Consider the following 143,668-nt stretch of genomic DNA (forward strand, 5'->3'; position numbering starts at 1 on the left):
ATTCCTATAGGGGAATGCGTGCCCTTCAATTCTATAGGGGAATTGTGTCACTCCATTCTGTAGCGGAATGCCTATTCTGCCATCCCTAACCCTACAGGGGAATTCCTGTCCTTCCATTCCTACAGGGGAATGCCTGTTCCTACATTCCTGTAGGCGAATGTCAGTCCTTCCATTTCCACGGGGGAATGCTTGTCCTTCCATTCTATAGGGGAATGTCTCTCCCTTTATTCCTGTAGGGGAATGCCTGTCTCTCCATTTGTTTTATTCATTCATGGGATGTGGGCGTTGCTGACCAGGCCAGCATTTATTGCCCATCCCTAATTGCGCTTGAGAAGGTGGTGGTGAGCTGCCTTCTTGAACCACTGAGGTCCATTTGGGGTAGGTATACCCACAGTGCTGTTAGGAAGGGAGTTCCAGGATTTTGACCCAGCGACAGTGAAGGAATGGCGATATAGTTCCAAGTCAGGATGGTGTGTGACTTGGAGGGGAACTTGCAGGTGGTGGTGTTCTCATGCATTTGCTGCCCTTGTCCTTCTAGTTGGTAGAGGTCGTGGGTTTAGAAGGTGCTGTTGAAGGAGCCTTGGTGCATTGCTGCAGTGCATCTTGTAGATGGTACACACTGCTGCCACGTGCGTCGGTGGTGGAGGGAGTGAATGTTTGTAGATGGGGTGCCAATCAAGCGGGCTGCTTTGTCCTGGATGGTGTCGAGCTTCTTGAGTGTTGTTGGAGCTGCACCCATCCAGGCAAGTGGAGAGTATTCCATCTCACTCCTGACTTGTGCCTTGTAGATGGTGGACAGGCTTTGGGGAGTCAGGAGGTGAGTTACTCGCCTCAGGATTCCTAGCCTCTGACCTGCTCTTGTAGCCACGGTATTTATATGACTACTCCAGTTCAGTTTCTGGTCAATGGTAGCCCCTAGGATGTTGATAGTGGGGGATTCAGCGATGGTAATGCCGTTGAATGCCAAGGGGAGATGCTTAGATTCTCTCTTGTTGGAGATGGTCATTGCCCGGCACTTGTGTGGCGCGAATGTTACTTGCCACTTATCAGCCCAAGCCTGGATATTGTCCAAGTCTTGCTGCATTTCTACACGGACTGCTTCAGTATCTGAGGAGTCACGAATGGTGCTGAACATTGTGCAATCATCAGCGAACATCCCCACTTCTGACCTTATGATTGAAGAAAGGTCATTGATGAAGCAGCTGAAGATGGTTGGGCCTAGGACACTATCCTGAGGAACTCCTGCAGTGATGTCCTGGAGCTCAGATGATTGACCTCCAACAACCACAGCCATCTTCTTTTGTGCTAGGTATGACTCCAGCCAGCGGAGGGTTTTCCCCCTGATTCCCATTGACTTCAGTTTTTCTTGGGCTCCTTGATGCCATACTTGGTCAAATGCTGTCTTGATGTCAAGGGCAGTCACTCTCACCTCACCTCTTGAGTTCAGTTCTTTTGTCCATGTTTGAACCAAGGCTGTAATGAGGTCAGGAGCTGTGTGGCCCTGGCGGAACCCAAACTGAGCGTCACTGAGCAGGTTATTGCTAAGCAAGTGCTGCTTGATGGCACTGTTGATGACACCTTCCATCACTTTACTGATGATTGAGAGTAGGCTGATGGGGCGATAATTGGCCGGGTTGGACTTGTCTTTGCTTTTTGTGTACAGGACATACCTAGGCAATTTTCCACATTGCAGGGTAGATGCCAGTGTTGTAGCTGTACTGGAACAGCTTGGCTAGGGGCACGGCAAGTTCTGGAGCACAGGTCTTCAGTACTATTGCCGGAATATTGTCAGGGCCCATAGCTTTTGCAGTATCCAATGCCTTCAGTCGTTTCTTGATATCACGCGGAGTGAATCGAATTGGCTGAAGCCTGGCATCTGTGATGCTGGGGACTTCAGGAGGAGGCCGAGATAGATCATCAACTCAGCACTTCTGGCTGAAGATTGTTGCCTTATCTTTTGCACTGATGTGCTGGGCTCCCCCATCATTGAGGATGAGGATATTAGTGGATCTCTCCCAACTTTGGCACAAGCCCCCAGATGTTAGTAAGGAGGACTTTGCAGGGTCGACAGGGCTGGGTTTGCCGTTGTCGTTTCCGATGCCTAGGTCGATGCCGGGTAGTCCGTCCGGTTTCATTCCTTTTTATTGACTTCGTAGCGTTTAGATACAACTGAGTGGCTTGCTGGGCCATTTCAGAGGGCATGTAAGAGTCAACCACATTGCTGTGCGTCTGGAGCAACATGTAGGCCAGACCAGGTAAGGACAGCAGATTTCCTTCCCTAAAGGGCATTAGTGAACCAGATGGGTTTTTACAACAATCGACAATGGTTTCATGGCCATCATTAGACTAGCTTTTAATTCCAGATTTATTAATTGAATTCAAATTCCACCTTCTGCTGTGGTGGGATTTGAACCCATGTCCCCAGAGCAATACCCTGGGTCTCTGGGTTACTAGTCCAGTGACAATACCACTACACCACCACCTCCCCTGCATTCCAGTAAAGGAATGTTTTTCCTTCTGTCTTTCTAGGGGATGCCTTTCCTTCCATTCCTTTCGGGGAATGCTTATCCTTCCATTCCTGTAGGGGAATGCTGGTCCTTCAATTCCAGTAAGGAAATGTCTTTCCTTCCATCCCAATAGGAGAATCCCTGACCCTCCTTTCCTGTAGGGAAATGCCGGTTCTTCAATTCTGTAGATGAATGCCTGTCCCTCCACTCATGTAGGGGAATGTCAGTCTTTGCATTCCTGTAGGGGAATACTTGTCATTCCATTCCCACAGAGGAATGCCTGTCCCTCCATTCCTGTAGGAGAATGCGATTCCTTCGATCCCTATAGGGGACGCCTGTCCCTACATTCCGGTAGAGGAATGCCTGTCCTTCCATTACTATAGGGGAATTCCTGTCCTTCCATTCTTGTAGGGGAATGCCTCTCCTTCTGTTTCTGTAGAGGAACACCTGTCCTTTCATTCCTCTTGGAGGATGCCTGTCCTTCCATTCCAATAGGGAAAGCCTGAGCCTATCTTCCTGTAGGGGAATGCCTGAGCTTCCATTCCCCCAGGGGAATGCCTGTCCTTCCATTACTGTCGGGAATGCGTGCCCTTCAATTCTGCAGGGAAATGCCTGTCCTTCCATTCCTGTGGGGGAATGCATGTCCCTACATTCCTGTAAGGGAATGCCTGTACTTCCATCCCTGTCGCGAATGCTTGTCCTTCCATTCTGTGGGGGAATGTCTCTCACTCCATTCCTGTAGGGGAATGCATGTCCCAACATTCCTGGAGGGGAACGCCAGTACCTCTATTCCTGTAGGGGATTACCTGTCCTTCCATTGCTGGAGGGGAATTCCTGTTGTTCCATTCTGTTGGGGAATGTCTCACTCTCTATTCCTGTAGGGGAATGCCTTTCCTTCTGTTTCTGTCGGGGAATGCCTGTCCTTGCATTCCTCTTGGAGGATGCCTGTCCCTACATTCCTGTAGGGCAATGCCTGCTCCTCCATTCCTCTCGGGGAATGCCGGTTCTTCCACTTTGTACGGGAATGCCGATCATTCCATTCCTGTACAGGAATGCCTGTTCCTCCATTCCTGTAGGGGAATGCCTGTCTTGCAATGCTGTAGGGGATCCCCTTCATCCCATTCCTGTAGGGGAATGCCTGTCCTTCTATGTCTGTAGGGGAGTGCCTGTATCTACATTCCTGTAGGGCAATGCCTGTCCTTCCATTCCTGTAGGGGAATGCCTGTCCTTCCAAACCTTTAGGGGAATGCCTATCCTTCCATTCCTGTCGGGGAATGCCAGTCCTTAAATTCCTGTATGGAAATGCCTAACCCTCCATTACTGTAGGGGAATGCCAGACCTTATATTCCTGAAGGGGAATGCCTGTCCTTCTGCTCCTGTAATGGAATGTCTATCCCTACATTCCTGTAGGGGTCTGTCTGCCCCTCCACTCCTGTGGAGGAATGCCTCTCCTTCCATTTCTGTAGGGGACCGCCAGGCCTTAAAGTCCTGAAAGGGGGATGCCTGTCCTTCTGTTCCTGTAGGAGAATGCATGTCCTTCTATTCCTGTCGGGGAATGCCTGTCCCTCCTTTCCCATAGGGTTCTGTCTGTCCCTCCATTCCTGTATGAGAATGCCTGTCCCTACATTCCAGTAGGTGAATGCCTGTCATTACATTCCTGTAGGGGAAAGGCTGTCCTTCCATTCCTGTAGGGAAATGCCTAACGATCCATTACTATAGGGGAATGCCAAGCTTTAAAATCCTTTAAGAGAATTCCAGTCCTTCTATTCCTTTAGGAGAATGCCTGTCCTTCTATCCCTGTAATGGATTGTCTGTCCCTACATTCCTGTAGGGGAATGCCTTTTCTTCCATTCTGTACAGGAATGTCTGTCCCTCCATTCCTGTAGGGAATGTCTGTCCCTCCATTCCTGTAGGGGACTGCCTTTCCTTCCATTCTGAATGAGAATGTTTGTCGCTCCATTCCTTTAGAGGAATGCCTGTCCTTTCATTCCAATAAGGGAATGCCTAAACCATCCATTACTCTAGGGGAAGGCCTCACCTTCTATTCCTGTAGGGAAATGCCTGTCATTCCATTCCTGTACTGGAATGCCTGACCCTCCATTCCGGTAGGGGAATGCCGAACACTCCAATACTTTAAGGGAATGCCGGACCTTTCATTATTGTAGGGGAATGCCTGTCGTTACATTCCTGTAGTGGAATGCCTGTCCTTCAATGGGGTAGGTGAATGCCTGTACATCCATTCCAGGAGGAAACTCAAGTCCCTGCATTCCGTAGGTGAGTTCTGCTCCTTCCATTGTGTAGGGGAATGCGTCTCATTCCATTTCAGTATGGGAATGTGAAACTTGGAGGAGATTTAATGAGTGAGAATGTGGAAGTTGGTGTGAGTGAAAATGTGGGACTTGACATGAGTGAGAATGTGGGACTTGGGGTAAGTGAGAATGTGGGACTTGGTGTGAGTGAGAATGTGGAAGTTGGTGTGAGTGAGAATGTGGGACTTGGCGTGAGTGAGAATGAGGGACTTGGGGTAGGTGAGAATGTGGGACACGGCGTGAGTGAGAATGTGGAAGTTGGTGTGAGTGAGAATGTGGGACTTGGTGTAAGTGAAAATGTGGGACTTGGCGTGAGTGAGAATGTGGAAGTTGGTGTGAGTGAAAATGTGGGACTTGGTGTAAATGAGAATGTGGGACTTGGTATGAGTGAGAATGTGGGACTTGGTGTGAGTGAGAATGTGGGACTTGGTGCGAGTGAGAATATGGGACTTGGTGTGAGTGAAAATGTGGGCCTTGGTGTAAATGAGAATGTGAAACTTGGCGTGAGTGAGAATGTGCAAGTTGGTGTGAATGAGAAAGTGGGACTTGGGGTAAGTGAGAATGTGGGACACGGCGTGAGTGAGAATGTGGACGTTGGTGTGAGTGAGAATGTGGGACTTGGGGTAAGTGAGAATGTGGGACTTGGTGTGAGTGAGAATGTGGGACTTGGCGTGAGTGAGAATGTGGGACTTGGTGTGAGTGAGAATGTGAAACTTGGTGTGAGTGAGAATGTGCGACTTGGTGTGAGTGAAAATGTGGGCCTTGGTGTGCGTGAAAATGTGGGCCTTGGTGTAAATGAGAATGTGAAACTTGGTGTGAGTGAGAATGTGGGCCTTGGTGTGAGTGAGAATGTGGGACTTGGTGTGAGTGACAATGTGGGCCTTGGTGTAAATGAGAATGTGAAACTTGGTGTGAGTGAGAATGTGGGACTTGGTGTGAGTGAGAATGTGGGACTTGGTGTGAGTGACAATGTGGGACTTGGTGTGAGTGACAATGTGGGACTTGGTGTGAGTGAGAATGTGGGATTTGGTGTGAGTGAGAAAGTGGGACTTGTTGTGAGTGAGAATGTGGAAGTTGGTGTGAGTGAGAATGTGGGACTTGGTGTGAGTGAGAATGTGAAACTTGGTGTGAGTGAGAATGTGGGAATTGGTGTGAGTGAGAATGTGGGATTTGGTGTGAGTGACAATGTGGGACTTGGTGTGAGTGAGAATGTGGGATTTGGTGTGAGTGAGAATGTGGGACTTGGTGTGAGTGACAATGTGGGACTTGGTGTGAGTGACAATGTGGGACTTGGTGTGAGTGAGAATGTGGGACTTGGTGTGAGTGACAATGTGGGACTTGGTGTGAGTGACAATGTGGGAATTGGTGTGAGTGAGAATGTGGGATTTGGTGTGAGTGACAATGTGGGACTTGGTGTGAGTGAGAATGTGGGATTTGGTGTGAGTGAGAATGTGGGACTTGGTGTGAGTGAGAATGTGGGACTTGGTGTGAGTGACAATGTGGGACTTGGTGTGAGTGACAATGTGGGACTTGGTGTGAGTGAGAATGTGGGACTTGGTGTGAGTGAGAATGTGGGACTTGGTGTGAGTGAGAATGTGGGACTTGGTGTGAGTGACAATGTGGGACTTGGTGTGAGTGACAATGTGGGACTTGGTGTGAGTGAGAATGTGGGACTTGGTGTGAGTGACAATGTGGGACTTGGTGTGAGTGACAATGTGGGACTTGGTGTGAGTGAGAATGTGGGATTTGGTGTGAGTGAGAATGTGGGACTTGGTGTGAGTGAGAATGTGGGACTTGGTGTGAGTGACAATGTGGGACTTGGTGTGAGTGACAATGTGGGACTTGGTGTGAGTGAGAATGTGGGACTTGGTGTGAGTGACAATGTGGGACTTGGTGTGAGTGAGAATGTGGGATTTGGTGTGAGTGAGAAAGTGGGACTTGGTGTGAGTGAGAATGTGAGATTTGGTGTGAGTGAGAAAGTGGGACTTGTTGTGAGTGAGAATGTGGAAGTTGGTGTGAGTGAGAATGTGAAACTTGGTGTGAGTGAGAATGTGGGACTTGGTGTGAGTGAAAATGTGGGCCTTGGTGTAAATGAGAATGCGAAACTTGATGTGAGTGAGAATGTGGGACTTGGTGTGAGTGAAAATGTGGGACTTGGTGTAAATGAGAATGTGGGACTTGGTATGAGTGAGAATGTGGGACTTGGTGTGAGTGAGAATGTGGGACTTGGTGTGAGTGAGAATGTGAGACTTGGTGTGAGTGAGAATGTGGGGCTTGGCCTGAGTGAGAATGTGAAACTTGGTGTGAGTGAGAATGTGAGACTTGGTGTGAGTGAGAATGTGAAACTTGGTGTGAGTGAGAATGTGGGACTTGGTGTGAGGGAGAATGTGAGCCTTGGCGTGAGTGAGAATGTGGGACTTGGTGTGAGTGAGAATGTGGGACTTGGTGTGAGTGAGAATGTGGGGCTTGGCCTGAGTGAGAATGTGGGACTTGGTGTGAGTGAGAATGTGGGGCTTGGCCTGAGTGAGAATGTGAGACTTGGTGTGAGTGAGAATGTGGGGCTTGGCCTGAGTGAGAATGTGAAACTTGGTGTGAGTGAGAATGTGGGACTTGGTGTGAGTGAGAATGTGAAACTTGGTGTGAGTGAGAATGTGGGACTTGGTGTGAGTGAGAATGTGGGACTTGGTGTGAGTGAGAATGTGAGACTTGGTTTGAGTGAGAATGTGGGACTTGGCGTGAGTGAGAATGTGGGGCTTGGCCTGAGTGAGAATGTGGGACTTGGTGTGAGTGAGTATGTGGGGCTTGGCCTGAGTGAGAATGTGAGACTTGGTGTGAGTGAGATTGTGGGGCTTGGCCTGAGTGAGAATGTGAAACTTGGTGTGAGTGAGAATGTGGGACTTGGTGTGAGTGAGAATGTGAAACTTGGTGTGAGTGAGAATGTGGGACTTGGTGTGAGTGAGAATGTGGGACTTGGTGTGAGTGAGAATGTGAGACTTGGTTTGAGTGAGAATGTGGGACTTGGCGTGAGTGAGAATGTGGGGCTTGGCCTGAGTGAGAATGTGGGACTTGGTGTGAGTGAGTATGTGGGGCTTGGCCTGAGTGAGAATGTGAGACTTGGTGTGAGTGAGAATGTGGGGCTTGGCCTGAGTGAGAATGTGAAACTTGGTGTGAGTGAGAATGTGGGACTTGGTGTGAGTGAGAATGTGAAACTTGGTGTGAGTGAGAATGTGGGACTTGGTGTGAGTGAGAATGTGAAACTCGGTGTGAGTGAGAATGTGGGACTTGGTGTGAGTGAGAATGTGAGACTTGGTTTGAGTGAGAATGTGGGACTTGCTGTGAGTGAGAATGTGAAACTTGGTGTGAGTGAGAATGTGGGACTTGGTGTGAGTGAGAATGTGAGACTTGGTTTGAGTGAGAATGTGGGACTTGGTGTGAGTGAAAATTTGCGACTTAGTGTGAGTGAGAATGTGAAACTTGGTGTGAGTGAGAATGTGGGACTTGGTGTGAGTGAGAATGTGGGGCTTGGCCTGAGTGAGAATGTGAGACTTGGTGTGAGTGAGAATGTGGGGCTTGGCCTGAGTGAGAATGTGGGACTTAGTGTGAGTGAGAATGTGGCACTTGGCGTGAGTGAGAATGTGAAACATGGTGTGAGTGAGAATGTGGGACTTAGTGAGGGTGAAAATGTGGGACTTGGTGTGAGTGAGAATGTGAAACTTGATGTGAGTGAAAATGTGGGACTTGGTGTGAGTGAGAATGTGGGACTTGGCGTGAGTGAGAATGTGAAACTTGGTGTGAGTGAGAATGTGGGACTTGGTGTGAGTGAGAATGTGGGACTTGGCGTGAGTGAGAATGTGGGACTTGGTGTGAGTGAAAATGTGGGACTTGGTGTGAGTGAGAATGTGAAACTTGATGTGAGTGAGAATGTGGGACTTGGTGTGAGTGAGAATGTGGGACTTGGCGTGAGTGAGAATGTGAAACTTGGTGTGAGTGAGAATGTGGGACTTGGTGTGAGTGAGAATGTGGGACTTGGCGTGAGTGAGAATGTGGGACTTGGTGTGAGTGAGAATGTGAGACTTGGTGTGAGTGAGAATGTGGGACTTGGCGTGAGTGAGAATGTGGGACTTGGTGTGAGTGAGAATGGGAGACTTGGCGTGAGTGAGAATGTGGTACTTGGCGTGAGTGAGAATGTGGGCCTTGGTGTGAGTGAGAATGTGAGACATGTTGTGAGTGAGAATGTGAAACTTGTTGTGAGTGAGAATGTGGGACTTGGTGTGAGTGAGAATGTGAGACTTGGCGTGAGTGAGAATGTGGTACTTGGCGTGAGTGAGAATGTGGGCCTTGGTGTGAGTGAGAATGTGAGACTTGGTGTGAGTGAGAATGTGAGACTTGGTGTGAGTGAGAATGTGAGACTTGGTGTGAGTGAGAATGTGGGCCTTGGTGTGAGTGAGAATGTGAGACTTGGTGTGAGTGAGAATGTGAGACTTGGTGTGAGTGAGAATGTGAAACTTGGTGTGAGTGAGAATGTGAGACTTGGCGTGAGTGAGAATGTGGGACTTGGTGTGAGTGAGAATGTGGGACTTGGTGTGAGTGAGAATGTGAAACTTGGTGTGAGTGAGAATGTGAGACTTGGCGTGAGTGAGAATGTGGTACTTGGCGTGACTGAGAATGTGGGCCATTGTGTGAGTGAGAATGTGAGACTTGGTGTGAGTGATAATGTGAGACTTGGCATGAGTGAGAATGTGGTACTTGGCATGAGTGAGAATGTGGGACTTGGTGTGAGTGAGAATGTGGGCCTTGGTGTGAGTGAGAATGTGAGACTTGGTGTGAGTGAGAATGTGAGACTTGGTGTGAGTGAGAATGTGAGACTTGGCGTGAGTGAGAATGTGGGACTTGGTGTGAGTGAGAATGTGGGACTTGGTGTGAGTGAGAATGTGGGGCTTGGCCTGAGAGAGAATGTGGGACTTGGTGTGAGTGAGAATGTGGGCCTTGGCCTGAGTGAGAATGTGAGACTTGGTGTGAGTGACAATGTGGGGCTTGGCCTGAGTGAGAATGTGAAACTTGTTGTGAGTGAGAATGTGGGACTTGGTGCGAGTGAGAATGTGAAACTTGGTGTGAGTGAGAATGTGGGACTTGGTGTGAGTGAGAATGTGAGACCTGGTTTTAGTGAGAATGTGGGACTTGGTGTGAGTGAAAATGTGGGACTTGGTGTGAGTGAGAATGTGAGACTTGGTGTGAGTGAGAATGTGGGGCTTGGCCTGAGTGAGAATGTGGGACTTGGTGTGAGTGAGAATGTGGGACTTGGTGTGAGTGAGAATGTGAGACTTGGTGTGAGTGAGAATGTGGGGCTTGGCCTGAGTGAGAATGTGAAACTTGGTGTGAGTGAGAATGTGAGACTTGGTGTGAGTGAGAATGTGAAACTTGGTGTGAGTGAGAATGTGGGACTTGGTGTGAGGGAGAATGTGAGCCTTGGCGTGAGTGAGAATGTGGTACTTGGTGTGAGTGAGAATGTGAGACTTGGCGTGAGTGAGAATGTGGGACTTGGTGTGAGTGAGAATGTGGGACTTGGTGTGAGTGAGAATGTGGGGCTTGGCCTGAGTGAGAATGTGGGACTTGGTGTGAGTGAGAATGTGGGGCTTGGCCTGAGTGAGAATGTGAGACATGGTGTGAGTGAGAATGTGGGGCTTGGCCTGAGTGAGAATGTGAAACTTGGTGTGAGTGAGAATGTGGGACTTGGTGTGAGTGAGAATGTGAAACTTGATGTGAGTGAGAATGTGGGACTTGGTGTGAGTGAGAATGTGGGACTTGGTGTGAGTGAGAATGTGAGACTTGGTTTGAGTGAGAATGTGGGACTTGGCGTGAGTGAGAATGTGGGGCTTGGCCTGAGTGAGAATGTGGGACTTGGTGTGAGTGAGTATGTGGGGCTTGGCCTGAGTGAGAATGTGAGACTTGGTGTGAGTGAGAATGTGGGGCTTGGCCTGAGTGAGAATGTGAAACTTGGTGTGAGTGAGAATGTGAAACTTGGTGTGAGTGAGAATGTGGGACTTGGTGTGAGTGAGAATGTGGGACTTGGCGTGAGTGAGAATGTGGGACTTGGTGTGAGTGAGAATGTGAGACTTGGTGTGAGTGAGAATGTGGGACTTGGCGTGAGTGAGAATGTGGGACTTGGTGTGAGTGAGAATGGGAGACTTGGCGTGAGTGAGAATGTGGTACTTGGCGTGAGTGAGAATGTGGGACTTGGTGTGAGTGAGAATGTGGGACTTGGTGTGAGTGAGAATGTGGGGCTTGGCCTGAGTGAGAATGTGAGACTTGGTGTGAGTGAGAATGTGGGGCTTGGCATGAGTGAGAATGTGGGACTTGGTGTGAGTGAGAATGTGGGGCTTGGCCTGAGTGAGAATGTGAGACTTGGTGTGAGTGAGAATGTGGGGCTTGGCCTGAGTGAGAATGTGAAACTTGGTGTGAGTGAGAATGTGGGACTTGGTGTGAGTGAGAATGTGAAACTTAGTGTGAGTGAGAATGTGGGACTTGGTGTGAGTGAGAATGTGGGACTTGGTGTGAGTGAGAATGTGAGACTTGGTTTGAGTGAGAATGTGGGATTTGGCGTGAGTGAGAATGTGGGGCTTGGCCTGAGTGATAATGTGGGACTTGTTGTGAGTGAGAATGTGGGTCTTGGCCTGAGTGAGAATGTGAAACTTGGTGTGAGTGAGAATGTGGGACTTGGTGTGAGTGAGAATGTGAAACTTGGTGTGAGTGAGAATGTGGGACTTGGTGTGAGTGAGAATGTGAAACTTGGTGTGAGTGAGAATGTGGGACTTGGTGTGAGTGAGAATGTGAGACTTGGTTTGAGTGAGAATGTGGGACTTGCTGTGAGTGAGAATGTGAAACTTGGTGTGAGTGAGAATGTGGGACTTGGTGTGAGTGAGAATGTGAAACTTGGTGTGAGTGAGAATGTGGGACTTGGTGTGAGTGAGAATGTGAGACTTGGTTTGAGTGAGAATGTGGGACTTGCTGTGAGTGAGAATGTGAAACTTGGTGTGAGTGAGAATGTGGGACTTGGTGTGAGTGAGAATGTGAGACTTGGTTTGAGTGAGAATGTGGGACTTGGTGTGAGTGAAAATTTGCGACTTAGTGTGAGTGAGAATGTGAAACTTGGTGTGAGTGAGAATGTGGGACTTGGTGTGAGTGAGAATGTGGGGCTTGGCCTGAGTGAGAATGTGGGACTTAGTGTGAGTGAGAATGTGGGACTTGGCGTGAGTGAGAATGTGAAACATGGTGTGAGTGAGAATGTGGGACTTAGTGAGGGTGAAAATGTGGGACTTGGTGTGAGTGAGAATGTGAAACTTGATGTGAGTGAAAATGTGGGACTTGGTGTGAGTGAGAATGTGGGACTTGGCGTGAGTGAGAATGTGAAACTTGGTGTGAGTGAGAATGTGGGACTTGGTGTGAGTGAGAATGTGGGACTTGGCGTGAGTGAGAATGTGGGACTTGGTGTGAGTGAGAATGTGAGACTTGGTGTGAGTGAGAATGTGGGGCTTGGCGTGAGTGAGAATGTGGGACTTGGTGTGAATGAGAATGGGAGACTTGGCGTGAGTGAGAATGTGGTACTTGGCGTGAGTGAGAATGTGGGCCTTGGTGTGAGTGAGAATGTGGTACTTGGCGTGAGTGAGAATGTGGGCCTTGGTGTGAGTGAGAATGTGAGACTTGGCGTGAGTGAGAATGTGGTACTTGGCGTGAGTGAGAATGTGGGCCTTGGTGTGAGTGAGAATGTGAGACTTGGTGTGAGTGAGAAAGTGAAACTTGGTGTGAGTGAGAATGTGAGACTTGGCGTGAGTGAGAATGTGGGACTTGGTGTGAGTGAGAATGTGGGACTTGGTGTGAGTGAGAATGTGAAACTTGGTGTGAGTGAGAATGTGAGACTTGGCGGGAGTGAGAATGTGGTACTTGGCGTGACTGAGAATGTGGGCCTTGGTGTGAGTGAGAATGTGAAACTTGGTGTGAGTGAGAATGTGGGACTTGGTGTGAGTGATAATGTGAGACTTGGCATGAGTGAGAATGTGGTACTTGGCATGAGTGAGAATGTGGGCCTTGGTGTGAGTGAGAATGTGAGACTTGGTGTGAGTGAGAATGTGAAACTTGGTGTGAGTGAGAATGTGAGACTTGGCGTGAATGAGAATGTGGGACTTGGTGTGAGTGAGAATGTGAGACTTGGTGTGAGTGAGAATGTGAAACTTGGTGTGAGTGAGAATGTGAGACTTGGCGTGAGTGAGAATGTGGGAATTGGTGTTAGTGAGAATGTGGGGCTTGGCCTGAGTGAGAATGTGAGACTTGGTGTGACTGACAATGTGGGGCTTGGCCTGAGTGAGAATGTGAAACTTGTTGTGAGTGAGAATGTGGGACTTGGTGTGAGTGAGAATGTGAAACTTGGTGTGAGTGAGAATGTGGGACTTGGTGTGAGTGAGAATGTGGGACTTGGTGTGAGTGAGAATGTGAGACTTGGTTTGAGTGAGAATGTGGGACTTGGCGTGAGTGAGAATGTGAAACTTGGTGTGAGTGAGAATGTGGGACTTGGTGTGAGTGAGAATGTGAGACTTGGTTTGAGTGAGAAAGTGGGACTTGGTGTGAGTGAGAATGTGAAACTTGGTGTGAGTGAGAATGTGGGACTTGGTGTGAGTGAGAATGTGAGACTTGGTTTGAGTGAGAATGTGGGACTTGGTGTGAGTGAAAATTTGCGACTGAGTGTGAGTGAGAATGTGAAACTTGGTGTGAGTGAGAATGTGGGACTTGGTGTGAGTGAGAATGTGGGGCTTGGCCTGAGTGAGAATGTGAGACTTGGTGTGAGTGAGAATGTGGGGCTTGGCCTGAGTGAGAATGTGGGACTTAGTGTGAGTGAGAATGTGGGACTTGGCGTGAGTGAGAATGTGAAACTTGGTGTGAGTGAGAATGTGGGACTTAGTGAGGGTGAAAATGTGGGACTTGGTGTGAGTGAGAATGTGAAACTTGATGTGAGTGAAAATGTGGGACTTGGTGTGAGTGAGAATGTGGGACTTGGCATGAGTGAGAATGTGAAACTTGGTGTGAGTGAGAATGTGGGACTTGGTGTGAGTGAGAATGTGGGACTTGGCGTGAGTGAGAATGTGGGAATTGGTGTGAGTGAGAATGTGAGACTTGGTGTGAGTGAGAATGTGGGACTTGGCGTGAGTGAGAATGTGAAACTTGGTGTGAGTGAGAATGTGGGACTTGGTGTGAGTGAGAATGTGGGACTTGGCGTGAGTGAGAATGTGGGACTTGGCGTGAGTGAGAATGTGAAACTTGGTGTGAGTGAGAATGTGGGACTTGGTGTGAGTGAGAATGTGGGACTTGGCGTGAGTGAGAATGTGGGACTTGATGTGAGTGAGAATGGGAGACTTGGCGTGAGTGAGAATGTGAAACTTGGTGTGAGTGAGAATGTGGGACTTGGTGTGAGTGAGAATGTGGGACTTGGCGTGAGTGAGAATGTGGGACTTGATGTGAGTGAGAATGGGAGACTTGGCGTGAGTGAGAATGTGGGCCTTGGTGTGAGTGAGAATGTGAGACTTGTTGTGAGTGAGAATGTGAAACTTGTTGTGAGTGAGAATGTGGGACTTGGTGTGAGTGAGAATGTGAGACTTGGCGTGAGTGAGAATGTGGTACTTGGCGTGAGTGAGAATGTGGGCCTTGGTGTGAGTGAGAATGTGAGACTTGGTGTGAGTGAGAATGTGAAACTTGGTGTGAGTGAGAATGTGAGACTTGGCGTGAGTGAGAATGTGGGACTTGGTGTGAGTGAGAATGTGGGACTTGGTGTGAGTGAGAATGTGAAACTTGGTGTGAGTGAGAATGTGAGACTTGGCGTGAGTGAGAATGTGGTACTTGGCGTGACTGAGAATGTGGGCCGTGGTGTGAGTGAGAATGTGAGACTTGGTGTGAGTGATAATGTGAAACTTGGTGTGAGTGAGAATGTGGGACTTGGTGTGAGTGATAATGTGAGACTTGGCATGAGTGAGAATGTGGGCCTTGGTGTGAGTGAGAATGTGAGACTTGGTGTGAGTGAGAATGTGGGACTTGGTGTGAGTGAGAATGTGGAGCTTGGCCTGAGAGAGAATGTGGGACTTGGTGTGAGTGAGAATGTGGGACTTGGCCTAAGTGAGAATGTGAGACTTGGTGTGAGTGAGAATGTGGGGCTTGGCCTGAGTGAGAATGTGAAACTTGTTGTGAGTGAGAATGTGGGACTTGGTGTGAGTGAGAATGTGAAACTTGGTGTGAGTGAGAATGTGGGACTTGGTGTGAGTGAGAATGTGAGACCTGGTTTTAGTGAGAATGTGGGACTTGGTGTGAGTGAGAATGTGGGGCTTGGCCTGAGTGAGAATGTGGGACTTGGTGTGAGTGAGAATGTGGGACTTGGTGTGAGTGAGAATGTGAGACTTGGTGTGAGTGAGAACGTGGGGCTTGGCCTGAGTGAATGTGAAACTTGGTGTGAGTGAGAATATGAAACTTGGTGTGAGTGAGAATGTGGGACTTGGCGTGAGTGAGAATGTGGGGCAAGGCCTGTGTGAGAATGTGAGACTTGGTTTGAGTGAGAAAGTGGGACTTGGTGTGAGTGAGAATGTGAAACTTGGTGTGAGTGAGAATGTGGGACTTGGTGTGAGTGAGAATGTGAGACTTGGTTTGAGTGAGAATGTGGGACTTGGTGTGAGTGAAAATTTGCGACTGAGTGTGAGTGAGAATGTGAAACTTGGTGTGAGTGAGAATGTGGGACTTGGTGTGAGTGAGAATGTGGGGCTTGGCCTGAGTGAGAATGTGAGACTTGGTGTGAGTGAGAATGTGGGGCTTGGCCTGAGTGAGAATGTGGGACTTAGTGTGAGTGAGAATGTGGGACTTGGCGTGAGTGAGAATGTGAAACTTGGTGTGAGTGAGAATGTGGGACTTAGTGAGGGTGAAAATGTGGGACTTGGTGTGAGTGAGAATGTGAAACTTGATGTGAGTGAAAATGTGGGACTTGGTGTGAGTGAGAATGTGGGACTTGGCGTGAGTGAGAATGTGAAACTTGGTGTGAGTGAGAATGTGGGACTTGGTGTGAGTGAGAATGTGGGACTTGGCGTGAGTGAGAATGTGGGAATTGGTGTGAGTGAGAATGTGAGACTTGGTGTGAGTGAGAATGTGGGACTTGGCGTGAGTGAGAATGTGGGACTTGATGTGAGTGAGAATGGGAGACTTGGCGTGAGTGAGAATGTGGTACTTGGCGTGAGTGAGAATGTGGGCCTTGGTGTGAGTGAGAATGTGAGACTTGTTGTGAGTGAGAATGTGAAACTTGTTGTGAGTGAGAATGTGGGACTTGGTGTGAGTGAGAATGTGAGACTTGGCGTGAGTGAGAATGTGGTACTTGGCGTGAGTGAGAATGTGGGCCTTGGTGTGAGTGAGAATGTGAGACTTGGTGTGAGTGAGAATGTGAAACTTGGTGTGAGTGAGAATGTGAGACTTGGCGTGAGTGAGAATGTGGGACTTGGTGTGAGTGAGAATGTGGGACTTGGTGTGAGTGAGAATGTGAAACTTGGTGTGAGTGAGAATGTGAGACTTGGCGTGAGTGAGAATGTGGTACTTGGCGTGACTGAGAATGTGGGCCGTGGTGTGAGTGAGAATGTGAGACTTGGTGTGAGTGAGAATGTGAAACTTGGTGTGAGTGAGAATGTGGTACTTGGTGTGAGTGATAATGTGAGACTTGGCATGAGTGAGAATGTGGGCCTTGGTGTGAGTGAGAATGTGAGACTTGGTGTGAGTGAGAATGTGAAACTTGGTGTGAGTGAGAATGTGAGACTTGGCGTGAGTGAGAATGTGGGAAAAGGTGTGAGTGAGAATGTGGGACTTGGTGTGAGTGAGAATGTGGAGCTTGGCCTGAGAGAGAATGTGGGACTTGGTGTGAGTGAGAATGTGGGACTTGGCCTAAGTGAGAATGTGAGACTTGGTGTGAGTGAGAATGTGGGGCTTGGCCTGAGTGAGAATGTGAAACTTGTTGTGAGTGAGAATGTGGGACTTGGTGTGAGTGAGAATGTGAAACTTGGTGTGAGTGAGAATGTGGGACTTGGTGTGAGTGAGAATGTGAGACCTGGTTTTAGTGAGAATGTGGGACTTGGTGTGAGTGAGAATGTGGGGCTTGGCCTGAGTGAGAATGTGGGACTTGGTGTGAGTGAGAATGTGGGACTTGGTGTGAGTGAGAATGTGAGACTTGGTGTGAGTGAGAACGTGGGGCTTGGCCTGAGTGAGAATGTGAAACTTGGTGTGAGTGAGAATATGAAACTTGGTGTGAGTGAGAATGTGGGACTTGGCGTGAGTGAGAATGTGGGGCAAGGCCTGTGTGAGAATGTGAGACTTGGTGTGAGTGAGAATGTGGGGCTTGGCCTGAGTGAGAATGGCAAATTGGTGTGAGTGAGAATGTGGGACTTGGTGTAAGTGAGAATGTGAGACTTGGTTTGAGTGAGAATGTGGGACTTGGTGTGAGTGAGAATGTGAGACTTGGTTTGAGTGAGAATGTGAGACTTGGCGTGAGTGAGAATGTGAGACTTGGCGTGAGTGAGAATGTGGGACTTGGTGTGAGTGAGTATGTGGGGCTTGGCCTGAGTGAGAATGTGAGACTTGGTGTGAGTGAGAATGTGGGACTTGGTGTGAGTGAGAATGTGGGACTTGGTGTGAGTGAGAATGTGGGACTCGGCCTGAGTGAGAATGTGGGACTTGGTGTCAGTGAGAATGTGGGACTTGGTGTGAGTGAGAATGTGGGACTCGGCCTGAGTGAGAATGTGGGACTTGGGGTGAGTGAGAATGTGAGACTTTGCCTGAGTGAGAATGTGGGACTTGGTGTGAGTGAGAATGTGGCGCTTCGCCTGAGTGAGAATGTGAAACTTGGTGTGAGTGAGAATGTGGGACTTGGTGTGAGTGAGAATGTGAAACTTGGTGTGAGTGAGAATGTGGGACTTGGTGTGAGTGAGAATGTGAAACCTGGTGTGAGTGAGAATGTGGGACTTGGTGTGAGTGAGAATGTGAGACTTGGTGTGAGTGAGAATGTGGGAATTGGCGTGAGTGAGAATGTGGGACTTGGTGTGAGTGAGAATGGGAGACTTGGCGTGAGTGAGTATGTGGTACTTGGCGTGAGTGAGAATGTGGGCCTTGGTGTGAGTGAGAATGTGAGACTTGTTGTGAGTGAGAATGTGAAATTTGTTGTGAGTGAGAATGTGGGACTTGGCGTGAGTGAGAAAGTGGGCCTTGGGGTGAGTGAGAATGTGAAACTTGGTGTGAGTGAGAACGTGGGACTTGGTCTGAGTGAGAATGTGGGACTTGGTGTGAGTGAGAATGTGAAACTTGGTGTGAGTGAGAACGTGGGACTTGGTCTGAGTGAGAATGTGGGACTTGGTGTGAGTGAGAATGTGAGACTTGGCGTGAGTGAGAATGTGAGACTTGGTGTGAGTGAGAATGTGGGACTTGGTGTGAGTGAGAATGTGATACCTGGTGTGAGTGAGAATGTGGGACTTGGTGTGAGTGAGAATGTGAGACTTGGTGTGAGTGAGAATGTGGGACTTGGCGTGTGTGAGAATGTGGGTCTTGGTGTGAGTGAGAATGTGAGACTTGGTGTGAGTGAGAATGTGAAACTTGGTGTGAGTGAGAATGTGAGACTTGGCGTGAGTGAGAATGTGGGACTTGGTGTGAGTGAGAATGTGGGACTTGGTGTGAGTGAGAATGTGAGACTTGGCGTGAGTGAGAATGTGGTACTTGGCGTGACTGAGAATGTGGGCCTTGGTGTGAGTGAGAATGTGAGACTTGGTGTGAGAGAGAATGTGGGACTTGGTGTGAGTGAGAATGTGAAACTTGGTGTGAGTGAGAATGTGAGACTTGGCGTGAGTGAGAATGTGGTACTTGGCGTGACTGATAATGTGGGCCTCGGTGTGAGTGAGGATGTGGGACTTGGCCTGAGTGAGAATGTGAGACTTGGTGTGAGTGAGAATGTGGGGCTTGGTGTGAGTGAGAATGTGGGACTTGGTGTGAGTGAGAATGTGGAGCTTGGCCTGAGAGAGAATGTGGGACTTGGTGTGAGTGAGAATGTGAAACTTGATGTGAGTGAGAATGGGAGACTTGGCGTGAGTGAGAATGTGGTACTTGGCGTGAGTGAGAATGTGTGCCTTGTTGTGAGTGAGAATGTGAGACTTGTTGTGAGTGAGAATGTGAAACTTGTTGTGAGTGAGAATGTGGGACTTGGTGTGGGTGAGAATGTGAGACTTGGCGTGAGTGAGAATGTGGTACTTGGCGTGAGTGAGAATGTGGGCCTTGGTGTGAGTGAGAATGTGAGACTTGGTGTGAGTGAGAATGTGAGACTTGGTGTGAGTGAGAATGTGGGAATTGGCGTGAGTGAGAATGTGGGACTTGGTGTGAGTGAGAATGGGAGACTTGGCGTGAGTGAGTATGTGGGCCTTGGTGTGAGTGAGAATGTGAGACTTGTTGTGAGTGAGAATGTGAAATTTGTTGTGACTGAGAATGTGGGACTTGGCGTGAGTGAGAAAGTGGGCCTTGGTGTGAGTGAGAATGTGAGACTTGTTGTGAGTGAGAATGTGAGACTTGGCGTGAGTGAGAATGTGGTACTTGGGGTGAGTGAGAATGTGGGCCTTGGTGTGAGTGAGAATGTGAGACTTGGTGTGAGTGAGAATGTGAAACTTGGTGTGAGTGAGAACGTGGGACTTGGTCTGAGTGAGAATGTGGGACTTGGTGTGAGTGAGAATGTGAAACTTGGTGTGAGTGAGAACGTGGGACTTGGTCTGAGTGAGAATGTGGGACTTGGTGTGAGTGAGAATGTGAGACTTGGCGTGAGTGAGAATGTGAGACTTGGTGTGAGTGAGAATGTGGGACTTGGTGTGAGTGAGAATGTGATACCTGGTGTGAGTGAGAATGTGGGACTTGGTGTGAGTGAGAATGTGAGACTTGGTGTGAGTGAGAATGTGGGACTTGGCGTGAGTGAGAATGTGGGACTTGGTGTGAGTGAGAATGGGAGACTTGGCGTGAGTGAGAATGTGGTACTTGGCGTGAGTGAGAACGTGGGCCTTGGTGTGAGTGAGAATGTGAGACTTGTTGTGAGTGAGAATGTGAAACTTGTTGTGAGTGAGAATGTGGGACTTGGTGTGAGTGAGAATGTGAGACTTGGCGTGAGTGATAATGTGGTACTTGGCGTGTGTGAGAATGTGGGTCTTGGTGTGAGTGAGAATGTGAGACTTGGTGTGAGTGAGAATGTGAAACTTGGTGTGAGTGAGAATGTGAGACTTGGCGTGAGTGAGAATGTGGGACTTGGTGTGAGTGAGAATGTGGGACTTGGTGTGAGTGAGAATGTGAGACTTGGCGTGAGTGAGAATGTGGTACTTGGCGTGACTGAGAATGTGGGCCTTGGTGTGAGAGAGAATGTGAGACTTGGTGTGAGAGAGAATGTGGGACTTGGTGTGAGTGAGAATGTGAAACTTGGTGTGAGTGAGAATGTGAGACTTGGCGTGAGTGAGAATGTGGTACTTGGCGTGACTGATAATGTGGGCCTCGGTGTGAGTGAGGATGTGGGACTTGGCCTGAGTGAGAATGTGAGACTTGGTGTGAGTGAGAATGTGGTGCTTGGTGTGAGTGAGAATGTGGGACTTGGTGTGAGTGAGAATGTGGAGCTTGGCCTGAGAGAGAATGTGGGACTTGGTGTGAGTGAGAATGTGGGACTTGGCCTGAGTGAGAATGTGAGACTTGGTGTGAGTGAGAATGTGGGGCTTGGCCTGAGTGAGAATGTGAAACTTGTTGTGAGTGAGAATGTGGGACTTGATGTGAGTGAGAATGGGAGACTTGGCGTGAGTGAGAATGTGGTACTTGGCGTGAGTGAGAATGTGGGCCTTGTTGTGAGTGAGAATGTGAGACTTGTTGTGAGTGAGAATGTGAAACTTGTTGTGAGTGAGAATGTGGGACTTGGTGTGGGTGAGAATGTGAGACTTGGCGTGAGTGAGAATGTGGTACTTGGCGTGAGTGAGAATGTGGGCCTTGGTGTGAGTGAGAATGTGAGACTTGGTGTGAGTGAGAATGTGAAACTTGGTGTGAGTGAGAATGTGAGACTTGGTGTGAGTGAGAATGTGGGACTTGGTGTGAGTGAGAATGTGGGACTTGGTGTGAGTGAGAATGTGAGACTTGTTGTGAGTGAGAATGTGAAACTTGTTGTGAGTGAGAATGTGGGACTTGGTGTGAGTGAGAATGTGGAGCTTGGCCTGAGAGAGAATGTGGGACTTGGTGTGAGTGAGAATGTGGGACTTGGCCTGAGTGAGAATGTGAGACTTGGTGTGAGTGAGAATGTGGGGCTTGGCCTGAGTGAGAATGTGAAACTTGTTGTGAGTGAGAATGTGGGACTTGATGTGAGTGAGAATGGGAGACTTGGCGTGAGTGAGAATGTGGTACTTGGCGTGAGTGAGAATGTGGGCCTTGTTGTGAGTGAGAATGTGAGACTTGTTGTGAGTGAGAATGTGGGCCTTGGTGTGAGTGAGAATGTGAGACTTGGTGTGAGTGAGAATGTGAAACTTGGTGTGAGTGAGAATGTGAGACTTGGTGTGAGTGAGAATGTGGGACTTGGTGTGAGTGAGAACGTGGGCCTTGGTGTGAGTGAGAATGTGAGACTTGTTGTGAGTGAGAATGTGAAACTTGTTGTGAGTGAGAATGTGGGACTTGGTGTGAGTGAGAATGTGAGACTTGGCGTGAGTGATAATGTGGTACTTGGCGTGTGTGAGAATGTGGGTCTTGGTGTGAGTGAGAATGTGAGACTTGGTGTGAGTGAGAATGTGAAACTTGGTGTGAGTGAGAATGTGAGACTTGGCGTGAGTGAGAATGTGGGACTTGGTGTGAGTGAGAATGTGGGACTTGGTGTGAGTGAGAATGTGAGACTTGGCGTGAGTGAGAATGTGGTACTTGGCGTGACTGAGAATGTGGGCCTTGGTGTGAGAGAGAATGTGAGACTTGGTGTGAGAGAGAATGTGGGACTTGGTGTGAGTGAGAATGTGAAACTTGGTGTGAGTGAGAATGTGAGACTTGGCGTGAGTGAGAATGTGGTACTTGGCGTGACTGATAATGTGGGCCTCGGTGTGAGTGAGGATGTGGGACTTGGCCTGAGTGAGAATGTGAGACTTGGTGAGAGTGAGAATGTGGGGCTTGGTGTGAGTGAGAATGTGGGACTTGGTGTGAGTGAGAATGTGGAGCTTGGCCTGAGAGAGAATGTGGGACTTGGTGTGAGTGAGAATGTGGGACTTGGCCTGAGTGAGAATGTGAGACTTGGTGTGAGTGAGAATGTGGGGCTTGGCCTGAGTGAGAATGTGAAACTTGTTGTGAGTGAGAATGTGGGACTTGATGTGAGTGAGAATGGGAGACTTGGCGTGAGTGAGAATGTGGTACTTGGCGTGAGTGAGAATGTGGGCCTTGTTGTGAGTGAGAATGTGAGACTTGTTGTGAGTGAGAATGTGAAACTTGTTGTGAGTGAGAATGTGGGACTTGGTGTGGGTGAGAATGTGAGACTTGGCGTGAGTGAGAATGTGGTACTTGGCGTGAGTGAGAATGTGGGCCTTGGTGTGAGTGAGAATGTGAGACTTGGTGTGAGTGAGGATGTGAAACTTGGTGTGAGTGAGAATGTGAGACTTGGTGTGAGTGAGAATGTGGGACGTGGTGTGAGTGAGAATGTGGGACTTGGTGTGAGTGAGAATGTGAAACTTGGTGTGAGTGAGAATGTGAGACTTGGCGTGAGTGAGAATGTGGTACTTGGCGTGAGTGAGAATGTGAGACTTGGTGTGAGTGAGAATGTGAAACTTGGTGTGAGTGAGAATGTGGGACTTGGTGTGAGTGATAATGTGAGACTTGGCATGAGTGAGAATGTGGTACTTGGCGTGAGTGAGAATGTGGGCCTTGGTGTGAGTGAGAATGTGAGACTTGGTGTGAGTGAGAATGTGAAACTTGGTGTGAGTGTGAATGTGAGACTTGGCGTGAGTGAGAATGTGGGACTTGGTGTGAGTGAGAATGTGGGACTTGGTGTGAGTGAGAATGTGGAGCTTGGCCTGAGAGAGAATGTGGGACTTGGTTTGAGTTAGAATGTGGGACTTGGCCTGAGTGAGAATGTGAGACTTGGTGTGAGTGAGAATGTGGGGCTTGGCCTGAGTGAGAATGTGAAACTTGTTGTGAGTGAGAATGTGGGACTTGGTGTGAGTGAGAATGTGAAACTTGGTGTGAGTGAGAATGTGGGACTTGGTGTGAGTGAGAATGTGAGACCTGGTTTTAGTGAGAATGTGGGACTTGGTGTGAGTGAAAATGTGGGACTTGGTGTGAGTGAGAATGTGAGACTTGGTGTGAGTGAGAATGTGGGGCTTGGCCTGAGTGAGAATGTGGGACTTGGTGTGAGTGAGAATGTGGGACTTGGTGTGAGTGAGAATGTGGGACTTGGTGTGAGTGAGAATGTGAGACTTGGTGTGAGTGAGAATGTGGGGCTTGGCCTGAGTGAGAATGTGAAACTTGGTGTGAGTGAGAATATGAAACTTGGTGTGAGTGAGAATGTGGGACTTGGCGTGAGTGAGAATGTGGGGCAAGGCCTGAGTGAGAATGTGAGACTTGGTGTGAGTGAGAATGTGGGGCTTGGCCTGAGTGAGAATGGCAAATTGGTGTGAGTGAGAATGTGGGACTTGGTGTAAGTGAGAATGTGAGACTTGGTTTGAGTGAGAATGTGGGACTTGGTGTGAGTGAGAATGTGAGACTTGGTTTGAGTGAGAATGTGAGACTTGGCGTGAGTGAGAATGTGGGACTTGGTGTGAGTGAGTATGTGGGGCTTGGCCTGAGTGAGAATGTGAGATTTGGTGTGAGTGAGAATGTGGGACTCGGCCTGAGTGAGAATGTGGGACTTGGTGTGAGAGAGAATGTGGGACTTGGTGTGAGTGAGAATGTGGGACTTGGTGTGAGTGAGAATGTGAGACTTTGCCTGAGTGAGAATGTGGGACTTGGTGTGAGTGAGAATGTGGGGCTTGGCCTGAGTGAGAATGTGAAACTTGGTGTGAGTGAGAATGTGGGACTTGGTGTGAGTGAGAATGTGAAACTTGGTGTGAGTGAGAATGTGAAACTTGGTGTGAGTGAGAATGTGAAACCTGGTGTGAGTGAGAATGTGGGACTTGGTGTGAGTGAGAATGTGAGACTTGGTGTGAGTGAGAATGTGAGACTTGGTGTGAGTGAGAATGTGGGGCTTGGTGTGAGTGAGAATGTGGGACTTGGTGTGAGTGAGAATGTGGAGCTTGGCCTGAGAGAGAATGTGGGACTTGGTGTGAGTGAGAATGTGGGACTTGGCCTGAGTGAGAATGTGAGACTTGGTGCGAGTGAGAATGTGGGGCTTGGCCTGAGTGAGAATGTGAAACTTGTTGTGAGTGAGAATGTGGGACTTGGTGTGAGTGAGAATGTGAAACTTGGTGTGAGTGAGAATGTGGGGCTTGGCCTGAGTGAGAATGTGAAACTTGTTGTGAGTGAGAATGTGGGACTTGATGTGAGTGAGAATGGGAGACTTGGCGTGAGTGAGAATGTGGTACTTGGCGTGAGTGAGAATGTGGGCCTTGTTGTGAGTGAGAATGTGAGACTTGTTGTGAGTGAGAATGTGGGCCTTGGTGTGAGTGAGAATGTGAGACTTGGTGTGAGTGAGAATGTGAAACTTGGTGTGAGTGAGAATGTGAGACTTGGTGTGAGTGAGAATGTGGGACTTGGTGTGAGTGAGAACGTGGGCCTTGGTGTGAGTGAGAATGTGAGACTTGTTGTGAGTGAGAATGTGAAACTTGTTGTGAGTGAGAATGTGGGACTTGGTGTGAGTGAGAATGTGAGACTTGGCGTGAGTGATAATGTGGTACTTGGCGTGTGTGAGAATGTGGGTCTTGGTGTGAGTGAGAATGTGAGACTTGGTGTGAGTGAGAATGTGAAACTTGGTGTGAGTGAGAATGTGAGACTTGGCGTGAGTGAGAATGTGGGACTTGGTGTGAGTGAGAATGTGGGACTTGGTGTGAGTGAGAATGTGAGACTTGGCGTGAGTGAGAATGTGGTACTTGGCGTGACTGAGAATGTGGGCCTTGGTGTGAGAGAGAATGTGAGACTTGGTGTGAGAGAGAATGTGGGACTTGGTGTGAGTGAGAATGTGAAACTTGGTGTGAGTGAGAATGTGAGACTTGGCGTGAGTGAGAATGTGGTACTTGGAGTGACTGATAATGTGGGCCTCGGTGTGAGTGAGGATGTGGGACTTGGCCTGAGTGAGAATGTGAGACTTGGTGTGAGTGAGAATGTGGGGCTTGGTGTGAGTGAGAATGTGGGACTTGGTGTGAGTGAGAATGTGGAGCTTGGCCTGAGAGAGAATGTGGGACTTGGTGTGAGTGAGAATGTGGGACTTGGCCTGAGTGAGAATGTGAGACTTGGTGTGAGTGAGAATGTGGGGCTTGGCCTGAGTGAGAATGTGAAACTTGTTGTGAGTGAGAATGTGGGACTTGATGTGAGTGAGAATGGGAGACTTGGCATGAGTGAGAATGTGGTACTTGGCGTGAGTGAGAATGTGGGCCTTGTTGTGAGTGAGAATGTGAGACTTGTTGTGAGTGAGAATGTGAAACTTGTTGTGAGTGAGAATGTGGGACTTGGTGTGGGTGAGAATGTGAGACTTGGCGTGAGTGAGAATGTGGTACTTGGCGTGAGTGAGAATGTGGGCCTTGGTGTGAGTGAGAATGTGAGACTTGGTGTGAGTGAGAATGTGAAACTTGGTGTGAGTGAGAATGTGAGACTTGGTGTGAGTGAGAAAGTGGGACTTGGTGTGAGTGAGAATGTGGGACTTGGTGTGAGTGAGAATGTGAAACTTGGTGTGAGTGAGAATGTGAGACTTGGCGTGAGTGAGAATGTGGTACTTGGCGTGAGTGAGAATGTGAGACTTGGTGTGAGTGAGAATGTGAAACTTGGTGTGAGTGAGAATGTGGGACTTGGTGTGAGTGATAATGTGAGACTTGGCATGAGTGAGAATGTGGTACTTGGCGTGAGTGAGAATGTGGGCCTTGGTGTGAGTGAGAATGTGAGACTTGGTGTGAGTGAGAATGTGAAACTTGGTGTGAGTGTGAATGTGAGACTTGGCGTGAGTGAGAATGTGGGACTTGGTGTGAGTGAGAATGTGGGACTTGGTGTGAGTGAGAATGTGGAGCTTGGCCTGAGAGAGAATGTGGGACTTGGTTTGAGTTAGAATGTGGGACTTGGCCTGAGTGAGAATGTGAGACTTGGTGTGAGTGAGAATGTGGGGCTTGGCCTGAGTGAGAATGTGAAACTTGTTGTGAGTGAGAATGTGGGACTTGGTGTGAGTGAGAATGTGAAACTTGGTGTGAGTGAGAATGTGGGACTTGGTGTGAGTGAGAATGTGAGACCTGGTTTTAGTGAGAATGTGGGACTTGGTGTGAGTGAAATGTGGGACTTGGTGTGAGTGAGAATGTGAGACTTGGTGTGAGTGAGAATGTGGGGCTTGGCCTGAGTGAGAATGTGGGACTTGGTGTGAGTGAGAATGTGGGACTTGGTGTGAGTGAGAATGTGGGACTTGGTGTGAGTGAGAATGTGAGACTTGGTGTGAGTGAGAATGTGGGGCTTGGCCTGAGTGAGAATGTGAAACTTGGTGTGAGTGAGAATATGAAACTTGGTGTGAGTGAGAATGTGGGACTTGGCGTGAGTGAGAATGTGGGGCAAGGCCTGAGTGAGAATGTGAGACTTGGTGTGAGTGAGAATGTGGGGCTTGGCCTGAGTGAGAATGGCAAATTGGTGTGAGTGAGAATGTGGGACTTGGTGTAAGTGAGAATGTGAGACTTGGTTTGAGTGAGAATGTGGGACTTGGTGTGAGTGAGAATGTGAGACTTGGTTTGAGTGAGAATGTGAGACTTGGCGTGAGTGAGAATGTGGGACTTGGTGTGAGTGAGTATGTGGGGCTTGGCCTGAGTGAGAATGTGAGATTTGGTGTGAGTGAGAATGTGGGACTCGGCCTGAGTGAGAATGTGGGACTTGGTGTGAGTGAGAATGTGGGACTTGGTGTGAGTGAGAATGTGGGACTCGGCCTGAGTGAGAATGTGGGACTTGGTGTGAGTGAGAATGTGAGACTTTGCCTGAGTGAGAATGTGGGACTTGGTGTGAGTGAGAATGTGGGGCTTGGCCTGAGTGAGAATGTGAAACTTGGTGTGAGTGAGAATGTGGGACTTGGTGTGAGTGAGAATGTGAAACTTGGTGTGAGTGAGAATGTGAAACTTGGTGTGAGTGAGAATGTGAAACCTGGTGTGAGTGAGAATGTGGGACTTGGTGTGAGTGAGAATGTGAGACTTGGTGTGAGTGAGAATGTGAGACTTGGTGTGAGTGAGAATGTGGGGCTTGGTGTGAGTGAGAATGTGGGACTTGGTGTGAGTGAGAATGTGGAGCTTGGCCTGAGAGAGAATGTGGGACTTGGTGTGAGTGAGAATGTGGGACTTGGCCTGAGTGAGAATGTGAGACTTGGTGCGAGTGAGAATGTGGGGCTTGGCCTGAGTGAGAATGTGAAACTTGTTGTGAGTGAGAATGTGGGACTTGGTGTGAGTGAGAATGTGAAACTTGGTGTGAGTGAGAATGTGGGACTTGGTGTGAGTGAGAATGTGAGACCTGGTTTTAGTGAGAATGTGGGACTTGGTGTGAGTGAAAATGTGGGACTTGGTGTGAGTGAGAATGTGAGACTTGGTGTGAGTGAGAATGTGGGGCTTGGCCTGAGTGAGAATGTGGGACTTGGTGTGAGTGAGAATGTGGGACTTGGTGTGAGTGAGAATGTGAGACTTGGTGTGAGTGCGAATGTGGGGCTTGGCCTGAGTGAGAATGTGAAACTTGGTGTGAGTGAGAATGTGGGACTTGGTGTGAGTGAGAATGTGAAACTTGGTGTGAGTGAGAATGTGAAAATTGGTGTGAGTGAGAATGTGAAACCTGGTGTGAGTGAGAATGTGGGACTTGGTGTGAGTGAGAATGTGAGACTTGGTGTGAGTGAGAATGTGGGACTTGGCGTGAGTGAGAATGTGGGACTTGGTGTGAGTGAGAATGGGAGACTTGGCGTGAGTGAGAATGTGGTACTTGGCGTGAGTGAGAATGTGGGCCTTGGTGTGAGTGAGAATGTGAGACTTGTTGTGAGTGAGAATGTGAAACTTGTTGTGAGTGAGAATGTGGGACTTGGCGTGTGTGAGAAAGTGGGCCGTGGTGTGAGTGAGAATGTGAGACTTGTTGTGAGTGAGAATGTGAGACTTGGCGTGAGTGAGAATGTGGTACTTGGGGTGAGTGAGAATGTGGGCCTTGGTGTGAGTGAGAATGTGAGACTTGGTGTGAGTGAGAATGTGAAACTTGGTGTGAGTGAGAACGTGGGACTTGGTCTGAGTGAGAATGTGGGACTTGGTGTGAGTTAGAATGTGAAACTTGGTGTGAGTGAGAACGTGGGACTTGGTCTGAGTGAGAATGTGGGATTGGTGTGAGTGAGAATGTGAGAATTGGCGTGAGTGAGAATGTGAGACTTGGTGTGAGTGAGAATGTGGGACTTGGTGTGAGTGAGAATGTGATACCTGGTGTGAGTGAGAATGTGGGACTTGGTGTGAGTGAGAATGTGAGACTTGGTGTGAGTGAGAATGTGGGACTTGGCGTGAGTGAGAATGTGGGACTTGGTGTGAGTGAGAATGGGAGACTTGGCGTGAGTGAGAATGTGGTACTTGGCGTGAGTGAGAATGTGGGCCTTGGTGTGAGTGAGAATGTGAGACTTGTTGTGAGTGAGAATGTGAAACTTGTTGTGATTGAGAATGTGGGACTTGGTGTGAGTGAGAATGTGAGACTTGGCGTGAGTGATAATGTGGTACTTGGCGTGAGTGAGAATGTGGGTCTTGGTGTGAGTGAGAATGTGAGACTTGGTGTGAGTGAGAATGTGAAACTTGGTGTGAGTGAGAATGTGAGACTTGGCGTGAGTGAGAATGTGGGACTTGGTGTGAGTGAGAATGTGGGACTTGGTGTGAGTGAGAATGTGAGACTTGGCGTGAGTGAGAATGTGGTACTTGGCGTGACTGTGAATGTGGGCCTTGGTGTGAGTGAGAATGTGAGACTTGGTGTGAGAGAGAATGTGGGACTTGGTGTGAGTGAGAATGTGAAACTTGGCGTGAGTGAGAATGTGAGACTTGGCGTGAGTGAGAATGTGGTACTTGGCGTGACTGATAATGTGGGCCTTGGTGTGAGTGAGGATGTGGGACTTGGCCTGAGTGAGAATGTGAGACTTGGTGTGAGTGAGAATGTGGGGCTTGGTGTGAGTGAGAATGTGGGACTTGGTGTGAGTGAGAATGTGGAGCTTGGCCTGAGTGAGAATGTGAAACTTGTTGTGAGTGAGAATGTGGGACTTGGTGTGAGTGAGAATGTGAAACTTGGTGTGAGTGAGAATGTGGGACTTGGTGTGAGTGAGAATGTGAGACCTGGTTTTAGTGAGAATGTGGGACTTGGTGTGAGTGAAAATGTGGGACTTGGCCTGAGTGAGAATGTGAGACTTGGTGTGAGTGAGAATGTGGGGCTTGGCCTGAGTGAGAATGTGAAACTTGTTGTGAGTGAGAATGTGGGACTTGGTGTGAGTGAGAATGTGAAACTTGGTGTGAGTGAGAATGTGGGACTTGGTGTGAGTGAGAATGTGAGACCTGGTTTTAGTGAGAATGTGGGACTTGGTGTGAGTGAAAATGTGGGACTTGGTGTGAGTGAGAATGTGAGACTTGGTGTGAGTGAGAATGTGGGGCTTGGCCTGAGTGAGAATGTGGGAATTGGTGTGAGTGAGAATGTGGGACTTGGTGTGAGTGAGAACGTGAGACTTGGTGTGAGTGCGAATGTGGGGCTTGGCCTGAGTGAGAATGTGAAACTTGGTGTGAGTGAGAATATGAAACTTGGTGTGAGTGAGAATGTGGGACTTGGCGTGAGTGAGAATGTGGGGCTTGGCCTGAGTGAGAATGTGAGACTTGGTGTGAGTGAGAATGTGGGGCTTGGCCTGAGTGAGAATAGCAAATTGGTGTGAGTGAGAATGTGGGACTTGGTGTAAGTGAGAATGTGAGACTTGGTTTGAGTGAGAATGTGGGACTTGGTGTGAGTGAGAATGTGAGACTTGGTTTGAGTGAGAATGTGAGACTTGGCGTGAGTGAGAATGTGAGACTTGGCGTGAGTGAGAATGTGGGACTTGGTGTGAGTGAGTATGTGGGGCTTGGCCTGAGTGAGAATGTGAGACTTGGTGTGAGTGAGAATGTGGGACTTGGTGTGAGTGAGAATGTGGGACTTGGTGTGAGTGAGAATGTGGGACTCGGCCTGAGTGAGAATGTGGGACTTGGTGTGAGTGAGAATGTGGGACTTGGTGTGAGTGAGAATGTGGGACTTGGTGTGAGTGAGAATGTGAGACTTTGCCTGAGTGAGAATGTGGGACTTGGTGTGAGTGAGAATGTGGGGCTTGGCCTGAGTGAGAATGTGAAACTTGGTGTGAGTGAGAATGTGGGACTTGGTGTGAGTGAGAATGTGAAACTTGGTGTGAGTGAGAATGTGGGACTTGGTGTGAGTGAGAATGTGAAACCTGGTGTGAGTGAGAATGTGGGACTTGGTGTGAGTGAGAATGTGAGACTTGGTGTGAGTGAGAATGTGGGACTTGGCGTGAGTGAGAATGTGGGACTTGGTGTGAGTGAGAATGGGAGACTTGGCGTGAGTGAGAATGTGGTACTTGGCGTGAGTGAGAATGTGGGCCTTGGTGTGAGTGAGAATGTGAGACTTGTTGTGAGTGAGAATGTGAAACTTGTTGTGAGTGAGAATGTGGGACTTGGCGTGAGTGAGAAAGTGGGCCTTGGTGTGAGTGAGAATGTGAGACTTGGTGTGAGTGAGAATGTGAGACTTGGCGTGAGTGAGAATGTGGTACTTGGCGTGACTGATAATGTGGGCCTTGGTGTGAGTGAGGATGTGGGACTTGGCCTGAGTGAGAATGTGAGACTTGGTGTGAGTGAGAATGTGGGGCTTGGTGTGAGTGAGAATGTGAGACTTGGTGTGAGTGAGAATGTGAGACTTGGCGTGAGTGAGAATGTGGTACTTGGCGTGACTGATAATGTGGGCCTTGGTGTGAGTGAGGATGTGGGACTTGGCCTGAGTGAGAATGTGAGACTTGGTGTGAGTGAGAATGTGGGACTTGGCGTGAGTGAGAATGTGGGGCAAGGCCTGAGTGACAATGTGAGACTTGGTGTGAGTGAGAATGTGGGGCTTGGCCTGAGTGAGAATAGCAAATTGGTGTGAGTGAGAATGTGGGACTTGGTGTAAGTGAGAATGTGAGACTTGGTTTGAGTGAGAATGTGGGACTTGGTGTGAGTGAGAATGTGAGACTTGGTTTGAGTGAGAATGTGAGACTTGGCGTGAGTGAGAATGTGAGACTTGGCGTGAGTGAGAATGTGGGACTTGGTGTGAGTGAGTATGTGGGGCTTGGCCTGAGTGAGAATGTGAGACTTGGTGTGAGTGAGAATGTGGGACTTGGCGTGAGTGAGAATGTGGGACTTGGTGTGAGTGAGAATGTGGGACTCGGCCTGAGTGAGAATGTGGGACTTGGTGTGAGTGAGAATGTGGGACTTGGTGTGAGTGAGAATGTGGGACTCGGCCTGAGTCAGAATGTGGGACTTGGTGTGAGTGAGAATGTGAGACTTTGCCTGAGTGAGAATGTGGGACTTGGTGTGAGTGAGAATGTGGGGCTTGGCCTGAGTGAGAATGTGAAACTTGGTGTGAGTGAGAATGTGGGACTTGGTGTGAGTGAGAATGTGAAACTTGGTGTGAGTGAGAATGTGGGACTTGGTGTGAGTGAGAATGTGAAACCTGGTGTGAGTGAGAATGTGGGACTTGGTGTGATTGAGAATGTGGGACTTGGCGTGAGTGAGAATGTGGGACTTGGTGTGAGTGAGAATGGGAGACTTGGCGTGAGTGAGAATGTGGTACTTGGCGTGAGTGAGAATGTGGGCCTTGGTGTGAGTGAGAATGTGAGACTTGTTGTGAGTGGAATGTGAAACTTGTTGTGAGTGAGAATGTGGGACTTGGCGTGAGTGAGAAAGTGGGCCTTGGTGTGAGTGAGAATGTGAGACTTGGTGTGAGTGAGAATGTGAGACTTGGCGTGAGTGAGAATGTGGTACTTGGCGTGACTGATAATGTGGGCCTTGGTGTGAGTGAGGATGTGGGACTTGGCCTGAGTGAGAATGTGAGACTTGGTGTGAGTGAGAATGTGGGGCTTGGTGTGAGTGAGAATGTGGGACTTGGTGTGAGTGAGAATGTGGAGCTTGGCCTGAGAGAGAATGTGGGACTTGGTGTGAGTGAGAATGTGGGACTTGGCCTGATTGAGAATGTGAGACTTGGTGTGAGTGAGAATGTGGGGCTTGGCCTGAGTGAGAATGTGAAACTTGTTGTGAGTGAGAATGTGGGACTTGGTGTGAGTGAGAATGTGAAACTTGGTGTGAGTGAGAATGTGGGACTTGGTGTGAGTGAGAATGTGAGACCTGGTTTTAGTGAGAATGTGGGACTTGGTGTGAGTGAAAATGTGGGACTTGGTGTGAGTGAGAATGTGAGACTTGGTGTGAGTGAGAATGTGGGGCATGGCCTGAGTGAGAATGTGGGACTTGGTGTGAGTGAGAATGTGGGACTTGGTGTGAGTGAGAATGTGAGACTTGGTGTGAGTGCGAATGTGGGGCTTGGCCTGAGTGAGAATGTGAAACTTGGTGTGAGTGAGAATATGAAACTTGGTGTGAGTGAGAATGTGGGACTTGGCGTGAGTGAGAATGTGGGGAAGGCCTGAGTGAGAATGTGAGACTTGGTGTGAGTGAGAATGTGGGGCTTGGCCTGAGTGAGAATAGCAAATTGGTGTGAGTGAGAATGTGGGACTTGGTGTAAGTGAGAATGTGAGACTTGGTTTGAGTGAGAATGTGGGACTTGGTGTGAGTGAGAATGTGAGACTTGGTTTGAGTGAGAATGTGAGACTTGGCGTGAGTGAGAATGTGAGACTTGGCGTGAGTGAGAATGTGGGACCTGGTGTGAGTGAGTATGTGAGGCTTGGCCTGAGTGAGAATGTGAGACTTGGTGTGAGTGAGAATGTGGGACTTGGTGTGAGTGAGAATGTGGGACTTGGTGTGAGTGAGAATGTGGGACTCGGCCTGAGTGAGAATGTGGGACTTGGTGTGAGTGAGAATGTGGGACTCGGCCTGAGTGAGAATGTGGGACTTGGTGTGAGTGAGAATGTGAGACTTTGCCTGAGTGAGAATGTGGGACTTGGTGTGAGTGAGAATGTGGGGCTTGGCCTGAGTGAGAATGTGAAACTTGGTGTGAGTGAGAATGTGGGACTTGGTGTGAGTGAGAATGTGAAACTTGGTGTGAGTGAGAATGTGGGACTTGGTGTGAGTGAGAATGTGAAACCTGGTGTGAGTGAGAATGTGGGACTTGGTGTGAGTGAGAATGTGAGACTTGGTGTGAGTGAGAATGTGGGACTTGGTGTGAGTGAGAATGGGAGACTTGGCGTGAGTGAGAATGTGGTACTTGGCGTGAGTGAGAATGTGGGCCTTGGTGTGAGTGAGAATGTGAGACTTGTTGTGAGTGAGAATGTGAAACTTGTTGTGAGTGAGAATGTGGGACTTGGCGTGAGTGAGAAAGTGGGCCTTGGTGTGAGTGAGAATGTGAGACTTGTTGTGAGTGAGACTGTGAGACTTGGTGTGAGTGAGAATGTGGTACTTGGGGTAAGTGAGAATGTGGGCCTTGGTGTGAGTGAGAATGTGAGACTTGGTGTGAGTGAGAATGTGAAACTTGGTGTGAGTGAGAACGTGGGAATTGGTCTGAGTGAGAATGTGGGACTTGGTGTGAGTGAGAATGTGAAACTTGGTGTGAGTGATAATGTGGTACTTGGCGTGAGTGAGAATGTGGGTCTTGGTGTGAGTGAGAATGTGAGACTTGGTGTGAGTGAGAATGTGAAACTTGGTGTGAGTGAGAATGTGGGACTTGGTGTGAGTGAGAATGTGAAACTTGGTGTGAGTGAGAATGTGAGACTTGGCGTGAGTGAGAATGTGGTACTTGGCGTGACTGAGAATGTGGGCCTTGGTGTGAGTGAGAATGTGGGACTTGGTGTGAGTGAGAATGTGGGACTTGGTGAGAGTGAGAATGTGAAACTTGGTGTGAGTGAGAATGTGAGACTTGGCGTGAGTGAGAATGTGGTACTTGGCGTGACTGAGAATGTGGGACTTGGTGTGAGTGAGAATGTGAGACTTGGCGTGAGTGTGAATGTGGTACTTGGCGTGACTGAGAATGTGGGCCTTGGTGTGAGTGAGAATGTGAGACTTGGTGTGAATGAGAATGTGAAACTTGGTGTGAGTGAGAATGTGGGACTTGGTGTGAGTGATAATGTGAGACTTGGTGTGAGTGAGAATGTGAGACTTGGTGTGAGTGAGAATGTGAAACTTGGTGTGAGTGAGAATGTGATACTTGGCGTGAGTGGGAATGTGGGGCTTGGTGTGAGTGAGAATGTGATACTTGGCGTGAGTGAGAATGTGGGGCTTGGTGTGAGTGAGAATGTGAAACCTGGTGTGAGTGAGAATGTGGGACTTGGTGTGAGTGAGAATGTGAGACTTGGTGTGAGTGAGAATGTGGGACTTGGCGTGAGTGAGAATGTGGGACTTGGTGTGAGTGAGAATGGGAGACTTGGCGTGAGTGAGAATGTGGTACTTGGCGTGAGTGAGAATGTGGGCCTTGGTGTGAGTGAGAATGTGAGACTTGTTGTGAGTGAGAATGTGAAACTTGTTGTGAGTGAGAATGTGGGACTTGGCGTGAGTGAGAAAGTGGGCCTTGGTGTGAGTGAGAATGTGAGACTTGGTGTGAGTGAGAATGTGAGACTTGGCGTGAGTGAGAATGTGGTACTTGGCGTGACTGATAATGTGGGCCTTGGTGTGAGTGAGGATGTGGGACTTGGCCTGAGTGAGAATGTGAGACTTGGTGTGAGTGAGAATGTGGGGCTTGGTGTGAGTGAGAATGTGAGACTTGGTGTGAGTGAGAATGTGAGACTTGGCGTGAGTGAGAATGTGGTACTTGGCGTGACTGATAATGTGGGCCTTGGTGTGAGTGAGGATGTGGGACTTGGCCTGAGTGAGAATGTGAGACTTGGTGTGAGTGAGAATGTGGGACTTGGCGTGAGTGAGAATGTGGGGCAAGGCCTGAGTGACAATGTGAGACTTGGTGTGAGTGAGAATGTGGGGCTTGGCCTGAGTGAGAATAGCAAATTGGTGTGAGTGAGAATGTGGGACTTGGTGTAAGTGAGAATGTGAGACTTGGTTTGAGTGAGAATGTGGGACTTGGTGTGAGTGAGAATGTGAGACTTGGTTTGAGTGAGAATGTGAGACTTGGCGTGAGTGAGAATGTGAGACTTGGCGTGAGTGAGAATGTGGGACTTGGTGTGAGTGAGTATGTGGGGCTTGGCCTGAGTGAGAATGTGAGACTTGGTGTGAGTGAGAATGTGGGACTTGGCGTGAGTGAGAATGTGGGACTTGGTGTGAGTGAGAATGTGGGACTCGGCCTGAGTGAGAATGTGGGACTTGGTGTGAGTGAGAATGTGGGACTTGGTGTGAGTGAGAATGTGGGACTCGGCCTGAGTCAGAATGTGGGACTTGGTGTGAGTGAGAATGTGAGACTTTGCCTGAGTGAGAATGTGGGACTTGGTGTGAGTGAGAATGTGGGGCTTGGCCTGAGTGAGAATGTGAAACTTGGTGTGAGTGAGAATGTGGGACTTGGTGTGAGTGAGAATGTGAAACTTGGTGTGAGTGAGAATGTGGGACTTGGTGTGAGTGAGAATGTGAAACCTGGTGTGAGTGAGAATGTGGGACTTGGTGTGATTGAGAATGTGGGACTTGGCGTGAGTGAGAATGTGGGACTTGGTGTGAGTGAGAATGGGAGACTTGGCGTGAGTGAGAATGTGGTACTTGGCGTGAGTGAGAATGTGGGCCTTGGTGTGAGTGAGAATGTGAGACTTGTTGTGAGTGGAATGTGAAACTTGTTGTGAGTGAGAATGTGGGACTTGGCGTGAGTGAGAAAGTGGGCCTTGGTGTGAGTGAGAATGTGAGACTTGGTGTGAGTGAGAATGTGAGACTTGGCGTGAGTGAGAATGTGGTACTTGGCGTGACTGATAATGTGGGCCTTGGTGTGAGTGAGGATGTGGGACTTGGCCTGAGTGAGAATGTGAGACTTGGTGTGAGTGAGAATGTGGGGCTTGGTGTGAGTGAGAATGTGGGACTTGGTGTGAGTGAGAATGTGGAGCTTGGCCTGAGAGAGAATGTGGGACTTGGTGTGAGTGAGAATGTGGGACTTGGCCTGAGTGAGAATGTGAGACTTGGTGTGAGTGAGAATGTGGGGCTTGGCCTGAGTGAGAATGTGAAACTTGTTGTGAGTGAGAATGTGGGACTTGGTGTGAGTGAGAATGTGAAACTTGGTGTGAGTGAGAATGTGGGACTTGGTGTGAGTGAGAATGTGAGACCTGGTTTTAGTGAGAATGTGGGACTTGGTGTGAGTGAAAATGTGGGACTTGGTGTGAGTGAGAATGTGAGACTTGGTGTGAGTGAGAATGTGGGGCATGGCCTGAGTGAGAATGTGGGACTTGGTGTGAGTGAGAATGTGGGACTTGGTGTGAGTGAGAATGTGAGACTTGGTGTGAGTGCGAATGTGGGGCTTGGCCTGAGTGAGAATGTGAAACTTGGTGTGAGTGAGAATATGAAACTTGGTGTGAGTGAGAATGTGGGACTTGGCGTGAGTGAGAATGTGGGGAAGGCCTGAGTGAGAATGTGAGACTTGGTGTGAGTGAGAATGTGGGGCTTGGCCTGAGTGAGAATAGCAAATTGGTGTGAGTGAGAATGTGGGACTTGGTGTAAGTGAGAATGTGAGACTTGGTTTGAGTGAGAATGTGGGACTTGGTGTGAGTGAGAATGTGAGACTTGGTTTGAGTGAGAATGTGAGACTTGGCGTGAGTGAGAATGTGAGACTTGGCGTGAGTGAGAATGTGGGACCTGGTGTGAGTGAGTATGTGAGGCTTGGCCTGAGTGAGAATGTGAGACTTGGTGTGAGTGAGAATGTGGGACTTGGTGTGAGTGAGAATGTGGGACTTGGTGTGAGTGAGAATGTGGGACTCGGCCTGAGTGAGAATGTGGGACTTGGTGTGAGTGAGAATGTGGGACTCGGCCTGAGTGAGAATGTGGGACTTGGTGTGAGTGAGAATGTGAGACTTTGCCTGAGTGAGAATGTGGGACTTGGTGTGAGTGAGAATGTGGGGCTTGGCCTGAGTGAGAATGTGAAACTTGGTGTGAGTGAGAATGTGGGACTTGGTGTGAGTGAGAATGTGAAACTTGGTGTGAGTGAGAATGTGGGACTTGGTGTGAGTGAGAATGTGAAACCTGGTGTGAGTGAGAATGTGGGACTTGGTGTGAGTGAGAATGTGAGACTTGGTGTGAGTGAGAATGTGGGACTTGGTGTGAGTGAGAATGGGAGACTTGGCGTGAGTGAGAATGTGGTACTTGGCGTGAGTGAGAATGTGGGCCTTGGTGTGAGTGAGAATGTGAGACTTGTTGTGAGTGAGAATGTGAAACTTGTTGTGAGTGAGAATGTGGGACTTGGCGTGAGTGAGAAAGTGGGCCTTGGTGTGAGTGAGAATGTGAGACTTGTTGTGAGTGAGACTGTGAGACTTGGTGTGAGTGAGAATGTGGTACTTGGGGTGAGTGAGAATGTGGGCCTTGGTGTGAGTGAGAATGTGAGACTTGGTGTGAGTGAGAATGTGAAACTTGGTGTGAGTGAGAACGTGGGAATTGGTCTGAGTGAGAATGTGGGACTTGGTGTGAGTGAGAATGTGAAACTTGGTGTGAGTGATAATGTGGTACTTGGCGTGAGTGAGAATGTGGGTCTTGGTGTGAGTGAGAATGTGAGACTTGGTGTGAGTGAGAATGTGAAACTTGGTGTGAGTGAGAATGTGGGACTTGGTGTGAGTGAGAATGTGAAACTTGGTGTGAGTGAGAATGTGAGACTTGGCGTGAGTGAGAATGTGGTACTTGGCGTGACTGAGAATGTGGGCCTTGGTGTGAGTGAGAATGTGGGACTTGGTGTGAGTGAGAATGTGGGACTTGGTGTGAGTGAGAATGTGAAACTTGGTGTGAGTGAGAATGTGAGACTTGGCGTGAGTGAGAATGTGGTACTTGGCGTGACTGAGAATGTGGCACTTGGTGTGATTGAGAATGTGAGACTTGGCGTGAGTGTGAATGTGGTACTTGGCGTGACTGAGAATGTGGGCCTTGGTGTGAGTGAGAATGTGAGACTTGGTGTGAGTGAGAATGTGAAACTTGGTGTGAGTGAGAATGTGGGACTTGGTGTGAGTGATAATGTGAGACTTGGTGTGAGTGAGAATGTGAGACTTGGTGTGAGTGAGAATGTGAAACTTGGTGTGAGTGAGAATGTGATACTTGGCGTGAGTGGGAATGTGGGGCTTGGTGTGAGTGAGAATGTGATACTTGGCGTGAGTGAGAATGTGGGGCTTGGTGTGAGTGAGAATGTGGGACTTGGTGTGAGTGAGAATGTGGGAATTGGCCTGAGTGAGAATGTGAAACTTGTTGTGAGTGAGAATGTGGGACTTGGTGTGAGTGAGAATGTGAAACTTGGTGTGAGTGAGAATGTGGGACTTGGTGTGAGTGAGAATGTGAGACCTGGTTTGAGTGAGAATGTGGGACTTGGCGTGAGTGAAAATGTGGGACTTGGTGTGTGAGAATGTGAGACTTGGTGTGAGTGAGAATGTGGGGCTTGGCCTGAGTGAGAATGTGGGACTTGGTGTGAGTGAGAATGTGGGACTTGGTGTGAGTGAGAATGTGAGACTTGGTGTGAGTGACAATGTGGGGCTTGGCCAGAGTGAGAATGTGAAACTTGGTGTGAGTGAGAATGTGGGACTTGGTGTGAGTGAGAATGTGAAACTTGGTGTGAGTGAGAATGTGGGACTTGGTGTGAGTGAGAATGTGGGACTTGGTGTGAGTGAGAATGTGGGACTCGGCCTGAGTGAGAATGTGGGACTTGGTGTGAGTGAGAATGTGAGACTTTGCCTGAGTGAGAATGTGGAACTTGGTGTGAGTGAGAATGTGGGGCTTGGCCTGAGTGAGAATGTGAAACTTGGTGTGAGTGAGAATGTGGGGCTTGGTGTGAGTGAGAATGTGGGACTTGGTGTGAGTGAGAATGTGGAGCTTGGCCTGAGAGAGAATGTGGGACTTGGTGTGAGTGAGAATGTGGGACTTGGCCTGAGTGAGAATGTGAGACTTGGTGTGAGTGAGAATGTGGCACTTGGCGTGAGTGAGAATGTGGGGAAGGCCTGAGTGAGAATGTGAGACTTGGTGTGAGTGAGAATGTGGGGCTTGGCCTGAGTGAGAATAGCAAATTGGTGTGAGTGAGAATGTGGGACTTGGTGTAAGTGAGAATGTGAGACTTGGTTTGAGTGAGAATGTGGGACTTGGTGTGAGTGAGAATGTGAGACTTGGTTTGAGTGAGAATGTGAGACTTGGCGTGAGTGAGAATGTGAGACTTGGCGTGAGTGAGAATGTGGGACCTGGTGTGAGTGAGTATGTGAGGCTTGGCCTGAGTGAGAATGTGAGACTTGGTGTGAGTGAGAATGTGGGACTTGGTGTGAGTGAGAATGTGGGACTTGGTGTGAGTGAGAATGTGGGACTCGGCCTGAGTGAGAATGTGGGACTTGGTGTGAGTGAGAATGTGGGACTTGGTGTGAGTGAGAATGTGGGACTCGGCCTGAGTGAGAATGTGGGACTTGGTGTGAGTGAGAATGTGAGACTTTGCCTGAGTGAGAATGTGGGACTTGGTGTGAGTGAGAATGTGGGGCTTGGCCTGAGTGAGAATGTGAAACTTGGTGTGAGTGAGAATGTGGGACTTGGTGTGAGTGAGAATGTGAAACTTGGTGTGAGTGAGAATGTGGGACTTGGTGTGAGTGAGAATGTGAAACCTGGTGTGAGTGAGAATGTGGGACTTGGTGTGAGTGAGAATGTGAGACTTGGTGTGAGTGAGAATGTGGGACTTGGCGTGAGTGAGAATGTGGGACTTGGTGTGAGTGAGAATGGGAGACTTGGCGTGAGTGAGAATGTGGTACTTGGCGTGAGTGAGAATGTGGGCCTTGGTGTGAGTGAGAATGTGAGACTTGTTGTGAGTGAGAATGTGAAACTTGTTGTGAGTGAGAATGTGGGACTTGGCGTGAGTGAGAAAGTGGGCCTTGGTGTGAGTGAGAATGTGAGACTTGTTGTGAGTGAGACTGTGAGACTTGGTGTGAGTGAGAATGTGGGGCTTGGCCTGAGTGAGAATGTGAAACTTGTTGTGAGTGAGAATGTGGGACTTGGTGTGAGTGAGAATGTGAAACTTGGTGTGAGTGAGAATGTGGGACTTGGTGTGAGTGAGAATGTGAAACTTGGTGTGAGTGAGAATGTGGGACTTGGTGTGAGTGAGAATGTGAGACCTGGTTTTAGTGAGAATGTGGGACTTGGTGTGAGTGAAAATGTGGGACTTGGTGTGAGTGAGAATGTGAGACTTGGTGTGAGTGAGAATGTGAGAGTTGGTGTGAGTGCGAATGTGGGACTTGGTGTGAGTGAGAATGTGAGACTTGGTGTGAGTGCGAATGTGGGGCTTGACCTGAGTGAGAATGTGAAACTTGGTGTGAGTGAGAATATGAAACTTGGTGTGAGTGAGAATGTGGGACTTGGCGTGAGTGAGAATGTGGGGAAGGCCTGAGTGAGAATGTGAGACTTGGTGTGAGTGAGAATGTGGGGCTTGGCCTGAGTGAGAATAGCAAATTGGTGTGAGTGAGAATGTGGGACTTGGTGTAAGTGAGAATGTGAGACTTGGTTTGAGTGAGAATGTGGGACTTGGTGTGAGTGAGAATGTGAGACTTGGTTTGAGTGAGAATGTGAGACTTGGCGTGAGTGAGAATGTGAGACTTGGCGTGAGTGAGAATGTGGGACCTGATGTGAGTGAGTATGTGAGGCTTGGCCTGAGTGAGAATGTGAGACTTGGTGTGAGTGAGAATGTGGGACTTGGTGTGAGTGAGAATGTGGGACTTGGTGTGAGTGAGAATGTGGGACTCGGCCTGAGTGAGAATGTGGGACTTGGTGTGAGTGAGAATGTGGGACTTGGTGTGAGTGAGAATGTGGGACTCGGCCTGAGTGAGAATGTGGGACTTGGTGTGAGTGAGAATGTGAGACTTTGCCTGAGTGAGAATGTGGGACTTGGTGTGAGTGAGAATGTGGGGCTTGGCCTGAGTGAGAATGTGAAACTTGGTGTGAGTGAGAATGTGGGACTTGGTGTGAGTGAGAATGTGAAACTTGGTGTGAGTGAGAATGTGGGACTTGGTGTGAGTGAGAATGTGAAACCTGGTGTGAGTGAGAATGTGGGACTTGGTGTGAGTGAGAATGTGAGACTTGGTGTGAGTGAGAATGTGGGACTTGGCGTGAGTGAGAATGTGGGACTTGGTGTGAGTGAGAATGGGAGACTTGGCGTGAGTGAGAATGTGGTACTTGGCGTGAGTGAGAATGTGGGCCTTGGTGTGAGTGAGAATGTGAGACTTGTTGTGAGTGAGAATGTGAAACTTGTTGTGAGTGAGAATGTGGGACTTGGCGTGAGTGAGAAAGTGGGCCTTGGTGTGAGTGAGAATGTGAGACTTGTTGTGAGTGAGACTGTGAGACTTGGTGTGAGTGAGAATGTGGTACTTGGGGTGAGTGAGAATGTGGGCCTTGGTGTGAGTGAGAATGTGAGACTTGGTGTGAGTGAGAATGTGAAACTTGGTGTGAGTGAGAACGTGGGAATTGGTCTGAGTGAGAATGTGGGACTTGGTGTGAGTGAGAATGTGAAACTTGGTGTGAGTGATAATGTGGTACTTGGCGTGAGTGAGAATGTGGGTCTTGGTGTGAGTGAGAATGTGAGACTTGGTGTGAGTGAGAATGTGAAACTTGGTGTGAGTGAGAATGTGGGACTTGGTGTGAGTGAGAATGTGAAACTTGGTGTGAGTGAGAATGTGAGACTTGGTGTGAGTGAGAATGTGGTACTTGGCGTGACTGAGAATGTGGGCCTTGGTGTGAGTGAGAATGTGGGACTTGGTGTGAGTGAGAATGTGGGACTTGGTGTGAGTGAGAATGTGAAACTTGGTGTGAGTGAGAATGTGAGACTTGGCGTGAGTGAGAATGTGGTACTTGGCGTGACTGAGAATGTGGGACTTGGTGTGAGTGAGAATGTGAGACTTGGCGTGAGTGTGAATGTGGTACTTGGCGTGACTGAGAATGTGGGCCTTGGTGTGAGTGAGAATGTGAGACTTGGTGTGAGTGAGAATGTGAAACTTGGTGTGAGTGAGAATGTGGGACTTGGTGTGAGTGATAATGTGAGACTTGGTGTGAGTGAGAATGTGAGACTTGGTGTGAGTGAGAATGTGAAACTTGGTGTGAGTGAGAATGTGATACTTGGCGTGAGTGGGAATGTGGGGCTTGGTGTGAGTGAGAATGTGATACTTGGCGTGAGTGAGAATGTGGGGCTTGGTGTGAGTGAGAATGTGGGACTTGGTGTGAGTGAGAATGTGGGAATTGGCCTGAGTGAGAATGTGAAACTTGTTGTGAGTGAGAATGTGGGACTTGGTGTGAGTGAGAATGTGAAACTTGGTGTGAGTGAGAATGTGGGACTTGGTGTGAGTGAGAATGTGAGACCTGGTTTGAGTGAGAATGTGGGACTTGGCGTGAGTGAAAATGTGGGACTTTGTGTGTGAGAATGTGAGACTTGGTGTGAGTGAGAATGTGGGGCTTGGCCTGAGTGAGAATGTGGGACTTGGTGTGAGTGAGAATGTGGGACTTGGTGTGAGTGAGAATGTGAGACTTGGTGTGAGTGACAATGTGGGGCTTGGCCAGAGTGAGAATGTGAAACTTGGTGTGAGTTAGAATGTGGGACTTGGTGTGAGTGAGAATGTGAAACTTGGTGTGAGTGAGAATGTGGGACTTGGTGTGAGTGAGAATGTGAGACTTGGTTTGAGTGAGAATGTGGGACTTGGTGTGAGTGAGAATGTGGGACTTGGTGTGAGTGAGAATGTGGGACTCGGCCTGAGTGAGAATGTGGGACTTGGTGTGAGTGAGAATGTGAGACTTTGCCTGAGTGAGAATGTGGGACTTGGTGTGAGTGAGAATGTGGGGCTTGGCCTGAGTGAGAATGTGAAACTTGGTGTGAGTGAGAATGTGGGAATTGGTGTGAGTGAGAATGTGAAACTTGGTGTGAGTGAGAATGTGGGACTTGGTGTGAGTGAGAATGTGAAACCTGGTGTGAGTGAGAATGTGGGACTTGGTGTGAGTGAGAATGTGAGACTTGGTGTGAGTGAGAATGTGGGACTTGGCGTGAGTGAGAATGTGGGACTTGGTGTGAGTGAGAATGGGAGACTTGGCGTGAGTGAGAATGTGGTACTTGGCGTGAGTGAGAATGTGGGCCTTGGTGTGAGTGAGAATGTGAGACTTGTTGTGAGTGAGAATGTGAAACTTGTTGTGAGTGAGAATGTGGGACTTGGCGTGAGTGAGAAAGTGGGCCTTGGTGTGAGTGAGAATGTGAGACTTGTTGTGAGTGAGACTGTGAGACTTGGTGTGAGTGAGAATGTGGTACTTGGGGTGAGTGAGAATGTGGGCCTTGGTGTGAGTGAGAATGTGAGACTTGGTGTGAGTGAGAATGTGAAACTTGGTGTGAGTGAGAACGTGGGAATTGGTCTGAGTGAGAATGTGGGACTTGGTGTGAGTGAGAATGTGAAACTTGGTGTGAGTGATAATGTGGTACTTGGCGTGAGTGAGAATGTGGGTCTTGGTGTGAGTGAGAATGTGAGACTTGGTGTGAGTGAGAATGTGAAACTTGGTGTGAGTGAGAATGTGAGACTTGGCGTGAGTGAGAATGTGGGACTTGGTGTGAGTGAGAATATGGGACTTGGTGTGAGTGAGAATGTGAGACTTGGCGTGAGTGAGAATGTGGTACTTGGCGTAACTGAGAATGTGGGCCTTGGTGTGAGTGAGAATGTGAGACTTGGTGTGAGAGAGAATGTGGGACTTGGTGTGAGTGAGAATGTGAAACTTGGTGTGAGTGAGAATGTGAGACTTGGCGTGAGTGAGAATGTGGTACTTGGCGTGACTGAGAATGTGGGCCTTGGTGTCAGTGAGAATGTGGGACTTGGTGTGAGTGAGAATGTGGGACTTGGTGTGAGTGAGAATGTGAAACTTGGTGTGAGTGAGAATGTGAGACTTGGCGTGAGTGAGAATGTGGTACTTGGCGTGACTGAGAATGTGGGACTTGGTGTGAGTGAGAATGTGAGACTTGGCGTGAGTGTGAATGTGGTACTTGGCGTGACTGAGAATGTGGGCCTTGGTGTGAGTGAGAATGTGAGACTTGGTGTGAGTGAGAATGTGAAACTTGGTGTGAGTGAGAATGTGGGACTTGGTGTGAGTGATAATGTGAGACTTGGTGTGAGTGAGAATGTGAGACTTGGTGTGAGTGAGAATGTGAAACTTGGTGTGAGTGAGAATGTGATACTTGGCGTGAGTGAGAATGTGGGGCTTGGTGTGAGTGAGAATGTGATACTTGGCGTGAGTGAGAATGTGGGGCTTGGTGTGAGTGAGAATGTGGGACTTGGTGTGAGTGAGAATGTGGGAATTGGCCTGAGTGAGAATGTGAAACTTGTTGTGAGTGAGAATGTGGGACTTGGTGTGAGTGAGAATGTGAAACTTGGTGTGAGTGAGAATGTGGGACTTGGTGTGAGTGAGAATGTGAGACCTGGTTTGAGTGAGAATGTGGGACTTGGCGTGAGTGAAAATGTGGGACTTGGTGTGAGTGAGAATGTGAGACTTGGTGTGAGTGAGAATGTGGGGCTTGGCCTGAGTGAGAATGTGGGACTTGGTGTGAGTGAGTATGTGGGACTTGGTGTGAGTGAGAATGTGAGACTTGGTGTGAGTGACAATGTGGGGCTTGGCCAGAGTGAGAATGTGAAACTTGGTGTGAGTGAGAATGTGGGACTTGGTGTGAGTGAGAATGTGAAACTTGGTGTGAGTGAGAATGTGGGACTTGGTGTGAGTGAGAATGTGAGACTTGGTTTGAGTGAGAAAGTTGGGACTTGGCGTGAGTGAGAATGTGAGACTTGGTGTGAGTGAGAATGTGGGGCTTGGCCTGAGTGAGAATGGAAAATTGGTGTGAGTGAGAATGTGGGACTTGATGTAAGTGAGAATGTGAGACTTGGTTTGAGTGAGAATGTGGGACTTGGTGTGAGTGAGAATGTGAGACTTGGTTTGAGTGAGAATGTGAGACTTGGCGTGAGTGAGAATGTGAGACTTGGCCTGACTGAGAATGTGGGACTTGGTGTGAGTGAGTATGTGGGGCTTGGCCTGAGTGAGAATGTGAGACTTGGTGTGAGTGAGAATGTGGGACTTGGTGTGAGTGAGAATGTGGGACTTGGTGTGAGTGAGAATGTGGGACTCGGCCTGAGTGAGAATGTGGGACTTGGTGTGAGTGAGAATGTGGGACTTGGTGTGAGTGAGAATGAGGGACTCGGCCTGAGTGAGAATGTGGGATTGGTGTGAGTGAGAATGTGAGACATTGCCTGAGTGAGAATGTGGGACTTGGTGTGAGTGAGAATGTGGGGCTTGGCCTGAGTGAGAATGTGAAACTTGGTGTGAGTGAGAATGTGGAACTTGGTGTGAGTGAGAATGTGGGACTTGGTGTGATTGAGAATGAGAAACCTGGTGTGAGTGAGAATGTGGGACTTGGTGTGAGTGAGAATGTGAGACTTGGTTTGAGTGAGAATGTGGGACTTGGTGTGAGTGAGAATGTGAAACTTGGTGTGAGTGAGAATGTGGGACTTGGTGTGAGTGAGAATGTGAGATTTGGTTTGAGTGAGAATGTGGGACTTGGCGTGAGTGAAAATGTGGGACTTGGTGTGAGTGAGAATGTGAGACTTGGTTTGAGTGAGAATGTGGGACTTGGCGTGAGTGAAAATGTGGGACTTGGTGTGAGTGAGAATGTGAGACTTGGTGTGAGTGAGAATGTGGGGCTTGGCCTGAGTGAGAATGTGGGACTTGGTGTGAGTGAGAATGTGGGACTTGGTGTGAGTGAGAATGTGAGACTTGGTGTGAGTGAGAATGTGGGGCTTGGCCTGAGTGAGAATGTGAAACTTGGTGTGAGTGAGAATGTGGGACTTGGTGTGAGTGAGAATGTGAAACTTGGTGTGAGTGAGAATGCGGGACTTGGTGTGAGTGAGAATGTGAGAATTGGTTTGAGTGAGAATGTGGGACTTGGCGTGAGTGAGAATGTGGGGCTTGGCCTGAGTGAGAATGTGAGACTTGGTGTGAGTGAGAATGTGGGGCTTGGCCTGAGTGAGAATGGAAAATTGGTGTGAGTGAGAATGTGGGACTTGGTGGAAGTGAGAATGTGAGACTTGGTTTGAGTGAGAATGTGGGACTTGGTGTGAGTGAGAATGTGAGACTTGGTTTGAGTGAGAATGTGAGACTTGGCGTGAGTGAGAATGTGAGACTTGGCCTGACTGAGAATGTGGGACTTGGTGTGAGTGAGTATGTGGGGCTTGGCCTGAGTGAGAATGTGAGACTTGGTGTGAGTGAGAATGTGGGACTTGGTGTGAGTGAGAATGTGGGACTTGGTGTGAGTGAGAATGTGGGACTCGGCCTGAGTGAGAATGTGGGACTTGGTGTGAGTGCGAATGTGGTGCTTGGTGTGAGTGAGAATGTGGGACTCGGCCTGAGTGAGAATGTGGGACTTGGTGTGTGTGAGAATGTGAGACTTGGCCTGAGTGAGAATGTGGGACTTGGTGTGAGTGAGAATGTGGGCCTTGGCCTGAGTGAGAATGTGGGACTTGGTGTGAGTGAGAATGTGGGACTTGGTGTGAGTGAGAATGTGGGACTTGGTGTGAGTGAGAATGTGAAACTTGGTGTGAGTGAGAATGTGGGACTTGGTGTGAGTGAGAATGTGGGACTTGGTGTGAGTGAGAATGTGGGACTTGGTGTGAGTGAGAATGTGGGCTTGGTGTGAGTGAGAATGTGGGACTTGGTGTGAGTGAGAATGTGGGACTTGGTGTGAGTGAGAATGTGGGACTTGGTGTGAGTGAGAATGGGGGACTTGGTGTGAGTGAGAATGTGGGACAAGGTGTGAGTGAGAATGTGGGACTCGGCCTGAGTGAGAATGTGGGACTTGGTGTGAGTGAGAATGTGAGACTTGGCCTGAGTGAGAATGTGGGACTTGGTGTGAGTGAGAATGTTGGACTTGGTGTGAGTGAGAATGTGGGACTTGGTGTGAGTGAGAACGTGAAACTTGGTGTGAGTGAGAATGTGGGACTTGGTGTGAGTGAGAATGTGGGACTTGGTGTGAGTGAGAATGTGGGACTTGGTGTGATTGAGAATGTGGGACTTGGTGTGAGTGAGAATGTGAAACTTGGTGTGAGTGAGAATGTGGGACTTGGTGTGAGTGAGAATGTGGGACTTGGCGTGAGTGAGAATGTGGGACTTGGGGTGAGTGAGAATGTGGGCCTTGGTGTGAGTGAGAATGTGAGACTTGGTGTGAGTGAGAATGTGAAACTTGGGGTGAGTGAGAATGTGGGCCTTGGTGTGAGTGAGAATGTGAGACTTGGTGTGAGTGAGAATGTGAAACTTGGTGTGAGTGAGAACGTGGGAATTGGTCTGAGTGAGAATGTGGGACTTGGTGTGAGTGAGAATGTGAAACTTGGTGTGAGTGATAATGTGGTACTTGGCGTGAGTGAGAATGTGGGTCTTGGTGTGAGTGAGAATGTGAGACTTGGTGTGAGTGAGAATGTGAAACTTGGTGTGAGTGAGAATGTGGGACTTGGTGTGAGTGAGAATGTGAAACTTGGTGTGAGTGAGAATGTGAGACTTGGCGTGAGTGAGAATGTGGTACTTGGCGTGACTGAGAATGTGGGCCTTGGTGTGAGTGAGAATGTGGGGCTTGGTGTGAGTGAGAATGTGGGACTTGGTGTGAGTGAGAATGTGAAACTTGGTGTGAGTGAGAATGTGAGACTTGGCGTGAGTGAGAATGTGGTACTTGGCGTGACTGAGAATGTGGGACTTGGTGTGAGTGAGAATGTGAGACTTGGCGTGAGTGTGAATGTGGTACTTGGCGTGACTGAGAATGTGGGCCTTGGTGTGAGTGAGAATGTGAGACTTGGTGTGAGTGAGAATGTGAAACTTGGTGTGAGTGAGAATGTGGGACTTGGTGTGAGTGATAATGTGAGACTTGGTGTGAGTGAGAATGTGAGACTTGGTGTGAGTGTGAATGTGAAGCTTGGTGTGAGTGAGAATGTGATACTTGGCGTGAGTGGGAATGTGGGGCTTTGTGTGAGTGAGAATGTGATACTTGGCGTGAGTGAGAATGTGGGGCTTGGTGTGAGTGAGAATGTGGGACTTGGTGTGAGTGAGAATGTGGGAATTGGCCTGAGTGAGAATGTGAAACTTGTTGTGAGTGAGAATGTGGGACTTGGTGTGAGTGAGAATGTGAAACTTGGTGTGAGTGAGAATGTGGGACTTGGTGTGAGTGAGAATGTGAGACCTGGTTTGAGTGAGAATGTGGGACTTGGCGTGAGTGAAAATGTGGGACTTGGTGTGTGAGAATGTGAGACTTGGTGCGAGTGAGAATGTGGGGCTTGGCCTGAGTGAGAATGTGGGACTTGGTGTGAGTGAGAATGTGGGACTTGGTGTGAGTGAGAATGTGAGACTTGGTGTGAGTGACAATGTGGGGCTTGGCCAGAGTGAGAATGTGAAACTTGGTGTGAGTGAGAATGTGGGACTTGGTGTGAGTGAGAATGTGAAACTTGGTGTGAGTGAGAATGTGGGACTTGGTGTGAGTGAGAATGTGGGACTTGGTGTGAGTGAGAATGTGGGACTCGGCCTGAGTGAGAATGTGGGACTTGGTGTGAGTGAGAATGTGAGACTTTGCCTGAGTGAGAATGTGGGACTTGGTGTGAGTGAGAATGTGGGGCTTGGCCTGAGTGAGAATGTGAAACTTGGTGTGAGTGAGAATGTGGGACTTGGTGTGAGTGAGAATGTGAAACTTGGTGTGAGTGAGAATGTGAGACTTGGTGTGAGTGAGAATGTGGGACTTGGTGTGAGTGAGAATGTGGGACTCGGCCTGAGTGAGAATGTGGGACTTGGTGTGAGTGAGAATGTGGGACTTGGTGTGAGTGAGAATGTGAAACCTGGTGTGAGTGAGAATGTGGGACTTGGTGTGAGTGAGAATGTGAGACTTGGTGTGAGTGAGAATGTGGGACTTGGCGTGAGTGAGAATGTGGGACTTGGTGTGAGTGAGAATGGGAGACTTGGCGTGAGTGAGAATGTGGTACTTGGCGTGAGTGAGAATGTGGGCCTTCGTGTGAGTGAGAATGTGAGACTTGTTGTGAGTGAGAATGTGAAACTTGTTGTGAGTGAGAATGTGGGACTTGGCGTGAGTGAGAAAGTGGGCCTTGGTGTGAGTGAGAATGTGAGACTTGTTGTGAGTGAGAATGTGAGACTTGTTGTGAGTGAGACTGTGAGACTTGGTGTGAGTGAGAATGTGGTACTTGGGGTGAGTGAGAATGTGGGCCTTGGTGTGAGTGAGAATGTGAGACTTGGTGTGAGTGAGAATGTGAAACTTGGTGTGAGTGAGAACGTGGGAATTGGTCTGAGTGAGAATGTGGGACTTGGTGTGAGTGAGAATGTGAAACTTGGTGTGAGTGATAATGTGGTACTTGGCGTGAGTGAGAATGTGGGTCTTGGTGTGAGTGAGAATGTGAGACTTGGTGTGAGTGAGAATGTGAAACTTGGTGTGAGTGAGAATGTGAGACTTGGCGTGAGTGAGAATGTGGGACTTGGTGTGAGTGAGAATATGGGACTTGTTGTGAGTGAGAATGTGAGACTTGGCGTGAGTGAGAATGTGGTACTTGGCGTAACTGAGAATGTGGGCCTTGGTGTGAGTGAGAATGTGACACTTGGTGTGAGAGAGAATGTGGGACTTGGTGTGAGTGAGAATGTGAAACTTGGTGTGAGTGAGAATGTGAGACTTGGCGTGAGTGAGAATGTGGTACTTGGCGTGACTGAGAATGTGGGCCTTGGTGTCAGTGAGAATGTGGGACTTGGTGTGAGTGAGAATGTGGGACTTGGTGTGAGTGAGAATGTGAAACTTGGTGTGAGTGAGAATGTGAGACTTGGCGTGAGTGAGAATGTGGTACTTGGCGTGACTGAGAATGTGGGACTTGGTGTGAGTGAGAATGTGAGACTTGGCGTGAGTGTGAATGTGGTACTTGGCGTGACTGAGAATGTGGGCCTTGGTGTGAGTGAGAATGTGAGACTTGGTGTGAGTGAGAATGTGAAACTTGGTGTGAGTGAGAATGTGGGACTTGGTGTGAGTGATAATGTGAGACTTGGTGTGAGTGAGAATGTGAGACTTGGTGTGAGTGAGAATGTGAAACTTGGTGTGAGTGAGAATGTGATACTTGGCGTGAGTGAGAATGTGGGGCTTGGTGTGAGTGAGAATGTGATACTTGGCGTGAGTGAGAATGTGGGGCTTGGTGTGAGTGAGAATGTGGGACTTGGTGAGAGTGAGAATGTGGGAATTGGCCTGAGTGAGAATGTGAAACTTGTTGTGAGTGAGAATGTGGGACTTGGTGTGAGTGAGAATGTGAAACTTGGTGTGAGTGAGAATGTGGGACTTGGTGTGAGTGAGAATGTGAGACCTGGTTTGAGTGAGAATGTGGGACTTGGCGTGAGTGAAAATGTGGGACTTGGTGTGAGTGAGAATGTGAGACTTGGTGTGAGTGAGAATGTGGGGCTTGGCCTGAGTGAGAATGTGGGACTTGGTGTGAGTGAGAATGTGGGACTTGGTGTGAGTGAGAATGTGAGACTTGGTGTGAGTGACAATGTGGGGCTTGGCCAGAGTGAGAATGTGAAACTTGGTGTGAGTGAGAATGTGGGACTTGGTGTGAGTGAGAATGTGAAACTTGGTGTGAGTGAGAATGTGGGACTTGGTGTGAGTGAGAATGTGAGACTTGGTTTGAGTGAGAATGTGGGACTTGGCGTGAGTGAGAATGTGGGGCTTGGCCTGAGTGAAAATGTGAGACTTGGTGTGAGTGAGAATGTGGGGCTTGGCCTTAGTGAGAATGGAAAATTGGTGTGAGTGAGAATGTGGGACTTGATGTAAGTGAGAATGTGAGACTTGGTTTGAGTGAGAATGTGGGACTTGGTGTGAGTGAGAATGTGAGACTTGGTTTGAGTGAGAATGTGAGACTTGGCGTGAGTGAGAATGTGAGACTTGGCCTGACTGAGAATGTGGGACTTGGTGTGAGTGAGTATGTGGGGCTTGGCCTGAGTGAGAATGTGAGACTTGGTGTGAGTGAGAATGTGGGACTTGGTGTGAGTGAGAATGTGGGACTTGGTGTGAGTGAGAATGTGGGACTCGGCCTGAGTGAGAATGTGGGACTTGGTGTGAGTGAGAATGTGGGACTTGGTGTGAGTGAGAATGAGGGACTCGGCCTGAGTGAGAATGTGGGATTGGTGTGAGTGAGAATGTGAGACATTGCCTGAGTGAGAATGTGGGACTTGGTGTGAGTGAGAATGTGGGGCTTGGCCTGAGTGAGAATGTGAAACTTGGTGTGAGTGAGAATGTGGAACTTGGTGTGAGTGAGAATGTGGGACTTGGTGTGATTGAGAATGAGAAACCTGGTGTGAGTGAGAATGTGGGACTTGGTGTGAGTGAGAATGTGAGACTTGGTTTGAGTGAGAATGTGGGACTTGGTGTGAGTGAGAATGTGAAACTTGGTGTGAGTGAGAATGTGGGACTTGGTGTGAGTGAGAATGTGAGACTTGGTTTGAGTGAGAATGTGGGACTTGGCGTGAGTGAAAATGTGGGACTTGGTGTGAGTGAGAATGTGAGACTTGGTGTGAGTGAGAATGTGGGGCTTGGCCTGAGTGAGAATGTGGGACTTGGTGTGAGTGAGAATGTGGGACTTGGTGTGAGTGAGAATGTGAGACTTGGTGTGAGTGAGAATGTGGGGCTTGGCCTGAGTGAGAATGTGAAACTTGGTGTGAGTGAGAATGTGGGACTTGGTGTGAGTGCGAATGTGGTGCTTGGTGTGAGTGAGAATGTGGGACTCGGCCTGAGTGAGAATGTGGGACTTGGTGTGTGTGAGAATGTGAGACTTGGCCTGAGTGAGAATGTGGGACTTGGTGTGAGTGAGAATGTGGGCCTTGGCCTGAGTGAGAATGTGGGACTTGGTGTGAGTGAGAATGTGGGACTTGGTGTGAGTGAGAATGTGGGACTTGGTGTGAGTGAGAATGTGAAACTTGGTGTGAGTGAGAATGTGGGACTTGGTGTGAGTGAGAATGTGGGACTTGGTGTGAGTGAGAATGTGGGACTTGGTGTGAGTGAGAATGTGGGCTTGGTGTGAGTGAGAATGTGGGACTTGGTGTGAGTGAGAATGTGGGACTTGGTGTGAGTGAGAATGGGGGACTTGGTGTGAGTGAGAATGTGGGACAAGGTGTGAGTGAGAATGTGGGACTCGGCCTGAGTGAGAATGTGGGACTTGGTGTGAGTGAGAATGTGAGACTTGGCCTGAGTGAGAATGTGGGACTTGGTGTGAGTGAGAATGTTGGACTTGGTGTGAGTGAGAATGTGGGACTTGGTGTGAGTGAGAATGTGAAACTTGGTGTGAGTGAGAATGTGGGACTTGGTGTGAGTGAGAATGTGGGACTTGGTGTGAGTGAGAATGTGGGACTTGGTGTGATTGAGAATGTGGGACTTGGTGTGAGTGAGAATGTGAAACTTGGTGTGAGTGAGAATGTGGGACTTGGTGTGAGTGAGAATGTGGGACTTGGCGTGAGTGAGAATGTGGGACTTGGTGTGAGTGAGAATGGGAGACTTGGCGCGAGTGAGAATGTGAGACTTGGTTTGAGTGAGAATGTGGGACTTGGTGTGAGTGAGAATGTGAGACTTGGTTTGAGTGAGAATGTGAGACTTGGCGTGAGTGAGAATGTGAGACTTGGCCTGACTGAGAATTTGGGACTTGGTGTGAGTGAGTATGTGGGGCTTGGCCTGAGTGAGAATGTGAAACTTGGTGTGAGTGAGAATGTGGGACTTGGTGTGAGTGAGAATGTGGGACTTGGTGTGAGTGAGAATGTGGGACTCGGCCTGAGTGAGAATGTGGGACTTGGTGTGAGTGAGAATGTGCGACTTGGTGTGAGTGAGAATGTGGGACTCAGCCTGAGTGAGAATGTGGGACTTGGTGTGAGTGAGAATGTGAGACATTGCCTGAGTGAGAATGTGGGACTTGGTGTGAGTGAGAATGTGGGGCTTGGCCTGAGTGAGAATGTGAAACTTGGTGTGAGTGAGAATGTGGAACTTGGTGTGAGTGAGAATGTGGGACTTGGTGTGAGTGAGAATGAGAAACCTGGTGTGAGTGAGAATGTGGGACTTGGTGTGAGTGAGAATGTGGGACTTGGTGTGAGTGAGAATGTGAGACATTGCCTGAGTGAGAATGTGGGACTTGGTGTGAGTGAGAATGTGGGGCTTGGCCTGAGTGAGAATGTGAAACTTGGTGTGAGTGAGAATGTGGAACTTGGTGTGAGTGAGAATGTGGGACTTGGTGTGAGTGAGAATGAGAAACCTGGTGTGAGTGAGAATGTGGGACTTGGTGTGAGTGAGAATGTGGGACTTGGTGTGAGTGAGAATGTGAAACTTGGTGTGAGTGAGAATGTGGGACTTGGTGTGAGTGAGAATGTGAGACTTGGTTTGAGTGAGAATGTGGGACTTGGCGTGAGTGAAAATGTGGGACTTGGTGTGAGTGAGAATGTGAGACTTGGTGTGAGTGAGAATGTGGGGCTTGGCCTGAGTGAGAATGTGGGACTTGGTGTGAGTGAGAATGTGGGACTTGGTGTGAGTGAGAATGTGAGACTTGGTGTGAGTGAGAATGTGGGGCTTGGCCTGAGTGAGAATGTGAAACTTGGTGTGAGTGAGAATGTGGGACTTGGTGTGAGTGAGAATGTGAAACTTGGTGTGAGTGAGAATGCGGGACTTGGTGTGAGTGAGAATGTGAGACTTGGTGTGAGTGAGAATGTGAAACTTGGTGTGAGTGAGAATGTGGGACTTGGTGTGAGTGAGAATGTGAAACTTGGTGTGAGTGAGAATGTGGGACTTGGCGTGAGTGAGAATGTGGGGCTTGGCCTGAGTGAGAATGTGAGACTTGGTGTGAGTGAGAATGTGGGGCTTGGCCTGAGTGAGAATGGAAAATTGGTGTGAGTGAGAATGTGGGACTTGGTGGAAGTGAGAATGTGAGACTTGGTTTGAGTGAGAATGTGGGACTTGGTGTGAGTGAGAATGTGAGACTTGGTTTGAGTGAGAATGTGAGACTTGGCGTGAGTGAGAATGTGAGACTTGGCCTGACTGAGAATGTGGGACTTGGTGTGAGTGAGAATGTGGGACTTGGTGTGAGTGAGAATGTGGGGCTTGGCCTGAGTGAGAATGTGAGACTTGGTGTGAGTGAGAATGTGGGACTTGGTGTGAGTGAGAATGTGGGACTTGGTGTGAGTGAGAATGTGGGACTCGGCCTGAGTGAGAATGTGGGACTTGGTGTGAGTGCGAATGTGGGGCTTGGTGTGAGTGAGAATGTGGGACTCGGCCTGAGTGAGAATGTGGGACTTGGTGTGAGTGAGAATGTGAGACTTGGCCTGAGTGAGAATGTGGGCCTTGGCCTGAGTGAGAATGTGGGACTTGGTGTGAGTGAGAATGTGGGACTTGGTGTGAGTGAGAATGTGGGACTTGGTGTGAGTGAGAATGTGAAACTTGGTGTGAGTGAGAATGTGGGACTTGGTGTGAGTGAGAATGTGGGACTTGGTGTGAGTGAGAATGTGGGACTTGGTGTGAGTGAGAATGTGAAACTTGGTGTGAGTGAGAATGTGGGACTTGGCGTGAGTGAGAATGTGGGGCTTGGCCTGAGTGAGAATGTGAGACTTGGTGTGAGTGAGAATGTGGGGCTTGGCCTGAGTGAGAATGGAAAATTGGTGTGAGTGAGAATGTGGGACTTGGTGGAAGTGAGAATGTGAGACTTGGTTTGAGTGAGAATGTGGGACTTGGTGTGAGTGAGAATGTGAGACTTGGTTTGAGTGAGAATGTGAGACTTGGCGTGAGTGAGAATGTGAGACTTGGCCTGACTGAGAATGTGGGACTTGGTGTGAGTGAGAATGTGGGACTTGGTGTGAGTGAGAATGTGGGGCTTGGCCTGAGTGAGAATGTGAGACTTGGTGTGAGTGAGAATGTGGGACTTGGTGTGAGTGAGAATGTGGGACTTGGTGTGAGTGAGAATGTGGGACTCGGCCTGAGTGAGAATGTGGGACTTGGTGTGAGTGCGAATGTGGGGCTTGGTGTGAGTGAGAATGTGGGACTCGGCCTGAGTGAGAATGTGGGACTTGGTGTGAGTGAGAATGTGAGACTTGGCCTGAGTGAGAATGTGGGCCTTGGCCTGAGTGAGAATGTGGGACTTGGTGTGAGTGAGAATGTGGGACTTGGTGTGAGTGAGAATGTGGGACTTGGTGTGAGTGAGAATGTGGGCTTGGTGTGAGTGAGAATGTGGGACTTGGTGTGAGTGAGAATGTGGGACTTGGTGTGAGTGAGAATGTGGGACTTGGTGTGAGTGAGAATGGGGGACTTGGTGTGAGTGAGAATGTGGGACAAGGTGTGAGTGAGAATGTGGGACTCGGCCTGAGTGAGAATGTGGGACTTGGTGTGAGTGAGAATGTGAGACTTGGCCTGAGTGAGAATGTGGGACTTGGTGTGAGTGAGAATGTTGGACTTGGTGTGAGTGAGAATGTGGGACTTGGTGTGAGTGAGAACGTGAAACTTGGTGTGAGTGAGAATGTGGGACTTGGTGTGAGTGAGAATGTGGGACTTGGTGTGAGTGAGAATGTGGGACTTGGTGTGATTGAGAATGTGGGACTTGGTGTGAGTGAGAATGTGAAACTTGGTGTGAGTGAGAATGTGGGACTTGGTGTGAGTGAGAATGTGGGACTTGGCGTGAGTGAGAATGTGGGACTTGGGGTGAGTGAGAATGTGGGCCTTGGTGTGAGTGAGAATGTGAGACTTGGTGTGAGTGAGAATGTGAAACTTGGGGTGAGTGAGAATGTGGGCCTTGGTGTGAGTGAGAATGTGAGACTTGGTGTGAGTGAGAATGTGAAACTTGGTGTGAGTGAGAACGTGGGAATTGGTCTGAGTGAGAATGTGGGACTTGGTGTGAGTGAGAATGTGAAACTTGGTGTGAGTGATAATGTGGTACTTGGCGTGAGTGAGAATGTGGGTCTTGGTGTGAGTGAGAATGTGAGACTTGGTGTGAGTGAGAATGTGAAACTTGGTGTGAGTGAGAATGTGGGACTTGGTGTGAGTGAGAATGTGAAACTTGGTGTGAGTGAGAATGTGAGACTTGGCGTGAGTGAGAATGTGGTACTTGGCGTGACTGAGAATGTGGGCCTTGGTGTGAGTGAGAATGTGGGGCTTGGTGTGAGTGAGAATGTGGGACTTGGTGTGAGTGAGAATGTGAAACTTGGTGTGAGTGAGAATGTGAGACTTGGCGTGAGTGAGAATGTGGTACTTGGCGTGACTGAGAATGTGGGACTTGGTGTGAGTGAGAATGTGAGACTTGGCGTGAGTGTGAATGTGGTACTTGGCGTGACTGAGAATGTGGGCCTTGGTGTGAGTGAGAATGTGAGACTTGGTGTGAGTGAGAATGTGAAACTTGGTGTGAGTGAGAATGTGGGACTTGGTGTGAGTGATAATGTGAGACTTGGTGTGAGTGAGAATGTGAGACTTGGTGTGAGTGTGAATGTGAAGCTTGGTGTGAGTGAGAATGTGATACTTGGCGTGAGTGGGAATGTGGGGCTTTGTGTGAGTGAGAATGTGATACTTGGCGTGAGTGAGAATGTGGGGCTTGGTGTGAGTGAGAATGTGGGACTTGGTGTGAGTGAGAATGTGGGAATTGGCCTGAGTGAGAATGTGAAACTTGTTGTGAGTGAGAATGTGGGACTTGGTGTGAGTGAGAATGTGAAACTTGGTGTGAGTGAGAATGTGGGACTTGGTGTGAGTGAGAATGTGAGACCTGGTTTGAGTGAGAATGTGGGACTTGGCGTGAGTGAAAATGTGGGACTTGGTGTGTGAGAATGTGAGACTTGGTGCGAGTGAGAATGTGGGGCTTGGCCTGAGTGAGAATGTGGGACTTGGTGTGAGTGAGAATGTGGGACTTGGTGTGAGTGAGAATGTGAGACTTGGTGTGAGTGACAATGTGGGGCTTGGCCAGAGTGAGAATGTGAAACTTGGTGTGAGTGAGAATGTGGGACTTGGTGTGAGTGAGAATGTGAAACTTGGTGTGAGTGAGAATGTGGGACTTGGTGTGAGTGAGAATGTGGGACTTGGTGTGAGTGAGAATGTGGGACTCGGCCTGAGTGAGAATGTGGGACTTGGTGTGAGTGAGAATGTGAGACTTTGCCTGAGTGAGAATGTGGGACTTGGTGTGAGTGAGAATGTGGGGCTTGGCCTGAGTGAGAATGTGAAACTTGGTGTGAGTGAGAATGTGGGACTTGGTGTGAGTGAGAATGTGAAACTTGGTGTGAGTGAGAATGTGAGACTTGGTGTGAGTGAGAATGTGGGACTTGGTGTGAGTGAGAATGTGGGACTCGGCCTGAGTGAGAATGTGGGACTTGGTGTGAGTGAGAATGTGGGACTTGGTGTGAGTGAGAATGTGAAACCTGGTGTGAGTGAGAATGTGGGACTTGGTGTGAGTGAGAATGTGAGACTTGGTGTGAGTGAGAATGTGGGACTTGGCGTGAGTGAGAATGTGGGACTTGGTGTGAGTGAGAATGGGAGACTTGGCGTGAGTGAGAATGTGGTACTTGGCGTGAGTGAGAATGTGGGCCTTCGTGTGAGTGAGAATGTGAGACTTGTTGTGAGTGAGAATGTGAAACTTGTTGTGAGTGAGAATGTGGGACTTGGCGTGAGTGAGAAAGTGGGCCTTGGTGTGAGTGAGAATGTGAGACTTGTTGTGAGTGAGAATGTGAGACTTGTTGTGAGTGAGACTGTGAGACTTGGTGTGAGTGAGAATGTGGTACTTGGGGTGAGTGAGAATGTGGGCCTTGGTGTGAGTGAGAATGTGAGACTTGGTGTGAGTGAGAATGTGAAACTTGGTGTGAGTGAGAACGTGGGAATTGGTCTGAGTGAGAATGTGGGACTTGGTGTGAGTGAGAATGTGAAACTTGGTGTGAGTGATAATGTGGTACTTGGCGTGAGTGAGAATGTGGGTCTTGGTGTGAGTGAGAATGTGAGACTTGGTGTGAGTGAGAATGTGAAACTTGGTGTGAGTGAGAATGTGAGACTTGGCGTGAGTGAGAATGTGGGACTTGGTGTGAGTGAGAATATGGGACTTGTTGTGAGTGAGAATGTGAGACTTGGCGTGAGTGAGAATGTGGTACTTGGCGTAACTGAGAATGTGGGCCTTGGTGTGAGTGAGAATGTGACACTTGGTGTGAGAGAGAATGTGGGACTTGGTGTGAGTGAGAATGTGAAACTTGGTGTGAGTGAGAATGTGAGACTTGGCGTGAGTGAGAATGTGGTACTTGGCGTGACTGAGAATGTGGGCCTTGGTGTCAGTGAGAATGTGGGACTTGGTGTGAGTGAGAATGTGGGACTTGGTGTGAGTGAGAATGTGAAACTTGGTGTGAGTGAGAATGTGAGACTTGGCGTGAGTGAGAATGTGGTACTTGGCGTGACTGAGAATGTGGGACTTGGTGTGAGTGAGAATGTGAGACTTGGCGTGAGTGTGAATGTGGTACTTGGCGTGACTGAGAATGTGGGCCTTGGTGTGAGTGAGAATGTGAGACTTGGTGTGAGTGAGAATGTGAAACTTGGTGTGAGTGAGAATGTGGGACTTGGTGTGAGTGATAATGTGAGACTTGGTGTGAGTGAGAATGTGAGACTTGGTGTGAGTGAGAATGTGAAACTTGGTGTGAGTGAGAATGTGATACTTGGCGTGAGTGAGAATGTGGGGCTTGGTGTGAGTGAGAATGTGATACTTGGCGTGAGTGAGAATGTGGGGCTTGGTGTGAGTGAGAATGTGGGACTTGGTGAGAGTGAGAATGTGGGAATTGGCCTGAGTGAGAATGTGAAACTTGTTGTGAGTGAGAATGTGGGACTTGGTGTGAGTGAGAATGTGAAACTTGGTGTGAGTGAGAATGTGGGACTTGGTGTGAGTGAGAATGTGAGACCTGGTTTGAGTGAGAATGTGGGACTTGGCGTGAGTGAAAATGTGGGACTTGGTGTGAGTGAGAATGTGAGACTTGGTGTGAGTGAGAATGTGGGGCTTGGCCTGAGTGAGAATGTGGGACTTGGTGTGAGTGAGAATGTGGGACTTGGTGTGAGTGAGAATGTGAGACTTGGTGTGAGTGACAATGTGGGGCTTGGCCAGAGTGAGAATGTGAAACTTGGTGTGAGTGAGAATGTGGGACTTGGTGTGAGTGAGAATGTGAAACTTGGTGTGAGTGAGAATGTGGGACTTGGTGTGAGTGAGAATGTGAGACTTGGTTTGAGTGAGAATGTGGGACTTGGCGTGAGTGAGAATGTGGGGCTTGGCCTGAGTGAAAATGTGAGACTTGGTGTGAGTGAGAATGTGGGGCTTGGCCTTAGTGAGAATGTGGGACTTGGTGTGAGTGAGAATGTGATACTTGGCGTGAGTGAGAATGTGGGGCTTGGTGTGAGTGAGAATGTGATACTTGGCGTGAGTGAGAATGTGGGGCTTGGCGTGAGTGTGAATGTGGTACTTGGCGTGACTGAGAATGTGGGCCTTGGTGTGAGTGAGAATGTGAGACTTGGTGTGAGTGAGAATGTGAAACTTGGTGTGAGTGAGAATGTGGGACTTGGTGTGAGTGATAATGTGAGACTTGGTGTGAGTGAGAATGTGAGACTTGGTGTGAGTGAGAATGTGAAACTTGGTGTGAGTGAGAATGTGATACTTGGCGTGAGTGAGAATGTGGGGCTTGGTGTGAGTGAGAATGTGATACTTGGCGTGAGTGAGAATGTGGGGCTTGGTGTGAGTGAGAATGTGGGACTTGGTGAGAGTGAGAATGTGGGAATTGGCCTGAGTGAGAATGTGAAACTTGTTGTGAGTGAGAATGTGGGACTTGGTGTGAGTGAGAATGTGAAACTTGGTGTGAGTGAGAATGTGGGACTTGGTGTGAGTGAGAATGTGAGACCTGGTTTGAGTGAGAATGTGGGACTTGGCGTGAGTGAAAATGTGGGACTTGGTGTGAGTGAGAATGTGAGACTTGGTGTGAGTGAGAATGTGGGGCTTGGCCTGAGTGAGAATGTGGGACTTGGTGTGAGTGAGAATGTGGGACTTGGTGTGAGTGAGAATGTGAGACTTGGTGTGAGTGACAATGTGGGGCTTGGCCAGAGTGAGAATGTGAAACTTGGTGTGAGTGAGAATGTGGGACTTGGTGTGAGTGAGAATGTGAAACTTGGTGTGAGTGAGAATGTGGGACTTGGTGTGAGTGAGAATGTGAGACTTGGTTTGAGTGAGAATGTGGGACTTGGCGTGAGTGAGAATGTGGGGCTTGGCCTGAGTGAAAATGTGAGACTTGGTGTGAGTGAGAATGTGGTACTTGGGGTGAGTGAGAATGTGGGCCTTGGTGTGAGTGAGAATGTGAGACTTGGTGTGAGTGAGAATGTGAAACTTGGTGTGAGTGAGAACGTGGGAATTGGTCTGAGTGAGAATGTGGGACTTGGTGTGAGTGAGAATGTGAAACTTGGTGTGAGTGATAATGTGGTACTTGGCGTGAGTGAGAATGTGGGTCTTGGTGTGAGTGAGAATGTGAGACTTGGTGTGAGTGAGAATGTGAAACTTGGTGTGAGTGAGAATGTGAGACTTGGCGTGAGTGAGAATGTGGGACTTGGTGTGAGTGAGAATATGGGACTTGTTGTGAGTGAGAATGTGAGACTTGGCGTGAGTGAGAATGTGGTACTTGGCGTAACTGAGAATGTGGGCCTTGGTGTGAGTGAGAATGTGACACTTGGTGTGAGAGAGAATGTGGGACTTGGTGTGAGTGAGAATGTGAAACTTGGTGTGAGTGAGAATGTGAGACTTGGCGTGAGTGAGAATGTGGTACTTGGCGTGACTGAGAATGTGGGCCTTGGTGTCAGTGAGAATGTGGGACTTGGTGTGAGTGAGAATGTGGGACTTGGTGTGAGTGAGAATGTGAAACTTGGTGTGAGTGAGAATGTGAGACTTGGCGTGAGTGAGAATGTGGTACTTGGCGTGACTGAGAATGTGGGACTTGGTGTGAGTGAGAATGTGAGACTTGGCGTGAGTGTGAATGTGGTACTTGGCGTGACTGAGAATGTGGGCCTTGGTGTGAGTGAGAATGTGAGACTTGGTGTGAGTGAGAATGTGAAACTTGGTGTGAGTGAGAATGTGGGACTTGGTGTGAGTGATAATGTGAGACTTGGTGTGAGTGAGAATGTGAGACTTGGTGTGAGTGAGAATGTGAAACTTGGTGTGAGTGAGAATGTGATACTTGGCGTGAGTGAGAATGTGGGGCTTGGTGTGAGTGAGAATGTGATACTTGGCGTGAGTGAGAATGTGGGGCTTGGTGTGAGTGAGAATGTGGGACTTGGTGAGAGTGAGAATGTGGGAATTGGCCTGAGTGAGAATGTGAAACTTGTTGTGAGTGAGAATGTGGGACTTGGTGTGAGTGAGAATGTGAAACTTGGTGTGAGTGAGAATGTGGGACTTGGTGTGAGTGAGAATGTGAGACCTGGTTTGAGTGAGAATGTGGGACTTGGCGTGAGTGAAAATGTGGGACTTGGTGTGAGTGAGAATGTGAGACTTGGTGTGAGTGAGAATGTGGGGCTTGGCCTGAGTGAGAATGTGGGACTTGGTGTGAGTGAGAATGTGGGACTTGGTGTGAGTGAGAATGTGAGACTTGGTGTGAGTGACAATGTGGGGCTTGGCCAGAGTGAGAATGTGAAACTTGGTGTGAGTGAGAATGTGGGACTTGGTGTGAGTGAGAATGTGAAACTTGGTGTGAGTGAGAATGTGGGACTTGGTGTGAGTGAGAATGTGAGACTTGGTTTGAGTGAGAATGTGGGACTTGGCGTGAGTGAGAATGTGGGGCTTGGCCTGAGTGAAAATGTGAGACTTGGTGTGAGTGAGAATGTGGGGCTTGGCCTTAGTGAGAATGGAAAATTGGTGTGAGTGAGAATGTGGGACTTGATGTAAGTGAGAATGTGAGACTTGGTTTGAGTGAGAATGTGGGACTTGGTGTGAGTGAGAATGTGAGACTTGGTTTGAGTGAGAATGTGAGACTTGGCGTGAGTGAGAATGTGAGACTTGGCCTGACTGAGAATGTGGGACTTGGTGTGAGTGAGTATGTGGGGCTTGGCCTGAGTGAGAATGTGAGACTTGGTGTGAGTGAGAATGTGGGACTTGGTGTGAGTGAGAATGTGGGACTTGGTGTGAGTGAGAATGTGGGACTCGGCCTGAGTGAGAATGTGGGACTTGGTGTGAGTGAGAATGTGGGACTTGGTGTGAGTGAGAATGAGGGACTCGGCCTGAGTGAGAATGTGGGATTGGTGTGAGTGAGAATGTGAGACATTGCCTGAGTGAGAATGTGGGACTTGGTGTGAGTGAGAATGTGGGGCTTGGCCTGAGTGAGAATGTGAAACTTGGTGTGAGTGAGAATGTGGAACTTGGTGTGAGTGAGAATGTGGGACTTGGTGTGATTGAGAATGAGAAACCTGGTGTGAGTGAGAATGTGGGACTTGGTGTGAGTGAGAATGTGAGACTTGGTTTGAGTGAGAATGTGGGACTTGGTGTGAGTGAGAATGTGAAACTTGGTGTGAGTGAGAATGTGGGACTTGGTGTGAGTGAGAATGTGAGACTTGGTTTGAGTGAGAATGTGGGACTTGGCGTGAGTGAAAATGTGGGACTTGGTGTGAGTGAGAATGTGAGACTTGGTGTGAGTGAGAATGTGGGGCTTGGCCTGAGTGAGAATGTGGGACTTGGTGTGAGTGAGAATGTGGGACTTGGTGTGAGTGAGAATGTGAGACTTGGTGTGAGTGAGAATGTGGGGCTTGGCCTGAGTGAGAATGTGAAACTTGGTGTGAGTGAGAATGTGGGACTTGGTGTGAGTGCGAATGTGGTGCTTGGTGTGAGTGAGAATGTGGGACTCGGCCTGAGTGAGAATGTGGGACTTGGTGTGTGTGAGAATGTGAGACTTGGCCTGAGTGAGAATGTGGGACTTGGTGTGAGTGAGAATGTGGGCCTTGGCCTGAGTGAGAATGTGGGACTTGGTGTGAGTGAGAATGTGGGACTTGGTGTGAGTGAGAATGTGGGACTTGGTGTGAGTGAGAATGTGAAACTTGGTGTGAGTGAGAATGTGGGACTTGGTGTGAGTGAGAATGTGGGACTTGGTGTGAGTGAGAATGTGGGACTTGGTGTGAGTGAGAATGTGGGCTTGGTGTGAGTGAGAATGTGGGACTTGGTGTGAGTGAGAATGTGGGACTTGGTGTGAGTGAGAATGGGGGACTTGGTGTGAGTGAGAATGTGGGACAAGGTGTGAGTGAGAATGTGGGACTCGGCCTGAGTGAGAATGTGGGACTTGGTGTGAGTGAGAATGTGAGACTTGGCCTGAGTGAGAATGTGGGACTTGGTGTGAGTGAGAATGTTGGACTTGGTGTGAGTGAGAATGTGGGACTTGGTGTGAGTGAGAATGTGAAACTTGGTGTGAGTGAGAATGTGGGACTTGGTGTGAGTGAGAATGTGGGACTTGGTGTGAGTGAGAATGTGGGACTTGGTGTGATTGAGAATGTGGGACTTGGTGTGAGTGAGAATGTGAAACTTGGTGTGAGTGAGAATGTGGGACTTGGTGTGAGTGAGAATGTGGGACTTGGCGTGAGTGAGAATGTGGGACTTGGTGTGAGTGAGAATGGGAGACTTGGCGCGAGTGAGAATGTGAGACTTGGTTTGAGTGAGAATGTGGGACTTGGTGTGAGTGAGAATGTGAGACTTGGTTTGAGTGAGAATGTGAGACTTGGCGTGAGTGAGAATGTGAGACTTGGCCTGACTGAGAATTTGGGACTTGGTGTGAGTGAGTATGTGGGGCTTGGCCTGAGTGAGAATGTGAAACTTGGTGTGAGTGAGAATGTGGGACTTGGTGTGAGTGAGAATGTGGGACTTGGTGTGAGTGAGAATGTGGGACTCGGCCTGAGTGAGAATGTGGGACTTGGTGTGAGTGAGAATGTGCGACTTGGTGTGAGTGAGAATGTGGGACTTGGTGTGAGTGAGAATGTGAGACATTGCCTGAGTGAGAATGTGGGACTTGGTGTGAGTGAGAATGTGGGGCTTGGCCTGAGTGAGAATGTGAAACTTGGTGTGAGTGAGAATGTGGAACTTGGTGTGAGTGAGAATGTGGGACTTGGTGTGAGTGAGAATGAGAAACCTGGTGTGAGTGAGAATGTGGGACTTGGTGTGAGTGAGAATGTGGGACTTGGTGTGAGTGAGAATGTGAGACATTGCCTGAGTGAGAATGTGGGACTTGGTGTGAGTGAGAATGTGGGGCTTGGCCTGAGTGAGAATGTGAAACTTGGTGTGAGTGAGAATGTGGAACTTGGTGTGAGTGAGAATGTGGGACTTGGTGTGAGTGAGAATGAGAAACCTGGTGTGAGTGAGAATGTGGGACTTGGTGTGAGTGAGAATGTGGGACTTGGTGTGAGTGAGAATGTGAAACTTGGTGTGAGTGAGAATGTGGGACTTGGTGTGAGTGAGAATGTGAGACTTGGTTTGAGTGAGAATGTGGGACTTGGCGTGAGTGAAAATGTGGGACTTGGTGTGAGTGAGAATGTGAGACTTGGTGTGAGTGAGAATGTGGGGCTTGGCCTGAGTGAGAATGTGGGACTTGGTGTGAGTGAGAATGTGGGACTTGGTGTGAGTGAGAATGTGAGACTTGGTGTGAGTGAGAATGTGGGGCTTGGCCTGAGTGAGAATGTGAAACTTGGTGTGAGTGAGAATGTGGGACTTGGTGTGAGTGAGAATGTGAAACTTGGTGTGAGTGAGAATGCGGGACTTGGTGTGAGTGAGAATGTGAGACTTGGTGTGAGTGAGAATGTGAAACTTGGTGTGAGTGAGAATGTGGGACTTGGTGTGAGTGAGAATGTGAAACTTGGTGTGAGTGAGAATGTGGGACTTGGCGTGAGTGAGAATGTGGGGCTTGGCCTGAGTGAGAATGTGAGACTTGGTGTGAGTGAGAATGTGGGGCTTGGCCTGAGTGAGAATGGAAAATTGGTGTGAGTGAGAATGTGGGACTTGGTGGAAGTGAGAATGTGAGACTTGGTTTGAGTGAGAATGTGGGACTTGGTGTGAGTGAGAATGTGAGACTTGGTTTGAGTGAGAATGTGAGACTTGGCGTGAGTGAGAATGTGAGACTTGGCCTGACTGAGAATGTGGGACTTGGTGTGAGTGAGAATGTGGGACTTGGTGTGAGTGAGAATGTGGGGCTTGGCCTGAGTGAGAATGTGAGACTTGGTGTGAGTGAGAATGTGGGACTTGGTGTGAGTGAGAATGTGGGACTTGGTGTGAGTGAGAATGTGGGACTCGGCCTGAGTGAGAATGTGGGACTTGGTGTGAGTGCGAATGTGGGGCTTGGTGTGAGTGAGAATGTGGGACTCGGCCTGAGTGAGAATGTGGGACTTGGTGTGAGTGAGAATGTGAGACTTGGCCTGAGTGAGAATGTGGGCCTTGGCCTGAGTGAGAATGTGGGACTTGGTGTGAGTGAGAATGTGGGACTTGGTGTGAGTGAGAATGTGGGACTTGGTGTGAGTGAGAATGTGAAACTTGGTGTGAGTGAGAATGTGGGACTTGGTGTGAGTGAGAATGTGGGACTTGGTGTGAGTGAGAATGTGGGACTTGGTGTGAGTGAGAATGTGGGCTTGGTGTGAGTGAGAATGTGGGACTTGGTGTGAGTGAGAATGGGGGACTTGGTGTGAGTGACAATGGGGGACTTGGTGTGAGTGAGAATGTGGGACTAGGTGTGAGTGAGAATGTGGGACTCGGCCTGAGTGAGAATGTGGGACTTGGTGTGAGTGAGAATGTGAGACTTGGCCTGAGTGAGAATGTGGGACTTGGTGTGAGTGAGAATGTGGGACTTGGTGTGAGTGAGAATGTGAAACTTGGTGTGAGTGAGAATGTGAAACTTGGTGTGAGTGAGAATGTGGGACTTGGTGTGAGTGAGAATGTGAAACTTGGTGTGAGTGAGAATGTGGGCCTTGGTGTGAGTGAGAATGTGGGACTTGGTGTGAGTGAGAATGTGAGACCTGGTTTGAGTGAGAATGTGGGACTTGGCGTGAGTGAAAATGTGGGACTTGGTGTGAGTGAGAATGTGAGACTTGGTGTGAGTGAGAATGTGGGGCTTGTCCTGAGTGAGAATGTGGGACTTGGTGTGAGTGAGAATGTGGGACTTGGTGTGAGTGAGAATGTGAGACTTGGTGTGAGTGACAATGTGGGGCTTGGCCAAAGTGAGAATGTGAAACTTGGTGTGAGTGAGAATGTGGGACTTGGTGTGAGTGAGAATGTGAAACTTGGTGTGAGTGAGAATGTGGGACTTGGTGTGAGTGAGAATGTGAGACTTGGTTTGAGTGAGAATGTGGGACTTGGCGTGAGTGAGAATGTGGGGCTTGGCCTGAGTGAAAATGTGAGACTTGGTGTGAGTGAGAATGTGGGGCTTGGCCTGAGTGAGAATGGAAAATTGGTGTGAGTGAGAATGTGGGACTTGGTGTAAGTGTGAATGTGAGACTTGGTTTGAGTGAGAATGTGAGACTTGGTTTGAGTGAGAATGTGAGACTTGGCGTGAGTGAGAATGTGAGACTTGGCCTGACTGAGAATGTGGGACTTGGTGTGAGTGAGTATGTGGGGCTTGGCCTGAGTGAGAATGTGAGACTTGGTGTGAGTGAGAATGTGGGACTTGGTGTGAGTGAGAATGTGGGACTTGGTGTGAGTGAGAATGTGGGACTCGGCCTGAGTGAGAATGTGGGACTTGGTGTGACAGAGAATGTGGGACTTGGTGTGAGTGAGAATGTGGGACTCGGCCTGAGTGAGAATGTGGGACTTGGTGTGAGTGAGAATGTGAGACTTTGCCTGAGTGAGAATGTCGGACTTGGTGTGGGTGTGAATGTGGGGCTTGGCCTGAGTGAGAATGTGAAACTTGGTGTGAGTGAGAATGTGGAACTTGGTGTGAGTGAGAATGTGGGACTTGGTGTGAGTGAGAATGAGAAAACTGGTGTGAGTGAGAATGTGGGACTTGGTGTGAGTGAGAATGTTAGACTTGGTTTGAGTGAGAATGTGGGACTTGGTGTGAGTGAGAATGTGAAACTTGGTGTGAGTGAGAATGTGGGGCTTGGCCTGAGTGAGAATGTGGGACTTGGTGTGAGTGAGAATGTGGGACTCGGCCTGAGTGAGAATGTGGGACTTGGTGTGAGTGCGAATGTGGGGCTTGGTGTGAGTGAGAATGTGGGACTCGGCCTGAGTGAGAATGTGGGACTTGGTGTGAGTGAGAATGTGAGACTTGGCCTGAGTGAGAATGTGGGCCTTGGCCTGAGTGAGAATGTGGGACTTGGTGTGAGTGAGAATGTGGGACTTGGTGTGAGTGAGAATGTGGGACTTGGTGTGAGTGAGAATGTGAAACTTGGTGTGAGTGAGAATGTGGGACTTGGTGTGAGTGAGAATGTGGGACTTGGTGTGAGTGAGAATGTGGGACTTGGTGTGAGTGAGAATGTGGGCTTGGTGTGAGTGAGAATGTGGGACTTGGTGTGAGTGAGAATGGGGGACTTGGTGTGAGTGACAATGGGGGACTTGGTGTGAGTGAGAATGTGGGACTAGGTGTGAGTGAGAATGTGGGACTCGGCCTGAGTGAGAATGTGGGACTTGGTGTGAGTGAGAATGTGAGACTTGGCCTGAGTGAGAATGTGGGACTTGGTGTGAGTGAGAATGTGGGACTTGGTGTGAGTGAGAATGTGAAACTTGGTGTGAGTGAGAATGTGAAACTTGGTGTGAGTGAGAATGTGGGACTTGGTGTGAGTGAGAATGTGAAACTTGGTGTGAGTGAGAATGTGGGCCTTGGTGTGAGTGAGAATGTGGGACTTGGTGTGAGTGAGAATGTGAGACCTGGTTTGAGTGAGAATGTGGGACTTGGCGTGAGTGAAAATGTGGGACTTGGTGTGAGTGAGAATGTGAGACTTGGTGTGAGTGAGAATGTGGGGCTTGTCCTGAGTGAGAATGTGGGACTTGGTGTGAGTGAGAATGTGGGACTTGGTGTGAGTGAGAATGTGAGACTTGGTGTGAGTGACAATGTGGGGCTTGGCCAAAGTGAGAATGTGAAACTTGGTGTGAGTGAGAATGTGGGACTTGGTGTGAGTGAGAATGTGAAACTTGGTGTGAGTGAGAATGTGGGACTTGGTGTGAGTGAGAATGTGAGACTTGGTTTGAGTGAGAATGTGGGACTTGGCGTGAGTGAGAATGTGGGGCTTGGCCTGAGTGAAAATGTGAGACTTGGTGTGAGTGAGAATGTGGGGCTTGGCCTGAGTGAGAATGGAAAATTGGTGTGAGTGAGAATGTGGGACTTGGTGTAAGTGTGAATGTGAGACTTGGTTTGAGTGAGAATGTGAGACTTGGTTTGAGTGAGAATGTGAGACTTGGCGTGAGTGAGAATGTGAGACTTGGCCTGACTGAGAATGTGGGACTTGGTGTGAGTGAGTATGTGGGGCTTGGCCTGAGTGAGAATGTGAGACTTGGTGTGAGTGAGAATGTGGGACTTGGTGTGAGTGAGAATGTGGGACTTGGTGTGAGTGAGAATGTGGGACTCGGCCTGAGTGAGAATGTGGGACTTGGTGTGACAGAGAATGTGGGACTTGGTGTGAGTGAGAATGTGGGACTCGGCCTGAGTGAGAATGTGGGACTTGGTGTGAGTGAGAATGTGAGACTTTGCCTGAGTGAGAATGTCGGACTTGGTGTGGGTGTGAATGTGGGGCTTGGCCTGAGTGAGAATGTGAAACTTGGTGTGAGTGAGAATGTGGAACTTGGTGTGAGTGAGAATGTGGGACTTGGTGTGAGTGAGAATGAGAAAACTGGTGTGAGTGAGAATGTGGGACTTGGTGTGAGTGAGAATGTTAGACTTGGTTTGAGTGAGAATGTGGGACTTGGTGTGAGTGAGAATGTGAAACTTGGTGTGAGTGAGAATGTGGGACTTGGTGTGAGTGAGAATGTGAGACTTGGTTTGAGTGTGAATGTGGGACTTGGCGTGAGTGAAAATGTGGGACTTGGTGTGAGTGAGAATGTGAGACTTGGTGTGAGTGAGAATGTGGGGCTTGGCCTGAGAGAGAATGTGGGACTTGGTGTGAGTGAGAATGTGGGACTTGGTGTGAGTGAGAATGTGAGACTTGGTGTGAGTGAGAATGTGGGGCTTGGCCTGAGTGAGAATGTGGGGCTTGGTTTGAGTGAGAATGTGGGCCTCGGTGTGAGTGAGAATGTGGGCCTTGGTGTGAGTGAGAATGTCGGGCTTGGCCTGAGTGAGAATGTGGGTCTTGGTGTGAGTGAGAATGTGGGGCTTGGTTTGAGTGAGAATGTGGGCCTTGGTGTGAGTGAGAATGTGGGGCTTGGTGTGAGTGAGAATGTCGGGCTTGGCCTGAGTGAGAATGTGGGCCTTGGTGTGAGTGAGAATGTGGGGCTTGGTGTGAGTGAGAATGTCGGGCTTGGCCTGAGTGAGAATGTGGGCCTTGGTGTGAGTGAGAATGTGGGCCTTGGTGTGAGTGAGAATGTCGGGCTTGGCCTGAGTGAAAATGTGGGCCTTGGTGTGAGTGAGAATGTCGGGCTTGGCCTGAGTGAGAATGTGGGTCTTGGTGTGAGTGAGAATGTGGGGCTTGGTTTGAGTGAGAATGTGGGCCTTGGTGTGAGTGAGAATGTCGGGCTTGGCCTGAGTGAGAATGTGGGCCTTGGTGTGAGTGAGAATGTCGGGCTTGGCCTGAGTGAGAATGTGGGCCTTGGTGTGAGTGAGAATGTGGGGCTTGGTGTGAGTGAGAATGTCGGGCTTGGCCTGAGTGAGAATGTGGGCCTTGGTGTGAGTGAGAATGTGGGCCTTGGTGTGAGTGAGAATGTCGGGCTTGGCCTGAGTGAAAATGTGGGCCTTGGTGTGAGTGAGAATGTCGGGCTTGGCGTATGTGAGATTGAGGGACTTGGTGTTAATGATAACGTGGGCCTTGGTGTGAGTGAGAATGTCGGGCTTGGCGTATGTGAGATTGAGGGACTTGGTGTTAATGATAACGTGGGCCTTGGTGTGAGTGAGAATGTAGGCTTTGTTGTGACGCAGCATGTGGTCCATGGTGTAAGTGAGGAAGTGGAACTTGCTTTGAATGAGAGTTTAGCCCTTGATGGGATTTAAAATGTGGGGCTTGGTGTGAGTGAGAATGTGGGACTTCTTGTGATTCACACATAATTATTTGAGGGGAGCCCTTTTGATTGAGTTATTTGTTTGTATAGGGAAAATAATTGATTAAGAAAAAACACAGCATCCCCGACTAACATCATTGGGAAATTGCACTGTCTGCTGTGAGACAGGTCAGTGGTATACAGAGCTTGTAACATCAGCTCTGAGACCGCACGTTTTGCATTGAAACCATCCAATCCTCCTTAGATGATTGCAGAGGGCTGGAGAATTGCAAATATTACACCCTTGTTCTAAAAAGCGTGTAAGCATAAACCTAGCAACTACAGGCTAATCAGTTTAATCTCGGTGGTGGGAAAGCTTTTAGAAACAATAATCCAGAATAAAAGTAACAGTCATTTGGGCAAGTGCAGATTAGTTAAGAAATGCCAGTGCAAATTTATTAAGGCAGATCATCTTTAACTAACTTGATTGAGATCTTTGATGAGGCAACAAAGAGGGTTGATGAGGATCGTGCAGTTGATGTACATACATGGACTTCCAAAAGGCATTTGATAAAGTGTCACATAATAGACTTGCCAGCAAAATTGAATGCCTTGGAATAAAAGGGGCAGTGGCAGCATGAATATGAAGTTTTAAGTGTCTTAACACTTTCTTCTTTCTTTTGGGCCTCCTTATCTCGAGAGACAATGGATACGCGCCTGGAGGTGCTCAGTGGTTTGTGAAGCAGCGCCTGGAGTGGCTATAAAGGCCAATTCTGGAGTAACAGGCTCTTCCACAGGTGCTGCAGAGAAATTTGTTTGTTGGGGCTGTTGCACAGGTGGCTCTCCCCTTTCGCCTCTGTCTTTTTTCCTGCCAACTACTAAGTCTCTTCGACTCGCCACAATTTAGCCCTGTCTTTATGGCCGCCCGCCAGCTTATAAAGACGTCCGCAAACGCGACATGTCTTAACACTGCACTTGGAAAAGCATAGTATGATTAGAACAAGTCAGCATGGTTTTACTAACAGCAGATCCTGTTTGACAAATTTATTTGAGTTTTTTGAGGATGTCACCAGTAGGGTAGATAAAGGGGAACCAGTAGATGTGGTATACCTGGATTTTCAAAATGCATTTGATAAAAATGCCACATAAAAGATTAATAGACAAAATAAGGGCTCATAGTGTTAGGGGTAATATATTAGTGTGGATAGAGGATTGATTAACAGACAGGAAGCAAAGAGTAGGCATAAATGCTGCATTTTCAAGTTTTAGGCAGTGAATAGTGGGATACCGCAAGGATCAACGCTGGGGCCCCAGCTATTTACAATCTGTATGAATGACTTGGATGAAGAGACAGAGAATAATGTATCTAAGTTTGCTGATTATATAAAGCTCAGTGGAAAGGTAACATGCAGGGAGGACATAGAGAGACTGCAAAGAGATATAGACAGGTTAAGTGAGTGGACCATTCAGTCTATCATGCTTTAGTTCTTTGAAAAGGCAGACTCCCATTTCCCCTTCTGCAGTTAAGCAGGCAGGAACCATGTGACCCAGGGCAGCTAACTCTTGTAGGATGTAGTCTGGGAGGTTTCATCACATGATCTCCCACCTTCCAATCACCCAGCCTCGCACCCGTGCTCATGCCCGTCCTCACGTCCATCCTCGCGTCCATCCTCGTACCATCCTCACGCCTGTCCTCGTGTTCATCCTCACACCCATCCTCATGCCGTCCTCGTGCCCATCCTCAAGCCCATCATTGCACCATCCTCGCGCCTATCCTCGTGTCCATCCTCGCACCCGTCCTCGTGCCCATCCTCAAGCCCATCATTGCAACATTCTCGCACCCATCCTTGTGTCCATCCTCGCACCCATCCTCGCGCCCATCCTCGCACCCATCCTCGCGCCCATCCTCGCACCCATCCTCGCACCCATCCTCGTGTCCATCCCCGCACCCATCCTCGCACCCATCCTCGCACCCATCCTCGCACCCATCCTCGCGCCCATCCTCGCATCCATCCTCGTGTCCATCCCCGCACCCATCGTCGCACCGATCCTCGCACCGATCCTCGCACCCATCGTCGCGCCCATCCCCGCACCCATCCTCGCACCGATCCTCGCACCGATCCTCGCACCCATCCTCGCGCCCATCCTCGCACCCATCCTCGTGTCCATCCTCGCACCCATCCTCGCACCCATCCTCATGTCCATCCTCGCGCCCATCCTCGCACCCATCCTCGCACCCATCCTCGCACCCATCCTCGTGTCATCCTCCTGCCATTCTCGTGCCCATTCTCATGCTCATCCTTGTGTCCATCCTCGCACCCATCCTCGCGCCCATCCTCGCACCCATCCTCGCACCCATCCTCGCACCCATCCTCGCACCCATCCTCGTGTCCATCCTCGCACCCATCCTCGCGCCCATCCTCGCACCCATCCTCGCGCCCATCCTCACACCCATCCTCGCGCCCATCCTCGCACCCATCCTCGCGCCCATCCTCGCACCCATCCTTGCACCCATCCTCGCGCCCATCCTTGCACCCATCCTCACACCCATCCGCGCGCCCATCCTCGTGTCCATCCTCGCACCCATCCTCGCGCCCATCCTCGCACCCATCCTCGCGCCCATCCTCGTGTCCATCCTCGCACCCATCCTCGCACCCATCCTCGTGTCCATCCTCGCACCCATCCGCGCGCCCATCCTCGTGTCCATCCTCGCACCCATCCTCGCGCCCATCCTCGCACCCATCCTCGCACCCATCCTCGCACCCATCCTCGTGTCCATCCTCGCACCCATCCTCGCGCCCATCCTCACACCCATCCTTGCATCCATCCTCACGCTGTCCTCGTGCCCATCCTCAAGCCCATCCTCAAGCCCATCCTCACACCCATCCTCGCACCCATCCTCGTGTCAATCCTCGCGCCCATCCTCATGTCATCCTCCTGCCATTCTGGCGCCCATTCTCATACTCATCCTTGCGTCCATCCTCACGCTGTCCTCGTGCCCATCCTCAAGCCCATCCTCAAGCCCATCCTCAAGCCCATCCTCATGCCATCCTCAAGCCCATCCTCAAGCCCATCCTCATGCCATCCTCATGCCCTTCCTCACATCCTTCCTTAAGCCCATCCTCACACCCATCCTCACGCCATCCTCACGCCACCCTTTCACCCATCCTCACTCCCTTCCTCAAGCACATACGGATGCCCATCCTCACGCCCACCCTCACGTCCAACTTCAAGCCCAACCTCACGCCCATCCTCATCACCATCCTCACGCCCATCCACTCACCAGCCTTGCGCCATCCTCATGCCCAGCGTCATGCCCGTCCTCGCACCCATCATCGCACCATCCTTGTGACATCCTCGCACCCATCCTTGCACCCATCCTCCCACCCATCTTCGCACCATCCTTGCGTCCATCCTCCCACCCATCTTCGCATCATCCTTGCACCCATCCTCCCACCCATCCTCGCACCATCCTCCCACCCATCTTCGCATCATCCTTGCACCCATCCTCACATCCAACCTCGCACCATCCTCGCACCATCCTTGCGTCCATCCTCACACCCGTCCTCACATCATCCTTGCACCCATCCTCCCACCCATCCTCGCACCATCCTCGCACCCATCCTCACATCCAACCTCGCACCATCCTCGCACCCATCCTCACATCCAACCTCGCACCATCCTCGCACCATCCTTGCACCCATCCTCACCCTATCCTCGTGCCATCTTCATGCCCATCCTTAGTGTGACCCACCTTTTCATGACAGCTTCATTCATTGATTGGATGCTTCTTGACTGTAAAACATCCTTTCTCACCCATTGCCGGTATTTTTATGATCTATAAAGGAAAGTGCTGAAAGAAAATGAAAAAAGCACAATTTATTTTAATGGCCACTCCTCCCATCCCATGGATTTTCTCTTCAATTCCTGAAGACTCCAGGATTATCCTGGAGGTTTGGTGACCCCACTGTGACACGTCTTTCTAGACTGCCTTACTTTCTTCCTTCCCTTCACATCTGTACCAATTCCTGGTAGAACAACAAGCCGGGACGCCTGAGATTAGCACCATACTGATCGGCAGGTGCCAAGGAACACTGAGATGCTTTGGCTGGGTTCTCCAATGGTTTCCCTTTGCAAACATCTGCACAAACAGATGAGCGCCAGCTTTTTACCCCTCAGGAATGCCGAGATAAAAAAGATTGTTTATTTTTCCATAGGGAAAGAAAAGAAGAAAGACTTTTTTTGGATTTTACTGCAGTATTTCTGTTTCCAAAAATATGTCATGGTGTCTTCAGGAAAAGGAGAGAGGAGCAATTGGTCTCAGGTTTCTCTCTTGCTTGGCTCTACAATGATCGGAGGATTGGTTGATGTGACTGTTAGTGCTGGTTTATTGTTCCTCCGTGTAAGTCCTCTGCTGTTATCATGTTTTATTCTTATAAATATATTTGCAGATTGTTGCAACAATCACTCATTTATTACACATAAACTCTCAACCAAATGAGAAAATAATTCATAGAATACAAGACAGTGTAATTCTCCACAAGACAGTGTGGGCAAGTTGAAACTGGACTCTTCTAATAGGATTCAACATTTTACCTTAATCTTTAATGATTCTTTCTCTCCAGTGTTCTTTTCTCCTGCAGACTGAGGTATTGGCTCATTGTTCCACCATTGGTGGCCATGCCTTCAGTTGTCTAGACCCAAAGCTCTGGAATTCCCTCCTTAAACCTCTCCGTCTCTCTATCGCTCTTGCTCTACACCTTTAAGACGCTCCTTATAACCAACCACTTTGTCCATTCTTCTGGTCACTTGTCCTAATATCTCCTTATAGAATATCAAATCATAGAATGGTTATAGCATAGAAGGAGGGTATTCGGCCTGTCGTTTCTGTGCCGACTCTCTGCCAGAGCTACTCAGGTAGTCCCACTCCCCCACCTTTTCCTTGTAGCCCTGAAATTTTATTCTCTTCAGATAATTATCTAATTCTCTTTTGAAAGCCATGATTGAATCTGCCTCCACCACACTCTCAGTCAGTGCAGTCCAGATCCGAACCACTTGCTGCATAAAAAAAGTTTTCCCAAATGTCACCTCTGGTTCTTTTGCCAATCACTTTAAATCGGTGTCCTCTGGTTCTTGGCTGCTCCACCATTGGGAACAGTTTCTCCCTTTCTACTCTGTCCAGACCACTCATCATTTTGAACACCTCTATCAAATCTCCTCTCAACCTTCTCTTCTCTAAGGAGAACAGACCCAGCTTCTCCAATCAATCCACGAAACTGAGGTTTCTCATCCCCAGAACCAGTCTCATAAATCTTTTATGCACCCTGTCCAATGGTTTCACGTCCTTCCTAAAGTACATGCTTGATAGCACCCCTGTGAAATATAGAAACATAGAAAATAGGAGCAGGAGTAGGCCATTCGGCCCTTCGAGACTGCTCCATCATTCATTATGATCATGGCTGATAATCCAACTCAGTAACGTGTTCCTGCTTTCACCCCATACCCTTTGATCCTTTTAAACTCAAGAGCTATATCTAACTCCTTCTTGAAAACATACAATGTTTTGGCCTCAACTGCTTTCTGTGGTAGCGAATTCCACAGGCTCACCACTCTCTTGGGTGAAGAAATTTCTCCTCATCTCAGTCCTGAAAGGTTTACTCCGTATCCTTAGACTATGACTCCTGGTTCTGGACTCCCCCACCATCAGGAACATCCTTCCTGCATCTACCCTATTAAGTCCTGTTAGAATTTTATAGGTTTCTATGAGATCCCCCCTCACTCTTCTGAGCTCCAGCAAATATAATCCTAACCGACTCAATCTCTCCTCATACATCTGTCCCGCCATCCCAGGAATCAGTCTGGTAAACCTTCGCTGCACTCCCTCTATAACAAGAACATCCTTCCTCAGATAAGGAGACCAAAACTGCACACAATATTCCAGGTGTGGCCTCACCAAGGCCCTGTATAATTGCAGCAAGCCATCCCTGCTCCTGTACTCGAATCCTCTCGCTATGAGGGCCAACCTACCATTTGCCGTTTCTACTGCCTGTTGGACCTGCATGCTTACCTTCAGCGACTGGTGTACGAGAACACCCAGGTCTCGTTGCATATTCCCCTCTCTCAGTTTATAGCCATTCAGATAATAATCTGCTTTCCTGTTTTTGCTACCAAAGTGGATACCCTCATATTTATCCACATTATGAAGGGCCTTGGGATCTTTTACCACATTAAAGGTGCGAAATAACTGCAAGTTGTTGCTGTGGTATAACAGTTTCATTAGGCAGATTTTATCTGGTGTTCTACACATTCTTTGAATTTGAGCCTAGGCTGTGAGGATGGGCAGGTTATTTGGTCAAGGTACATTGCACAGTCTGGGAATTGAATATGGAATCTACCTGCTTGGTATGGTCCAATCCTAGTGTATTTACTAACAGAGCCACTGGGGCGCTGTTCTTTCATGGGATGTGAGCATTGCTGGCAAGGCCGACATTTATTGTCCATCACTAATTGTCCTAAAACGGAGTCGCTTGCTAGGCCATTTCAGAGGGAAATTAAGAGTCAACCATATTGCTGTGGTTCTAGAGTCACATGTAGGCCACAGCAGGTAAGGATGGCAGATTTCCTTCCCTAAAGGACATCAGTGAACCAGATGGGTTTTTACGACAATTGATGATAGTTTCATAGCAGCATTACTGAGACTACCTTTCAATTCCAGACTTTTATTAATCAATATAAATTCCACCAACTGCCATGGTGGGATTTAAACCCATGACCCCAGGACATTAGCCTATTGGACTATTAGTGCAGTGACATTGCCACTACGCCACTGTCCCCCCCCGGCTATTTTGCTGTTGACAGTAAACACCCATCCTCAGCTCAAGACCCTCTCTCCTTCTGTGGTGCTTTCTTGCTTTTCTTTCTTCATTTGGATCTCTTTGTGCCAGCCTCTCTTCCTGGCCAAGAGCAAAGGTTGAGTAGGTGGAATGTCTCATCTCAGATCGTAGCCAATGCTGCAGCAGCCCAATCCACAAGGAGCCATATGAACATAGCCAGGGGACCACACCTCTAACCTGAATTCTGTTGCTGCTGTGTAAGGTATCGGTCAGATCCAATTGGGAGTGCTGTGTGCAGTTTTGGCCTCCCAGTCATAGAAAAGTTAAGAGGCTAATGGAATGCCATAATTTTATCTCAGGAAGGCAAAGGGATGGAAGTTATGCTATAGTTACATAAAGGTTTGGTCAGACCCCATCTGGAGTACTGTGTTCAGCTCTGGGCACAGCACCTCGGAAAAGATATATTGGTCTGAGGGGATGCAGCACAGATTCACCAGATGATTCTGAGCTAAAAGGTTTAGATTACATGGACAAGTAGCACAAAGCTAGTATGTATTTTCTATAGTATAGAATATTTAGAGGTGATCGAATAGAGATGTTTAAAATTGTAAAAGCACTTTGTTATGGTAGATATAGAGAATTGATTTCCTCTGGTAGAGGAGTCCAGAACAAGGGGGCACAGTCTTAAAATTAGAGTCAGGTTTTTCAGGGGTCATATAAAAATGCATTTTGTCACACCAAGTGTTGAAATCTGGAACTCTCCCAAAAAGGCTGCAGATGATGGAATAATTGAAATTTTCAAGAAAGAGATAGATAGATTTTTGGTGGGTAGGGGTATCAAGGGATATGGAGCAAAGACGGGTAAATGAAGTTGAGGTACAGTGCAGCAATAGTCTAATGGATTGGTGGAACAGGCTCAAGGGGCTGAATGGCCGACTATGTTCTGACAGAGCATTAACCTTGCAAGCAGTTTTCAAGATTATGAAGATTATTACTGTAAATTGTCTCTGTACAGCATCCAGGAAAAATTAGGGTACACGGCTGGAAACCATCCAACGCATCAACTTACAGAATTCATATATGATTGACTTTCGTTTGGATACTCTTAAACAAATTACCATCCCTTCTTGTAACCTACTTCTGTGTGAATCTCTTGGGTGCATGTGTGAGTGTGAGTTGGAGTGTTCTTTTATTATTTTTTATTTATCGGGTATTAACAATAACACTATTTCCTTTTCTTTTAAATCTTACAAGAAAACCCATCTGTGTGTCTTTTACAGTCACAGCACTTAAACAGTTAGACACTCAGTAAATTGACAAGCAAATTCTGTTTAAAACCTCTGCTGCAGTCAACTGAGAGGCAGAAAGAGAGATGAGGCATTCTACTAATTCTCACCTGGCTGTAACAATAGAGAGAGGATAAAGGGTAAGAGGCGTTAGGAGTTCAAGGTGTAAAAGTCTGCTCTTTTCAGGAAAACTTGTGGGATCCTCCAGGAAGGTAAATTTTAAAGTTGCAGGCCTGTTTGCTGGTTGTCTTGTCCTTCCTGAGTTGCTGATGTCTCCTGGCAGAAAACACTGCTGTATGAAGATGGTGCTGGTATCTCTTAGTTCAATTTTCACAGGTGGAGGAGTTGTTCAAATGGCATTCTTTTATTTCTTTGCTGCAGTTGGTTGCCAACTTGTCTCAGCAGTGTTCAAATGTCTTAGCTGGAATTGATCCCTTGCTCTCGGTCTCTCTCTCTCTCTCTCAGCCTTGTTTGTGCTGGCATTAAAGATGGCTTTCGATGTTCTCTCTGTGGCTGGAGATCCCAAACTGCTGATATCTTGATGTTCTGATGTTTTGATGACTTGATGACTGATGAAATTTTTCGTTTTCCAAAAAGGTTACCTTTAAAGGTAAATTTTTAAAGTGTTAGTTTCACCCATGTGACTTTAGGCTTTTGGGGGGGCTATACAATGGCTTCTCATCTCACCCCATTTTGAAAATATGTTCACACCTCATTGCAGTTATTGTAGCTGGAGATGGAGCATCTGCTAATATCTTTGTTTTCACTCACTTGTGGATAGCTCATGTGTGATAAACTGTTTAATTTCAATGCAGACGGGGTTAATGAGTTTCAATTCTAGCAAGCATGGATGCATATTTCAGTGCAAGAGGAGGTATATGTTGTGTGACTCTGTCCTCCATATTGTTGCAGGCAAGTGTACCAATCTTTTATAATTGTACATTTTTTATAACTCTTCTGTTTATTTTTGTATTTCCATCACTGCACTTCCCATGAGCGTGACATAATTGTGCCATTTTTTTTTAGGAATAATATTTAGAAACAGAAAATTATTACACTGGGGTGAAGGTTTCAAGTTAAAATGAGGAACTAAAGAGTGAGAAGTGAAATCAGAATAGCTTCTTCATCCAAAAGTAATGGAGCTGCAGAATATGTTTCCAGGGCATGTGATTGACGCGGATAGTATTCCAGTAGTCTCCTGGATTAGTTTCAATCACCTAAGAGGATTGAGAAGTTTCCAAATGTTTTCCCCTTCTGAGTTGGCCTGGGTTTTTATGCAGTTTTTCACTTTTCCCAGGAGTTACATGGCTTCAGGTGGGATAAGGAGCATCTTGCATGATGCACAAGGCAGCACACTTGTGCATGGGACAGGCTGGATTGACCAGTCAGTCTTCTCCAATCTGTCATTTTTCATATGTCCGGATAAATGGGTTTGAGTGAATTAGCCAGTCTCCATAGAGAGAACAGATTGAGGAATATAATGAGAAGGTACATAGGAGGGATCAATCTATGGAAAAGACAATGCGTGTTGGGTCTAATGTCCATCTTCTGTTTCGAAATATTATCCCTAAATATCCGTCGGAATTTTTCTCACTCTCTGGCTCTCAGTGCCTCCCATAGCAAGCATGACTGAGATAGACAACTCCTTGTGTGGACAATTGTAGAATTGTCATTAGTTTATTAACTGTGGTGCTGCTCGGGTATTTTTTGCATTCTGTTCCGGATTCTTCAGCTTTACCCACAAGCCAACAGGGTGCAGTCTCGCCACAGCAACACCCAAGGCCACATTTATTTTCTCCTTACCAAACTTTCCCTCTTGTTTCCTCCTTTCCTCTAGAAGATGCTGACTCTCACAGGGGTAGAATTCCATGAATTGACCCCCTTGCCCAAGTTCCCGTTCTGTGTGTCTGAGCCTTGACAGGGAGCACCAACAGCCTGTACTGTTGCAGGAAGGGGGCGTGGGGGTGGGGGATTACAATCTGGTCCAATCCTGTCCTTGTTCAACCCACAACTTCCTGCATGTGCCATTAGATAGTGATCAGGGTTGGAAGTATGACTAGCTCCTTATCTGTATTGTTTACTTACTGAATTAACTCATTGGGCCAAAAAGGTATCAGCTTTGTGAATGTTCCTGATGAAGGAAGCTGAGGGTTCACTCTTGTAGTTGAGGGTGAAGAATCCAGAACACAAGGCATAATCTTAAAATTAGAGCTAAGCTATTCAGTGCTGATGTCAGGAAGCACTTTTTCACACAAAGGGTGGTGGAAATTTGGAAGTCTCTCCCCCAAATGGCTGTTGATGCTGGGGGTCAATTGGAATTTTCAAGACAGATGGATCGGCTTTGTTGGATGAGGGTGTTAAGGGATTTGGAGCAGGCAAGTTAATAGAGTTGAGGTACAGATCAGCCATGATCTGATCGAATGATGGAACAGACCTGAGGGATTAAATTACCTCCTCCTGTTCCTTTATAGTAATTAACCTTGTGCACAGCAACATTGGCGAGCCTTCCCATTCCTGATCGCAATCCAGTGATTTGTATGATAAGGTGTATGAGTCTGGGTGTTGGGTAAGGATGGGATTGGACTTGGTCTGGGACTACCCTGGTGGCACTCACTGTCCAAGCTCACAGTAGAAGGATGTCAATTGGCTAAGTATTGGAAAGCATCTGATCCTGTCAAGCTAGATCCCAGTGAGAGTCAGTGCATAGCCCAGTACGATCCCAGGAGTGCTATCAGGTAGTTCAGGGATCCTTTTGGATCAAAACTGTCAAGTTAGTTGGTGTCAGCTTCAGGTCCTGTGGGTGTGCTCCCTCCTCTGTCACCTCAAACACCAAGAAGGACAAGAGTAGCATTGTCACGGGAACACCATCACCTCCACGTTCCCCTCCAAATTTTACACCATCCTGACTTGGATATGTATCACTGTAGTTTTATCATCACTAAGTCAGTATTCTAGCACAATCTTGGGTGCACCATTACTGCAAGAAGTGTAATGATTCAATGAGAAGGCCCATTAGTACCTGCTGAATTGTCAGTCTTGGCTCAGGAGGTTGTGGGTTCAAGCCCCACTCGAGAAACTTGAGCACATAATCTGGGCTGAGTGCAGTACTGAGGGATTTCTACACCATCAGCGGTGCTGTCTTTTGGGTAAGATGTTAAACTGAGGCCATATCTGTCCTCTAAAAGATCATAAAATATCTATTGACACTATTCGAAGAAGAGCAGGGGTGTTCTCCTTGGTGTTCTATCTGACATTTATCCCTCAGCTAGCATCACTGTAACAGATTACCTGGTCATTTAGTTCATTGGAGCCAGTGGGATCTTGCTGTGTGCAAATTGGCTGTTATATTTTCCTACATTACAACAGTGACTGCCCATCATTGATGCTTTGGGGAGTTCTGAGGTTAAGAAAGGAATAAATGCAAGTTCGTTTTTCCTTTCTTTCTTTAACTGGAGATGGGGCAGTAGATACAGCCTTGTCATTGTTATCCTCATCCTGAAACATAAAGAAAAACAACTTGTACCTAATGGTCACACAGTCAACATTTCCTCCTTTTGGGAAAAGGATGGCAGACGTTGAGCAGGTGGTCATTGTTTTCCATTTTATGATTGCATTGTGATTGATAGATTTTTGTCGGGTAATGGTATTAAAGGAAAAGAAACAAAGAGATATGGAATTGAGATACAGATTTACCATGATCTAATTGAATGGTGGAACAGGCTCGAGGGGCTGGATGACCTTCTTCTGTTCCTAACAGGCACACAGCCTTTGATCTGATGAACATGTACATTATTACCACATTGAATGCAGAGGGTAATAATTCCCCAAACCATGAGACCTGTCTCTCTAAACCTCAGTGTCTCCCAGGCCCTGTATGGCCTCCCAGCCTATATAACAGCCTGGCCTGTCAGGTTTTATCTGTTGCGTGCCCCAGCCAGACGTGGCGTGAAAGGCTCTTCGGCAAAGAAAGGAGCAGTGTGCTTTTCTTGAAATGTGCTGTTGCCAAGGCTACACATGCATTACCAGGTCTGGTAGAATGGAATGTGAAATGACTCACAGATGGGGAAGTGGAGCAAGTATTTGTATGCCTTCAGTTCCATTGGAGTTTGTGAGCAATCTGACCCTGAAATTCCACAATGGGAGATGGACAGAATTCCCAGAGAAGTGGAGTAAGTTACTGAACCTTCTTTGGAATTGCTGCTGAGTAATAGTTGTAATAATTGTGAAATATCCTACATAGAAATATGCAGAAAATAGGCCATTTGACGCAATGAGACTGTGTTGGTGTTTACCTTTCAGGCGAGAAAATAATTATAATTACATTTACCCACTCTGTTTCCAGATTCCTGATCCTTCATCCAGCTATCCAATCGAATCTTGACTGTTAAGACGGTTTCTGCCTCAACCACGAACCCAGGAACTGAATTCCACAGTCTCACAACTCTCTGTATGAAGACGATTCTCCTGCAGTCTGCGCTAAATCTCTTACATTTAAAATAAGGCCCCTCGGTTTTGACCCCTCAGCTACTGGAAACAGTCTGCTTCTATCTACCCTGTCCCATACTTCCATCATTTTAAATACTTCTGTTATATCATTCTGTAATTTGGGTTGTTCTAATAAAGAAGAAACTAAGTTTTCCAAGCATTTCTTTGTATTTGTATCTACTCATACTAGGCAGCACCTGACTGAATGTGGGTGCTACCCTTTCCAAAGCCTCATTCCACAGCCTCACACCTCTCCGTGTAAAGAAGTTTCTCCCACTCACTGTTCTTACTCTCTTACACTGAAACTTTGTCACCTCGTTCTCGTCTTTTCATTCGGTTTCTTTTATGCTTCATTTCCAGCAAGGCTAAGTTTTTGTTAATACTCTATTGGGGAAACAGTCAGAATTAATATGGCTGAGTGGAGATATACTGTTTCCCTCCATCAGCTGCACTCCACGATATAAATGATCTACATGTCCACAGAGTTGACAGTATCATAGAGCCATGGTAATGGGGTCTATATGAACACACCCTTAGAATAAAAAGACCTCTTCAGAGAAGCCCTGGATTTTCAGTGGTAGGGCAACCAGATCCCCACATTCCACAGGGGATCCCAGCAACTGGCTACACAAGGGAATGATACCCAGCAGTCATGCACTGTAGTTATGAGGGATAAATTAAAAGCTCGTCCTGTGGGATCGATCAATTCTGCACAATATCCTTCAATTCTGCCAACATCTGCTGGTACTGACCTTGAATCAGCATCTTCCTCTGCTTCAACAGCATTTGGCATCACTGTCCAATTATTGGCATGTTTAACAATCCTGTCTCTTATCCCTGCTGTCTGGCCAACTGACTGGATCATTGCCATGGTGATTCCCATTCATAAACTTTGCAATGCTAGAATTCCAAATATTTACCCATGTGTCCAGAATTTGAGAGCTTGCCTTAAATACTAGATGCTTTCCTATACTTGCGATGAACAAGCTCAGAGAGTGAAATAGAGTCTGGTTTTAGCTCCAATGGATGTTTTGTACATCATCACTGGTCAAATTAACTGATTGAATACTTGCTGTCATTGACCCAAATGGAAACTCTTCTCTTCCTTTTCCTTTTCCTCTCTCTTTCTCTTTATCTCTCTCAAAGGTGCCAGTTTCATTCGGTGTGTTAACCAAACCAATTCTGATTTAAAAGCAAGTAAATGTTATTCTCTCTCATGTCGTATTGTCTTGGGCGTCCAGTTGATTAAAAGCAGAGTTTTTCTTTTAAATTGAGAAAAGCAGGGTGAAGGGTCAAGGTTCAGAGTTCAGGGCATTCTGTTATATAAACCATTGCAGCCTCCTGTGGAATCGTCCCCCAGTGTCAAATCCAAAAGATAGCAGAGACAATGTAAAAGCAGCTTGATCAAAATCTCTGTGACCATGAAAGGAAGAACTTGCATTTATATGGCACTTTTCTTGTCCTCACACCATCCCAATCTGCTTCACAGCCAATGATGTACTTTTGCAATCCCGTTGTTTTGAAAGCAAAAATGTAGCAGCAAGATCTCACAAACAGCCATGAGATAAAGGACCAGCTAAAATGTTTTGATGGTGTCGGTTGGAGGATTAATGTTGGAAGGACAACTATTGAAAGAAATGCCATGGAATCTTTTACATCCATCCAACTAGGGCCTCAGGTTTACATTTCCTTCCATAAGCAGCACCTTTGCTAATGCACCACTCCCTCACTGGGGTGCGAGCCTAGATTAGAGGCCCAAACCTAGGCTTAGAACTACAATCGTATAATGTAGAAGGGAGAACCTATCAACTGAGGCTTGTTGACATATGGAAAATGGTTGAATTTAATACATTGATTGAGAAATCCGGCAGTGCAGTGTCATCTGGGAGCTAAGCAGCCACCACTAATGTTGGGGGCATCTCAGGTCTCACCATTCAGGTGCAGAGATTGTACCCTGTGCACAAATTTCTTAATTACTTTAAAAACATTAGGAATCATGGGATGATAAAAGATCATTCAACCCATCAATCCTGCTCCCCCCACATTCCATGCATCATCTTCCCTACCCAAACCAATTAATCTCCTGAGGGAAAATCTTCAAGATCAAATTGTGCTTTGGAGCTTTTCACAGCTCCAGTGGTTGTATGTTCCTCCATGATATATGACAAATCACAGGTGGGATACTTGGCTTCAAAAGTTGAACCAGATGGGGGGGAAGACAGATCATTACCTCCAAGCATCTCTGTTTGAGAAACCCTTCATGATGACCATCTCCTGATGAGAATCACTCTCTAGATTAACAAACTTAACTCCTCAGGACAATCCGCAAGAATACCATTGTAAGAGCAAACAACCACTTTATACTGTATGAGAGGAGAGTGCTGATTGGTTGGCAAGTGAACTCTGATTGGTAGAGGCATTGCGATGGAGAATACACCAGTTTACGGTGACTGACAATTAACTGCCAAGCTTTGTTTGAAAGTTAAACCAAGCAGCTTGACTCTGATTGGTCAAGGCATTGCCCTGAGGAATGAACCAGTGAATGGCTGTCACTTATTTTGTTTATCTGGAACAGGCACAATGTTTGTACATGTTCTTTCTGTCTGCAAAGAACAGGGCCCTGTGTATTAATATCTGTAGTTTCCAGTACGCGCAGATGTGTCACATTGCGAGACCTACTGACAATTTTAAATTGGTTGCCAGCATAATTTTTAGTACACTGTGTCAGAGTCAAGCTGCCTGGTTTAAATTTCAAACAAAGCTTGGCAGTTAACTGTCAGTCACTGTAAACTGGTGCATTGTCCATGGCAACGCCTCTACCAATCAGAGTTCACTTGCCAACCAATCAGCATGCTCTTCTCATGCAGTATAAAGTCGTTGTTTTCCTTTACATTGGTATTCTTGTGGATTGTCCTGATGAGTGCAAAACAAAAAGGTTCAACAACAAGTCTCTGTTTTCAGCAAAACTCAACTCCTTTCCAGATATTATAGACAGACCTTCACCATCTCAGAGAGAAGTTAACTTCCAGGGAGGAACTGAGCACAATCTTTATTTAGTGTGTGAATCAGGCCCAATGATTGATACCAATTAGAGAGAAACGTTGAGAGATTTGGTCGAGTAATCATCTTCTTTATGTTGTGGAGAAGAACACTGAAAATGCTCAATGGCAGTTCCACTGTACTTCTGATAAGCTGGGAATGACATTTTATCATTATCTGACATTGCCAGCAATTTGACGTAAAGAAGTGCAAAATGATTCATTTTGGTCGGAAGATTGAGGACAGGCAATGGTACAATTTTAAAGGGGGTGCAGGAACAGAGAGACCTGGGGGTCTATGTCCTTTGAAAGTGGCAGCATAAGTTGTAAAGGCTGTTAAAAAAAGTGTCAGGCAAACCCCTCACCTACCAAGACTGAGGCACACATTATTTCACCACATAAACATTAAAACTTAAAATTGCAAGTCCCTGACTGGAAGGACAGTGTTGAAACAAAGGAACCAGTCCCCGCCCCAATACACAGAAGGGACCTGGTCAAACCAGTCGGTCATGTGACCACCTGCTGGCCAACTAGGGGAGTTTTAAACTGGAAAAACAGAATTTGAACTCAGAACGCCATGTGCTCCTGGAACTGAAGAATTACCTCCTCTCCCGTCTGCCCCATCTTGCACTTACCAGCTTCGGAAACCATTGAACACTTGTAAACTTAAAGAGAGAAAAGTCTCCTACGTGAACAAGGCTTAAAAAGAATATTGGGCCCCAACAAAATGCAAGAATTACCTACAAAAGGACTATACTGTGAGCTTGAAGCACAGTAACAAGATATCGGCTCAAACTGTTCTACTTTATCTTTCCTTCTCTTTTCTATTCCTATCTGCATGTGTATATCATGTGTGTATGCTAGCATGGGCACGTCGTATATCCGTAGGCGTGAACTGTATTAGAGTTTAAGCCTAAATTTTAAGAAATTTCACTTTTTTCCTTTAAAGCTGAGAAAACCTGGTGTGTTGGTTTCTTTGCCTTATAATTGTAAGGCTGTAACAAGGATTCAAAAAAAAGAAGCTCAAAACACAGTGTGTTTAAAAATAAAACGCTGTTACAATAAGACCAGGTAAAGACAGCAAAAGACCCTTAGCCACAGTTCTCACCTGCTCGTAACAAAAGCACATGGGATCCTGGGCTTTTAAATAGGGGCTTGGAGTGCAAAAGCAAGGAAGTTATGCTAAACCTTTATAAAACATTAGCTTGGCCCCAGCTGGGGCTTAATTCTGGACAGCACACTTATGCTAAGGCTTTAATGGGTGTAGAGGAGATTTACTAGAATGGTACCAGGGATAAGGAACTTGAATGATGTTGAGAAAGTAAAGGAACGGGCTGTTCTCCTTGGAGCAGGGAAGATTAAGCACAGATTTAATAGAAGTGTTCAAAATCATGAATGGCTTTGTCTGTCATGGGATGTGAGCATCGCTGGCTGTGCCAGAATTTATTGCCCATGAGAAGGTGATTGTGAGCTGCCTTCTTGAACCACTGCAGTCCATGTGGGTTAGCTACACCCACAGTGCTGTTAGGAAGGGAGTTCCAGGATTTTGACCCAGCGACAGTGGTGATATATTTCAAGTCAGGAGTAACAAAGGCGAAACTTTTTCCAGTGGCAGAAGGGTCAGTAGCCAGAGGAGATAGATAACTGGCAAAAGAACCAGAGGTGAGATGAAAATAAAATGTATGTAGTGAGTTGTTATGATCTGGAATGCACTGGCTGATAGGGTGGTGGAAGCAAGCTCAATAGCAATCTGCAAAAAGGAATTGGATAACTAGTTGAAGGGGAAATTTTGCAGGGCTACCGAGAAAGAGCAGGGGTGTGGGAATAATTGTACAGCCCTATGAAAGAGCTGGCACAGGCATTGGACTGTAGGATTTCATGGTTCTGTGCTTATGGTCCAAATGTTTAAATGTGTTTATATAAAATTATTTTGATTGCTATTTGAAAGGAAGTGTAGAAATAATAAAGCTGACATTGGTGTTCAAACAGCCAGGTTAGCACGTCAGCTCCAACAGCTGATGGAGGAACTTGATAGCAGCTTGCAAATGGTTCATTGAAATAAAGATTCCATCACAAATATGTATGTAATGGGTATTAGGAAGGGGCTCAATGATGCTTTGTCAATGAAGATGTCATGCTCAACCCCTATCTTTATCACCTCTCCCACTGTATCACTATCACCTCCTCCAGCATAGCTCGATCACCACGTCCACCACACCTCAATTACCTCCCACACGGCACCTCCATTGCCTCCTCAACTGCACCTCCAATGCACATCCATTGCCCCCTCCATTCCACCCCCCATGGCACCTCCATATCTCCTCCACCACCTCCCCCAGTACAACTCCATTAACTACCCAACTGCACCTTGTTTACCTCTGCCATTGTATCTCCATCACCTCCCCCAATACACAATTATTTATTTATTTAGTGATACAGCACTGAAATAGGCCCTTCAGCCCACCCAGTCTGTGCTGACCATCAACCACCCATTTATACTAACCCTACAGTAATCCCATATTCCCTGCCAATTACCTATACTAGGGGCAATTTACAATGGCCAATTTACCTATCAACCTGCAAGTCTTTGGCTGTGGGAGGAAACCGGAGCACCCGGCGAAAACCCACACGGTCACAGGGAGAACTTGAAAACTCCGCACAGGCAGTACCCAGAATCGAACCCGGGTCCCTGGAGCTGTGAGGCTGCGGTGCTAACTACTGCACCACTGTGCCACCCCATTAACTCCCCAACAGCACCTTCATTACCTCCTCCACTGCACCTCCATTACCTCCCCCACTGTACCTCCATTACCTCCTCCACTGCACTTCCACTACCTCACCCACTGTATATCCAATCACCTCCTCCACTGCACCTCCATTACCTCCTCCACTGCACCTCCATTACCTCCCCCACTGTACCTCCATTACCTCCTCCACTGCACTTCCACTACCTCACCCACTGTATATCCAATCACCTCCTCCACTGCACCTCCATTACCTCCTCCACTGCACCTCCATTACCTCCTCCACTGCACTTCCACTACCTCACCCACTGTATATCAATTACCTCCTCCACTGCACCTCCATTACCTCCTCCACTGCACCTCCATTACCTCCTCCACTGCACTTCCACTACCTCACCCACTGTATATCAATTACCTCCTCCACTGCACTTCCACTACCTCACCCACTGTATATCCAATCACCTCCTCCACTGCACCTCCATTTCCTCCCCCACTGTACCTCCATTACCTCCCCCACAGCACCTCAACTACCTCACCCACTGTATATCAATTACCTCCTCCACTGCACTTCCACTACCTCACCCACTGTATATCAATTACCTCCTCCACTGCACCTCCATTACCTCCTCCACTGCACCTCCATTACCTCCTCCACTGCACTTCCACTACCTCACCCACTGTATATCAATTACCTCCTCCACTGCACTTCCACTACCTCACCCACTGTATATCCAATCACCTCCTCCACTGCACCTCCATTTCCTCCCCCACTGTATCTCCATTACCTCCCCCACAGCACCTCAACTACCCCACCCACTGTATTACCATTACCTACTCCAATGTACCTCCATTACCTCACCTACTGTACATCAATCACCTCCTCCACTGCACCTCCATTACTTCTTCCACTGTAATTCCAATACCTCCCCCACTGAACCTCAACTACCTCAACCACTGTATAACCATTACCTCCTCCACTGTACCTCCAATACCTCGTCCATTTCAACTCCATTACGTCCCCCACTGCACCTCCATACCTCCCCCACAGCATCTCTATTACCTCCTCGACTGTACCTCCATGACCTCCTCCACTGCAACTCCATTAACTACTCCACTGCACTCCATTACGTCCTCCAGTGTACCTCCATCACCTCCCACTGCAGCTCCATTACCTCACCCACTGCACATCAATCACATCCTCCACTGTACCTCCATTACCTCCTCCACTGTAACTCCATTAACTACTCCACTGCACACCATTACGTCCTCCGGTGTACCTCCATCACCTCCCACTGCAGCTCCATTACCTCACCCACTGCACATCAATCACCTCCTCCACTGTATCTCCATTACCTCCTCCACTGTATCTCCATTACCTCCTCCACTGTAACTCCATTACCTCCCCCAGTGCAGCTCCATTACCTTCCCGACTGCACCTCCATTACCTCGTCCACTGTAACTCCATTACCTCCTCCATTGCACCTCCATTACCTCCCCCATAGCACCTTCATTATTTCGTCCACTGTAACTCCATTACCTCCCCCACTGCATCTCCATTACCTCACCCACAGCACATTCATTGCCTCCCCCACGGCACCTCCATTACCTCCTCCACTGTGCCTCCATTAACTCCTCAACTGCACCTCCATTACCTCCCCCTCTGCACCTCCATTACCTCCTCCACTGTAACTCCATTACCTCCTCAACTGCACCTCCATGAACTCCTCCACTACGCATCCATTACCTACCCCATTGCAAATCCATTACCTCCTCCACTGTAGCTCCATTACCTCCTCCACTGCACCTCCATTACCACTCGCACTGTACCTCCATTCGCTCCCCCACTGCACCTCCATTACCTCCTCAACTGCACCTCCATTAACTTCTCCACTGCACCATTGCCACCCCCACTGCATCTCCATTACCTCCCCCACTGCAACTCCATTACCTCCTCCACTGTACCTCCATTACCTCCTCCACTGCACTATTGCCACCCCCACTGCACCTCCATTACCTCCCCCACTGCAACTCCATTACCTCCTCCACTGTACCTCCATTACCTCCCCCACTGCACCATTGCCACACCCACTGCACCTACATTACCTCCTCCACTGCACCTCCATTACTTCCCCCACTGCTTCTCTGTTACCTGTCCCACTGCACCTCCATTACCTCCCCCACTGCACCTACATTACCTCCTCCACTGCACCTCCATTCACTCTCCCACTGTGCCTCCGTTACCTCCCCCACTGCACCTCCATTACCTCCTCAACTGTACCTCCATTAGCTCCTCCACCCTACTTCTATTACCTCCTCCACTCTCCCTCTGTCGTCTCCTCTACTCATCATCTATCACCTTCTCTGCTGTACCTCTATTACCTCCTCCACTATCTCACTGCTACCATCTTTGATGTTCCAACCTTCAGATGCCTCAACCCCATTCTCTTGCTCTCTCACTCTAACCCAATTTGCCTCTCACTGCTCACTGCCCTTGACCAGCATTGTAGACCATCTCCCCCAGTCCCCAATCATCTCTCCTTGCTTCTCCCCTTCACATGGAATCTGTTCTTTTACTTATTTTTAAATCTCCTTTCCCTCTGTTTGAAGTGCGAGTGGGATGCTTATGTTTATGGAAGCAATGGCAGTCTGTCAGAGTTCAAAGTTACTCTCAACCATTGCCTACTGTGAGTGGAGCCACATCTCAAAATTATTCACATATTGATCTCATTCTCACTGAGGGAACATGGAGGACGTGGGAAATGCAGAGTGTCACTGTGATGGTTGGCGGGATGCAGAGGGGGAGGGAAGTATCTAAAATGTGGGAAAATGGTGATTGTTACCACAATTCGGGAGTGTGGCATAGACCACAACAGTGACGACCAGCCTGCCAGCCATGTAAGCATCCACTCCAGTTCCATAGAGGGACTCTAGCTGGCCTGGCAGTGGTCAATAGTGCCTGACGAATAGAAAATGTCCTGTTTCCAGCAGCAACTTCCATCACCTGGGTAAATATTTTAGTCACCAAAGAATGGAAAAGCGAACTGAAACGTCAGAATTGCCGGGCCCATCATCTTATTTAATGACCGCACTCTTCGTCAGTTTAAGGTTGCAATGTCTGCTACTGCACTTCCATCTGTTCTGTGTGCTTTCCTTTCACATAAAATGATGACACATAAGTGTGAAATGTTACTGACCAAACCAAAGCAAACAGACATAGGCGTGCGAACGGGAATAGTGGGTCACTTTGTCGCTGGGCCAGGCCTGAGGAGCGGTTACTAAAGCCACATTAAAGTCCACACAAGCTGCAGTGGGTGAAAAGTATGACATGAAAAAACAAACATGTTGGTTCTTCTTTGTTCAGGCCCTGCCCTGCTCACTGATCCATGGCCAAGAGCTCAGGCAGGTGGAATCAGGTCCATTTGCAGTGCAGGATTTGAGAGCGAGTAGGCCTTGATGCAGGCTTCCTGTGAGTGACCAGCTGTTCTCATGTCACTGCCAGCCCGTGTCTTACAATGTGGGTAATGCTCCTCTGTCACACAGCGACCCTTTCAAACATGCATGACTCGATGTGTGTGCGTTTTGTCTTTACCTACACAATAACATAGCCACTGAGCTATGGAGTTTGAGTCTTTATTCAATTAGCTAGTTTTACAATAAATAGAACCCACAGTAAGCAGTGGTGTGTATAATAAAGATCACACTATCCCAGTGGGGAGTCGTGTCTGAAGGGAGTGAAGGTAGTAGATTGGTTACATATAATGGGTAATTTTCTAAAGCTGCTCTCCTGGTACAGAGCTCACCCTCTGGGAACATACTTCAGTAATTCTGACACAGGCACAAGGATAGAATTCCTGATGTGCGCAGTGGGCAGCTGAGGCTCCATGCCCGCATCTGTCACTCTGTACACACTGTTCACTGTGGGTTCTATTTGTGATAAAACTAGTTAAGTGAATGAAGACTCAGTCACCATAGCTCAGTAGCAGTGTGATTGTGTAAAATTACCCCTTAATGTATACCATACATGGGAACATCAGGGCATCATTCTGCCCCTCAAGTCTGTTCCATCATTTGATCAGACCAGGGCTGATTTGTACCTCAGCACCATTCCCCTGCCTTTGCTTCACAGCCGACGACACCCTTACCTAACAAAAATCTGTCTGTCTTTATCTTGAAAGCTCCAATTGGCCCTAAGCATCCACAGCCTTTTGATGGGGAGAGTTCCAGATTTCTCTTACCCTTTGTGTGAGTATGTGTCTGTGGAGGCGGGGCCATTGAATAATTTTAAGGCGGGGGTAAATAGATTCTTGTTAGGCTGGGGAATCAAAGGTTATCGGGGGTTGATGGGAGTGTGGAATCGAAACACAAACAGATCAGCCATGATCTTATTGTTTGGTGGAGCAGGCTAGAGGGGCCGAATGGCCTACTTCTGCTCCTAAATTGTATGTTCGTATGATTTCAGTCCTGATTGGCCTGGCTCTAATTTTAAGATTATACCTCCTTGATCTTGATTCCCCACCAGAGGAAATAGTTGCTCCATATCTACCATATCAAATCCTTCTAACATTTTAAACACCTCAATTGGACGGCCCCTCAATTTTCTACATTCAAGGGAAGACAAGCCCAGTTTATGCAACACATCCACATAATTTAAGCCTTGCTATCATTCTGGTAGGTCTGCGCTGCACTCCCTCCAAGGCACATCATGGATTTATATCACAGCCCATTCTGAAAAGTGGTGATGCAATGCACAGAACTGAACACAATACTGCGGGTGGGCTCTGACCAAGGCTTTGGTCAAAATGCCACGTCCTCACCCTTTGTACTTCAGAAGTTGTGTTATAGTATTACAGGAAACACACCCCAAGAGAAGACGCATTTCTTTTTGCTTCCTGTGTGCCTTGTTATATTAGGTACAGACAGTCACGGTGCTAATTGTTTAGTTGGTAATGCCTGATAAAACCTCAAAGAAATCTAAAGGATTAAAAAAAAAATTATCAGGTATTCTCACTTCTGACTGGATTTCCTCAATGTTTTAGCTCGCTGGCTTATCGGTCTAACTTTAGATTGGTAGAAAATTAAAAATTCTCATCCTGGCATTCAAATCCCTCTGTGGCCTCTTCCCTCCCAATCTCTCTAACCTCCTCCAGTTCTACATCCCTCTGACCCGTCTGCAACCTTTGACACTGTTGACCACACCCTCCTCCGCCGATGCCTCTTCTCTGTCGTCCAACCGGATGGGACTGCACTCACCTGCTTCCATTCTTATCTATATAATCATGGCCACTGAATCACCTGCAATGGCTTCTCTTTCTGCTCCCTCACTATTACCTCTGGTGTCCCACAAGGATCTATCCTTGGCCCCTCCTATTTCTCATCTACATGCTGTCCCATGGTGACATCATCTGAAAGAACAGCAATAGTTTTCACATGTAAGCTGGTGACACCGAGCTCTACCTCACCACCACCTCTCGACCCCTCCACGGTTGCTAAATTATCAGACTGTTTATCTAACATCCGGTACTGGATGAAGTGAAATTTCCAACCAATTAAATATTGGGAAGACCAAAGCCATTGGACTGGATTTTAAAGCCCCTCCGCCGTTGGGAATGGTGGTGGTGGGGAGGGGGGTGGGGGCAATGAAGATCGGTACGTCGGAGGCCCGCCCCCGTTCCTGACAGTGGCAGGCCCCATGCCGATCTCGGTGGGGGTGGCGAGGCCTCATGGTGGCCACCCTGCCAGTCGCGATGGGACCACCATTTCCATGTGTAAATTCATTTACATACCTGATTTAATGAAGGTCCATCGCCTCCTTAATCTCCGCACCGATTTTTACTCGTGCCGCCGACAATGCTGCGCCTTCGAATCCCCGTTCGGGGAAATGTGGACGAAACCTGTGGGAAGGGGGCAGGAGGTTTTTTGTGGGGAGCGGGCTCCATGGCCATGCAAATGAGCCGCCACGTTTGAAATCGTGGTAGCTCTGTGACGTGGTGCCCATGCGGGCTGGCCGCATTTGTTTTACGTCCGCCGCCTACTTCAACGGCAAAGTCTTAAAATGCAGCCCAATTGTCTTCAGTCTTCAAACCACAAACTCTGCTGTCTAGTTACCAACTCCATCCCTGTCTCCCTGGCAATAGTCTGAGGCTGAACTAGATTGTTCACAAACCTACTGTCATATTTGACCTCGAGATGAGCTTCCAACTACATATTTGAGCTATCACTAAGCCCACCTATTTCCACCTTCATAACATCACCTGACTCCGCCCCTGTCTCAGCTCATCAGCTGCTGAAATCCTCATTCATGCCTTTGTAACCTCTAGACCTGACTATTCCTATGCTCTCCGAGTTGGTCTCCAACATTCTACTGTCCATAAACTTGAGATCATCCAAAACTCTGCTTCCCATGTCCGAGTTCACATCAAGTCCCGTTCTCCTATCAGCCCTGTGTTCGCTGACCTACAGTGACTCCTGATTAAGCAACACCACAATTTAAAAATTCTCATTCTTGTTTTCAACTCCCTCCATGGCCTCGCCCCTCCCTATCTCTGTAATCTCCTGTACTCTCCTCCAGCCCAACAACCCTCGAGATATCTGCGCGCCTCCAATCTGACCTCTTGAACATCCTTGATTTTAATCGTTTCACCACGCCTTCGGTTGCTAAGCTCTGGAAATCCTCCCTAACCCTCTCTGACTGTCTACCTCTCTCTCCTCCTTTAAGATGCTCCTTTTGGTCACCTGTCCTCTTATCACATTATGTGGCTCAGGGTCATATTTTGTTTTATAGTGGCCCTGTGAAGTTCCTTGGGATGTTTTATTGCATTCAAGGTGCTATATAAATACAACTGGTTGTTGTGTCGACATCTCTAAATTCTTCCAAATCTGACCTCTTGTGCATCGCTGATTTCCATCACCATTTGCAGCCAGGCTTTCAGCTGCCTAGGCCCAAAACTCTGGAATTCACTCTCTCTGCCTCTCTTACCTCCTTTAAGGTGCTGCTTAAAACTTACCCAGCTGCCCTAATATCTCTTCATGTGACCGAAGTCAAATTTTGTTTGAAACGCTACTGTGATGTAACTTGGATTGTTTTACTACCTTAAAGATGCTATATAAATGCAAGTTGTTGTTGTTCTTGATATGGACAGTTCACCAGTAAATCTGTGAGATTTACCATCACTGTGTTGAAAGCAGCTTGTTCTGTGGCAAATAGGCACATTTTTCCAGGATTAAAATTGAAGCTTTCTTCCCTTACAAAGAATGGGAAATGACAAATAGGTGTCTGGGCCAAAGCTGCGATAACCCTTGAACCCAAACCAATCAAATTGATGAGCGTTTGAAGGACAATGCATATTTTATGTCATAACACCAGCTCTAGCCAATCAGGCAAAGTTGTATTTTCAGGCTCAGTCAGATATCAAAAAGAAGCAGATTATTTGAAATGTTAATGTGTGCAGGTTGACAGACTGGAAGCAACAAATGTAATTCTCCTAAGTCTGGAATTATGAAAGGAAAGTGATGGCAACGGACGGACACTGCCTGGACATGAATGCCCTCTCTCACAAGGCACAAGAACTGACTTCAAACAACTGGTTGTAGCTGGCACAGCATGATGGGCTGAATTGGATCTTTCTGTGCTGGATCATTCTGTGATTCCATGATATTCCTCAATGCCACGAACCCACCTCCACGAATTCATCTCATCAACAAATCCCTCAAGCCCACTAACTCACTTCCTCAACATATCCCTCAACCTCAATAACCCACCTCCTCAACATATCCCTCAAGCTCAATAACCCACCTCCTCAACATATCCCTCAACCCCACTAACCCACATGCTCAACATATCCCTCAATGCACTAAACACTTCCTCACTATATCTCTGTCCCACTGACCCACCTCAGCACTTGTCCATGTCCTCACTGTCCCTCCTCACCAAATTCCCATCATCTCCTTACTTCCTTCTCTCTCCTGAAATGCATTTCTTGACCATTTATACTGTCAATTCCAAGTCCTTAACTGAAAACTTGTTCCAGAAATCTGTTACACTGTGGATGTGGAACTTCACCCTGACTTCCCTCCGAATTCCAACTGCTTCATTTTTAATTTGAATCCCCTTGGATTTGAATCGTTCACCAGTACCTAGTATACTGGATAAATGTTATCAATTACCTTAATTGTCTTCCAAACTTCAGTTAGATCAACTCGCCTGATAACTGCTCTGTCCAAAACTCCTGCAAACATGGAGACTACCAGGCTTTTCATCACTTTCTAAACACAACGCCTTGCCACTCAGCAACAGGGGAGCTGCTGTTAGGGATTCTTGGGGTAGTGGGAATTCAGGAGATTAAAGCTTAGTGTCCTTCTGACCTACATAATATGATTTCCGGATTCAGTTGGCCTTGTAGTGGGCTTCCTGTGTGTCATTCCCATGTTTGGTGGCCCAGGATTGTTCCCTTGAACATCCAGGTTAATTTTTAACGGAAGAACAGCCTGGGGCTTTTTGCTTTAGTAAAGAGAAGGCTGAGGTGTGACCTGATAGAGGTCTTTAAAATTGTAAAGGATTTTGCGAGATGTAGATGTAAAGAAAATGTTTCCACTTGTGGCGAGACCAAAACTAGGGTCCATAGATATAAGATATTCACTAATAAATCCAGTAGGGATTCAGGAGAAACCTCTTTGCTCAGAGGCTGGTGAGAATGTAGAAATTATATTGGATGTTTGAGGCGAATAGCCTAGGTGCATTTATGGGGCAGCTAGACACATGAGGGAGAAAGGAACAGAAGGATATGTTGATAGGTGGACGTGACGACAGGTGGATGGGGGTCGTGTGGAGCATAAATACCAGCACGAACCAGTTCGACCAAATATGCTGTTTCTGTGCTGTAAAATTCAATGTAATTCTGTGTAATGCAAGAAAGGGGAAGGTTCAGCCAGTAACAGATTACCCGCTGTGGGGAGTGGGGAGTGGGGGGTGGGGGTGGGGGGAGGTGGGGGGGGTGGGGTGGTGGGTCATAACCAGGAGGTTGGCTCCAACATAAATGCATGGTTTCCCCCTTCACCATTGTGATGGCAGCCATCTTGAGAGGATTGTGTCCAAACCCTGGCCAAGCAGCTGCAACCAGTAGCTTTTCAATTCCAGGCACACTCATAGTTATAAATCATGTTTCACTTGGTACTCAGCCTTGGCTCAGTTCTAATTCAGAAGGTTGTGTGTTCAAGTCCCTCTCCATGAGACTGAGTGCATAATCTAGGCTGATACTCCAGTGCAGTACTGAGGGAATGCAACATTGTCAGAGGTGCCACCTTTCAGCTGAGACATTGAACCGAGGCCATGTCTGCTCTTTCAGGTGGATGTAAAAACTCCCCGATACTATTTTGAAGAAGAGCAGGAGAATTTTCCTCAGTGTCCTGACCAATATTTATCCCTGAATCAACAAACTTAAAGCAGATGATCTAAACCTTTTCTCATCGCTGCTTGTGAGTGAACCAACCCCCACAAAATGTGTGAAGTTAGACCCCACATCCTCCTATGTAAATGCAACCTCCAGAAGTACCCCACCATAGTTGTGAACAGCATTTACAGATACCTGCAGAGGCAAAGAGAGACCTCAGGGGGCCTCAGCTAGTCAAAGTGTCACAGGAGAGTGTAGCCAAGTCTGCACAAATACCTGCAGGTAGGAGTGTCCCAGAAAACAAAGGGGAAAGTAACAGAGAAACCTCCCCCGCAGTGAGAGGAAAAGGAACCACCCATCCCCTGAAGCCAAAAGTCTTTGCATGAATCAGGGAGTTCAGGATAGACCCGCTCCCACCCCCCCTATTAACTCTCCTGAGAAAAAAGAAAGAAAAGTAAAGCAGCCCAGGCACCCAGAAAAGACCAGAGATCAGGAGTACCGAGGTAGCAGAGATCAGGAGGAGCGAGGTTACAGAGATCAGGAGGAGTGAGGTTACAGAGATCAAGAAGAACAAGGTTACAGAGATCAGGAGGAGTGAGGTTACAGAGATCAGGAGGAACGAGGTTACAGAGATCAGGAGGAGTTAGGTGACAGAGATCAGGAGGAGTGAGGTTACAGAGATCAGGAGGAGTGAGGTGACAGAGATCAGGAGGAGTGAGGTTACAGAGATCAGGAGGAGTGAGGTTACAGAGATCAGGAGGAACGAGGTTACTGAGATCAGGAGGAGCGACGTTACAGAGATCAGGAGGGGTGAGGTTACAGAGATCAGGAGGAGTGAAGCTATAGAGATCAGGAGGGGCGAGGTTACAGAGATCAGGAGGAGTGAAGCTACAGAGATCAGGAGGAACGAGTTTACAGAGATCAGGAGGGGCGAAGTTACAGAGATCAGGAGGAGTGAAGCTACAGAGATCAGGAGGAACGAGGTTACAGAGATCAGGAGGAGCGAGGTTACAGAGATCAGGAGGGGTGAGGTTACAGAGATCAGGAGGAACGAGGTTACAGAGATCAGGAGGGGCGAGGTTACAGAGATCAGGAGGGGCGAGGTTACAGAGATCAGGAGGGGCGAGGTTACAGAGATCAGGAGGAGTGAAGCTACAGAGATCAGGAGGAACGAGGTTACAGAGATCAGGAGGGGCGAAGTTACAGAGATCAGGAGGAACGAGGTTACAGAGATCAGGAGGAATGAGGTTACAGAGATCAGGAGGAATGAGGTTCCAGAGATCAGGAGGAGTGAGGGTACAGTAGGTTGGTGTAGTGGTATTGTCACTGGACCATTAACCCAGAGACCCAGGGTATAGCTCTGGGGACATGGGTTCAAATCTCACCACAGCAGAAGGTGGAATTTGAATTCAATTAATAAATCTGGAATTAAAAGCTAGTCTAATGATGGCCGTGAAACCATTGTCAATTGTTGTAAAATCCCATCTTATTCACTAATGTCCTTTAGGGAAGGAAATCTGCTGTCCTTACCTGGTCTGGCCTACCTGTGACTCCAGACCTACAGTAATGTGGTTGACTCTTACGTGCCCCCTGAAATGGCCTAGCAAGCCACTCAGTTGTATCTAACCGCTAGCACTGTGGGTGTACCTACCGCACATGGCCTGCAGTGGTTCAAGAAGGCAGCTCACCGCCACCTTCTCAAGGGCAAGTAGGGATGGGCAATAAATGCTGGCCTGGCCAGCGATGCCCAGATCCCAAGAATGAATTAACAAAAACAGAGATCAGGAGGAATGAGGTTACAGAGATCAGGAGGGGCGAAGTTACAGAGATCGGGAGGGGCGACGCTACAGAGATCAGGAGGAACGAGGTTACAGAGATCAGGAGGAACGAGGTTACTGAGAGCAGGAGGGGTGAGTTTACAGCGATCCGGAGGAGTGAGGTCAAGGAGGGAATTTGAACACCCTGATGAGGATTTGAAATTTGAGGTGTTGCTGAACCACAACATGAAGCTGTTACTCAATTGATATTAATTTAGCAAACTCATTCAGGAACGTCATAGGATGGCTGTGTGGGAAATGGAAAAATTCCACACTGATGAATTAGGAAGTGTCCTCTGCGGCAGAATAGAGGGTCCAGCTAATTGTGCTGAAACTGATCTGGGAGTGCTTGATGCTGGCACTGGGTGTCCAATAACCTGCCATTCTCCAGTATAGACATTCCTCACCTGAATTAGTGTAAAATTCACACAGGACACCAGTTTTCATTTGATAGCCAGCCTGATAATTCCAGATTATCTGGACAGCTACATCGGTTTTCCGTGTTTTTGGAGGAGCCCAGCCAGCAATCCTACTGGGAAGCACAAGTCAAAGCAAGTTTGCGGTGATGATTTAGAGAATGTTTTGTGAACCATTTTAGTACTTGTCATGGGTAATCAGGTTAAGCAAATTTGTAGATCATCAGAGCTCTGTTATTTTATGTGTAAAGTAATCATTCCCGAATTGATGTGGGAATTTCAGTAAAGTGGATTTGCAGCTGTAGATTCGAAAGTTGAGAGCTGGAAAGTATGTTGTGGTGTATGTGTCTAATAGTTTCAATATGAAACACAAACATCTCGACCAGTCCAAGTGGACATGCGAAGTTGTCACACAGCGCCACACGTACACTAATGGTGGGCTAGGGTTACTGTCACCCCCGATAGCTCTCAGAACCAGTGACATGGGGAGCAAGATTTATGATCAAAAGGAATGAGGCAGACTGCATTTAAACCGAGGACACTCATGCTTTCACCAGATCACGTTCCTGTTCCAAATGAGTGAGGTTTGACAGTTCCATGCGGAGCTCTGGAAACGTCCTGTCAGGTGAGAGCTCAGTTGACTCTAGTGGGCATGGGGCTGGTTGCATACAGGTACATCAATGGTTATTCTGCCCAATGGGTCAAGGAAGGGCCCATGAGGGTCACAAAAGGCCTGCTGCACAACAAAAGAAATAAGAATGGTCTGATTCGGGTCATAAATTAGTGCCAGAGCAGTGGGAGGCATTAAAGGAGATAGAGAAGGTTCAGAACAAATACATTCCCACAAAAAAAAAGGCTGGAACTCACAAAGCTGGACACCCTCCCCCTAGCCCCACCCCTGGATGTCAAAGAGCATATCGTGTAGGATAAGATAAAAAAGGGAAGTTTATGTCAGATATGGTGAGTTTAATACTGCAAAAAACCTAGAGGAGTATAGAAAGTGCAGGGTGTGAAATTGAAAAGGAAATTAGGAAAGCAAAGTGTGGGCATGAAAAAATACTGCCAAGTAAAATCAAGGAAAACCCAAAAATGTTTTATAAAGATATAAAGAGCAAGCGATAACTAAGGAAAGACCAGGGCCTATTGGAGACCAAAAAGATAAAGTTCACTAGATTAGTCCCTGAGATGAAGAGGTTGACCTATAATGAAACACTAAGTAAAGGCCTGTTTCCTCTGGTGTTTAGAAGAATGAGAGGTGATCTCATTGTAACATATAAGATTCTAAAGGGGCTGGATAAGGTAGACACTGAGAGATTATTTCCACTGGTCAGGGACTCTAAAACATGGGGACACAGTCTCAGGACAAGGGCCTGATCATTTAGGACTGAGATGAGGAGAAATTCACTCAAAGGGTTGTGAATCTCTACCCCAGAGGGTTGTGGATGCTCCATTGTTGAATACATCTAAGGCTGCGATAGACCGATTTTTGGTCTCAGGGAATCAAGGGATATGTTGAGCAAGCGGGAAAGTGGAATTGAGTCCCAAGATCAGCCATGATCGTTTTGAATGGTGGAGCAGGCTCCTGCTCCTATTTCTTGTCTTCTTGTGTTCTTGTGTGTGGAGGTAGAAATGTGGGTATGGTTCTAAATTAATAATTTGCATCTGTCTTCACAAAAGAGGGGGACGATATGAAATTGTAGTTAAGAAGAAGTGTGAAATGTTGGACGGGATAAACATAGTGAAAGAGGAAATATTAAGGGATTTAAGCATTCTTGAAAGTGGATAAATCACTGGATGAAATGCATTTCAGGATGCTAGGAGAAGCAAGGGAAGAAATAGCTGAGGCTCTGACTATCATTTCCCAATCCTCTCTGGCTACAGGCATGGTGATGGAGGATTGCTAAAGTTATACTGTTTTTTAAAAAGAGGAGAAGGGATAGCTTGAGTAAGTATAGACCAGTCAGCCTAATCTTAGTGTTGGGAAAATTATTGGAAAAAAATCTGAGCGAATTGTCATTTAGAAAGGTACAGACTAACTTGATTGAATTTGAGAAAGTAACAAGGAGTGTTGATGAGGGTAGAGCATTTGATGTAGTCTATTTGGATTTTAGCAAGCCTTCTGACATGGTCCCACATGGCAGACTAACCAGAAATGTAAAAGCCCATGTATCCAAGGGCAATGACAAGTTCGATCCCAAATTGGCTCAGTGACAGGAAGCAAAGGGTAATTACTGATGGGTGTTTTCGTGACTGGAAGGCTGTTTCTAGTCCCTTGCTTTATGTGGTATATATCAATGGTTTAAACTTAAATGTAGGGATATGATTAAGAAGCTTGCTGATGATACAAAAGCTGTATGATTGTTAGTGAGGAAGCAAGCTGTAGACTGCAGGAAGACATCATTGGACTGGACGGGCGGGCAGAATAGTGACAAATGGAGTTCAATCCGGAGAAGTGCCATTTGGGGAGGAGAAGAAAGGCAAGTGAATATACATTAAATGGTAAGATACTGAGAAGTCAAGAGGAACAGGGGGACCTTGGAATGCATGTTCACAGATCTCTGAAGGTAGCTGCAGAGGTAGATAAGATAGTTAAGAAGGCATATGGGATATTTTCTTTTATTGGTTGAGGCCTAGAGTAGAAGCAGAAACTAGTCTGCAGAGGCAGAAACTCTCATTGATTTAAAAAAATACTTGGATATGCACTTGAAGTGCAGTAACCTACAGGGCTAAGGACAAAGAGATGATAAGTGGGATTAGGTTGGATCACTCTTTTTTAGGCAGAACGGACACAATGGGCTGAATGGCCTGCTTCTGTGCCATAAATTTCTATGTTTCTCTTTCTTCATGGATGGTGAGTGGTGTAAAGAGGCACATGGATCCTAATCTCCCAGACAGAATAGTAAAGGCCTAGCACCGAGGACACAGAAGATCCAATCCCTCGGGATTTGGGAAGTTAAAATAGGCACAATTCTTAGGGATAGGGAAATTACGTGTGGATACAGGGGACACAATTTCTAGGGATAGGGGATGTGTACCCTTAGCAGGAACATCTCTTTCTTGAATGCATATCCTTTCCCTCTGTTTTGTCTAGTTATTGTATGATATTCAAACAGTTGCTTCTCTATAAGCAGGTTAAAATGCACATTGCAATTATATTCTTTTATTATTTATTAATCAGTTATAACATACAATTTTTCCACAAAAAGAAATACTAACCTTAGCTTCATGACAAATTAGCAAGTGAATGCACTACCCACTGTAAATCTGGGCAAAATAAACCTAAAATGGTCCCATGTCCAAACCTCCATGCTGTGCCATGAACTATGACCTCTGCTGGCTCCACAGTATGCAGTTTTGGGAACATTTCAAATTTTTGTTCTGTCTCAGAAGATTTCTGGGGAGAATTATTCAATGTTTCATTGCTCTCGGATGGCTTCTTCAGAATGGAGAAAAATGACTGAGCGAGCATGTTAAATATCAGGGCTGCAAAAATGCAACAGATTTTTATTTGTTTATGCGATCTAGGTAATGCTGCATTCATTGCCCATCTCTTGTTGCCCTCAAAATGTGGCGATTGATGTTTTTAAGCACTGAGTGGTTTGTTAGGCCCACTTAGAGTACAGTTATGAGTCAACCACATTGGCGTGAGAAAGGTTTCCTTCCCAGAAAAGCAATAGTGAGTCAGCTGAGTTTTTCTGATAATCCAACAGCTTCATGGTTACTTTTACTGATGCCAGTTTTTTTTATTTCTGCTGTGAGTAACTCACCTCCTGACTCCCCAAAGCCTGTCCACCATCTACAAGGCACAAGTCAGGAGTGTGATGGAATATTCTTCACTTGCCTGGATGAGTGCAGCTCCAACAACACTCAAGAAGCTCGACACCATCCAGGACAAAGCAGCCCGCTTGATAGGCACCCCATCTACCACCTTCAACATTCACTCCCTTCACTAGCAGTGCACAGTGGCAACAGTGTGTACCATATACAAGATGCACTGGAGCAACTCGCCAAGGCTCCTTCAGCAGCATCTTCCAACCTTGCAACATTTACCACCCAGAAGACAAAGGGCAGCAGATGCATGGGAACATCACCATCTGTTACACACCAACTTGACCTGGAACTATATCGCCATTCCTTCATCAGCCTTGGGTCAAAATCCTGGAACTCCCTCCCTAACAGCACTGTGGGTGTCTCTACCCCACATGGACTGCAGCGGTTCAAGAAGACGGTGCAGGGCTGGTCTCATATTTAAAGGCCTGCCATCCCTGCATTCACTCCTGTCCTGGATACATTATGAGCTTGGTGCAGCCTACAAATCTGTCTGACTGGGTCCTGTATCCCTCCAACCACACCGAGGAGAGCAGAAGACAATGTCTGAACAGGGTGGCCCAACAGTTCAGTGATGCCTCCCTGCAGATTCTCCTCCAAGTTGCAAGGGAAAGGTGGGAGGTTATCTTCCCCTGTGATGGCAAGAAGAGGTCATCCCACCTGACCAAGTAAGCCTGGGTGGAAATCGCAAAGGACATCAGCAGCCGTAGGGTCACCCAGTGCAACTGGGTCCAGTGCACGAAGAGGGTCAATGACCTACTGCGTTCGGCCAAGGTGAGTGCTCCATACCAGTCGCCCTCTTGAGGATTGCATGTGACTACGCAGGAGGTTGAGCAAGATGGAGAGGGTAGCGGCACTGCAGTGTTGGCTGAGTGGCTAGGTTTCTGTCTCTTCCTCGCACATGTATGGCTGCCTCTCGGCCACAGGTCACCTTCCTTCATAGCTCACCCTCACTTAACTCCCCTGACAGCGAGTGTCAGCATGAGAGACATCAGATTCCTCAGTGAGGGTTGTGGGGCTGAAAAGAGCTGAACTGTCATGTTGATCTGTGTGCCATTCTCTAACATCTCCATCCTTCCTCTTTCAGTAAGAGGGCCCATAATAGGAGGGAGATGTCCCGGACAGGTGGAGGAATCCCAGATGTGCATCCACTGACATCCGCCAAGGAAGAGCCCTTGGAGCTGATGGGCACCCAGGGCAGCCACTCAGTGGCCATTAAAGTCCCTGCACAAGAGAGTGAGGGTTGACTCCCGTTGGCATGCACATCATTATTGGAGACCCATATAATGCTTCTTTGGCATCAGGAGAACTGCACAGCCAAAGCCTCATATATTTGTATTCTCATGCAGGTAGCCATTCACAGGGGTCCACAGTCACAGAGGGACAGCCGTCCACCTTTGAGGAGGAGGACGATTCAGAGGATGCACCGTCCCATGACTCTCTTGCACCCTCCACCAGCACAGATAATTTCACCTTGTTGGGTACCCGCTTGGCTGTAGAATCAGGGTCACAAGCTGGTGACAGTGCCACACACTGGCTGAGGCTGAGACAGCCAAGGCCTCCGACAATCAGAGGACAGTGGGTGGCCAGGCCCATGCTGAGTCCCAAGCTGTTGATGAAACTTTGGTGTTGACAGCACAGGGCATGCGGAAGTTGCAGAGAAGGATAGGGCAAAATCTGACAGGGATGCCAAAGGCCATGGAGAGCTATGAGTGGACGATAGAGGAGTCTATTGATACTACGACTGCTGCCTTGTCTCAGGCCTCTGAGCGCATGGCTTTCTCCATTGAGAGCTTGGTGACCCACACGGAGAGCCAGGTCCCACAGGTTTGCGCCGACCTGCACACCATGGTCTTGACCTTGAGCTTGATGCATCAGTGGCAAAGCGAGAGACGGAACAGGAATCCAAAGGCTTCTGGAGCTCCTGGTCCTTCTCTGGGAGCAGGGAGGTTTAAGAGAGCCTTCAAAGGGAGGAAGAGAGGTTGACGGCCACATGTGGAGACTCCCCTCAGGGTGCTCTGAGTGTGACACCTGATCCTCAGCCCCTCTGCCAGACAGCCCAGCTCCAGCAGTTGCAATGTCTGAGGAGAATCCTGCACCAGTCAAGGACCTTCCAGACCTCAGGCAGCCAAAGGATGCTCACCAAAGTCATCACAGGCCAGGGGGCAGCCTGATCAGCAGCCTGCCTCCTGCTCAGCTGCTGCCACCAGGATCACACCACGTAGGAGCATCTGCAAACGGATTAAAAAGAGCACATAGCAACATTTTGGGTTTCACAGGTCTGGAATAAAAGTTTGGTTTTAAATAATTAAAAGGACTTTTGTTCAAGTCTTTCGGCCTCATTGTCTGCAAGCCATGTGCCACTATGCCTTAGTTGGAATATGTTAACCTCACCCTCCTCCCTTTGGGCAATGCCAATGTGACCAGAGCCCTCATTAACATATGCTCTCCCATGGGCACTAACACACATTGCATTGCACACAAGACAGGGACCACAAATGGAAAGGACGCGACAGAGCTCAGGCATTAAGGGGAGCCTTTATTTCGTTCTCTGTGAATGGACACCAGGATGTAAACGAGTTGTTATGAGGTTGTCTCTTGCCTCCTTTGCACGTTGCTCAACCTGTCTGGCCTCCTGCCTTGGCACCTGAGGATGTCAATTCTGTCGGAGGAGTCACTGACCTCAGATCCCAGCCTAGATGAGGGCCCACCATCTGTTCCAGCAGTGTAAACAGACAGATCCATCACACAGCAGTGTGACAACCCTATACTGACACCCCCACCCTCACCCCCCAAAAGCACATTTCACCCCCTTGCAGAGCCCCCAATAACCCAGACCCCCCTTGCAGAGCCTCCTGTTGCCCGCACCCCCCTTTCAGATCCCCCTGTGTGCTGAACCCCTTTTCGGAGCCCCCGGTACCCCGGACCCCGTGCATAGCCCCCAATAACTCGGATCCCCTTTGTAGATCCTGCAGCAACGCGGTCCCACAATGGCCTCCACACCCACCTCTTACCCTCTGCTGCAGGCTGCCGACCCATCACATCATTGTGTCCTCTCGCATCAGCGCCACCAGGTTTAACTGATCGTGAATCTGGAGGCACATCAGTGCCACCCATTGTTCACAGAATCACTCATTGATCATTAAATTGCTTTTAATGCTATTTAAATACATACAGCAATTTAAAATAGATTCCCGTCGTATTGTGGTGACAGTGCTGCCATTGTGCCTTCTCGTCACTGACAAAATCCCGAACCGACGTCATGATTCCGGATTTCTTGGCGGATGGCTGTGCTGCGATTTTCCGCCCGCCTCCATGACACCATTCGTGCGCTACTTCTAAGAATCCTTTTATAATCTTTGAAATGCTGAACCAAGAAAATCTTCAACCTTCCATTTACAATATTATTACTGATAGTGCAGGAGCTCGTATCCTATTCGGTGCTTTGGCTTCAATGAATGTATAAATGAATGAAAATATTTGCATGACACTGAGCAAATCACAGACTATCTGAATGACACAGGACATGTCATCAAATCTTTACTGCCCTCCCCTCACAGCATAGACATAGCAATAGGTAGATGAAGAAAGGCCTTGGTCCACCTAGTTCAGGTTCAGCCAGCCTGGTTGTAGATGAAAGCCATGGTTCAGCTGTAGACTTCTCACCTGTGAATCAGATAGCTGAGGGTACAGGACCTTAATAATCTAGGCTGACGCCTCAGTGCAGTTCCGAGGGAGTGCTGCTGTTGCAAGTGCTTCTTCCAGATGAGATGTTAAACTGAGGCCTTGTCAGCCGTTGCGAAGAATAACAGGGGATTCTCTCTGGTGTCCAGGTCAATATTTATCTTTCAACAAACAATACTCAAAACAGATGGCCTGCTCATTCTTAATCTGTAGTGAAAGGTGCTGTGGAAATGTTAGTCCTTTTCTTACCATCCTGGTAGTCACATTATACAAGCCTTCAAAGGTTTCTCTCCTGAATGGCTCCGCAATGAGAAGATTTTTCTGCTGTCTGACGCAACATAAATGAGATATGAGTGGAGAAATAAGTGGAGCTCAGAGTTGATTGAATATCTCAGATAGGTTTATTAAACAGCTAACAAGTATATACAGTATAGAGCTAACTATTTACAGGACTTGCCTCTTGGTATTACCGTAGCAGAGTGCCTCTGGCATGTAGTCACATGACTGCGACCTGGCACTTGGCTTATTAACATACTAAGATCTTAAAGGGACGTCACTCTTAGAACCATAGAACCACAGAAAAATTACGGCATAGAAGGAGGCCATTCAGCCCGTTATGTCCGCGCCAGCTGAACAAACTAACCTCCCAACCTAATCCCACTTTCCAGCACTTGGTCCATAGCCTTACCGACCACAGCACTTCAGGTGCATGTCCAGGTACCTTTTAAAAGAATTGAGGATTTCTGCCTCCACCATTCCTGGCAGTGAATTCCAGACACCCAACACCCTCAGGGTGAAAAAGTTTTTTCTCATGTCCCCTCTAATCCTTCTACCAATCACCTTAAATCTTCCCCCTGGTAATTGACCTCTCCGCCAGCGGAAACAGGTCCTTCCTGTCTACTCTATCTAGGCCCCTCATAATTTTGTAAACCTCAATTAAGTCACCCCTCAGTCTCTTCTGTTCTAAAGAAAACAACCCGAGCCAATCCAATCTTTCCTCATAGCTGCAACTTTCAAGCCCTGGCAACATTCTTGTAAATCTCCTCCGTACTGTCTCCAGAGCAATTCTGTCCTTTCTGTAATGAATCTAACCTGCCACATTCCCTTGTATCCCATGGGCTTTCAGTTTACTGACCAGTCTGCCATGTGGGATCTTGTCAAATGCCTTACTAAAATTCAGGCAAACACACAGCATCCGCCTTCTTTCCAAAGATAAGTCTCATATGTTAAAAGCAAAAACACATGAAATTAGATAATATCCAAAGTATTTACACATGGATAGAGATTATGAACTTTACAGATATAGAGGCTCAAAAGTCCATATATCGTCTTGGTGGTTTGACAACTCTTGCTCGGGGAATTCACATCTCAGCTGTTGCTGTTCGTTCTGAAGTTTAATCCCTCTCTGCATTCAGTTTCTGTTGCTCTGCCTTCAGCCTGCTAATGTACTCTGTTGCTTTTCTCAAGATGACCACTTTTGGGGCATTGTTATTTTTGGAAAGTTCCGGCACCTCTTCTCCAAGCGCCAATAGACAATGCTTCAATTCATTCCTCCTTTGTCTCTTCTTCACCTTTCTTTATCCTCCGCATCTGTAGGCTTGGGTTTCAAAGTTGAGGACTTATTTGGGGAAAAGTACTTGGCCTCATGGAGGTACCTATCCGTTCTGGCTCATTGTGATGCTGGCAGTTCTCAAGAGAGCAGAACTGAAGGCATGGCTTAGTTGTGCTGTTGCTGGGTTTCCAGACTGCACTGCGCAATGTTGGTCACAATCTGAGAGCAGGTTCCGGTCCTTGGAGATTTCCCCTTGGCAATGCTCTCGTGGATAGTTATGATGTTGCGGTCCTTACAAGCTGGTCGTCCTGCCACTGCTGGTCCACTCACGTCTACTAGGTAGAACGTCTGTGGTTTTCATGCCGACTTGCCATATCTGCATTGCCACTGCACAGGATGGATACCCATTATATGCAGATAACTTGGAAGTTGTCAGATGTATCATTGATTTCCAATTACTCTGGTACATATCTTTGAGTATTCGGGCTGGTAGGATATTTGCACTAACTCCGGTGTCAATCTTAACCCTGAGTGTATGTTTGCCAGCTTTCTTTGGACACGTGATGTTAATAGTGGCAAAGCTTCCAGCTGTTGGACTTCATCAACATGATGTGTCAGGTTCATAATGTGGAACGCCTCTTTGTGGTTTGCCTGAGAACTACTCTCTGAGTTTTGACTCAGCCTTGTTTTGCCATGGACTTTGTGTATCGGTTGACGTTTATACAGGTCTCTGGCACTTTCCTTACTGTTGTTGCCCTGTTGTCTGTTTGTTTGCGTCTGTCCATGATTTCTGGCTGCGCCTTTGGAGCCAGGATTCCTGCATAGGCGGGCCCAGCGTCCTTTTGCACCACACGCCTTGCACAGGTCTCGAAATGCAGGACAATTTTGCCGCAGTGGGACAGATTGCACTTACTACCTAACTTGCTTGCTCTTTACGACTTGGTTATGGTGCTGATACTGTTGCCTGCACCTAGAGCTTGCAAATGCTGTTGAGCAGCTACAATGGCTTCATATTTCCTCCCATATTCCAGCAGTGCATCAATGCTGTGACATTTCTTTTTTCCCAAGAGTTCTTTCTAGAATGCTTCAATGGGTGTTGATACAATCACCAGCTCCATTAGTTGCTCTGACAGCTCAGCTTCTGAAAAATCACATTTGTTGCCCTTGCTATGGCATCTACTGATGAACTGGCCTATTGATTCCTGTAGCTGTTGCCTGTAGGACTTCAATTCTAGGTTGTGAATTCTAAAATTCACTCTTAATCTGAGTTGATCTTCCAGCACTTTTCATATCTTTGCGGGATCTTTCTGGTCCTCTTCAGATATGCCTGAGGTATTGATTCTATGTAATCCCTCATTTCCAATTGCTATCTTTATTTTTACAGCCTGTTTTTCTGGTTCTACAATTATTTGATCTGTAAAGCATAATTGAGTTCTCTGTTGTAACAGTTTGAACTCAAATAGGATATCCAAGGCTTTCCAGTTCATCCTGGGAAAATTGGTATCCATCTTTCTGCTGTTCTTTTGCTTTAAACGTTCTTTAAGAACTTGGTTTATGACTCTGCACTGGTTCCCCTTAAAAAACCTCTTCGTTTGACTTGCTAGTTTGATTGACAGAAGCAGGTTGTCTGTTTAACTGGCTTCTAGCACTCTAGTCTATCTGTTTATACAGCTGTTGAGCAGGCAGTTTAAGTGTTTTTGTTTACTAGAGTTTGCTTATACAGCCATTCAAGAGGCAATTCTTCATGGTTGAGTGGTTTTATGAGTTTTTTTATAACTCTGGCACCACAAAGCTTTTTTGCAATGGGGGTTCCTGTACCAATGGCAGACTTACTCACCCGATCGCAATGATTGATTTGCAGTCTGTCATTCAGCTCTGTGTTCTACAGCTTGAGATGAGTTTTTTTCTTCTTTCACTGTTTGGGCCAGTGTTTCATTTAACTTTCTCTCTTTTAGCTGTAGGTAGTTTTTAAAGCTGTTTTCCTGTGGTCTTCAATCTTGGATTTTGTCTTCTCACCACTGTTACCAACACATAATGAGAAGCTTTTTATGCTGTCTGATGCAATATAAGTGAGATGCGTGGAGTTCAGTTGATTGAAGATCTCAAACAGGTTTATCAACAGCTAACAAGTATACAAAGTACAGAGCTAACTATTTACAGGACTTGCCTTGGTGTTACAGTAGCAGAGTGCCTTTGGCATGTAGTCACATGACTACATGCTGGCACTTGGCTCATTAGCATGCTAAGATCTTAAAGGGACATCACTCTTAAAAGCTTCACTAGAGCTTCCTCATTATGGGGTCAGTGATTAATGGATAGGAGGTCAAGGTGGGGGTGTGGGAGGAACCATTATCTGTTTATGCACCAATTTTACTTCTGAGCATTAGAGCTATGAGGATTGAAACAAAGTGATATGGTCCATAGAAATTGCTTCCTCCTTGGGCATATTCTTTCTTGTAATGGCATGTAGAATGCTATTTTGCATAATCCTGATTATTTCAAGTCTAACACCTTATTTTCTAAACTTATTAATATTTGCGTGTGCTGGTCCTGTAATCTTCAATATATTTGGATGTAGGAATTGAGGAACTGATGCAGATGATACCAAAATAGGAGGTAGAGTAAATTCAAAGATCAAAGGAAACCGCAAAGGGATGTTAATGAGATAGGAGAATGGGCTAAAATGTGGCCGATGAAATTCAATGTTAGTCATTGTGAGCTAATGCATTTTGGTTAAAAAAAAATAACAACAGCAATTGTACTTTGAGTAGCAATAGGCTTGGTGCTGGAGAAGAGAAGAGAGATTTGGGGGTATAGGCTCAAAGGACGTTAAAGGCAACCACTCAGATTGGTAAGACAATAGAAAAATCTATTGGAATTCCAGGTTTTATCTCAAGAGGTATAGCAAAATAAAAGTTAAGAGGTAATGATGAGCTTATATTAAAACCTGAGTAAGAGCTCAGTTAAGAGTACTCTGTACAGTATTGGACTCCATACATTAGGAAAGATATTGAGGCTTTAGAGAGGGTAGAGAGACAGATTCAGTAAAATGCTGCCTGGTATGAAGAAATAAAACCTTTAAGAAAGGCTTGACAAATTGGATAAATAAAAGCAAAATACTATGGATGTTGGAAATCTGAAATAAAAACAGAAAGTGCTGGAAATAGTATTTCTAGCACTTAGGTTTTTGTTTAAAAATTTCATCTTTCTTCATTAGTACAACACAGATTACAAAGGATATAATAGTATTTAAAATGATGGAAGTGTAGGACAGGGTAGATAGAAGCAGACTGTTTCCAGTAGCTGAAGGGTCAAAACCAATGTGATCATACCCATTTGCTCACCTGAAGGGTGAACCCCAAAACAGACTGGTTGGGTCAAATGCATTAGAGATGTAGGTTCAAGCCCTACTCCAGCTTAATCTCAGCTGCAGTACTGAGGGAATGCTGCATTGTCAGAGGTGCTGTCTTTTGGATGAGATGTAATGTTAGAGTTCTGTTTGCCACTTCCCATATAATAGATCCAATAGCACTATTCAGTGAAGAATAGAGGACGTTTCTACCCTCGACTGACATCTTCAAAAACAGATTACTTGCTCATTTATCTCATTGCTGCTTGTGCTTGAGTTATTAATATTGTCCAGGAGACTGGGAGAACTCTCCTGCTCCTCTTTGAAATAGTGCCCTGGGATCTTTTACATCCACCTGAGAGGGCAGACAAGGCCTCAGTCTAACATCTCACCCGAAAGACAGCATCATTGACAGTTCAGCACTCCCTCACTACAGTACTGGAGTGTCAGTCTGGATTATATGCTCATGTCTCTGGGATGGGGCTTGAACCCAAAACCTTCTGATTTCTGAGACAAAAGTGATACCCGCTGAACCTTTACAATAAAGGCTTAAGTTTGTTCTCTTCCTTAAGTATTGGAACATTTATTGTCACCTCAGTCTATGTCATTGTCACAGAGATCAGCATGTTCTTGAAGCACACTCATGAACATTTCCTCCTTCAAGTATGTGAATGTGTGCTGCCATAGTAAGAATTCCTCCTGAAAGTCCATTAGACAGTCCATGGGGACTTGCACCATCTCATTGCTGGGATGAGACTTTCTCATTTGAGGTGAAGTCATTGGGGTGGATTTTATACATTGATGCTTTGAGGAGAATATGTACAGAGAATTTGGGAACAGACGTCAATGCAGGTCACATGATGCCTATTCATTAAACAGGTGAGGAAAACTGTGCAGGCCACACTGACCTTTGTGGCCAAATTCTTCATCTACATCCCGTTATGCGAGCATTTCCCAGGAATAAATGTGGTCTTTCCAGGAGCACTCACATTTCGAGAACAAGTTCAAAAAGAGGAGCTTGGGCTCATTGCAGTAATAAATCAGTATTCCTGGTAGATTCCCTTCAGCTAGCATTTGTTGGGAAGAGTATTTTTATCAGCTACAAACTGGAGGTGACTAAGCCTTATATTTATCAATCATTTTGCTTCTTGCCCCTTCGAGGAGGAATCAGGTACCTCGGCCCCACTCACCCACCCACATCCCACCAACCCTTGCAGTCTCCTTTTAATACTCATTGCATTTTGCTGACCTGGTCACGAAGATGAACCTGCTTTCAAGTTTCAGAAAATGCAACACTTGATTTATTGGGTTGAATATCAGCCTTGACTCAGTGAGATCTTTCTCCCCTCTGAGGCAGCAGGTTGTGGGTATGAGTCCCACTCCAGTGTCTTGAGAAAATAATCCAGGCTGAAACTCTAGTGCAGTACTGAGGGAGTGCTGCACTGTCAGCGATCCCATCTTTCAGATGAGGCGTTAAAACAAGTGAGTGGTTCAGGGGAATGATAAAGATCCGAGGCACGTAACAAGGAAGAATTGCTTTATGATTGACATTTCTTTCTCTATCAATGCCAATAAAAGCCATATGAACAAAAGGCAAAGTCCTATAGATGCTGGGAATCTGAGAAAAAGCACAGAAAATACTAGGAAGCCTTTACAAGAGAAGCCATAAGCGTCAGGTGTCCCCAAAACAAAGATGTCCAGTGTAAAAGCAAGGACTGAAAAGTGAAATGGAATTCCTGGATAAGTAAATCAGGCTGAAACCAAATGAATCCCCATGGATAGATGGCATTTATCCCAGAGTGCTGAGAGAGGCAAGGGAGGAGATTTGTGAAGAACTGATGGACACTGAGGAGGTAACAGTAGTTTGAAAACAGGCTAATCTGGTCATATGCAAAAAGAGGGATAAAACAGGCATAGGCAACTACAAACCTATTGATCTTACTTCTACTCCATACAAAATAATGGAACGGATAAGTGGGACAAAATCCAATGGTCATCTGTGCAATAACAACCTCACTAACAGAGTGGATTTAAAAACTTGACCAGGTTCCTCAGCTTCTCTGAGGAAGTGGCAGCCTAAATGAAAAGTGGGGAGGCGGTGGTGTAGTGGTATTTTCACTAGACTAGTAACTCAGAAACTCAGGGTATTGCCCTCAGGACATGGATTCAAATCCCACCATGGCAGAAGGTAGAATTTGAATTTAATTAGTAAATCTGGAATTAAAAGCTACTCCTTTGATGGCCATGAAACCATTGTTGATTGTTGTAAAAACAGATCTGGTTCACTAATGTCTCTGAAATGGCCTATCAAGCCACTCAGCTACATCTAATCACTACAAAGTCAATAAGGAATGAAACCAGACAGACCACCCAGCATTGACCTAGGCACTGGAAACAAGGATGGCAAACCCAGCCCTGTCACCCCTGCAAAGTCCTCCTTACTAATATCTGGGGGCTTGTGCCAAAGTTGGAAGAGCTGCCTCACAGACTAGTCAAGCAACAGCCCGACATAGTCATACTTGTGGAATCCTACCTTACAGACAATGTCCCAGACATCACCATCCTTGGATCTGTCCTATCCCAGTGGCAGCATAGTGGTATGCAGTTGGGAGGGAGTTGCCCTGGGAGCCCTCAACATTGACTCCAGACCCCATGAAGTCTCATGGCATCAGGCCAAACATGGGCAAGGAAGCCTCCTGCTGATTACCACCTCCCACCCTCCCTCAGCTGATGAATCAGTACCCCTTCATTTTAGAAGGCACTGAGGGTAGCAATGGTGCAGAATGTACTCTGGGTGGGGGTCTTCAATGTCCATCACCAAGAGTGGTTCAGTAGCACCACTGCTGGCTGAGTCCTAAAGGACATAGCTGCTAGACTGGGTCTGGGGCAGGTGGTGAGGGAAAATCATACTTGATCTTGTCCTCACCAATCTGCCTGCTGTAGATGCATCTGTCCATGACAGTATTGGTAGGACTGACCACTGCATCGTCCTTGTTGAGATAAAGTCCCGTCTTCACACTGAGGATACCCTCCATTGTGCTGTGTGGCACCACTACTGTGTGAAATGGGTTAGATTCCAAACAGATCTAGCAATGCAAAACTGGGCATCTGTGGGCCATCTGCAGCAGCAGAATTGTGCTCAACCACTATCTGTGACTTCATGGCCTGGCATATCTCCCACTCTATCATTACATCAAGCCAGGAGACCAACCCTGGCTCAATGAAGAGTGCAGAAGGACATGCCAGGAGCAGCACCAGACATACCTAAAAATGAGGTGTCAACCTGGTGAAGCTACCACCCATGACTACTTGTGTGCCAAACTGCATAAGCAACATGAGATAGACAGAGCTAAGTAATCCCATAACCAAGGGATCAGATCTAAGCTCTGCAGTCCTGCCACACCCAGTCGTGAATGGTGGTGGACAATTAAACAGCGAATTGGAGGAGGTGACTTCAGAAATTTCCCCAACATCAATATGTTGAGCCCAGCACATCAGTGTAAAAAATAATGCTGAAGCATTTGCAACAATCTTCAGCCAGAAGTGCCGAGTTGATGATCCATCTCGGCCTCCTCCTGAAGTCCCCAGCATCACAGATGCCAGTCTTCAGCCAATTTGATTCACTCCACATGATATCAAGAAATGACTGAACACAATGGATACAGCAAAGGCTATGGGCCCTGATAACATTCTGGCAATAGTACTGGAGATCTGTGCTCCAGAATGTGCCGTGCCCCGCAGCCAAGCTGTTCCAGTGCAGCTACAACACTGGCATCTACTCAGCAATGTGGAAAATTGCCCAGGTATGTCCTGTACACAAAAAGCAGGACAAGTCCAACCCGGCCAATTACTGCCTCACCAACCTATTCTCAATCATCAGTAAAGTGATGGAAAGTGTTATTGGCAATGCCATCAAGCGACATTTGCTTAGCAATAACCTGCTCAGTGACGCTCAGTTTGGGTTCTGCCAGGGCCACGCAGCTCCTGACCTCGTTACAGCCTTGGTTCAAACATGGACAAAAGAGCTGAACTCAACAGGTGAGGTGAAAGTGATTGCCCTTGACATCAAGGAGCCCTAGCAAAACTGGAGTCAGAGGGAATCAGGGGAAAAACCCTCCGCTGGTTGGAGTCGTACCTAGCGCAAAGGAAGATGGTTGTGGTTGTTGGAGGTCAATCATCTCAGCTCCAGAATATCACTGCAGGAGTTCCTCAGGGTAGTGTCCTAGGCCCAAGCATCTTCAGCTGCTTCATCAATGACCTTTCTTCAATCATAAGGTCAGAAGTGGGGATGTTCACTGATGATTGTATAATGTTCAGCACCATTCGCGACTCCTCAGATACTGAAGCAGTCCATGTAGAAATGCAGCAAGCACTGGACAATATCCACGCTTGGGCTACTAAGTGGCAAGTAACATTCGTGCCACACAAGTGCCAGGCAATGACTATCTCAAACAAGAGAGAATCTAATCATCTCCCCTTGACATTCAATGGCATTATGATTGCAGAATCCCCCACTATCAACGTCCTAGGGGCTACCATTGACCAGAAACTGAACTGGAGTAGCCTTATAAATACTGTGGCCACAAGAACAGGTCAGAGGCTAGGAATCCTGCGGCTAGTAATTCACCTCCTGAGCTGTGCCGCAGGCATCGGTGCTGGGCCCTCTGTTGTTTGTCATATATACTAATGACTTGGATGTGAATGTAAGGGGTATGATTAGTAAGTTTCCAGATGACACCAAAATTGGTGGTATAGTGGACAGTGAAGAAGGTTGTCTAAGGTTACAACAGGATATAGATCAACTGGGAAAGTGGGCAAGGGATTGGCAAATGGAATTTAATGCAGACAAGTGCGAAGTGTTGCATTTTGGGAAGTTAAACCAGCGCAGGACATATACAGTGAATGGCAGGGCCCTGGGGAGTGTTGTTGAGCAGAGAGACCTTGGGGTGCAAGTACATAGTTCCCTGAAAGTGGCAACACAGGTAGCCAGGGTGGTGATGAAGGCGTATGGCATGCTTGCCTTCATCGGCCGAGGCATTGAGTACAAGAGTTGGCACGTTATGTTACATTTGTACATAACGTTGGTTAGGCCACATTTGGAGTACTGTGTGCAGTTCTGGTCACCGCACTACAGGAAAGATGTGATTAAGCTAGAGAGAGGATGCAGAAAAGATTCACAAGGATGTTGCCTCGTTTGGAGGGCTTGAGTTATAAAGAGAGATTGGATAAGCTGGGTCTGTTTTCCCTGGAACGAAGGAGGCTGAGAGGGGACATGATAGAGGTATATAAAATTATGAGAGGCATAGATAGGGTAGATAGCCAGAGTCTGTTTCCCATTGTAGGGGTGACTAAAACTAGAGGACATAGATTTAAGGTGAGATGGAGGAGGTTTAAAGGGGATCAAAGGGATAAATTTTTCACACAAAGAATAGTGGGTATCTGGAATGAGCTGCCAGAGAAGGTGGTGGAGGCAGGAACAGTAGCAACATTTAAGAGGCATCTGGACAGGTACTTGAATGAGCAAGGCATAGAGGGATATGGAATTAATGGAAGGAGATGGGATTAGTATAGATCGGCATTATGGTCGGCATGGACGCAGTGGGCCGAAGGGCCTGTTTCTATGCTGTACAACTCTATGACTCTATGACACTGCGACTTCCCACACAGTAGTGGACACCTCTGAACCAGCACAATCACCTTGGTCAAACGGCGTTCCTTTTATCTTGAAGGCATTGGTAGGGAATGAACAGGCTGGGACTGTATCTAAACCTTTAAAATTTCAGGTGGGGCACCTGAAAACTAAATGAAAATGTATAGTCCTTAGCTGGGACCAACCTGGCATAGGAGTGTTAGGATCAGATTGGATGTTGGGCAGAATGTTACATTGGACATGGGGAATAATTTCTTATTGGCCGTATGGAAGAGGTGGAGAAGGAAAGATTTGGGTGGAGACTTTTCCCCTAAAATCTGACACTACCCTAGTAACATCTAAATTATTGGTGAAAGAATTAAAGGAAATCCCCATAATCCGCAGGGACGGGGCTGTTGGGGGCTGTTGGAAGCAAGATTGATGCTTCAAGGGCTATCACGATGGGCTCGGATGAGGACATGTATCAATGTTTTAACAAATCAATAGGTGCACAAGCTAGAACCGTGTCGGAAAGTCATCAGTTGTGCATTGAGTGCCGGATTGATAATACCTTCTTATGGTAGGATGGGAGCAATCAGACTACTCTAAACTATAATATAACGGGGATGGTTAACACATTGAAGGAAGGTAGGCAGGTATTCTGTTGGAGAGAGTTTTGGGACAAAGCCCAAGGGGGTTTCTGTTTGTGAAAGGGTGTTTAGGAAAGGAGGTAGTATTATAGCAGGTCCGACAGGCTTGAAAATACAAATCCGGCCTAAACGGCCAATTCCCAAGGAAATAGATTTATCAGATCAGTCCTGGCCAATCTCCACGAAAGGGCCTGTTAATGCCTTGGTAGTCGTTCCCACTCAAACAGTATTATGTCATGATGTGGATGCTGTGTTCTACTGAATCTTACCGACTGAGGGCTGCCTCAGTTCTATAAGAAGGAAACGTGAGGCTTAATGGAAGCCTTCATACGATGGGTAGTAGATGGTTTTTGGGCTCAAAACAGTGATAGTTATGGAGTCCATCATGAAGAATCAATATATACACGTCCTAAGGGAGAAAATAAACCTAAACAGAAGGAGCTGAGGTTGTCCACTGGCACGGCCACTGTATTTAATACTGGATCCTCTCTAGTAAATAGATTGGATCTGGCAGCATTGAATGAGCAAATGAAGGATACACAGGCACAATTGAAGAGGATGTTGTGGGATATTAATGCTAACCAAGATCAGGAGCTTAGTGAAGACTAAATCATGGCAGTACACTTACAGGATATAGTTACCCAATTAGAAACTCATGTCTTAAACATTAATGCACTGATTAGAGAGGACAGGAATGCTTCTACGGAAGCCGCACAAAATGATAAATGCATGATGTATGGATCCTGGTTGGTAGAACAAGCATGGGAAAACTTGAGATTGATTGAGGAGGGGAAAGTCCCCTCATGGATAAAGAACTGACACCTGGATGCCTTGATGAAATATCACAATAAAATCTCTACCTGTGAATGAGTGTGACTCGGGTTCTAACTTGAATATGTTGGGGTTGGTGCTATATTTTCCCATGGTCCCAAAGGGAGAGAACCTCACTCCAGTATATTGTTTGGAGAATATTGGAGTTATCCAAGGGGATACGCATATACAATATAGTTAATATCATTCTTTCTTTCTTTGGCCTCCTTGTCTCGGGAGACAATGGGTAAGTGCCTGGAGGTGGTCAGTGGTTTGTGAAGCAGCGCCTGGAGTGGCTATAAAGGACAATTCTAGAGTGACAGACTCTTCCACAGGTGCTGCAGATAAATTTGTTTGTCAGGGCTGTTACACAATTGGCTCTCTCCTTGTGCTTCTGTCTTTTTTCCTGCCAACTGCTAAGTCTCTTTGACTCGCCACACTTTAGCCCCGCCTTTATGGCTGCCCGCCAGCTCTGGCGATCACTGGCAACTGACTCCCACGACTTGTGGTCAATGTCATAGGACCTCATGTCGCGTTTGCAGACGTCTTTAAAGCGGAGACATGGTCGGCCGATGGGTCTGATGCCAGTGACGAGCTCGCTGTACAATGCGTCCTTGGGAATCCTGCCATCTTCCATGCGGCTCACATGGCCAAGCCATCTCAAGTGCTGCTAGCTCAGTAGGGTGTATATGCTGGGGATGTTGCCCGCCTCGAGGACTTCTGCTTTGGGGATACAGTCCTGCCACCTGATGCCAAGGATTCTCCGGAGGCAGCAAAGATGGGATGAATTGAGACATCGCTCTTGGCTGACATATGTTGTCCAGGCCTCGTTGCCGTAGAGCAAGGTACTGAGGACACAGGCTTGATATACTCGGACTTTTGTGTTCCGTGTCAGTGCGCCATTTTCCCACACTTTCTTGGCCAGTCTGGACATAGCAGCGGATGCCTTTCCCATGCGCTTGTTGATTTCTGCATCGAGAGACAGGTTACTGGTGATAGTTGAGCCTAGGTAGGTGAACTCTTGAACCACTTCCAGAGCGTGGTCGCCAATATTGATGGATGGAGCATTTCTGACGTCCTGTCCCATGATGTTCCTTTTCTTGAGGCTGATGGTTCAGCCAAATTCATTGCAGGCAGCCGCAATCCTGTCGATGAGTTTCTGCAGACACTCTTCAGTGTGAGATGTTAATGCAGCATCGTCAGCAAAGAGGAGTTCCCCGATGAGGACTTTCCGTACTTTGGTCTTCACTCTAATATCATACCTATCTTGTAAATGTTAGTTGAACTTTGGTGGAAATGGAACTGCAGGATTTCAAGGAACATGGACAAACCGTTGTCTGTCGTCATGGTATTTTGCAGCACGATTGGTCTCTGTGTGAGTTTAACACAACAAGACAAATCATTAATTGTACTATGAAGGTTCTGCAAAAGGACCATGTACATACCCATTCTGCTTACCGGGGTAAAGGGAATATTGCGTGGCCACCAGTGAAAAGCAATATAACTGTGGAAATCGAAACAAGAAATGCTGGAAATACTCAGCAGGTCTGGCAGCATCTGTGGAGAGAGAAGCAAAGTTGACGTTTCAGGTCAATGACCCTTCATCAGAACTCATCTCTCCACAGATGCTGCTAGACCTGCTGAATATTTCCAGCATTTCTTGTTTTTATTTCAGATTTCCAACATCTGTAGTATTTTGTTTTTATAACTATGGAAATATTATCTGCCCTGTTGTATTCAGTACATTTTGCTTTACCCCATTTAAACTTGTCAGGCTTGGTTTACACAAATTAACAAATATCTATCAGCATGACCATCCTTACATCCTAAATGTCACAGATGCCTTGAAATATGATTTGTCGAAGTATGTCACTGAATTTGGTTATGAAATACCCCCTCTCCCAGTACACTTGACTGCACTCCGAAAGGTTATTGATCTGTCTAGAAAACACTATTAGTAACTCCAACAGTGCACCGAGTTAACCCAGACCTGTATTAATAAAAGCAAAATACTGAAGATGCTGGAAATATGAAATAAAAACAAGAAATGCTGGAAATACTCAGCAGGTCTGACAGCATCCTGAATTAATAGTCTGGACTCCAGATCCTCCTGGTCCACATTTGGGATTGGGGTATGAATGTTGAGATCCATCCTTGGATAAGGATCACATCTCACATCCTCATGGTAATCCCATTGGTATAGTGATACAATTATTGGTCGATCTTGTCTGGCAGCTGAAGAAGCGAAGAGCTAAAAAAAAGATGGCCCAGTTGAATCAAAACATTAATGCATGAGATTGTTAGGATGCCGCCTAATAGCATATTGACAACTCTGAATGTGTCTGTTAAAGGGGTAGTAGAGGCACCTCAGGTGGGACTGTAAGGAAAGGGTTAAGGGATTGGCTACGAATTCAGAGTAGCGTTTGTTATGTGGAAACCAAATGGATGCGATACAGCGATACTTGCTATTTACTTCGATACTTGTTAATTGCAGTGATACTGCTGAATTGAATACAACTGTTAATCGCAGAAAACTGGTTGAAATCAGCAGAGGTAATCACAGTGGGACAGGAAGAAATCCTTATATGACTAAGCCAATGGAAGACAACTTGGGAATACGCTAACGAACCAATAGCTGATCATACATCCTGGAAACCAATCAAATGGCTAAGAAAGATTGTGTGTGAGGACAGTTGCAGACCAGCGAAAGTATAAGGTGAAACTGAAGGACCCCCTGGGCATGATGTCATCAGAAATGAGACCAGTGAGAAGAGGAGTCTGCTGGAAGCAGATAGTCCTAGTCAGATTGGATCTAATCGGTCTGCAGTCAACCTAGTCTGATTAACTAGGGGGTAACTGGACATTTTTATTGCTTGTGTGGTTTGCTTAAAGATTCTTTTGAACCTTTTTCTTCATTAAAAATTGCTTGATTTGTGATCAATTGTGTCAGTTGTCATTCTCCATCTTGGGAACCTTACACATGTGGCATTGGGCCTGTCAGCATCTTGGTATGGATCACCAACAGCCTAGAACATTCCAAGCCCTGTTTCAGAGCTATAGACAGATGAGACATTTGAAAGAATCAGCAAAACTGAACCAAGGAATTTGTTCATTGCATTGAAGGGTTTAAATCCCAGGGAAACAAAGCAAAAATGAGGAAGTTAGGACTAAATTGGGAAGGCAAGGGAATTTTTTCATCCAAAGGGTTAATGGAGTTATACAATGCAGCCATAGCTCCTCACCAATATCATTAGAATTTTGGAAACAGGTAAAGGTCATTGGGCCAAAGGATCGCTCCCTGTTTCCAGCGATAAACCTTATTGGGCCAGCCACTCACCAAAAGCTTAGCATCACACCTTACTCAACAAACCCCTGGGCCCCACTCAGCCCTCCACTCACCAAAAACCCCCCAAAACCGCACCTCCCCCACTCACCAAACTCTCCGAACCCCCCTCACCACCAAACTCTCCAAACCCCCCACTCCATCAAACCCTCCAAACCCCACCACTTCACCAAACCCTCCCCCTACTTCACCAAACTCTCCAAACCCCACCCTGCATGCCACCAAACCCTCCAAACACCCCACCTCACCAAGCCCGCTCCCCCACTTCACCAAAGCCTCCCCCCCCCGATTTCACCAAACTTTCTGAATCTCCCCCAATCACCAAACCCTCCAAACCCCCCACTGCCCACTTCACCAAACCCTCTGAACCCTTCCCCACACACTAAACCTCCAAACCCCCCTCACTCACCAAAGCCTCCGAAACCCCCCACTTCATCAAACCCTCTGAAACACCCCATTCCAACAAACCCTCAGTCCCACCCCCCCCATGGAACAAACTCTTAGTCCCATTTCCCACTCACCAAACCCTCCGAACCCCTCCCCCCACTCCACCAAAACCTCTGAAATGCCCCACTCCAGCAAACCCTCAGTCCCACCCCCACTCATCAAACCCTCTTACATCCCTATTGCCCACAAATGCCCCTGCTATGGTGCACAGATTCATTTTCTTTGAGCAAAGTTATTTCTTAGACTTTTTTGTCATTTGGATTGAAGTTGGATGCACCTGTACTAATCAGAGGGGCCAGAACTGGACTTGTGATTAGTTCCTGTGTGCCTGTGCCTCAGAGCTGTCTTGTCTAAAATTGTTGCTTCACTCAGCAGCATAATTGCAGGTCATATTCCAGACAGTCAGTGCAATTGGAATATCTGCCAGTAATTCGATCTCCACCAGCCTCTGCTTCATGGACAGCAGGGTAGGAAGCAATTAATCTAGAGCGGGGTATTCTCAGGACAACCAACCACTAGAGATATACAACTTGGCTGCAGTTTGACACTGGGGCCCAGCTTCATTGCAAAGTGAGTTCCTAAAGAGTGGTGTCATCCCATTAAATGATCTTACTAGACAGTTTTACAAGGTTTACTAATGTACATTAGGTGATGATATCACTGGTGTACCTGTTGGACATGCCAGGCTGACCTTTTGTGGAGCAGCTCTTGCCATTCGAGAGTCTCAGGGAGAAAATCGGCCCAAAGCAAACAGGATGGCTCCACATTAAAACATCTATCTGTATCTGAGTGTTCCAGGACCTTGGCAGTTTCCCAATACAAGCTGTACTGGCTCATTTCACCAGACGTCTTTAACCACTGCAGGTTTCTCTCAAGGACCATTCCTGTTTTATTATGGAAAAAAAATATCAATTTAACGTTAGTTTTGAGAATTGACATGCTTTGTAATGCAGGGACCCAGTGCTAACAACAAACAGTCCGAGGACAGGTACAGTACGGGTGAGATAGAATATAGCTCCCTGTACACTATCCATTCAAACACTCCCATGGTAGGTATTGTCAAGAGTTTCTTTGTGTTATCTTAAGCACCACAATGAGGTACATGGATTCCACTTCCTTGAAGATCTCTACAGGGTTTATTAACAGCTAAACTAATATATACAATACAGAGCAAACTATATACAGAACCTTTGTTTAGGGTGTTCCAGTGCAGAGTGAGTATGACTCCTAGTCACATGACTACATTCTGGTACTTAGCTCATTAGCATACTGAGTTCTTAAAGGGACATCACTCTTAAAGCGATCATACAACTTCCCCTTTCTTTCCAAAGATAAGTCTCGTACACTACAAGTAAAAACAGATAAAATTGGATAATATTAAAATTAGTTATACAGGGTTAGAGATTATAACATTTACATGTATAAAGATAAGGTTTGTGAAATTTATGAGTGCAGCAGCTTAAGAGTCCATATATTGTTTTGGTGGTTTAACAACTCTTCCAGAACTTGTTCTTGTATAACCTTCTGGGGATGTGGATTTCACCCTTGGCTGTTCTTGGTTTGTGGACATGTTGTCAATGTGTTGGTTGTTGTCCTGTTGTTCCACCACACCCTCATCATCAGAGTTTGTTCTTTCGAGTCCACTGTGTGCAATTGGAATATCGCACACTTCTCTTAATTGGCTTCGGCTCCTCCTCAACACTGCTCTGTTAGATGTTGTAATCTCATAGAACCTACTTTGCATACTTTGAATAACTCTGCAGGTAACCATGTTCTCATTGTGGGTGTATGACCCTGACCTTTTGTCCTACATGTAGCTGAGGTAGTTCCACCCCTGCATGTCAGTCATGCATCATCTTCATTCTCCCTTGTTTTTCAAGCAGTATTTCCTGCATCTCAGAGAATTTAGACAGATGATAGCTTGGCAGAGTCGTCCGCACTTGGCTGCCAAACATAATCTGTGCTGGTGACGGTAAGCCCATATCCATAGGTGTAGCTCTGGGGTGTAACAGAGCAACATGAAAATCTTGTTTATTTGTCCTACACTTCAGAATAAATGATTTAACTGTGCAAACCATTCGCTCGGCAAGACCGTTAGATCTAGGGTAATGTGGTGAGGATGCCACATGGTTTATGCCCCATTTGACACACATATCCCTGAAAGGTTTGCTCATATACTGTGACCCATTGTCAGAAATAATTTGTTCAAGTGCACCGAACAGATTGAATATAGCACTCAATATGTCTGCAACAACTGCGCTTGAAGTGTCTTTTACTTGTCTGACAATTGGAGATTTGGAGAAATAATCAGTGACTAAGATAAAGTCGTCTCCATTGACGGAAAATAGATCAGTGGCAATTTTGGACCAAGGGTCTGACGGAATCTTGTGAGGGTGTAGAGCTTTGTTGCATTGTTGTGGCTGATGGCTCTGGCCTGCCTAACACATCTTCACTGACCTTTCTATGTCACTGTTGATCCCTGGCCAATAAACAGTGTCTAGTGCCAGTCGCCCTGTTCGCTCTAAACCCATACGGCCTTTGTGAAGTTGTGACAGGATGTCTTGTCGGAGAGTTTTGGGCACAATCACTTGTTTCCCTTTGAAGGTGACACCTCTCGAGATACTGAGTTCATCTCTATAAGGCCAGAAGCATCTGAGGGTGTTTGGCACCTCTTTTTATCAGATCCGGCCATCTTTCTATGATGACTGTCCACAGGGCCTTCAGTTGTGCATCATGGGCTGTTTCTGATTGTATTTGGTCACATTTGTGCTGTCTAAAATGCAATAAGTCGATTTTGAGCACATCTTCCACCTCGATGTCCAGGCTGTGCACTTGTAGATCCAGTGGAACTTCTTCATTCTTGCTCGAGTTTGGCAATCTGCTCAGCGTATCCGGGGTGACCATTTTGGTACCCAGTTTGTCGCAGACGTCGAAGTTGTACCCCTGTACTTCCACTAAGAGCAGCTGTAGTCGAGGTGGTGCGCTTGTCAATAGTTTGCACCAAATCATCTCCAGTGGTTTGTGGTCAGTTTCTACAGTGAACTGTGAATCAAACAGGTGGGTGTGGAACCTTGTGATCCCAAACATCAGAGCAAGTGTTTCACGCTCTATGTTTGAGTAATTGGATTGTGCTGAGGATAAACATTTGGATCCGAGTGCAATTGGTTTGCCATCCTGTAGTATGCACGCTCTTAACCCTTTCTGTGAGGCGTCGACTTCCAGGATTGTTGTCTTCCTTGGATCATAGTACTGCAGGGTACAGGTTTCTGCTGACAATGCTTGTTTGAGAGACTCAAACTTATACTGATGGTCCTCCTGCCATACAAATGGTACGTCTTTCTTTAAGAGCTCTCTCAGTGATGCTGCTTTGTCAGAGAAATTTGGATGTATGGTGTCAAGAAGCTGAAAAATTCAAGACACCTCTGGAGCTCTTCCTTGTCTTGTGGGGTGGGCATATGAAATACATCTTCGACTTTGCCTGGGTCAGGACGGATTCTGCAATCTGAATAGATGGAGCCAAAGAAATTGATCTGACTTACATTCACCTGGCACTTCTTGCTGTTGAAAATGAGCCCTTTGCGACAAGCTAATGCCATCAGCGAATGAAGATTTTGATCATGCTCTTCTTTAGTTTTGCCTATTATGGCAATATCATCGGCAATGCATATACATCCAGACACATTTTCTATAATTCTGTCCATATGCTGCTGAAACAGATCTTGACTGACAGATAAAAGCCTAAGAATAGTCTCTGGAAGCAATATCTTCCAAACGGTGTTCTGAAGGTGGTGAATTCCTGAGATTCCTTAGCTAGATGTACCGACCGATATCCATGTTTAGCATCCAATTTGGAGAAGAATTTGGTACCTGTGAACTTGGGATTCAATTTCTCTAGTGTCGGAATCTTGTGGGGGCATCTCTTTAGGGAGAGGTTTAGACGCCTTGGATCTAGACATACCCTGATTGCTCCATCATTCTTCAGTACGCATGTAATTGAACTGCACCAGTCTGTGTGATGATGCGCACGACGGATGATGCCATTGCCTTCCATGTCATCTAACTCGCACTTAAGCTTTTCTTGTAAGTGCACGCTGCACTTCCTGGGAGGGTCAATTGACGGAATTGAATTCTTTCTAAGATGCAGTGTGGCATCGCCTTTGAAATCTCCTGTGGTGTCGAAGCGGTCCAGTTACATTTGTTGCAGGTTGTGGACTGACTCAGTGAGGGTACTCTTGGTCACTTCAGCTGTAGTGGGTACCTTGATAACCTCGTGGAGAGTCACAATGTTGAGGTCCTTACACGCTGGTAGTCTTGCCACTGCCGATCCGCTCGCATTTACCATGCAAAATATTTGTGGTCTCCATGTTGACTTGCCATAGCTGCATTGCATTGTTAGTGTGCCACTGCAAGGGATGGGTGATTTTATGCTGTTAACTTTGCAGTTGTTGGTTGTATCATTAATTTCCAATGACCCCGGTACATATCCTTCAGAATTCAGACTGGTAGGATATTTGTACTAGCTCCCGTGTCAGTCTTAAGTCCTGAGTGTGTGTTTGCCAGCTTTCTTTGGGCACATGATATTAATAGTAGCAAAAGCTTCCAGTTGTTTGACATTATCAACACAATGTGTCATGTTCACAATGTGAAATGCCTGCTTGTCTTCTGGCTGAGAATCGCTCCACTCTGAGTCTTGTCTCGGGTCTGTTTCACTGTGGACTTTGTGTTTGGCTTGCATTTACGCAGGTCTCTGGCACCCTCCTTGTTGCTGTTGCTGCACCTGTCTTCTGTTTGCCTGTGTCTTATTGTGACTTTTGGCTGCGTCTTTGGAGCCAGATTTGTTGCATAGATGGGCCAGTGTCCTTTTGCATCGCACGCCTTGCACAGATCTTGAAATGCAAGACAACTTAGCGGTGAGTGGGACAAACCACACAGCTTCCTTGTTTTTTGTGGCCTGGTTACCGTACTGGTACTGTCGGCTGCACCTAGTGCTTGCAGATGCTGTTGTGCAGCTACAATGGCTTTGTATTTCCTGCCATCTTCTAGCAGTGCATCAATGCTGCGGCCTTTCTTTGTCCCCAAGAGGTCTTTCTGAAATGCTTCAATAGGTGTTGAGACAATCACCAGCTCTATTATTCAGTCCCACAGCTCAGTTTCTGAAAAATCGCATTCTTTGCTCTTACTATGGCACCTACTGATGAATTGATCTATTGATTCGTGTGACTGCTGCCTGTAGGACATCAATTCCAGGCAGTGAATTGTAAAATTCACTCTTACCTGAAGCCGATCTTCTAGCACTTTCCATATCTTTGTGGGATCTTTCTGGTCCTCTTCAGGTAAGCCAGAGGTATTGATTCTATATAACCCATCATTTCCAACTGATATCAGTATTTCCACAGCCTGCTTCCGTGGTTCTGTAACCACTTAGTTTATGAAGCATAACTGCATTCTTTGTTTAAAAACTTTAAAACCTGGCTAATAACACTTGAGATGATGGAACAACCTTTGAGGCCTGTTTTGGTGGCAATCAAACAGGTTTAGCGCGAGGAACATCAATCAGACAGCTCATGGGCAAGAACTACTGAGTTTCCATCTATCGTCCAATGTCACCAGCAGGTACCCAAAGTTCTGATTCAAGGATGCTGTCAAAAGAGACACGAAAGCCCTCAACATCAGTCACAACATATGGGAAACTCTAGCTGACGATTGATACAAATAGTGACACAAACTGTGGGGAGGAATTTGCCACCACGATAACAAGCGGTTTCGGAAGCTCCAAAGCAGACACCTGCCCTGCAAACAAGGCATAAGCAGAGATCAATCATCCCGTACCACCGGCAAGGGGCAACTTCACGTGTGATACTTGTGACAGACTTTGCCTTTCCAGAATCGACTTCTTCAGCCATCAAAGAAAGTGCAGCAGGTGACCTCACCAGACCTTACCAAAGTTTGGAGGTTGCATTCTCGTCATCTCTTGCAGATGGAAGGATGTCAATCATTAAACACAATAGGAGCTGCAGTTGTTGAAGAAGAAGGGCCAGCACCACCTTTTCAGGGCAATTAGGGACGGGGCAATAAATCTTCAGTTATGATGAAAACTCATCGATCTAAGATTTGAGCTCTTTTTCTCTCTCCATAGATGTTGCCAGACCTGTTGAGTATTTTCAGCATTTTCTGTTTTTATTTCAGATTTCCAGCATCTGCAGTATTTTGCTTTTGTGTGGCCAATAAATCTTTGCCCATATTCTGACAACAAACATAATAAAATAACACAATGTGTAAATCTGGCAACAGGATGACTGGGAACTGACATTTTTCCACATCACAGAATTAGTTTAGCTCTGGGCAAGACTATTTAAATTGTAGAGTTTATTAATGACACCCAATTCCATGGCCTTAATGAAATGCAAGGGGTTGTGGAGGTAATCAGTGAGCAACAACACAGGATCGTAGAAGTCAATGGCCCCTTTCCAAGTAACGGAAATCAGAATCTCTGTGCTTGGATTATTTGGAGGAGAATGATAGGCATCAAGAATGACTTCTATGAGTCAAAAGGAATGCTCTTCACCCTGGTTCATGTCACCATCAAGATGGCTATAAACTGCTGCTGAACAGTGATACATTGAGGTGTATGATTGGACAGACTATTGGCATCTTGAAACAGTGCTTCAGATGCCTGGACAGATCAAAGGTCATCTTCCAAGGCAGACCTGACAGGATCACCAAGGTTACTAATTCTGCAAAGAGTAATGATAGAGCAGAATTCCCAGTGGGAAGACCATTATTCTCCCTCTGAAATGGGGAGGTAGGAGGGCACATAAAAAGAAAGACTTGGATTTCACAAGCTCAGGAAACCAAAGTGTTTTATATGCAATGAAATACTTTTGAAGTGTAGTCACCATCGTGATGAAGAGAACACAGCAGCTAATTTGCACATAATAAGATCCCACAATGTGATATTGACTTGATCATCTGTCTTAGTGATGTTTGTTGAGGGATAAGTACTGACCAACAACTCAGGAGAATTCCTTTGCTCCTTGCTATTCATTAAAACAATACCATGGGATCTTCTCCATCTGCCTGAGCAGTTAAAAATAATGGTCTTGATACTTACAGGGAAGCAGGGAAGGAGCAGGGGCCTATCGGCAGCCAGGAAACCCAGAAAGGCTGAGAATGCACAGCTTCAGTTTAATTTAATGGCAGGATCACATTGGAACCTTTTTACTTGTTACGCACCAGGCAGCTGGTTAGACTGAGAGGGTGAGTACTGCCGGGCGGGAAAACCTGCGGGACAAGGCAGAAACCAGGGAAGCTGGGGTCGATCGGTGGAAATTGAGAAGGTTAGGTGTTGGTTTTGGGGTGTCAGTGATTGGAGCACGATGTAGAAAGGACAGGGAGAGAACGTGAGATTGGCTGACGGCGGTGATGGAGGGAACACTGCAGGTTTGCTTAATTTAGCTCTCATGCCACTCCAGCCCATAAGCAGTGCTGGAAAACCACTTAGCTGCTGGATCCGGCAGCTTCCATTTCCCTCCAGCTGTCGGGTTTCCTGAGTCCTGGTAAATACCAGCTACAGCCGTTAAATCCAATCGCTGTCAAACTCTCCTCTAAAATCTCCTCTAAATATTCTAATCATGGACCTGCCTCTCCAGAGCTGGTTACTTGGCTGACACCAAACCCCCCTGAGATTAAACCAGATTGAAAGATTAAAAAGGATCGTGTTCACGGTGTGTTAGGGTCAGATTGCATAATTTTTCAACTTTAAATTCATCCCAACCCTCTCCAGCCTATCAGGAGAGGGAGATGGTTTAAAATTGTTCCCAAGGTATCAACGTAGATAACTGCTGAGCTACTTTGAGCAAGTCGCACTCCTCTCCGGACTGCTTAGCAACCTGGATGTCAATGAGGTGGGCACGATGGAGAATGAGATGTATCTTTCACCATGTCTTTACCAGCTAATTTGCAATGGAGCTGCTTTTTAAAAATGGGTGGTCCCTCTCACGGTCCAAGGGAGATATCTCTGAAAATGGGGTGGGTACTAAAGTGGGTGAAAGTACAGAATTCCTGCTCATTTCCCCTCCTGCCCACTCGATTTACACAATTCACAACTGGTGGCTGATGGTGGGGGCAAAGTCCACTCACCTTAGCCATCCATTCTGAGAATCAGATGGATTGAAGTGGGACTCAGCAATAGACACAGGAAGCACTTGGCAAATCCTAAAATTAAAAAGAAGCCTCATTAACGATTTTGCCTTTGGCTCCATTTTCCCCAGTCCCTGGGATAACCAACTGTGGTAATGTCAATCCCCCCATGGCAAACCCATCCTGTGTTAATATCACAGGAACAGTAGTATAGAGATAATTACTCGACTAGTAAACCAGAATTCACAGAATGTTAGTTCAAATTCTACCATGGCGGTTTGAGAATGTGAATTCTGGTTTTCGTAAAAGTGACCATGCAACTGTTGGCTTGTCATAAAAACTTCACTAATGTCCTTTGGAGAAGGAAATCTACTGCCCTTACCTGGACTGGGTGCTACACAACTACAGTCCCACAACAACATGGAAGATGCAAAGTGATGCACAGTTGCAGAAGAACCTTTTCAGGGCAACCAGGGATAGGCAATAAATGCTGACCCTGCCAACAATACCTACCGAACAAGAATTAATTTTTAAAATCACCATCATTGGTTGACCATCAGAGCTCCTTAGTTGCTCTTTCATTGACTTATGTTGCCTCAGCCTTGCTGGTAAATCTGACCACTGGTGTCGTGCAATCAAATGGGTTCATTACAGTAATAGAAATAGAAAATGATGGAAATACTCAGCAGGTCAGACAGCATCTGTGGAGAGAGAAAGGGAGTTAATGTTTCAGGTCAATGACCCTGCACCCAAACTGTTGTGCAGCTGGTAGCAGACTCACCTCTAAGCCATAGGTTGTAGATTCAAGTCTTGCTCTGGGTTGGCTCTTCACTGCAGTAATGAAGGAGTGCTGTGCTGTCTGCCTGCTTGCTTTCTCAAGTGATATACTAGCTCCTGTGGTACCATTCATTGTAGAGCAGGGGAGTTAACTCTGGTGTCCTGGACAATATTTGTCCTTCAATTGACATCACAAGCACTGATTATCTGGTTGTTATCACATTGTTGTTTGTGGGAGCTTACTGTGTGCAAATGAGCTGCAGTGTTTCCTACATTACACCAGTGACTACACTTCAAATTGTGCTTTATTGGCTGTAAACTGTTTTGGGATGTCTGGTGGTTGTGAAAGGAGCTACATAAATGCAAGTCATTTTCCTTTCTATGTGAGATTAACAGTGTTTAAGTAAGTGCAGAAAAGAAAGAAAGACTTGCATTTATGTAGCGTTTTTCACCACCACAGGACATCCCAAAGCACTTTACTGCCAATAAACTACTTTTGAAGTGTAGTCACTGTTGTAATATAGGAAACGTGATAACCAATTTGTGCACAGCAAGATTCCACAAACTGCAGTCTGATAATGACCGGATAATCTATTTTAGCAATGTTGATTGAGGGATAAATTTTGCCCGTAACACCAGGAAGACCCTCTCTCCTTCTAATAGTGTCATAGGATCTTTTACGTCCACCTGAGAGAGCAGGCGGGGCCTCAGTTTAACATCTCATCCAAAAGACGGCATTTGCGACGGTGCAGCACTCCCGCAGTACTGTGCTGGAACATCGGCCTGGATTTTTGTGCTCAAGTCTCTGGAATGGGCCTTGAGAGAGCCAGAGAAAATGGGGAGTGGGAGGAAAGAACAAAGGGAAAGATCTGTGATAGTTCATTTTAGTCTCTGACTGGCTTCTATTGACCCTCTTCAGTTTTGTTTACCTAACTTTTATAGGGAATGTTAATTTTCTTTTAGACTAAATAAATGGATATTTTTATTAGATACTTGGCTGATTGGGGAAAAAAAAGCAACATAAATTTGCCTTGGTCATTTACTTAATGGGGACCAGTAGGCAGAGCACATTCAGATCAAAATGTTTATCATATAGTGATATGGACAAATACACGTACAAGCTTTCATGATAATGCCAGTTGAGAAGAGCATGTATACATTTGAGGTATCATACAGTTGTCAATGTAACATTATCAGGCAGGACTGGAGTGGCTTTGGGCCTCGTTATTTATTTTTGGGAATGGGAGCAGCTATTCCAAACAGTATTGGCCACTTTACCTCTGGGCAGGGGTGAGGGGAATGTGGAAACCGGGGATGGTTGTGTCTAACCATGAAATCAATAAGCCCAGGATGACTTTCTCAGCCAGGTATTAAAATAAGTCTCTGCCAAAACAAGTGCACCTCGAACAAATATTCCAAAAGGCTTTTCACCCGGTTGATTACTTTGAGGTGCAGTGACTGTTTATTAGGCAGATATTTTGTGTACGATAAGATCTCACAATCTGTTTCTGGTGCGACTGGTTGAGAGAGGAATTCTGACCAGGACAACTCCTGGCTCTGGCCTGAGATCTTTGTCCTCAACCCTGCGCTACTGAAGCAGGCTGGGGTGAGTTGGGGTGGGGGTAGGAGGGGGTGGGTGGTAGTGGTGGGGAGCTCTGACGCAAACCATTCCTCCCTCACCACAGGCAAAGGAGCCTATTTTCAAGGCCCGTTGGACTGCTGGACACCAAAAGGAGCATCTTAGGTGGCAATTGCAGTTCCTCATGGATTAAGTTCCCATGGAATTTTTGCATCCATTATGCTGTGCGATTATACCCTGGATTGAGGCTTGAATTTCTGACTGAGAGACTAGAATTCTTATTATGAGAGTGCTTCCACTTTTTAATATTTTTTGAGAACTCATGTTTAAAAATTGTGGAAATGGATTTCTTTGGAAAACTGAAGAGATTCCATAGATACTGGACTTGTAAAAAAAAAAGGTCACTGGAAGGACTTGAGTTTTTTGTTTAAAAGCAACCCTTACAGGGTGTCAGATGTCTGAAAGCTAAAGAAACAGCAGGAGACTTGGTGACTAAGGGATTTGTTTACAGAAGAATGACATGTCAAGATTTTTGGTGGTCAAGAGTTGGTTTCGTTTTGGATATTGTTTTGGGTCAGTCAGGGGTCAGCCTGCTGAGAGAGAAGCCACCAGATCATCCTTTTCCATCTCTTTGAGAAACCTTGAGAATCCAGTGTGATAGCTGAAACTCCTGATGCTGCATTTCTCCTGGAAAGCCTTCCCGACTGATCCTCAAAGTCCCTGAAGAGAACTGCTACAAAAAGTGACAGCCGTCTATGCATATCTGGGATGCCAGAATAAAGGGACAACTGATATCATTCCATATCTTAGACTTTTTTCCTTCAAGAATTAACAAGTATTTGGAATTTTTTTTTGTCTTTTTTGTAAAGAGATCTCTGCAGAGAAAACGTCCTTATTTTTTCTTTAACTGGTGTGTGTGTGTGTGTGTGTGTGTGTGTTGGGCTAATTTAGAAGGGAACTTTCATATTTCAATCTGTGTCTTAATGCTTTGCATCTTTACCGAATAAGTCTTGTTTCATAATAAATTAATTATAATTAATAATTTGGTTGTTTATCAAAGAAACTTGGTTGGTAGATTTTATTCTGAAATAAAAATAGAGTATATAATTGCCTGTATTGGTAACCGGGTAAACAGTTAAATATATGTTGTGATAGTAGAGAAGAGGAACTAGGGAAAGACAGTGCACTCCTCCTGCCTCGATCGTAACATGCTACAAACACAACCAAGTTTTATTTTGTACCGTTTTCTTTCCCTCCTCTCTGTGGTCGTATTTTTTGAAATTAGCAGTCCATCCAATACCACACCCGAGTAGATATTCTTCAGTAATAGGCCTAGATGTTACATGTCAGGGTCTGCTTCTGCTGCAGAGTTCAAGGTGCAAATCAGGCTTGCAGTGTTGCAAACATAGCTCTGACCCATGCTTGCATCTCGTGAGACCAGGGATGAGTGATTCAGTTATGTGAAGAGACGACAGAAGTTGGGATTAGTCTCCTTAGAGCAACGAAAATTAAGAGGAGATTTAATAATGAGGAGTTTTGATAGAGTAACGAAGGTGAAACTGGTTCCAGTGGCAGGAGGGTCATTAAGCAGAGAACACAGGTTTGAGGTGATTGGCAAAAGAATCGGAAGTGAAATAAGGTTCACATTTTATTTACAGTGAGTTGTGATGATTTGGAATGCACTGCCTGGTCGGGTGCTAGAAGCTGATACACCAGGAACTTTCAAAAGGAATAGGATAAGTACCGTAAAAGGAAAAAAATATATAGGGCTATGGGGAAAGGACAAGGGAGTGAGATAATTGGATAGATCTTTCAAAGAGCTGGCTCAGGCATGATGGGCTGAATGGCCTCCTTCTGTGCCATATGATTCCATGAAAAGCATGCAAATTGTTGGAGGAAGGGAGACTGAGGGAAGAGAGGAGTTCAGATTTTAGGAAAGAATAGCTTAAGAATAGAAGATGATGCAATAAATCACTTGAGGCTGAATTTCTTCCACAGGTAGGGCCTCCTAGAGGTGCTGTATACTGGAAGTGTGCAACTCCTGTGAGCAGTGCAGTCCCCTCAATTTTCCATTTGGATGGCTGAGGAGTTCGTCCTGCATGGGCTCATCCCTTAATGGGGCATTACGCTAGAGTCGGAGCGAAGAGAATGAGGAGATAAACTTCAGGCCAAAGAGATTCACTCACATGGAGTTATTTTGCCTGCTGCAGAAGACTGCGGCCCAGAGATAGTCTGCCCCAAAATGACACCAGTCAGTCAATATAGGGCCACTTCCCAAACTCCCTAATTGAGGCATATCACAACTCTCTGCCACATCCTCTTCCAAATGCTCACCCAGCTGTTAGTATGGTGCATGGAAGTAAAATGGCCTCTGCAGTTAGATTGGGTAATGTTGTTAGTTTGATTCGGGATGTTAGTTTGATTTGGGGTGTTAGTTTGATTTGGGGTGTTAGTTTGATTTGGGGTGTTAGTTTGGGAGATGGTGTTAGTTTGGGAGATGGTGTTAGTTTGGGAGATGGTGTTAGTTTGGGAGATGTTAGTTTGGGAGATGGTGTTAGTTTGGGAGTTGTTAGTTTGGGAGATGGTGTTAGTTTGGGAGATGGTGTTAGTTTAGGAGATGGTGTTAGTTTAGGAGATGGTGTTAGTTTGGGAGATGGTGTTAGTTTGGGAGATGGTGTTAGTTTAGGAGATGGTGTTAGTTTGGGAGATGGTGTTAGTTTAGGAGATGGTGTTAGTTTGGGAGATGGTGTTAGTTTGGGAGTTGTTAGTTTGGGAGATGGTGTTAGTTTGGGAGTTGTTAGTTTGGGAGATGGTGTTAGTTTGGGAGATGGTGTTAGTTTAGGAGATGGTGTTAGTTTGGGAGATGGTGTTAGTTTGGGAGATGTTAGTTTGGGAGATGGTGTTAGTTTGGGAGTTGTTAGTTTGGGAGATGGTGTTAGTTTGGGAGATGGTGTTAGTTTAGGAGATGGTGTTAGTTTGGGAGATGGTGTTAGTTTGGGAGATGGTGTTAGTTTAGGAGATGGTGTTAGTTTGGGAGATGGTGTTAGTTTAGGAGATGGTGTTAGTTTGGGAGATGGTGTTAGTTTGGGAGATGTTAGTTTGGGAGATGGTGTTAGTTTGGGAGTTGTTAGTTTGGGAGATGGTGTTAGTTTGGGAGTTGTTAGTTTGGGAGATGGTGTTAGTTTGGGAGATGGTGTTAGTTTAGGAGATGGTGTTAGTTTGGGAGATGGTGTTAGTTTGGGAGATGGTGTTAGTTTAGGAGATGGTGTTAGTTTGGGAGATGGTGTTAGTTTAGGAGATGGTGTTAGTTTAGGAGATGGTGTTAGTTTGGGAGATGGTGTTAGTTTGGGAGATGGTGTTAGTTTAGGAGATGGTGTTAGTTTGGGAGATGGTGTTAGTTTGGGAGATGGTGTTAGTTTAGGAGATGGTGTTAGTTTAGGAGATGGTGTTAGTTTAGGAGATGGTGTTAGTTTAGGAGATGGTGTTAGTTTGGGAGATGGTGTTAGTTTGGGAGATGGTGTTAGTTTAGGAGATGGTGTTAGTTTGGGAGATGGTGTTAGTTTAGGAGATGGTGTTAGTTTGGGAGATGGTGTTAGTTTGGGAGGTGTTAGTTTGGGAGATGTTAGTTTGGGAGATGGTGTTAGTTTGGGAGTTGTTAGTTTGGGAGATGGTGTTAGTTTGGGAGATGGTGTTGATTTGGGAGATGGTGTTAGTTTTGGTGATGGTGTTGGTTTGAGAGATGGTGTTAGTTTTGGTGATGGTGTTAGTTTGGATTTTGGTGTTAGTTGGGGAGATGATGTTTTGGTGATGGTGTTAGTTTGGGAGATGGTGTTAGTTTGGGAGATGGTGTTAGTCTGGATTGTGGTGTTAGTTTGGGAGATGGTGTTAGTTTTGGTGATGGTGTTGGTTTGAGAGATGGTGTTAGTTTTGGTGATGGTGTTAGTTTGGATTTTGGTGTTAGTTTGGGAGATGATGTTTTGGTGATGGTGTTAGTTTGGGAGATGGTGTTAGTTTGGGAGATGGTATTAGTCTGGATTGTGGTGTTAGTTTGGGAGATGGTGTTAGTTTTGGTGATGGTGTTGGTTTGAGAGATGGTGTTAGTTTTGGTGATGGTGTTAGTTTGGATTTTGGTGTTAGTTGGGGAGATGATGTTTTGGTGATGGTGTTAGTTTGGGAGATGGTGTTAGTTTGGGAGATGGTATTAGTCTGGATTGTGGTGTTAGTTTGGGAGATGGTGTTAGTTTTGGTGATGGTGTTAGTTTGGACTGTGGTGTTATTTTGCATGATGTTATTAGTTTGGGAGATGGTGTTAGTTCAGATTGTGGTGTTAGTTTGGGAGATGGTGTTGATTTGGGAGATGGTGTTAGTTTTGGTGATGGTGTTGGTTTGAGAGATGGTGTTAGTTTTGGTGATGGTTTTAGTTTGGACTGTGGTGTTATTTTACATGATGTTATTAGTTTGGGAGATGGTGTTAGTTCAGATTGTGGTGCTGGTTTGGGAGATGGTGTTAGTTTGGGAGATGGTGCTGTTTTGGTGATGGTGTTAGTTTGGGAAATTGTGTTAGTTCAGATTGTGGTGTTAGTTTTGTTGATGGTGTTCGTTTGGGAGATGGTGCTGTTTTGGTGATGGTGTTAGTTTTGGTGATGGTGTTAGTTTGGGAGATGGTGCTGTTTTAGTGATGGTGTTAGTTTAGGTGATGGTGTTAGTTTTGGTGATGGTGTTAGTTTGGCAGATGGTGTTGATTTGGGGGATGGTGTTAGTTTGGGAAATGGTGTTAGTTCAGATTGTGGTGTTAGTTTTGTTGATGGTGTTCGTTTGGGAGATGGTGCTGTTTTGGTGATGGTGTTAGTTTTGGTGATGGTGTTAGTTTGGGAGATGGTGCTGTTTTAGTGATGGTGTTAGTTTTGGTGATGGTGTTAGTTTGGGAGATGGTGCTGTTTTGGTGATGGTGTTAGTTTGGCAGATGGTGTTGATTTGGGAGATGGTGTTAGTTTTGGTGATGGTGTTGGTTTGGGAGATGGTGTTGGTTTGGGAGATGGTGTTGGTTTGGGAGATGGTGTTGGTTTTGGTGATGGTGTTAGTTTTGGTGATGGTGTTAGTTTTGGTGATGGTGTTAGTTGGGGAGATGATGTTTTGGTGATGGTGTTAGTTTGGGAGATGGTGTTGGTTTGGGAGATGGTGTTAGTTTTGGTGATGGTGTCAGTGGCCGGAAATAAAGGGTAATTGTTGACGGGTGTTTTAGCGACTGGAGGGCTGGTTCCAGTGGCGTTCCGCAGGGCTCAGTACTGGGTCCCCTGCTTTTTGTGGTGTATATTAACGATTTGGACATAAATGTAGGGGGCATGATCAAGAAGTTTGCAGATGACACAAAGATTGGCCGTGTGTTAGATAAAGAGGAGGATAGTTGTAGGCTGCAGGAAGATATTGATGGTCTGGTCAGATGGGCAGAAAGTGGCAAATGGAATTCAACCTGGAGAAGTGCGAGGTGATGCATTTGGGGAGGTCTGACAAGGCAAAGGAATACTCAATTAATAGAAAAATACTGAGAAGTGTAGAGGAAGTGAGGGACCTTGGAGTGAATGTCCACAGATCCCTGAAGGTAGCAGGACAGGTCGATAAGGTGATTAAGAAGACATATAGAATCCGGTCCTTTGCTAGCCGAGGTATAGAATATAAGAGCAGGGAGGTTATGCTGGAACTGTATAACTCATTGGTTGGGTCACAACTTGAGTACTGTGTGCAGTTCTGGTCACCTCATTACAGAAAGGATGTAATTGCACCAGAGAGGGTACAGAGGAGATTTATGAGGATGTTGCCAGGACTGGAAAAATGCAGCAATGAGGAAAGAGTGGATAGGCTGGGGTTGTACTCCTTGGAACAGAAAAGACTGAGGGGAGATCTGATTGAAATGTACAAATATCCAGGGTCCTGGATAGAGTGGAGGTGAAGGGTCTATTCACCTTAGCAGAGAGGTCAGTGATGAGGGGGTATAGATTTAAAGTGATTGGTAGAAAAATTAGAGGGGAGATGAGGAAAAGCCTTTTCACCCAGAGGGTGATGGGGGTCTGGAACTCACTGTCTGAAAGGGTAGTTGAGGCAGAAACCCTCAATTCATTCAAAAGAAGTCTGGATATGAATAGGTGGATCGTTTTTCAGCCGGCACAGACACGATGGGCCAAGTGGCCTCTTTCTGTGCCTTAAACTTTCTATGATTCTATGAGATGGTGGAAAGGCTTTGGGGAATTTGGAGGTAAGCCACTTGCTGCAGAATACCCAGCCTCTGATTTGCTCTAGTAGCCATTTAAACATTTACATGGCTTATCTAGTTGGGTTCCTGGTCAATGATGACCCCAGGAAGTTGATGGTGGGGAATTTCGAGAAGGTCATATCATTGGCTGTCAAGGGGAGGTGGTTAGAGTCTTTTTTGGAGATGATCATTGCCTGACACTTGTGTGGTGAGAACTTTCCTTACCACTTAACAGCCCAAGCCTTTATGTAAGGCTGTGTTCTGGCTTGATCTTCCTGACCTTGACCTTTCCCTGAAGTTGACAACAAATATCAGACCAGTTCTGCCCAAAATTAAAGCAGATAACGTGTGTTTAAAATGCTTGTGACAGGCTGTGGATTCTCTAATTAGCTGTGGATTCTCTAATTAGCTGTGGATTCTCTAATTCTGACTACTTACGCCAACTGAACAGGCAAAGAAAAAGGATCCGTTTTCGAAATCAGGTCTAGGGTCTTGTGTAGCATCTCTCAGTTCTGGCAAAAGATAAAGGGAAGTTGTGCATGTCCATTGAATGTTTGTGCTAATTATCCCTTTACACAGGAATCGATGGAAGAAAAAAAAAATTAGGCAGAGGATCACTAGGGGGCGACATACATCAGAGCAAGACTGGGAGACCATTCAAATGCTGAGTTTCCAATGTTCACGAATTGACGATAAATTGTTCACAGTCAGTTTCAAGACTAACCCTTTATCTAAGTGAAACTTTTTCTCCAGCTGCTGCTTTTGGCTTTTTCATTGTACTAATCTTTTTGTCCTCCAGGGTCTTGGGATGATGGCGTCGCTGGCAAGGTTGGATTCATTGTCCATCCTGAATGACCCTGAGAAGGTGGTAACAGACCTTCTACTCGACACACTGCAATCCATGTGCTGATGCCGTTCCCACAGTGCTGTTAGGTAGGGAGTTCCAGGGGATTGACCCAGCGATGTTGAAGGAATAGTGAGATTTATCCAAGTCAGATTGGTGTGTGACATGGAGGGTGGCTTGGAGGTGACGATGCCCCGATGACAGTGCTACTCTTTCCCAGGAATACAGGGTGGATATTCAGTCTGGTAGCAGGGCCACAGATCAAACAGATGGTTTGATGGTGTTGAGCTTCTTAAGTGTTGTTGCGGCTACACTCATTCAGCCAATTGGTGAGTATTCCATCACGTTCCCAACACGTGTTTTGTAGATTGTGGAGAGGATTTGAGTAGTGAGGAAACACCTCAGGAGCAGAGTACTCATCTCTTGTAAACATGTTGTTAATATAGTTGGACTAGTTAAACTTCTGGTTAACAGTGACACCCGGGACATTTGTGCTGGGGCATTTGGAGATGGTAGTGCCATTGAAGGTCCACAGTAGGTGGTTGAACCCTTTAGTGTTGTACATAGTCATTGGCTGGCACTTGTGAAGGTGCGAATGTGACCGATGACTACTACCTGCTGAACACTGCATGATGGCACGTCCTGATGTAAACGGGCAAGACAGGGCCATTATCGGAGGAGTTGTGAGATGAGCTTGTAAGTCTGGTGGACACCACATTCTGTACAAGGGAGCAGATTATCTGGAGTGAAGGAGATGCTGTGCCCCTAAATTTTAGGTCAAGGCTCTCTGCTTACTCAGTCTCTATGATACTGTAGGGACGGGAGCCTGGTGATTAATACGATCAAAATAGGAGATCAAAACTCAGAAAGACAGATGGGGGTCTTCACTCACCCTGAACATTCACTCACCCTGAACCCTTACTCATCCTGAACCCTCACTCACCCTGAACCCTCACTCACACTGAACCCTCACTCCCCCGAACCCTCACTCACCCTGAACCCTCACTCACCCTGAACCCTCACTCACCCTGAACCCTCATTCACCCTAATCCCCACTCACCCTAAACCTTCACTCACTCGAATCCTTACTCACTCTGAACCTTCAATCACCCTGAACCCTAACTCACCCTAATCCCCATTCACTCTGAATCTTCACACAACCCAAAGCTTCACTTACCCCAAACCCTCACTTGAAGTGATTTATGACTTTAAATCCTTATAGGGACTAAAGCAAATCAGGAGTACATCCTTATGAATCTCCTTTAATTATGTTCAAACCAGACAAATTCTTATGGACACTCATTTCAGTCCAAAGCACTGAACTAGTTTTCCCTCAAAGAAAGAAAACTAACAGAGAATATTACCCTCTTTCGGATAGTCTATTTTAAAAATAATGATGGCCAAGTCATAAATATCCCAGATATTATATGGATCTGGGAAACTCTCTTCAATGTATCTCTCCATTTAAAGAGACACAGAGAGGGAGTTCTTGTAGTTGTAAACAGAATGCTACATGAGACGATTTATTAACTTATATATTTATTAAAGTAGTGAACATGCAACACATTTTTAAGTGGATAAGTATATCACAATATCAAATATTACTAAGAGATGTAACACATTATCTTATTTCTAAAATAGAATTCAAATGTTTAACCTTGCTAATGTTACAGCAAAATATCTGAGAATATCCATCAAAATTTAAAGTAAACTTTTACCTTAAATTCCCTGCATACCGTAAGATGAGAAGTACTGATGAGGAATTCAGCATTTCTAATTTTTGCTTCAGAAATCATGTTGATACTGTTTCTAAGGTATTATCTGACCTTTTAGAATATAGGTGTTACCTTTCTGTGGGCGTTTTTCCTGCTTTGCAAATCCATATTTGGCAGTATCATTAACTAACATCTCCACTGAATGTTTTGCTGGAATTCCCCTGCTGTTGAAGTTGTGAACATTTATCTGGTCAAAATGTTTATAATTGTGTTTACTTGACATCTGTTCCTGTAAGTACTATTCCAGTTCTTATTTTATTATCTATGATTGTGTTTTTTATGATACTTGGAAACAACCTTTTGAGTCGATCTGTCTACATTTTATCAACACTATCAATTAAGTTTATTGCAACCTCTTACTGATGTCACACAGGATATTTCAATGTGTGCTTATCCTCCAAGTCCCTGGCAACAGAAACGCTGAAATGAATTTCCCAACTTAAAAGGTGTTTCTGGTTCACATTCTATTGTAACAGGGACCTTGAAAGACCATGAAATTTCTAATTCTGTCTTCTTAAAGGGGAATTTCAGTGAGTCTTGAAAACTGACAATTTAGTCAATCTTTAATTCTAAAAGGTGT

The 143,668-nt window shown here is 46.8% G+C and overlaps 1 protein-coding gene across 1 annotated transcript; it reads left to right on the forward strand.

The window, feature by feature from the left end:
* The first annotated feature begins 4,812 nt into the window (after nt 1-4,812).
* Nucleotides 4,813-72,028, forward strand: LOC137375680 (fap1 adhesin-like). The gene is made up of 2 exons (XM_068043069.1): nt 4,813-5,439; nt 71,954-72,028. The coding sequence occupies exons 1-2, from the start codon at nt 4,813-4,815 to the stop codon at nt 72,026-72,028; spliced, it is 702 nt and encodes a 233-aa protein (XP_067899170.1).
* The last annotated feature ends 71,640 nt before the right edge of the window (nt 72,029-143,668 follow it).

Source organism: Heterodontus francisci, chromosome 12, assembly GCF_036365525.1.
Source record: "Heterodontus francisci isolate sHetFra1 chromosome 12, sHetFra1.hap1, whole genome shotgun sequence".
In the NCBI taxonomy this organism is placed as follows: Eukaryota; Metazoa; Chordata; class Chondrichthyes; order Heterodontiformes; family Heterodontidae; genus Heterodontus; species Heterodontus francisci.

Coding starts and splice junctions, on each gene's coding strand:
- LOC137375680 (XM_068043069.1), top strand. CDS start 4,813: ATGCGTCTCATTCCATTTCAGTATGGGAATGTGAAACTTGGAGGAGAT. Junction 5,440..71,953: donor GTGAGAATGTGGGACTTGGG/GTAAGTGAGAAT, acceptor CCCCTTCTGCAG/TTAAGCAGGCAGGAACCATG.